Source organism: Pelodiscus sinensis, chromosome 2 (assembly GCF_052426305.1).
Source record: "Pelodiscus sinensis isolate ZL-2025 chromosome 2, ASM5242630v1, whole genome shotgun sequence".
In the NCBI taxonomy this organism is placed as follows: Eukaryota; Metazoa; Chordata; order Testudines; family Trionychidae; genus Pelodiscus; species Pelodiscus sinensis.
The window spans coordinates 186,095,787-186,239,965 of NC_143053.1; the positions used below are offsets into that span (position 1 = coordinate 186,095,787).

Consider the following 144,179-nt stretch of genomic DNA (forward strand, 5'->3'; position numbering starts at 1 on the left):
TTATTTAAGTTAAGAGAAAATAAAATTTAAGACCACGTGTCAAACATTAAAAGAACAATAATAAAAAAGGAGAAACAATGACCCAACAATCCAAAGAGAAGTAGAAAGCAGAGAAACATCTTTAGACAAACAGAAGTAACATTTCATTTTAGCTTACATAACAGAATGAGACAATGTCCTGAAAATTAAGACAATTTTTATAAGCAAATTTTAACTGTTGCTGCCCATGAAAAAATTAATAGAAAAATGTTTCCAGTCCTACTTTCTACCCATGAAAGTGAAGGTTCTTAACCTGCACCCATCACCCTTATATCATTACATCCACCTTTGCCAGATGAGGGTTTTAATAAATGTGAGATGGATTACCCATATTGGGATGAGAGAGGAAATATTTTAAAACATAACAAAATGTTGCTGATGCAAAAATATGGGGACAGGCACATTCAACGGAAAAAAAATTGAGCTATTAACTGTACAGTTAAAGAAAGATGAAGTGTATATAAGTGATTAGTTAGCTAACATTGGAATATGGAACTCATCATTTTTAGAACTAAATGCAAAACTAAGTTTAACTTTACTTCAGTATTTTTTGTACTCAAAATCAAAACCCACCCTTGATCAAAATAAGCAGCTTGTTCTGATGGCTAAAGGGTTGGTGAGAGACAGAATTTCAGTTTTAAAAAATTGTAGGTGTTCAGCTCTGAAGGTGATAGCTGTGGCATAAGAAATGTGGTAGGTAGCTATTTGTTTACAACAATTTATAAGCTCTTTTGCTGAAATAGGAAGAAGCTGTGTGTGGTAAGGCTTAGAAGTTTTGGCACAAATGCAGTGGGTCTTGTATTGAAGAGCTTACAGAATGTGTGTGTAACAACGGGACCATATTAGAGACACTTTGTTCAAGTTCATTAACTGGAAAATCAAAACAGTGTCAACATGCATAAAGCAGAGGTGTAAACTGTACATAGAGACAGTCCACCTGGGAAATTCTGTCTGATAGATTATTATTTTGGAATGAAGAAGCTGACAAGATCCACTGAAGAAATAGGTGGAAGCTTTTATCTGAGCAGCCAAATGACCATGAGCAAGTTTGGTGAGCCACTGCACATTACAATATGTATCAGTCAAGTAGCTCTACATTAAAAAGAATGAGGTCCCTAGTACACAAGTTCTTTGCTAGTCTAGTAGCCCAAAGTTTGTTCAAATTCTGGGAGACACAACTGACTTTGAGATAACAGAACTCTGGTCAACCAGACTTCAGATAATAGAAGTTCGACTGTGACACAATGAATTCGTAATCTCTCCTGATCAAGCTTGTATAACCTGTAATCAATTGCTAGGTCAGTATTTTTCCTTTTATTCTTTTCTAAAATGAGCTGATTAAATACAAAATACATGTATTTTGCAGTACTAACTCAGTCACATTGGACATTTGTATATGTAGTATAAATGTATTTAGCTTCAGAAAGTGTGTTAGGTCCTTCACAAATATATGGCAAATCCCTGCCCTGAAGATAATCTAAGGCTGTGCTTTTGCAAACATTTATGCTTATAAAGTAATGCATGTAAGCAATCCCATCTATGTCACAACCCAGTCCCATACTTTGAGCTCTGTGTGGACCTGCATGTTCTTAGGGAGTCCCACTATTGTCAATGAGGCAGTGAAAGAGAAAATGTCCAGGATCATAGAGTATGGCCCATTTTCCAAATACTTGAACATGTGCTTAATTCAGGGCACACAAAGTAAGCATGTGCACAAATATTTGCAGGACAAAGCTAAAAGAGTAGGAGGAAAGCTATACAATGTTTACCCTGTTTTTCTTGTTTGTTGATTTATTTTAATAGCATTTGCTTCTTAGCTGTTGCTTCATGACCTGTTTATTGTTTTTGGCAGTTTCAGCGCTTTCCTAATATTTTCGTTTATATATTGAACCCTTTCTTGCTTTGTAACTAATTTCTAACTCATTTTTATTTTTTTAATCTCTTCAATCTCTTTGTTTCTCTTATTATTTGTAAAATACTCCATATAAGAAAGGATAAATCGTTTTAAAGCACACCATATATACAACTGGACATGCAATTTAGATGAGTTAAGAGTGAAGCAGAAACTTTAACTCTTGGAATTTCCTGTTTTGTGAGAGTTTGGTTTAAACACTAAACCTTAATTTTAAAAAATTATTTTGCAACCTTGATATTGCATTAAGGCTAGTTTTATGTATTTACTATCTGCTTAAAGAGCTCTGAAATAGAATCGTTTCACCCACCACTCCCCTTATACAGGATTTCTTGTTTAATTTTAAAGTGTGAATCACAGTTGTAAGTTTTAAACAATCCAGTTGACTAGAACATAAGAGATGTTATTTAAACTGAGTGATTTAAGGCATAAAACTATATATTTTAATTAGATGTTTTCAAAAATCAATCAAAGTTGTGGAATTGCCCTCACTCGCTTTTAATATTAAGTTGCTCCTCCTTTAAAAATGAGCACACGTATAAAAGACAAAAAGTAAGTTTAAGAGGTATGGACTGTGATTATTTATATCTCACAGCTATAGGGCTAATTCATAAAAAAACGGACAGATGAAGCATTAGAAACCCTTTAAACAGTATAAAGTTAAAGCAACTCTCGCAGTTTTTCTGTAGCCTTAAAAAGGCGAATTACTAGAAGATTCAGGAATCCACGGCTGCTAGGGAAAGAGGCAGCACAGAAAAGCCAGCAATAGTAAGAGGGTTAATGTTTCCTGTTTGCCTTTAGACCCCCCTCCCCCTAGCCGCCCCCTCAGAGCTCAGGCGGAAGTGAGTTCGCTCCTTTGGAGATTAAAAGGATTCCGAACTCCGATCAGTTTCAATAACAGGCGGCCAGAGAGAGGGAAGAGGAGAGGCGTTTCTGGAGCACAAGCTGCCGGAGCCCCTGCAAAAGCCATGCTCTCAAGCTCAACCTGAGGGGGAAGCAGCCACCCCAAGCCTCCCGAGCGACAAAGAGGGGGCAGGGGCGAAGCCACCCGTTCCCCGCCGTGCGATGGCTCTGCTGGAATCCCACATTATCTGTATCACTTGGAGTGAGTAATTGCTATCGCTGCCGCTGTTGCTAATTCAAACCCGGTGCCAGTTGCTAGTGGATGTGGCGGTGCAAATTGCGGAGGAAGCTGCTGCTTTTTTTTTTAACTTTTGTTTCCTAATAAAACACCACACGAAGAGGCGAGATGACAAAGGAAACGTGATCCCGGTGGTTGCAGAGGCTCAGGCTAGCACCGGAGAAGAGGCGGGGGGGAGGGGGGAGCGTGGGACTCTCGGATAGCATTGCACAGCGGCTCCAATTTGTGCGAGCGAATATAATACACCCCCCATGAATAATTCAGGGCGGCCGGCGGGGACCTGCCGCGGCTGCTCTACCCAGCGGCAACCACAGCGTGTGAGAGCCGGGCTGCGAGCCTAGAGAGGAGACCGCGTGCTGGAGCTGACCCAGCGTGGGGAGCCGAGCTAGCCGGCGGGCAGCTCCGAGGGACCCGGGGCAGCGGAGAAGGCGCCCGGCAGGACCGAGAGGCACCGAAGCGATCCCCCTGCAGCGTTGGGTGTCTCTCTCCATTGCAACCCGCGCCAGCCGGAGTGTCTCCGGCACCAACACCGCCCTCCATCCCCATCCCCCAGTCATGCGGTGGTGGAGCCGGCGTCGGCGGGGGAGGACTGGAGCCGGAGGAGTCTGCCTGGCCACCGTGTTTCAGTGTCTCTGCCTCTCCTAGAACTGGACTGAGCCGCAGAAGGGGGAAAACTGAATCAAAAATCGTTCTCGCCTTTCTCTTGCATTCCCCCCAGCAGAGCTACAGTGGAAGTCCTTTGCCTCGCCGCCCGGCTCCAGGTCACAGGGGGGCTTGGCCCTCAGCGCCCCCCCCCCCCCCCCCGATCTCCCGCTGCCGAGGAAATCGGAGCCGCAGCTCCCGCAGCGCTAGGTCCAGCCCGCGCTGGATGCAGGGGAGGGTGCCTGCGGCGGCGCCCATGCCCGCTCTCTCGAGGAAGGACTTAGGAGCCAACCACGTTGTCCCCGCGCTGCCCCAGGGGGGAGATGGGAAGTCTCTGTGCCCGCTGCTGACTAGCTTGGGGGACTCGGGACAACTTGCCCCGTGCGACGCGGGATCGGGCGCGTGCTCCAGGTAGGGGAGGCAGCAGGCGCCCTTGGCCAGCCACGAGCAGGACGCCCCCCCCCCCCCCCCCCCCCACTCCTCAGGGCCAAGCGCTCCCCGAGGATCCGACTCCCTGCAGCCACCGGCGACTCCATGCCACGCTGTTTGCAAACCGGCTGATCGATGTGTCCCCGCGACTGAGGGGCTTGCCCCCCCACGGCTCGTCTCCCTCCCCGCCTCCCCCCAGCCAGGCCGCTTGCAAATGGCTTCGTTTCCCGAGGCTGACTTCCAGATATGCCCGCTGTGCAAGGAGATGTGCGGCTCGCCGGCTCCCCTCTCCTCCAACTCCTCCACCTCCTCCTCCTCCTCCCAGACCTCCAACTCCTCCTCGGCCGGCGGCTCGTCCTGCGCCCCGTCCCGCCGGCTGCACGTCCTGCCCTGCCTGCACGCCTTCTGCCGCCAGTGCCTGGAGGCGCAGCGCCAGCAGCACCCGGCCGCTGGGGACGCGCTCAAGCTGCGCTGCCCCATCTGCGACCAGAAGGTGGTGATCTCGGAGCCCTCGGGCATGGACGCGCTGCCCTCCTCCAACTTCCTCCTCAGCAACCTGCTGGACGTGGTGGTGGTGGCGGCCGCCGCCGCCGAGGAGCAGAAAAACAACGGGCGGGGAGGAGGCGCCAGCAGCGGCGGCGGCGGCGGCAGCAGCAACAACCGGCACCACCACCCCCGCCCGCAGCCTCCCCGCTCGGCCGGCAGCGGCTCGTCCCCCGCCGGGGCGGCCGCCCAGTCCACGGCCGCCTCCAGCGGGGGCGGCTCGGCCTCGCTGCTGCTGCGGCGGCCGCACAGCCGGCAGGGCGAGCCCCGCTGCAGCTCCTGCGACGAGGGCAACGCGGCCAGCTCCCGCTGCCTGGACTGCCAGGAGCACCTGTGCGACAACTGCGTGCGGGCGCACCAGCGCGTCCGCCTCACCAAGGACCATTTCATCGAGCGCTTCGCCGGCGCGCCCGCCCCGGCCGCCGCGGCCCCCGGGCCGGCCGCGCCGCTCTACCCCGCCGCGCCCTACAACATCCTCGCCTCCGTCTTCCAGGACCGCGCCAGCTACTGCCAGCACCACGACGACGAGGTGAGCCCTAGCGGCACCCGGGCTCCGCTCCCTGGGGGCTGCCCCTTCCCGCCTCCCTCCCTTGCCCCCGGGAGCTGTCCGCGCTCCCCCTCCTCTGGTCTCCTCAGAAATCCCCTCCCCACCTCGCCCCCCGCCTCGCTAGCGTGTGCGCCGGCCGCCGGGAAGGCTGCTGCCCGCCAGGGGTCCTTCTCCCGGCTCCTACCTGGGGGGCACGTAGCCTGGGCCCCGCGCTCCCTTCGCCTGCACCCCGCTGCCGCTCTGGTCTTGCCTGAATTGTTCGCACCAGCCAACGGGGCCCTCTTGAATCCTCCCCTTTCGACTCGCCGCTCCTGTTCGCCCTTGGAAACTGGTCGGAAATAGTGGGGGTGGGTGGGTGGTTACAGTGTTTCTTCGTTGTTTTTTCTTATCCGAGAGAGAAGTGTATCCTCAAGCTGATCCTGGTATCCCTAGTAAACAGGGCGAGATTGTTTGGGTTCAAGCACTTCCGAATGGGCCCGAATGTCGAGTGAATCTTAAAAGTGCTTCCCCAGAAAGGGGCTTGCTGGCTTGCTTTACACTGCCCTGTTTGGGAGTCTTCCCATCTTAACTGCCTCCTCTTGCCTTAAATCAAAAGGAGAGCGTTCTAAACCTCTTCCACTTTCATTTGGTTTCCGGCATTGTTTCTAGTTCCCATGAGTGGCTTATTTTTTGTAGTATTTGTTTATTGAGCACGACCTGGAAACTTTTACAGTTTCACTGGCTCTGACCTGCTAGAAATCCCAACAATGTTCTTACTAGTTCACTTGGTATTGTAAATATAAACATGGGAAATAAATGTCAGATCCCTAAAGTTAAAAAGGTGAAAAGCTGTCCTTGGGTCCCCTGACTTCGAAAGATGGTTGTAAACTATTTTATTTGTATATTTTCTGATGGGAAATTGGTACACACAGAGAACATGATTGTGAATCTGCCTTCTGATTAGATCTGTGAGATGGGGGGGAGAGGGAAATGTGTACAGCTTTTCCTGAGGTGTCTTTAAAAAAAAAAAAGTATGCATAGTATGGCCATGTGGGTCTCAGAATATTGGCGTCGTGAGGTGAGTGAGATATATTAATTCAATTGGGCAAACGTCTGTTGGTCTCTTTACCTCATCTTGTCTCATTTACTCTTTTGGTGAAGGAAAGGGACTGAGGGGGCAATGTTTGCTTCCCACAATCCAAACTGCTTTTTTATAGGCTTCAGTAGTTACGGGAAAACAGTTATCCAAACACTTGAAAGCACATATAGTGAAATGAGACTCAGGACTCTTCATTGATGTGAATTTTGGTAGAATGCAGAGAATATTAAGAACGTTATCTAGACCGTGAGGAACCCATACTTGTGGTCGTCCCAACTCCAGCAAAATTAGTATTTAACAGTAATGATGAGTTGACAGTCTGCCTACAAGCTCTTGTTGTTGCATTAGCAATACTATGAATTCTCCATTGTAGAAGAGCAAAAAAAAAAAAAAAACCATTAAAAGGTGTTGGGAGAAGAGAATGTGATGCAGCAGGAAAAACGAACTTGCAAAAGAAACAAACAGCTTTGGCAAATGTATTCATACTTGTCTACATGTTCCTGGCTAAGATTCTAGCCATAGCTTCATAAAACAAACGAGACAGTTTGATATTACCAAACTCCTCTCTTGCTTAATTTAGTCTCATCCTTTAAATAATATATCCTTGTATAATGTAGTTAGAAAATAGTTACCAAAAATAACTTCCTTAAAGGCTTTAGTTGTGAAGACAAACATCTTCAACATGCTGTATATGCCTATTTTTAAAATAGTAACAAAGTGTCAGCTTGGACTGACAACTTAAAACTGGAAAATGGCACTCCTCTTTTCCCCTTTGGAGTTGAGCATGATGCCTGGGTGGAATTTTCCACCAACTTCATTGTTAAGGATAATTTACTCTCTTCTAGTTACTTTTTGTTGGTTCTGTACTACTTTTGGAGATAAGATCCCTGCCTGAAAATCGAATGACTTGCAGAAAAATTCTGTGGATGCTGCTGAATAAATATTGTTTCAATTGGTTGAAAAACTGCAAGTGTTAGTCCTATTTAGTAGGGACAGCTAGGCTACCACAGTTTATGCCAGTGTAATTCTAACTAATTACTTTTCTAGTTCCAGCCTTTTGATAAGATTGTTAGAGGAGCAAATAACTTTTAAAGTTAGTAGAGTGAGTGTTTAGAAAGGCATGTTTTGGGGAGGGGGGCAATGAGAGGAAATACAAAAATCTCATTAGCAGTTGGACCTCCTGTAGTGCTTGCTAAATTCCTCTCTGATGACTAGTGGATGTCCTAAATAACAAATGTAACTATCCCTGTAAAATCCAGAATGAGGCAGAGGATGATTACCCTTTGAAAGAGACTGTTCTAAACTAAAACACTTGTAGGCTAGATATTTTTATAGGAAATTTGTCCCATAGCACTTTCATTTTAGAACAGACTTACTGGATGTGTGATAATAACTGTATTAAAATCCAGTCACTGGTTTAAGAATTCTTAAAGTTCTTTGTCAGGATTTCCTCCCAAAAAGCACAGCCACATACAGTAAAACTATGAAAAGAGCGGTGTTGCAGCTTCCAAAGTGAGTTCTCAGTATTCACCAACAAACTAAGGGCAGTTTGGGAGCTCTGAGCTCCTACTAAACAGTCTTTCTTATAGAGATTAAATTCCAGGGGAGGCATGAGACCGCTTGCATTCTTATTTTAATTTTAGATGTATTTCTTCTCTACATAGAAACATGTGTGGGGTACTTATTACAGTTTATTACATGGGCAATAGAGCTCCTCCTGTGCTGGTTATCCTCTCCTATCAAAATTTCACCATGACTTCCTTGTAAAATGGTAAATGTTTCATTTGTTACAGCTGCAAACATAGAAATATTGATTTCATAGATACAATATTTATAGAATTTCATTATTGAACTACTAATGTAATTTATTAGCTAATGGCTTCATGGTGGTATATTAACTAGTGTACACATGGTGGCTGATAAACGAAAAATAAGTACTTGAAAATACTAAAGAAACCTCCTAATCAGAAACATAACTGACCAAGAACTAAAGAGATATGGTAGCAAAACTATACTTTCTAGCAAGAGAGGCTGAGAAACTGTGAGATTTGCCATTTTGTTAACAAAATACATTTTAAATTAGGATTTTTAATTTTAGGAACCTCTAATGGGGGGGAGGGGAACGCCTTCCCAGACATCTATTTAAACATTCCACTAAAAAGAAAATATTAAGTCAAATAGCTAATGATGTAACTGACAAAAGTGATTAAACTCCAAAGGAAGGCTCTAGTCACTCTAGTGGCAGTCTTGCCTTGGAATCTTCTTGCTCTAACAGTGGTTTAAAATATAGATACCTTAGAGTTAGGAGAAGATGGAGATGAGATTTTCAGAGTTAGTTATTCACAGTTTCAGAATTGATGTACCCGGTTTCCTTGGGGCTGGAAGTTCAAGTTATAACAAGATCAGCATAATCATTCTGCCTTTAAGGGTAGATACAAGAAGTTTAATGTGGTCTGTTTGGGAGGGTCTCTTTAGATAAAATGGGTTTTGTTCTTCTGTGTACTGCTGATGCACAGAAAAACTACACAGCTGTGTTGTATAGAAAGAGTATACAAAGTTGATGATTCAGTGAGACTTTGGCAAAAGTTAAATATAATGAGGTTTTAAGCAATTTTCCACTGCTTTTATGCACTAACATTGCATTTAAGAAAAATAACGCAAATTGTGCTTTAATCTTGTTATATCTGTTCAGGACTAAGGGCTTGTCTACATGGGAAGTTAAGCCAAATTAACTCCCAATGTGAATTTAAAATACATCAAATCCTCTGTGGATGCTCTTATTCAAAAGTAAAGTGGCCTTTGTGAATTAAGCTAAAGTGAATTAAACCTCTTACTTTCAGAGTAAAGTGTCTATATAGAGGCTTAATGTGCTTTGCAAAGTGCCTTGAGATTTGTGTCTGAAAGGTTCTATGTAAAAACCCCAATATTAAGCAAAATGTCTGAGTTTGTTGACAATATCAAATTGAAGGAGTACTCAGCAATGGTAGTTTTGGGCATTATTGTAATGGTAAAAGTTGCACTTCAAGAAGTAACCTTTAAAAAGGTATTGTTGGGTTCAGTATTCAGGTCCTAATGATAACTGTATTGTGTGCTGAACTGATAGTCCTTAGTTGTCTTGGGCTTTAAATGACCTTTTAATTTTTCCTTCCCATAACTGACAATAAAGTTTTGCATGTCGGGTCAGAATCTTGGCTATGCTTGAGCTCCTTGTTGTCATCTAGGCTTTGCAGAAGGATAACAAATTATCACAAACAATTCTGATGAAGCACAAAATGAAATGGAAGCCACACCTTACTCTTAAAGGGTGTCTGCACCATGGGGTGGGGTTTTTTTGGCTTTGTTTTTGTTTTTCATGCACAAAACTTTCAGTCACTACTACTGCCAGTTCAGCAGTAGTACAACAATAGGCGGGTTAATGTAGACTGAATATTATCCATTGCAAAGATACCTAAGTACCCCCATTATTACTGACGCAAAATGCAGGACAATGTAGCACTTTAAAGACTAGCAAGATGGTTTATTAGATGATGAGCTTTCATGGGCCAGACGCACTTCCTCAGATCAAATAGTGGAAGAAAATAGTCACAACCATATATACCAAAGGATACAATTAAAAAAAATGAACACATATGAAAACGACAAATCACATTTCAGAACAGGAAAGGGATACGGGGGGAGGGGAGAAGAAGGAAGGTAAGTGTCTGTGAATTGATGATATTAGAGGTGGGGAGAGAGGGACGTCTGTGAGCTAATGGTATTAGAGGTGATAATTGGGGAAGCTATCTTGGTAACGGGTAAGATGGTTTGCGTATTTGTTCATTCCTTCCCGGAGAGTGTCGAATTTTAACATGAATGACAGTTCAGAGGATTCTCTTTCAAATGCAGATGTAAAAGGTCTTTGTAGCAGAATGCAGGTGATTAAGTCATTGAGAGAGTGTCCTTTCTGGTTAAAATGGCAAGAAACTGGTTTTTCTTTGTGATCTTGTCTGATATCTGTTTTGTGGGCATTAATCCTTTGGCGAAGTGTGGGCATTTATTCTTTGGCGAAGTGCGCATCCAGAAATATAATTTATGCTATCATGTGCCGAAAGTGTCCCTCTGCTATGTACATTGGACAAACATCTCAGACACTTCGCCAAAGGATTAATGCCCACAAAACAGATATCAGACAAGACCACAAAGGAAAAACCAGTTTCTTGCCATTTTAACCAGAAAGGACACTCTCTCAATGACTTAATCACCTGCATTTTGCTACAAAGACCTTTTACATCTGCACTTGAAAGAGAATCCTCTGAACTGTCATTCATGTTAAAATTCGACACTCTCCGGGAAGGAATGAACAAATACGCAAACTATCTTACCCGTTACCAAGATAGCTTCCCCAATTATCACCTCTAATACCATTAGCTCACAGACATCCCACTCTCCCCACCTCTAATATAATCAATTCACAGACACTTACCTTCCTTTCCTCCCCTCCCCCCCCTTCCCCCCCCCCCCCCCCCCGCATCCTCCTCCAGTTCTGAAATGTGATTTGTCCTTTTCATATGTGTTCATTTTTTTTAATTGTATCCTTTGGTATATATGGTTGTGACTATTTTCTTCCACTATTTGATCTGAGGAAGTGGGTCTGGCCCATGAAAGCTCATCATCTAATAAACCATCTTGTTAGTCTTTAAAGTGCTACATTGTCCTGCATTTTGCTTCAGCTACCCCAGACTAACACGGCTACATTTCTATCCCCATTATTACTGGCTTGTTGCTATCACTGGCTCAGCTGCATTTGAAAATGGGGCATGGGAGGATGGAGTGGGAAGCCAGGTGTAGTCAAGATCTTGGCAGTGTTGACTTTGGATGATCATAGATGTCTTAAGCAGTAAAATACATTGAACAATATGGTTCTGATAAATAAAATTTATTAGGTTTGAGTAGAAAGATCTATTTTAAATTTGCAATTGAGAACCCCCTCTTACTTTCTGTAGACTAACAATCATCTTTTCCTTATTTTAAGATTTTCTATTTCTCGATGTGGAAATATCTGGGGGAAGTTACTCCAAATTAACTAAAGATGCAACTTTTAAGCACACTAAACCCCTGTGTGAACTCTTTCTTTCAGAAGACAGTTATTTTAGTTCACTTCAGTTTAATTCATAAAGGTCACCTTCTTGTTGAATGAGGGCATCAACACAAGGTTTTGTTTTGTGTTGTTTTTTTTCCTTTGGGTTTTTTTAAAATCACACCTGGAGTTAATTTGGCTTGTTTTCCGAAGTAGACATCCTTGGTCCTGAACAGAAATAGTCTACATAACATGACTACTACCCACTAAGGGCAACTTTTGTTTGTTGCTCAGTACATGCTTAAGAGTACTACATGTGGGCACTGTGTAGCCCAGAGGTTCTCCATCACTGGCGATATTTAAGAGCAGGTTGGATAGACATCTATCAGGGATGATCTAGACGGTGCTTGGTCTTGCTGTGAGGGCAGGGGACTGGACTCAATCTCTCAAGGTCCCTTCCAGTCCTAGTGTTCTGTGATTCTTAAACTTCATTGCCACCCCCAACTGACAACAAAAATTAATACATGACCTATGGAAGCCTGAGCCCTGCCACCCTGGCAGAGGGATCCCAAGCCCAGGGCTTCAGACCAGGTGAGGGCACTGTAACCTGAGCCATGTCAACCCAGGGCTCAGGCTTTGGCCCCAAAAAGGTAGGGTCATGACCAGGGCTGCCATACGGGGGAGGAAAGAGAAAAGTGGGCAGCTGTCCTAGGGCCCAGGACTCTATTTAAAAAAAAAAAAAGGCCTGGGGCTCCTAGCTGCTGCCACCACTCAAGCAGCGGGAGCCCTGGGCCATCTAGACTCGTAAAATACATCTGGATTGCCATCGGAGCCCTGCATGGCGTGCTCTGGGTGCCCCTGAAAGGCTGGCTGGAGGAGGCTAGATCTTGTTCTGTCCCTTTTGGGGGCTTGGAGCTTTTTGGTCATGACCCACAGTTTCAGAACCACACATGTTCTCTCTCCAAGCAGTGCTAACCCTTTTCATTTTACCAGTGAAGAATATCTTCAGCTGACTAATATTTGTAAAATAATGCACACATGCTTATGTTTAATGAAAAATAGTGCCCTGTGGGGATGTGAGCGACTAGTCGACTATCTGATAAGCAAATGCTTATCAGATAGTCGATAGGCTAGTCAACTAGTTACTCCCCCCTCCCCTCTTGCTGCTTCTATCAGAGGCAGCAAGGGGGAGGAAAAAGAGGGGTACGTCAAAGTGGCAGCGCCGAGTGGAGCCTGGGATCAGCTGGGGACTCCCCTTGCTGACCCGAGGCTCCGTGCAGCACTAATGCTTTTAAATGCCATGGGTAGCCTGGTGTCAAGCTGCACACAGCATTTCAAAGTAGCAGCGCCGCATGGAGCCTGGGGTCAGTGGGGGAGTCCCTAGCTGATCCTGGGCTTCACGGAGCACTGCTGCTTTGAAATGCTGCGAGGAGCCTGACCTCAGCAGCACCGCATGGAGCCCAGAATTCAGGGTCCTGACCCTGGGCCCCATGCGGTGCTCTTGCCTTTGAAGTGTAGCAACAGCCCTAGGCATGCTGTTTCAGCATCCACAAGGACTAAGGGATGTCTCAATATAGCACATTTAAAAAAAATTTGGGCCTCTGTAGATGCGCCAAAATTCAATCAAAATAAGATATGCAATTTGTGCTACGCGAACTACGTATCTTATTTTGAGTTTAGGGTGCTGTGTAGATGCACTCTAAGACCATCTAGCATGCCTCAGTGTGGCATGACTATGCAAGCTGTCTTTCTTTAATACAAGAATTATTTAGATTATGATAAAGCCAATTTCACTCAGTGTATTTGTAAAATGTCTTTAAAGTAGTTCACCTTTTTATTGATTTCATCAGTTGTACAGTTACAATAAATCAGAATGTTTAAAATTAATGTAACTGTAATGGTGCAAGTAGCTAGGCATAATTTTATTCTTTATCCTTGTTTCCCTGGGCACCTTTTTCCCTTTTCCTGCTGCCCTGACTCTCTGATCCTCACATAGGGTATGTCTACACTTGCACCCTCTTTCGAGAGAGGGATGCAAATGCAGACATTTGAAATTGTAAATGAAGCTGGGATTTAAATATCCTGCATTTCATTTGCATAATCGTGGACAGGCGCTATTTCGAAATACTTTAGTTTGAAATACAAAATGCTATTTAGACATGGTTATTTTGAAAGAAAACCCTTCTTCCGAAATAACCCTTATTCCTTATAAAATGAGACTTAGCAGTTATTTCTGTACTGCTGCTGGCAGTGGGCTCTGCCTTCATAGCTGAGCCTCTGGCCAGCAGCTACTGCTCTCCGGATTTCCAGCTCTGAAAGCAGTGCTGCAGCCAGCAGCAGCACAGAAGTATGGGAAGCAGTACTGCAACCCCCCTACAGTAATCTTGCAACCATTCCACAACTCCTTTTTGGGACCCTCCTAGGGCTGTGAAATTGACCAAATTAGACAGTGGATTTGGTAGAGGCTACTGTGATAAGTAGAGAGCCCTGAACTTCCAGTAATGAATTGAGCAACGTGACTACACATTTGTTACCTGTTTTTCCTTTGGGGAAGAAGAGGAGAGAGTAAACATGTGCAATGGAGTGTCTTGTTGAGTAGGTGGGGTTCCTTCCCCATGCCAGTGCTTTCAATCTTGTCTTAAGAGCAAATATTATTGCAAAGAAATTTGGAAGACTCAAGGATGTCACCTGGGAAAGGCACTCTTTCTCTTTACAAGAAACGATCTAGCAAGTTAGGTCATTATGCTACAGATCTGTATAACAGAGCTAAATTGTTGGAATAGATGAATAAACTGGAAGCTAAAATATTTGTTACAATTGACAATCAAGCCAAAATTTACACAAGAAATGGATGCAACCCCAGAGAACAATGCACATTGTAGGGTGGATGAAAATCATGTGTGTCAAATTAAAGCACCGGCAAGCAGTGAAAACTGAAATCCACCTAACTAAAAAAATGCCAAAGAAGAAATACTGGATATAGAAACAAATAGTAGATACCAGTTTTGCTGACACGTTTATTGGAAACAAACTGCAACAAGACAAAAGTACAAAGAGGTTTTTTTTGGTTGGTTTTTTTTTCCCCTTTTGTGACAACAATGTTGTCTGAGAGATCCATAAACCCTTAGAAGGCCACATAATACCAAGTGTTGAGCAGTGCCAGAGAAGTTCTGCTGGACCCAAGCATGGATGCTCCCCCAACAGTAAAGAAATCAGTCGGAAAGTGGCAGTAACTACAGGGAACAATCATACTGCAACAGCCTCAGTTCAAGGCTGGTGCCAATCTGACTTTGAAACAAGTAATCATTCTTATTTAATGTAGTAATACTTGACTATTTTTTGCTTTCCTCTAGAGTAAGTGTTTGTTTGTCCATGTGACACAGCCATTGAAGTTCAAAAGTGGTGGTTATTGACCAACCTTCACTAAGAAGCAGCACAATACGTCTCCTTTGTCAGAAATTCAAGTCTTCTATCCTGAGCTCCATTTTTAGATGTCCCTATGTGCATTGGTTGTATTTACTGTGGTGGGTTTTTTTCACCCTAACTCATTAGCTACTGGTTGCCTTTTTGGGACTACGCAAACATTTTTATGATTTCTGCACTACAGATTAGACACCTGTGGCTGGCCCTTGTCAGTTGACTCAGGTTTGTGGGAGTTGGGCTATGGGGCTCTTTAACTGCAGGGTTTAAGCTAAGGATGTTAAATATCAAGTAATTCACTAGTCGAGTAGTTGATGGAATTTCCATTGACTAGTCGATAGGCCCTTCCGCATTCCACTGGGGCTCGTGTACATTTCAAAAGAGGAAGGCGGAACTCTGCATGCGGCCAGAGGCCAGTCCTGCTGACTCTGGGTGTGCCAGTTTTTAAATGTACAAGAGTCCCCAGTGAAGTACCTGCAGGGAGCCTGGGATCAGTGGGGGACTCTGAGTCCAGCATTTCCCCAGAATCCGGGGTCTGCTGGGGACTCTCCAGCTGATCCCGGGCTCTGTGTGGTTTGAAATGCCATGCTGGAACCCAGGATCAGCTATGGAGTCCCCAGCTGACCCGGATCCATGCGACGCTGCATGGAGCCCAGGGTCAGCTCCGTGTGGCACTGCTTTGAAATACCAAGGCTCACTACAGACTCCGTGCGGCGCTGCCGTTTTGAAGTACTCCCCCCTCTCCACACCCTCCCTGTGGAGGCGGGGGGTCGACTAGTCCGTAACATCCTTAGTTTGAGCTGGAACCCAGGTTCTAAGACCTTGTCAAATTGGAGAGTCCTGTAGCTCTGGCTCTGTCTTGAGATTGGTAGGTAGGCTACACTGCAAACAGAAAACCCTTCAGCCTGAGTAGGTTGGCATGAGCCAGCCACAGGTTTTTTTTTTATTGCAGTGTAGAAATATCCTTAGTAGGGGGAGAAAGATGGTGGTTGGCTATGGGCAAGCACATTTGCATGGGGAAGGCTTTACGCAGATCTCTTTGGCACGAATTATTACCTGCTGAAATGAGCAATATTTCATCTTCAAACTGTATTCATTACAGGTTTTACTATAGGAAAGAGGAGGTTGATCTCCCTTCTCCATCCATACCAAGCAGCAGGATGTAGTGACTTTGAGTCAAATTTCAAAGATACTTGGGTGCCTACAGAATATGGATAAGGGACTTATTAAAAAGTGCCTAACACCGAATTAAGTTATGCCAGTAGATGCTTTTGAAAATCCCATCTGCCTCTGTAGGCATCTAAATGCCTTGAAAAATATGGCCATTTGCTCCTGAATGGTAACAAGTTTAAAATGAAATAGACTGCTTGAGAGAGAGTGCAGTGTGCAGATTATGTAAAACAAGATAAAGACATGTTTGTAGTAAAGATGAATGAAAGAATTTTGAGTTGAGAAGTCTTTAGTAATTTTTCCAGCTGAAACCTTGTCTAATCCTATTTTAAGAAGGAAAGTTACCTTCTTTCCTTGTGCACTTAGGCAGAGGTGACTCGAAATCTTTTGGAGGTAGAATTCCTAGATTCTTATTCTAGGAACAGTTGGCAATAATTGGCCTCCCACTGATGTCCCTCATGGATTATCTGTCAGTCAGAAAATATAAAGAACATTGGCTGTAGGCTAAAATGCTTAGCAGTCAGATATTGACCAGTTCTGACATTTTAACTTGTTCTCGTTAGACTTCAGAGTAGTTAAACTGAATGGGAGTAGGCTAGGACTAAAACAATATTCCAAGAGGCAATATGTAGACATGAGCAGATGGGACAGCAGTAGTCAGTCTGAAAGTTATGTTCTTGGGCTAGAAAGCTTAATTTTGTAAATGAGAGAGTCTGATGAGACATTTTGCTTACTATTCTGTGGCAGGATAATTACAATGAACATAGACCTGTTATTCATCTTGGAATGGGCCTTGTGGCATTGGTTGAATATTGGTGAGTCCAAAATGTCCAACCTAAATAATAGTTGTGGTTGGCCACTTAAGTTTGTAGCGACATGCTACACACAAGGGTTTGGACTAGTTCCGAAAACTTCTTACATGATCAGTTCTTTTATCATTGCATTATGGCCATGATGACCAGTGATGTGAGATGTCGGGTAATTTCAAATACATACTAGTATTCTGACCTCCTTGATAAAACCACACTTAAAGTTGTATACCTTTTTGGGATAGGAAAGGAGGAACCGTGCGTGTGTGTGTGTGTGTGTGTGTGTGTGTGTGTGTGTGTGTGTATATATACCATAATCTTAATGTTGCCATCAAAATGATAAATGTATTATATTGTGAACAAGACGTAAACAATTAGACTAATGAATATCCCTGTTTTCATATCACAATTCTTTTCATTAATCATGCATGTGGCAGGGTAATTGCATACTGCATTGTGTTAAATGGATCCTTCTGTTTGTTATAGTCTGTTTGGTTTGGAGGTCATTGAGGGTGTCAAAACTGCTTTCTAGCTTTTTTTCATTACAAATGTGCTTCCAGCTGTTGCTTCAAGCCCATACCTATACAGAAAACCACAGTTAGAAGCAAGGCCTAAGACCTAGTAAACAATAAATTTCTTGAGGGTCTACCTTTAACTCTGGCATCTCCAGATCAAATATAGGACTCTAAAAAATGTCATTGTATAATGTCAATGCTTAAATCTCTGGTGTAACCTTTTGATTTTTTTTTTTTTTTTTTTCTTGACTGGCCTAATTTTCCTCACCAGTTCTTCCCGGCTATTTTTAACCAATTAGGGGCAAAAAGAGCAACTGCGGAACTAAGGTTGTGGGAATCCCTGCTAAACTTGCAAAATTGAAAGACCAGGTGTGTGTGAGGCGGGGGAGGAGATAAAGTGTAGGATTCAGACCGCAAGCTGAAATTAACTAACTCCTCTCTCTGAGCAACGTAGGCAACATTTTTCTTGCTGCGACTGCTATAGAAAATAAAATATACAGGTAACAAACTACAGTTTGCTTTTTCCTCATTCACCTCTTCTCTCCATCCCCCAAATTGAAAGCTATTCACATTCAATCTTTTTTACTGTTGTATGACTTAACTATTCTGAAATTTTTGGACAAAGGAGTCATAGCTTCCATTTTTTTCTGTTAGCATTTTTATTGGGGTCAGAAATACTACTTAAAGTAATCAGTAAAGATAGTTACTTCTGTGTCCACTCCTTGCTTGAGCAAATGAGTGGAAAGATTTGCTGAGTGTATTAAACTGGCACCCTACCTACCTCCCAACCAGACTCCACATCCTCACTCTCAGCCTGGTCGCCAGCATCTCTTTCCTGCACACTGAACATTTCATTTTTGGCTCCACCCCAGAGGGCCTCCAAATCTACTAGCCCTGTGCCCCCAGAAGAGTTAATCCAGTGCTGAAGCATTGACATCCCCACCACAGAGCTGGAGTGTGAGGGGAGTTGCGTGAGTGAGGTGCTGGGCCAGTGAGGGGTGTGTTTGCTGCTTTTCATTTGCGTGTGGCCCCCAGCTGATTTTTTTTTTTCTGTAGGTTAGTGGCCTCTAACCCAAAAAAGTTTCCCCGCTTCTGCCATAGGAACAGCTTTCATCTGTTGGCATAGCACTTCTTTGTAGAGGACTTCACTGAATTGAGAAGATGGACTGATGTTCCTCTGAACAAGGCATGACCTTTGTCCAGCCAAAAACCTAGGCCTACTAGATGGAAGGACACTAGGCTGGGGTGGTCTCTTCTGTCTTGGTTCTGGGGGCAGTAGGCTGAGGAAGGTCTGTAGATGTATGCACAGATAGGAGCCATCTGCCAGATAGTGACGAACCAGAATTGCTTCCGCTACCGTTAGGGTTGCCAGGTGTCCGGTATTTGCGCTCTTTGTCCAGTTAAAAAAAAAATCAGAATACTGGACATGTGCAATGTCTGGTATTCTCTGACTTTTCCAGCTGCGCACCGGACGGAAGCCTGGTGTGGGCGGGGGGGAGCGGCTGGAAGGCGGGGCCACAATCCGTGCTAGGAGCCTATGATTGAGCAGAAGCCTGGAGGGAGTGGCTGGGACTCTCCCATCCCCACCAGGCTTCTGCGCAATCATAGGCTCCCATGCTGGGAGGCAGGGCCGCGATCAGCGCTGGGAGGCAGGTCTGGGCCTGTCAGAAGGGGCAGGGGGAGTGGCTGGGAGAGGCAGTACTTATTATCCTGTGCTCCTTGCTTGACCAAAATACCACGTGTCCAGTATTTTTGGGGGGACCCTCTGGCAACCCTGACTACCATGGCAACTGTAATCCTGATAGCACCATATTCTGCTTTGTCTTCTGAAGGGCAGGAGATAAGATAGCAGGGGAGAAGGAAGGAAGATGTACATTGACAAATTCAACCATTGCACTAGGAACACTTCCCACGGGCAATAGGCTGGCACTTCCTGTTTCCATGGATTGCAGAGAGTGCTCATAATGGGAACACCCACTGCCCAAAAGTTCTGCTGGCCCACCCCCATGAAAAGAGCAGAGCTCTCATTTGTGAGCCTCATGAATGTGTCTGCAGAGGCACTCTGTTACTGCATTCTGCTGCAGAAAAGGGTACTCTGATGCTGGGCCCAGAATTACAGAACTTCATTGCTTCTCTGCGCAGAGGGATAGCTCTTTCTGCCCCTTATTTCTTTAGATAATAAGAATGACCATATTGGGTCAGACCAATGGTCTATTTACCCCAATATCCTGTCCTCCCACAGTGGCCGATGCCAAGTGCTTCTGAATGATTGATCAGAACAGGTTATCAAATGATCTATTCCCTGTTACCCATTCCCAGCTTTTGGCAAATGAGGGTAGGACACTCAGAGCATCCATACCCATCCTGGTTATAAGAACTGTGGTCAAAATGTCTGACATCACCTGGACATGAGAGGACTACATGAAAGGCAGAAATTTTGCTGTGCTGTCTCCTGTACAGTCCAGAAACTCTGAACTGTATGGTTGTCTAGATGTACTCCCAATTCCGGCAAGGAACCAACCATCCTGATAAGTCTTATATGGGTGGAAGGGATCCCCTATGCAGACCATGTCCTTTTATTTTGCCCCCTCAGATGAATAGCACATGCTGCAAGGCCATTTACCCAGATGTGTTTCTGCTTGGAGCTCAGACCTTTCCCAGCCATGCCTAGAGGCACTGGAGGTGGAGCCTTGCAAATGGAGTCTATACACCAGGCCATGTTGTCCAGTAGCACAAAGGAGGACCAAACTCTCATTGAGGGCTGAGATGAAGATGAGTAATGAGGTCTCTGATCTGTTGAGGCTGCTGTGCACTGGCCACAATTGAGTACAGATTTATGCCAAATACTATAAAAACGCTTGTAGGAACAGAAGTGGATTAGACGTGGCCAATTAGGGTCTGGGGAGCATGTGAAGCCTCCTCCCGCCCTGCCAGCAGCACGCAGCGCTTTCAAGCACCACGTGCTGCTCGCAGGACAGGGGCAGAGTGGAGAAGGCTCTAATTGTCCTGGGGGTGGGGAAGCACATAGTGCTTTGAAGCTGCGCGTGTTACTTGCAGGGGAAGGGGGGGGGGGAGTGGAGGAGGCTTCTTGCGCTCCCCCGCCCCCAGGCCTTAATTAGCCTAGGGGCAGGGGAGCAAGAGAAGTCTTCTCCCATGCCAGGGGCATGGGCACCTTGGGGGAATGTGGGATGGTGGGGGCAAAGGCACTCTCTCACCCCCAGACCAATCATTGTCTGGGGGTGGGGAACCTGGAAATACCTTGGCCATGCCCCTTCTGCTCGATGCCCCGCCCCTTCTTGTGCAGCCTGGGGCCACTTCAAAAATTTCCCAAGTGGCCCTTGGCGAAAAATTATTGCCCACCCCTGGATTATATGGTGGTATTAATTCTTGTCTAATCTACTGTAAAATATGTAGAATTCAGTAACACCATGGCAGAGCTAGTGAAGGACTTACCTCCTTGTTTACAGACTAGCACCCTGATGCCGTAAGTTGTTTGCTATCCATTGTGACTTCTGAATATTGTTCTGAGACTACTTGTAATGTCATGAGATACAAAATTTTATTTGATCTTGGATACAATTTTCAAAAGGGCCTAAGTCACATTAACACTTAGCTTAATGTTGTTCTGGGTAACAGGAGAAAAGGTGTATTGCCTGTTTCTGCTGCATCTGGTAGAGTGACTGTTGGAAGAGTCCCTTTGTAAGGGTCAAAGATATAACTTGAGAAACTTTTTTACAGTTGCTGGATTCGAGAGCCAAATAGGGTTGTGAGAGCATCTGACAACAACGCTGGTATCATGAATGCAATAAGGGATGTCTGGAATGAGATCACTTGTTCATTGACCACTAACTAAGGGGTATTGGCAGCAGCTGGCTACAGTCATGGCCATGCCAAACCTCATTGTCAAAAGACCTTGCATGTTGGGTTATACATGGCTCATACTGATGGCTGCCTGATGCATTTGTCCATAATTTGAATATTCCTCTCAGACAATTCAATATAGGGAATTGGGGTCAAACTGGATGCCCTTATTGAAGGAGCTGAATCCATCACAAGGAATCTGGGAAATGCTGTATTAATATTGACCCCATGTGATTTGACCTGTCTTAATTTGTATATGGTTAACAAATGCTTCTAACAAATACTAACCACTAACTCTGTAGTGGTGTTTTAAGCAGCTGGTAAATCCCCTTAAAAGAAAAAGTTGCTTAGAGATCTTTATTTGAAGTCTTTCCCTCCCTCCCCTCCCATATTGTTTGGAACCTTTCATGGACTTTGTCGTAATTTTGTCTTGCAAATTTGTTTACAGTAATCCCTCATTTAACACTATAGATGCATTTCTGAAAGAGTTCGTGCTAAGCGAAAATGTGCTATGCGGGGTTAATTTTCCCATTAAAAATAATGGAAAAGGTGGGGGTTGTGTTTCAGGTGGTGATGGCAAAGTCAATTTTTTGTTGGTGCTGGGTCATCAACATTAGATATCTCGCAACACAAGTTGCCACGGTTTGTTAAAGCACAAAGATAAACACGTGAGTGAGCGGAGGAGCACTGACGTGTTCATCCGCTCATGCATATTACCACTGTTTTCACCAACTTACACTGCTGTGCGAAGTAGTCCACCACTTGATTATTTTCGTGTTTTCAGGGATGGTCATGTTATTAGAAAAAGTTCCCTTAAAAAAAAAAATCATGCCATTGAGAAAATGTGTTAAGCAGGCCATATGTTAAACGAGTAATTACAGTACTGTTTCCCATTCCCAGCAAAATAATGTAGGGATTTGCAGATTAGCTTCGTTCATTATCTGAATTCAAATCTGTCTGAATGTTCTTCCCCTTACTCCACAGCCACCATCTTCTTTGACCCAGATATATTTTTCTCTGCTTCTCTGAAGCAGAGAGATGATTCATTAGCTGGTCGCCATTATTGCACAGTGGTGCGTATCCAGACAGTGATGTGAGCAATACTTTGAAATCTATCTGAGACTTTAGTTGATATTACTGTTTAAGCTCCATGGAACACTTTGAGTGCAAGGGATAGTCCTCAGAGGTCAGGCTTAGAAAGTGGAATCCACAGGGTGTGGGAAAGGGCACTGTGGGAAGCCTAAGCATATATTTTACATAGGGCTGTCAATCATGTTTAACTCAAATGAATAACCCAAAGCAAATTAATTCTATTAAAATATTATTGATTAATCCCAGTTAAAACAATAACTGACACCAATTTAAATTTATTATAAATATTTTGGATTGCTTTCTGCATGTTTGAAATAGATATATTTCAACTGCAACCCAATATGAAGGGTAGGCTGCTGACTTTGTGTATGTATATATTTTTTTATAAATATTTTCAGTCACCTTATACAAGTGCTGTAGTGCAAACGCTTTATCATGAAAAGGCTTTGACAAAGTTTTATTTTTTTAAACTGCATTCAAAACCAAAACAAACATTGGAGCTTACAAGTCCACTCAGTTCTGTTTCTTGCTCAGCCAGTTGTGAAGACTAACAAGTTTGTTTACAATTATGGGAGATAGAAGTGGGCAACATTGATTTATAATGTTACCTGAAAGTGAGAATAGGCATTCACATGGCCCTCTTGTAGAGGGCATTGTGAGGTTTTATGTTTAATTTTTGAGATGCAATTACTGAGAACCCCCAAAGACTAAACTTGTAAATTGCACTACAATACTTTTATAAGGTGATTGAAAAATACTATTTTTACAGTGAAAATATTTGTAACTAAAAATACTATAAAGTGAGAAGTGTACATTTTGCACTCTGTTGTAATTAAAATCAGTATATTTTAAAATATAGGGGAAAAAAATCCAAAAATTTGAATAGTATTCTATTGCTTGAAGTGCTAATAAAACTGATTAATCATGATTAATATTTTAATTGTTTGGCCCTAATTTTACAGTAGGGAGAACAGGATGAAGTGGGATGGTTAATGATGTCCATCCAGACAGCAAATCGAGTCATGCACACAGCCATTTAAGGGAACCAGCATTCTACAATTGGCTTCTAGCGAGGACAGTACACAATTAAAATCTAGAAATTATTAACTTTGGAACTGCAGACAATTTGGGGAGAGTGGTGTAGGACACCTTCCCCCTCCACCCTATGAATCAAATCATTACTATTGATACCAGCAACAGAAATCTAAGTTCTGTTCCTGTCTTTTTTTTTTTTTTTTTTTTTTTTAAGGCACTCCTTGTATTCACTCTTTTTAAAAGGCTTTTTACCTAAGAGTGAACAATGCACATGAGCTGTCCTGAGATGGTAAACACAGAAAAGACACTTTAGCTTCATTCAGAAGGCAAAATAAGGGAGGTCGACATCAGGTAGCTGTATAGTATTGACCTTGCCTACTTTACTTTATGAATAAAACTGAAGTGCTGTGTCCTCACTGTTTTTTACCTGGGGATAGCTCTAGGGTTACCAGATGGGTTTCAAAAAAATACCGGACACACATGATCTCAGAACGGGATTTTGGGGGGGGCTGGCTGGGAAAGATTGGAGGAAGGGAAGGGAAACAGGCCAGTGGGGAACGGGGGAGATTGGGGGGTAGGGACTGGCTGGCAGGAAGCAGGGCTGGCTGATAGGAGGTTGGGGGGGGGGAGCAGATCTGGCGGGGGGAGAACCAGCCAGCGGGGACCGGGGGTGGCCTGGGTGCACACAGATCCCGGGGTGCTGCCCGTCCCCGCGCACGGTCCCAGCGGGGCGCACAGGCGAGTCTGGCCCCGGGGATTCCATCTTGCCCTCGCCTTTGCCCTCCTCCCTGCTGCGTAGTTGTGTATTGCTTGGCTGGTAGACACACTTCATGCGGTGAAAGCGCGTCTACCAGCCAAGCAGTACGCAGCTACGTACCGATACTCATTATAATAATGAGACTTACTTAATTAGAAAATACCGGACGTTTATATGTCCGGTATTTTCTCAATTTGTTTCCTGGGCAGAAAACTCAAATGCCGGACTGTCTGGTTTAAAACTGGACACCTGGCAACCCTACATAGCTCACACACCTCAGCTACACTGAGGTTTAAAGAAGGGATGTGAAAGGTTAACCTTACTGGGTGATGCTTACTAGTTATGGTTAACTGGCGGACCAGCCAGATTGGAGCTGCCCCCTGCCTGATGCTAGCAAGGGGCTGCTACAGCCTGGCTCAGCCCAGTCAGAGCAGTTTCCACCCCTGGCTGGGGGGCCACTCCAGCCCTGCCATGCCACGGGTGGTAGGCTGTGCCAGTGTGGTCCCTTCTCTCCCCCCACCTCCCAACTAGGCATGTTAAATTTAGTTTAATCAACTAATCGACAGATTTTCCATTGACTAGTTGATAAGCAGGGAGCTGGAGCGGGGTTAGATCCCGTCTGGGAGCTAACCCCACTGTGACTCTGCCATTTAAATGGATTAAGAGCCTGTTGGCTCTGATGGACATAGCAAGAGGTAGGAGGGAGAGGGGGAAGAAACGACTAGTCCCTTGACTATCTGATAAGCTTTTCCTTATCAGATAACTAAGTTGCTTACATCCCCAACCCCATTTAAGTGGTTAACTGGTTAAACATACCCATTTATGGGATTTTACATCCTTAGTGAAAAAATAAAACTAAATTATTATGTCTCTTCTCTCTCCCCACCCCGTTTCCTTTTTGTTAAAGCAATGGAGGTAAGGCATTGTGCGAACTTCGGAAAGCTGCCAAACGCTCCTGTAGGAATACTTACCATCCCTACGCCTCTCTTCTTACAGCTGGAGATGAGGTGATACCGGAGTTGGGAGGGGGGAAAAAAAGAAACTGCTTTTTGCTATAAAAAAAAAAAAAAAAAAAAAAAAAAAAAAAAATTCCTCAATTTTGGCAAATTTCTGACTGGCTTTATTTTTTTGAAGCACTTTGAGATTAAAAAGTGCGGTGGAAGTGCATAGTGTTTAAAACAAGAGATGTAAGCAAGTATAACCCCCCAATCTTGATTGCAACAACCACAGCTCTCTTCAACCAACAGCACACAAGAACTCCAGTTTTTCATGTGTTCTTGCACAAAACCAGGAGAAAATAGTGGTTTTTTAAAGAATCCGTTATTAAAAAATAGTGCAGTATTTCTCTTGCTGATATTTGTCTCTAACATACTTACTTCTCCATTTCTGTATTAATATTAAAACAATGGTGCTGTGACCTTCACATAGTGCAAGACTTCTAAACTTTACTTTGCAAATAGGGTTTGGTGAGGATGAAAGATATTAATGCTAATGTTAAATCTCTTGTGAAAATCATGCATAATACTCACATTTTCCTAAAAGATATTGTTCAGGAGCTGTATAAATGAATTATCTAAATTTTTCTTAAGTATCTGTGGTAGATTTAAAAATGCAAAATGTTCTTAAATCTTTCAAAAATCAAAAGTAGTTTTGAACGGGAGAAGGGTGAATTGACACGTAGGACAGGAGTTTAACACTTCAAACATGTCTGACCTCCCACCCCAAAGCCATTTTGACATTCATTCCCTACTGAATTTGAAAGAAAGATTCTTTTTAGTAGCCAAATGGCTTCCTCCTCTCTTCCCTTCCCTCCCCCCAACTCCCGCCCAGTATATTTGCAATGCTCAGCGTTCTGTTACTGCATGGTTGTGTATCTCTGTTGATGCTTACGTAGGCCTAAGGAAAATCTAGCTATACAGAATGTGGGGGAAAAGGGTAATAACAAATGTTTCATGTAGTCCAAAACAGAGTTCTCTTGCCCCTCCTTTTCTTTCCCTCACACATATTAGAAAGAAGGGAAGTCCTAAACCCAGTGTTATGCGTAGAGCTGATTGGGAAACCTTTCTCATTTGCTACTGCAACAAATTCAAAACCTTTCGTTTTCAAAAAAACTTCAGTGAAAGGTTTTTATCAGCAAGTCAAATATTTTATAAACAGATAAGACTTTTCTTTTTGACAAATGCAGTTGAGCTTTTCCACAAACTTCTGTTTTGATGAAAAAGCTGTTCTTTGGGGGTGGGAGAGACGCTTCAAATAAAATTAATTCAGGTCTTTGTTATGGCTTTTCTCTACTGTTGGTGGAGGTAGGGAGTTTTATTTACTTGCAGTTGCATTTATGGAAGCAAGCTGATTTTTAGCACCATCATTTTAGGGGGTCTGAGATTTAAGTGTGTCTCCATAAATCTGGTATGTTCTGATCTGGTGAAGACTTAGGGGTTAGAGCAGCGGTTCCCAACCTTTTCCAGATGGGGACCCAGTTTGACAATTCAGGAAGACTTGGTGACCCAGGGCAATTCAAAAAAATGTGTGAATGGCTCCTTATGAGCCAGCTGGGGAGACACCCAGTGACCCTTTTGAAATGTAATGGCGACCCATATTTGGGTCCCGACCCATAGTTTGGGAAATCTTGGGTTAGAGGCTTCCTTGGCAGCCAGAGATGGAAAGTGTGACAGGATGTTGGGCAATACATCCTAGCCTCTGGTACTTCTGGGGATTGGTTTCCTGTTAAAAGTATGGGAAATTGAGTCAGGATATTAGGATTCCATTTCTGACTTCAACGGACTTGCTGTGTGATCTTGGAGAATTAAGTTACTTGGTTAACCTGCCTGAGGTTTGCACCATCTGTAAAATGTCAGGCATGAGAACCGGTTTGCTGTTCTAAAAGAGTCTGGCACACCAGAAGTGCCAAGTGTGGTGTTCTGAGACCCAGCAGTTGTGGCTGCTTTCCCTTGCTCTCCTTTCCTTTTAATGAGCTCCTCTGTTGTGAGCCCAAAAGTGCTTTGCATATCTCAAAGTGTGTGACCCACAATGGACCTTGGCCTGTTCTGAACCTCAGTCACAAGACATGGCAACAGAGTAGGAACATTTGCCAGGTAAACCAGAATACTTCTTCCTCCAGCAAATGGCTAGTCTGATAGGTGAACTACCAGGAACAAATGGGAGACTATCAAAAGGCAATGAGAGAAGATGGAACACTTCCCTTTACAAGGAAATCACCTCTTTTCCTTACCACCTTCATTTTCAAAGAGGTCAGTTGGGAAGTACAGGCGAGATCTTTTAGAATGCACCCATGAAGTTAGCACTGTGACCTACACTAACGCAAGATAAAACCTCCATGACTATTGCAAATACATGGGCACAATTGGAAGGTAGGGGGTGTGTGAGTGTGTGTGTGTGGTTTTTTTTTTAAAGGGCGGGGAAGCTTGATGGAATGAATATGAATTATTTAACATATGGGGCCAGCAGGTTAAGCCTGAGTTGTGGTGACTCAGCTGTCTGGAAATTTCAGTGCTATGTGTCTAGTCTAAGGACTTGCTAGCTTGATTTCTTTTTTTTTTAAGGTATTTACGAGTCAGATTTTGATTTTCCTCAAAAGGCAGTGCTGCTTGTTCTTGGCTGGAACTTGCTTCCCTCACGGAGAGAGGCAAAGCAAACTGAGTTTTATGTACTTGAGCCCCAGGTTGGAGTCAAGGTGGTGAATATCTGGGTTTCCAATGTCCCTGTATTTGGCATGTCAGGTCACAATGCCAGGTCAGTTCTGTGCATCAGCACATTGAGCCACAGGAGGGGGTAGGGAATTCTAGTTATCTGGTCCGTTTACAGATGCTTTAGCTTTCATTAACCCCCTGCTGCTGGAAACTCTCTGCTACTTGATACTGCAGAGATGGAGAACTAGCTCCAAGAAGCTTCTCTAGTATAAATACACTTATGTCGCTTGGGGTAAAAGTTACACCAACATAGCATAGTGAGGGAACTGCTCTTGCCAACATTGCTTATGCCTCTTGCAGAGGATTTTTTTTTTAATTGCTGAGAGGAGAGAGTTCTCTCAGCTTCGAGTGTCTTTGCCAGACATGCTGCAGTGGCACAACTGTGTCGGTATAGCTGCAGCACTATACACACAGAAATTAGGGATGTGAAAGTGTAAACAGTTCACCAGTGAGCCTGGGCTCATTGGTTTAATCTTCTCGGTTACATGCTGTACCAGAGGCAGCAACACAAGGGAAGCATGCAGCTCCACGGTCCCCCTCCCCCGGCATGTAAATGTGTAACCACTGACATTTTCAGAATAAGCACATTTTAACATCTCTAATAGAAATGCCCCTAAACGGCCTACATTCCTTTATACATACTCTGCCTTAAGTGGGTCACCTGTATGTGACTGAGTTAGCTGTTCAGGCCTAAGGCTAAAAGGAGGTTGGATTTTAATGTCACTAGCAAAAGCAGTGCTCTTCCTTGCCTTATGTGAGCAAACCTAAGTTTTTTAAAGGTGCAAGTGAAAACCAGATGGAATAATTAAGTTAAAACATACATGTTTTGTCCAGTGACTTGGAATAAGCATGTAAGAGCGTAACAGCTTATCCATTTCTGTGACGGTTACGCACTGGCTCCCAGCCCTGTCCACTAAGGTTTCTAATGGTTGACAGTAATTTTTTTTGCATCCCTAGCTTGGAGTTAAATTGATTAACAATGAATTAAACATCGGTGACTTGATTCTTTCAATATCTTGAGCATCCATAGATGTCCCAAACTAGAATTAAACTGGTACAGCTGCCAACATCAAATGTTTGGTTTAACCAATTTAATAATGCCAACTGTGTTGGTATAGCTTTGCCATTTTAACTAGGTGTATACAAGTCATAAGTTTCCCTTCAGACCCATATGAGCTGTTGAGCCTCCCAAACTCAAAATGAATATAAATAGGTCTGCAACCGTGAAGTCTGCAGACTGCTCCAAAGAGGTAGGCTGTTAATTCTGAAGCTGCCCCCTACTTACTTGTGAAAGCCTTCATCTTTGCTCTGCTCCTGACAATTATTCCAGTCAGTTTGTGCTGTATATGCAAAAATCTGGATTATGGAAAATATTGCAACACCCTAAAATGGCGGCTTATCACAGTAAACTTGAGTATTCTAGTGTTAATTAAAATGAGGTGGTAACCCAGGTGTTTTGAAGCCACAAGTTCCCTCTGTGTACACCCACACCCAACCCCAGAGCTTTCCTGTGAAATTTAGGTCCAGCTTTTCAAGTCTGGCTTGTTCATCTTTACTCAAAACAATGTTGATTCCTATTTTTGGGATACATGGTTTGATATTCAGGCAAGGGAAGGAGTTGGGGGGGGGGAACAATGTAAGCATACCTAGGGCTTGTAAAACTGAGAACTTTCTGGAATTATCCCACCTTTTGCTCTTCCACCATTAAACCTTACCAGTTCACACCTTTGTGAGAGCATTCAGTGGACCAGCAATTGTATCATCTGTACAATTGAGAGACCTATTAAGTTTTTCAGTGACACCTAGAATAGACCAGATTTGACATTTCTGAGGTTTTAAAGGGTGTGATTTTTTTTCCAAATCTCTTTTCCAAATTTTTGCAAGCCATCATTTAAATATCTGCATTAACTCTTCTTAGTTGTTCTTTACACTGTTTATGTCTAAGAATAAACTCCTTTGTAAAGAATATGTAAAGTATTTTACCTAAATAGGGAAGAGTTTCTATTTCCATAGTTTGCTCTTTTGCTTCTCTTCAGCTTAAACATGGTGGTAATTGCAGAGAACTTAAAGTCCAAGTGAGTTACTTTTGCTACCCACTTCTCTCCTGAATTTTCTGCCTGATTTCAAAGCATAAAAATGTAGCAATTAAATAATGCTGACAAAATTACTGCAAGCATACCTTTATTTTTCCTACTTGCTGGTTGTATTTGACACCATTATAATTTTGTCTTTCATTGATTTCTCACACAAATACCAATCTCAATCTTCTGATAGCTGGATTCAAAATAATAGCAGTGTGTTTGAATTGGGAGAAGTGAATTAAATGCCATTGTGGGGGAAGAGAAGAATATTAGTGTACAGCGTAACCAAGGCCTCTGTTCACTATAAGGGTCTTTTGACCTACTTATTAGTGAGGGCATTGTTTGGTAAGCCAGTCCAGGACCCATCCTGCCAGGCTTCTGCACACGATTAATCATTTCCTCTTGACCTTCTGCTCTTTCTTATAGCAAGCTGCATTGATCAGCATCCTTAACTTTCAAGCTTGCTGCTTTAAAAAAAAAATGCAAAGAAATCATTTAATAAGATGTCTCCTATTAACATTCTTAATAACTTCCCTTTTCTTTAGACATTCACTTCCCCCACACCGCCGCCTCTGTATCAGCTCTGTCCTGATGAACAAGCATTTGGGAGCTTTTTTCCCCTCACTGCATAGGTTCTTTTTCAGTAAGTTCCATTGGAAGGACTCTGTATGCTCAAAATAGCAGCAGCATTTTAGGGCCTTGTCCACTCAACTCAGGAGGCTTTCATCCACTGGTATAACTGTGTAGGGACTGGCTATGAATGTCTTGCCACTGTCTGGAAGTCTTTACTTCAATCCTGGTAGCTCTTCACAGCTACACAGAAGGATGGATAAGGCCTTAAGCCACAAAAGATTTGCAAATTATTCTCGCTAATTAGTAACTCCTTGCTATTTCTTTATCATGAGAAGACCAACAGATGAGAGGGAAGAACCAGAACTATCAGTCACCTGCACACCTCTAGTTTTATCTGCCTTTGTAGTGGCTGTAAGCTTAGCCTGTCCTCCCTCCAGCAGAATTCTTCTGAGGAGGGGGGAGTCCAAACCTTGCTTCAGATTTCAGAGCAACATTTTTGGCTCAATTTATCTAATTCCCAGCTGTGTTCCAGGGCTGCATTTGCCTTTGGGGAAACTGTCTTGTCAGCTCTGTTCCTTCTCTTGGACATTTGCCCCTGCACAATTCAGGGGGATGAGAGCCAGGCAAGGAAAAGCTAGAGGCAAAGGAAGGGTCACAGTTTCCTGCTCCGCTCCTTGTTGAGTTTCTCTTCAGGGAGCTCAGCTGACTTGTCTTGGTTCCTCAGCCCCATAAGGAGCCAGACAGGCTGGCACCAGGGGCTAGCAACTCCCCTTTCACAATCTCTCTAGGACAAAGGGCAGCATGCCAAATGGAAGATGGCACCTACCTCCCTAAAGCTAGCATCATCAGCCATCTTCTGGGCAAGGAAGCTTTTATCCTCTTCTCTCCATTCCCCTCATGTCATTCACAGGGAGGGTAGACACTGCGAATGAGTGCCAGAGTGTGTGGTTCAGGGGTCTTCAGACTCAGCTTGCTCCCACTTCTATAAGAAACCTCCCAGAGACCCCTTCTGATCCTAGGCTGGAGCCTCCAGGGAAAACAAAGTCCATCTGGCACATGTAGATCCCCAGAAATAGAGAGCGGTGAAGCTTTTGCGGAATCCATCCTGGATGTCCAAAACTGACGCCCGTGGAGGGGGATACAAGCACAGCCTTCACAGGGAGAATTGCTAGATGCTTGAAATGTGCGGGGGGGGGGGGGGGTCTGAGCCCAATTTCCCTTTGGGGAGTTTGTCCCTATAATTTTGCTTCTGAGGGGAGTGAAACACATAAAATAGCATTGTTTCTTCTGCTGATTGCAGCAAGGCGAGTCAAGTGAAAAAACACCAGACCACATGCTTGCTGATAGCTCTGGGCATGCCTGCCTATGCCAAGAAGAAATACTTGCTCCCTGCGTGAGCAAATGAAGAAAGACAGACCTAACTGATGAGGGGATCACATAATAAAATAATATATTTTAAAATAACCTCCACCAGAAGATAGGCTCTTATCAGAGTATTCAATACTGTAAAACTGCTTGGGAGATCTGTTTTTGCCTTAGACAAGTGAGAGAGAAATTTTTTCCCAAGGAGAATTGGAAAGGGGACACAGTAGAAGGTTGGGATTTTCCTGCCATATGTAAGACTGTGAAACTGTTAGGCTTTGGCTCCCAGCAGTTGCTGTGAGTCACTAGGTCTGAATGTCTAGTTTCTGCTGCAGGTTGACATTCCGTGCCACCACCTCCCATCAACAGCTAGCAGGGGCAGATTGGCCTGGCAGGATACCGGGAATTTCCCGGTGGGCCGTTATCTGAATGGACCGTAATATCCACCGTAAAGCTTTTAATACTGTGGTCACCAACCCGTCTATTGCGGTCGACTGGTCATTCGCAACAGCTCGACCGGTCAATCACGAGGCGATTTCTCCCTAGCCCCAAGAAAGCCCCACTACCTATCTCCAGTGACAGTGGAGGTAGTGGCGGTTTCCTGCGGGGTGGCCAGGAGTCTGGCAGCTGCGCACCACTTCTGGGGGTTCTGGAAGTGCCGTGGCTGCTCCCCTCCCCCAGGTCTGTGTGTGCCGGGAACTGGCACGGGGGGGGAGTCCCTACAGGAGGCGCATGCCGGGGCTTTCCCTCCTGCAGGAAGAGGGATGACTCATCCACGAAGGAGGTGCATGCCGGGGCTTCCCTCCTGGGGCGGGGGGAGGAGGTGGGTGTGGGGGACTCGCTGCCCCCCACTGGCACCCTGCCCCGGCACCCACTAGCACCCTTCCCTAGTACCATGTCCCCTGCTCCCACCAGCACAGGTGGGGCCACATTAGTGAGGCTTTTGGGGGGGCGGGTTTGGAGGAGTTTTTATTTTTGCATCTCGCTTGTGTGGTCCCAACTAACTTTTTGGTGAGTCAATAACTCCTGATTCAAAACAGGTTCCCTGCCCTTCTCATAAATAAAAACAATGCAGAAACTTTTTGTGTTTGACATGGTATTTTATTTAAAAATGAAGCCTGGTCAACAAACCCCCAGTTGGGGCTAAGCCCCTATCTGGCTGCAGCATCATAACATTCCTGCACCCTCTCCCCTCCCCGATCCTAGATCTGAGCTTATTGTACACTGAAACCCTCTGTCCTGAGCCCCTGACATTCTCCAACCCAAATTCCTGCACCCTCACATTCACAAGCCTGTGGCTTACTTAGTACCACAATCCTCCATCTGACCCCAACACTCCCCAGCCTGGAGCTCCCTCCCTGAGCCAGCGTCCCCTTCTCCACCTCCTTCTGCATCCAAATTTCCTCCCGAAGCTTGCACCTCTCACCCTTTCCCACACCCAAATCCCTCATTCCCACCCCAGAGCCCACATATCCTGTCTCAAGCCAGTAAGGGTATGGCTAGACGGCAGGAGTTTTTCCAGGATTCCAGAGAGATCCTGGAAAAACTCTTCCGCATCTATGGATGTGTTTGTTCTTCTACTAAAAAAAGTAGAAGATTAAACATGCTCTTTCAGCAAGCCCTGTATTCCTCGTTCCACAAGGAATAAGGGGGCTTCCGAAAGAGGGTTTTTTCCTGACATTTGGTCCTATCCAGACAGGCCAAATGTTGGAAAAACCTCTTCCTACAGAAGAATCGGAAAAAAAAGTTGCACTCTAGAGTGTATAAAGGCTGGGGGATAGCTAGTGATGGAGAGGAGAATAGGGAGGGCGGGGCTTCAAGGAAGGGGTGGGGTCTTGGGAAGGATGGGGCGGTAGGCCTTCGCTTTTTTCTGACATTTAAAAAGTGATCCTGGATGTGTAAAGGTTGGAGACCACTGTTCTAATACCAAAAACCCTATAATATGACAATTCAAAACGTTTCTGAATAAATCCGAGGCGGCTGAGGTCGGGCGTGGGCCACTGCACTGGCTTAGTCTTGGTTTCTTTGGTGCCAAAGTGAAAGACGTCACATTATGGTTGAAATCAACAGAACAGATGTGCAATGCACAATGGTGCATGACAGCAATGCGTAGGCCTGCTTTGTGCAACAGTGGAATCGGTGATGGAGTCGCTCGAGTCTTGACCAGTGAGTAGAGAATACGCAGTGGTTGGATGAGTTCTGTTATCGTCTGTCATTGTGTGTGGTTTTCTGTAACTGACAATAAATAACAGTGCAAGTATGGTGTAAAGGAACAAAGATAATGTGCGTGGCAAAAGTCGGCCGTTCTCAACCCATTTCCCGGGCCTATTTTTATTTCCAGTCTGCCCCTGACAGCTAACGAGGGAGTGAGGAAAGGGGCAATGGCCAGCTATGGAAGAACAAGTAGGCAATAAGATCTCGTTTATTTGTAGCTCCTCCACTTGCATTTTAGAAGGCTATCCATTTCCCCAGTGCTATCTATTAGCATTAGAGCAACCCTTCACCAAAAAATGAACTTGCCTCCAACGTTCCCTCAATTTTTTCAATCCATATGCAGAATAAATTTTATGTGAACTGAGGTCTGTGAAGATGTGCATTGTTAATAGAAACACGCTGTGAGTGCTTTTCTAATCTGGGCTGCATTTCAATCCCTCCTGGGTGGTCACCCACGCATACAGCTTACACAGGGATTGCTGCTCTCCTGACACCCTAAGGGTCTTACCAGTCCTTGTGAAAGCATGCAAAGATAGGAGGGAAGCATTAAATAACACATGGGCTTCTCCAGGGAATAGATAGTGGGATACAAATCTGTCCTGCACTGATTTCTTGGTCCCTGTGAGATATGCTCAGGCAGATCAATTCCCAGATCTTTGTGGAATGAGGAGGCTATTCACAGGTCATCCTGGCTTGTTCCAGATAGAAAGGACTACTGGATGTTATGGCATGTTGAAGCAGACCATGAAGTACAACAGGAGAACCTTATTCTACAGCTAGCAGCTAGAACCAAGGGCTGTGTACTGAGCCAGAGTCATTGACTGCCTCAGGGCTAGTTGGGGGTAATGGAGATGGCCCTATGTGGAGTTCGATAGGCTGGCACCAATCGAAGGTCTGCTTGTGAGGTCTGGACATTGCCTGGTTGGTGGTGGGAGAGAAGATTATTGGATATCAGAAGTGCTCAATCTTTTTCTTTCCGAGCCTTCCCCCATACTATGAAAATTCCACAGCCTTGTTGCATATAAAAGCCATGGCCTGTGGTGGGTGGTGACATGCAAGGCCACCATGCCCTGCCCTAAGGCCCCATGTCACAAGGGAAAATGCAAAGCTAAGTTGCTTAGGCTTTGACTTCCACCCCAGGGTGGTGGGGCTCAGGGCTCCCAGCTGGAATCCTGGGCAGCAGGACTTTGGCTTTCTGTGCTGGGCCCTAGCAAGGCCAGCCATGCTTGGTGAGTCCCCCTGAAACTGACTCGCAACCCCCCCCCCCCCCCAGGAGGCCCCGATGCTGGTTGTGAATCACTATTCACAGAGCAGTCTCAGGTACAGATTTGTGCTATTCCTGACTCTACCGACCCATGGAAATGTTGAATCATGAAACTATCCATCTCCTTCAGATTGGAGTATTACAATCTCCTTTCAGATCCTATTTCTAGCCTCTGACAATCTAACAAAGAGCAGGGCTCTGTCTGAAACATCTGAATACCGTAAAAATCTTGAATATGCGCACCGATGTATAATGCGCACCCTGACTTTTGAATTTTACCATAATGAAAAAATCTATACTTCTATATAATGCACACCCCGACTATTGATTTACTTTTTTTTTGAAAGTCTATATGATTGCTAGTCTATGGGAATAAAATTCAACTTCACATCTGGTGTCCATGTTTATAACTTATTTTCATAAATGTCAGCAATTAATTAACTATAAACTATTTCATACAACATAAGATGTAAATTTCATATTATTAGTTTTTAAATATTTTAAAGCATTCTAGGAATCTCTGCCATTTCAGTTGATATTGATTTCATGTTTACTGCCATCTTAGTGTGGCGTCGGCATAGCGGAGGTTCATAGTCTTCTGGCATGAAACTGCGAAAATAAAACTTTAAGCAATAACTCATATATATATAATGCGCACCCTGACTTTGACCCAAAAAACTTGGAAAAAAAGTGTGCATTATATTCAAGATTTTTACAGTAAATGCCTAAAATGGAGGCTTATTCTTTTCCTGTTCTACCATCAGACAGTGCTTGCCTTCTGAATATGGGTGGCAGTTGTTGGTTTTTTTGTTGTTGTTTGTTTGTTTTCCAGTTGTAGTTGTTGCCAGTTGCTTTATCAGGTAAACCCAGCATCTCTTCCAAGATCTTTATAGAATTAATATTGAGTCTAAGAAATTCACTTTCTCTTCCTAGTCAATTTTTCTGATAAGAGTTTTGTTCAGAGAGTGAACTGAAGCAAATACACAGTTGTATTGTTCTTGGAGTACCTTGGATTCATTATAAACAAATGGCACCAAGATAGGGATTCATAATCCTGGGCTGAGGATGAATGCTGTCTCAGTACTCGGGATGTAAAATCCCATTAATTGGCTAACCGGTTAAACATATTGTTTAATTCATTAACCAGTTAAAGGGGAGAAGTGAGCATGGGTGCTGCTTCCTGGTTAGAGCAGCCTCTGTTTGTGGGACACGTGGGCCCACCATGGACAGGTTTTGGTCCAGAGCAGTCCTGTCTGCAGTGCTTCCTGCTCTCCCTCGCTGGTTAAACCTTTACATCCCTACTTGGATATAAGGTTTCATCTCGGCAGAATGTTACTGGATGATGAGACTGGCCACAAGAAAAGTAAGTAGTGGCATAAACAAAAATCCTGTTAATACGGGAGCCAGTTGTACAAAATCTTTAGTCACAGACATACTTCAGTGAACCACATGATTCATGAGCTACCCTACCCAGTAACTTACATGGTTTCCACATCATTTCATTCTGGTGGCCCTAAGGGTAGAGCCATGGTCCCACTGTATTTTCTCTGTTCCCTCAACTGTGCACATGGGCATACTTTTTGAAGAAATTCACTTGCTGGTGAGCCAGACAGAATGATTCTTCTGTCAGATGCTGTCTAGAGATAACAGAGGTGAGTTATTCATATCTCTCTCCGTGTTAGGGAATAGGTTACAGAAAGAGAACACCGCATCAGCCAACTGGAATACAGTGTTTCATTAAGGCCTTATAGCACAGCTCTTGTTGTGGATATAATAACTTGTTTTGGTTGTGACAGTTGTGGCGCCTGGTGAGGTTTATAAATAAAATAAGAAAACATGTTCAGCCTGATCACCAAGAAAAATAAATCATTCTCCTGTCCCTGGGGCAGCAAGGTTTCCCATCTCTCTTCACTCTCTTGAAAAATGACAAGATTTACATGGCAGATGTTGGATGAAACAGAGTAGAATCTACCCATCAATATCTACTGTTGTAAGTCAGTTTGGTGGACCAGTGACTGACCTACCTGCATCCAGAGAAATAGAAAGAAAGTGTCCTGTGCCCTCTTCATGTCAGGACATGGAACTTGAGGTGGTGGTTGGTCCTGCAAAGCTGAGCCATGTCTCTGCTGTATGCCTTCCCATCTTTTCCACTGCGCACCCAAACCATACAAAGGATAGGAAAGAAAGCATCAGCAATGCTGCTTAGATGACTTTTGGTCTGAGGAGGCTGTGGCTTTCAGACCTGATTAACCTAGTGTTAGATCTTATGTCTCAGTCTTAGTGGAGGTCTCCTATTGCAAATCCAACCCCCCAGCCAGGACCAGACAGGTTCAAAAAGGATAATGGTATGAAGTAATTATTCCAAAAGAGACGTCAAATGGGAATTTATCCTACAGTAGTTTAACTACCATGGCCATGAGCTCTTTTGAAAGGGCCTCAGTGTAGGGTGTCAGAGCCCAAGATAAAAAGATTAAGGCACTGTAGTACAGTGTGCCCTGTAGAATAACTGATGCCTACATCTCTCCCAGGCAGCATCTGGCCTGGGCTTCAGGAACAGCCAGAGGAGCCATAAATTACCACCTCAGGGAGCAGGTAGAGGGTGTGTGTGTGTGGTTCAGTCCCTCTTCTTCACTATCATAGTGTAGGGGTAGATGGGACAGGTCAGACCTAACTCTGGCAACCTCCTCAGGTTCAGGAATCTCACCCAATCCTATTTCCTGCCCCCATGACTCCCCACCCCTGCACTCCGATCACTCTGGTTTTGAACTCCTACTCTGCTGAGTCCTGACACCCTCCCACTTTGTCCCTGTTGAGCTGTTATGCATCCAGACCCCCACCAACCATCACTTCCCCCTGCACACAGATTTCCTCACAGAGAGCTTATCCCCCTGCTTCTGGACCCATACCCAGACGCCTCACTGGCTGAGCCCAAAGCACCTTCACCTGGACTCTACCTTTAGACCCATTCTCCCTGTATCCATAACCCTCTAAACAAGCCCCTTTGCATCCAGATTCTCCCCCCTCTTCCTAGCCACACCTGGACCCCCACTGAGTTGCCGACACCTAGACACTTTCACAAAACCCTCTCACCTTGCATCTGGATCACCCACATTGAGCCTCTCATGCTTGGATTCCGCTGGGCTGAGCCTACCCACCACACCTGGATTGGGAGGCAGGGCTAGGCATATATAGGTGACTTTGTCTCCCTCACTATCACTGTGTACCTGACGTAGAGAGGCAGGGCCCTGGTGTGTTTCTGGGGCAGGCCTGGTCCTTGCGCTGTGCCTCGCTGTTGATTCTTTATCCTGGAGAGGGGAGAGGCTGCAGGGTAACCTGAACACCCCACTGCTGTGCTGGAGCCTCTACTTCTATTGCCTTTCTAAGCTGTTGCCTGCAACAATTTCAATTCTAGTCCAGTGACTGTACAGCAGAAGTGGGTCATAATTTTTGAAGGGGGGACAACTTTGGGAATTTTAGAGGTCACGGGGCTTTGGGCAGAAGGGGTGGGGCCAGGAAACAGTGCTCGCCTGCCCACAGACCCTGACTGGCCAAGGGGTGGGGGAGTGTATGAAATCTTTGCCCCCTGCCTTACCAGGGGTGCGTGGCACCTACAGAGAACAACTAGCAGTTCCCTTGAGGTGTTGCATGCCCCTGGCAGTGTGAGGAGGCTTCATGTTCTCCCTCCACCCCCAGGCCAGCCAGGAGGCATGCTCCCCACTGCAAAAGAAGGAAGGATGAAAGAATGCAGCATCATCAGGAGGGGGGCCAAAGGGAGGTTTTCCCCTTAATTTGGGAAGTGCTTTGCCTCCCCTCCGTGTGCGGCAACTCCCAGCCACTGGGAAAGGCTTGGGGGCGGAGGAGCAGACGTAGTTTCTGGATTTCCCCCACCCTGCCCCAGGCACTCAGTTCCCTCTGGTGCCATGTGCCCCTGGCAGGGAGAGGAGACTTCATGCGCTACCCTGTCCCCAGGTCTTGATTGTCTCGGGAACAGCAGGGCAGCTGCGGGTTGGATCAACCCACTTGGCAGCCCGAATCTGGCCCACGGAGGCCCCTCTACTCACCCCTGCTTTACAATAATATGTGGAGTCCTACTTAGCTGTGCCATTCACTTAGGCTCCAATCTGACAAAGCATTTGTTTCAAGGGGGGATACTCAGTTGCTGAACTTCATGTGCATATTTAAGTGCTGTGCCAGATCATGGCTTAACTTCACTCTTACGGATGGGCTGCCCTTTAGGTTTAGGTGACCACCTTTTATGAACTGAATCTGGGGCCACACAGGCTGGGAACACAGCCAAGTGGCTAATGTTGAAAATGTAAGTTCCAGAGCATAATGAGGCAAAATGGGTTAGCAGCTTATATTTCAATTGTTGCATGCATACATTAGAAATTCAAAACAGATATGCATACAGTCTGCACGGATGTGACATCACACTAAAGAAGAGCATTCGGACACCAGTTACAAACTATATAGAAACACTGGTGAGGGACAGGATTAGTTCATTCCATTGGCTACATACTGTGATCGTTGTGGTTGCATCATTCTACTCAAACCATTTCCCTGTTGCAAACTCATTTAACAGAGTTTATTCATCAAACAATATGTCCTCCTCAATCTCAGATCTTAAAGAAACTTTTCTTTAAAAGCAGACATTTTAAACCTTTCAAATCCTCTGTGTGCTTTCCCCATGCACAGATGTATTATATAGATGTCAAAGATTTTGATACATTAAGAGAGTGCTGATGTGTCATGACCACCACTCTTTTAGGTCTCGGTGTAGCTTTCTCACTGAAATAGGCAAAAAGTATTCATAGGGTTCAATAAAGAGCCAGATGAATTCATGGAGGATAAGTCCATCAACACTTATTAGCCACGGTGGGTAGGAATGGTGTCCCTAGCCTCAGTTTTCCAAAAGCTTGGAATGGGTGACAGGAGAGGGATCATATTATGATTGCCTGTTCTGTTCACTCCCTCTGGAGCATCTGTCATTGGTCACTGTCATAAGACAGGATACTGGGCTAGGTGGACCTTTGGTCCAATTCAGTTTGGTCATTCTTATGTTCTAGCTGGTATCCAGCGTCTTTTAAGATTAAGATGTTGGTTGACCCTTTAGCAGAGAAATCCTATTCCTCAAGTGATTTGATTGTGTCATGGAAAAAGTGTCATGTTTGCATGGATTAGAGGAGGGGTGGCCAACTTGTGGCTTCAGAGCCACATGCAGCTCTTCAGAAGTGAATATGCGGCTCCTTGCGTAGGTTCCAAATCCAGGGCTGGAGCTGCAGGTGCCAACTTTCTACTGGGCCAGAGGGTACTCGCTATTGAACCCCCAGCTCTGCTCTAGGTGCTGTTCCCCTCCATCCTTTCCCTCTAGGATCCTGCCACTTCCTACCCTCTCCACTGAGCCTGTCACACTCTTACTTCCCCCTCCAGTGTCTCCCACTGAGAGAGAGCTGATTCCAGTGGGCAGGAGGAAAATTAAAACGCTCTCAGTATCTACTGGGATTGTATCCTTGTGCTTTGGGCATAGTTATGCATAATGTGAGCAGGGAATCCAAGGCCTATCTCATCTCTTTTTAAACTTGCCTTTATTTGGAGTCCACATTTTCTCTTCCATGTCTACATAGGCCGTGAAAGTTTTTTTTGACTGTATTTATCTACTAAGAATGCTGCAAATCTTATTTTCAGTTGCTCATTGATACATCTGTCAGTTTTTCCAGACCTCCATAAAATCTGTTTCTCCTTTTAAGTATGGTAAAAACCACATGTTTAGTTTGTGTGCACACAGTGCCTTCATAAGCATTGAAATAATGACACAAGCCAAGAAGCAACTTTACATGTCCGTGATTCGGTTAATCAGTAGACAGAGACAGAAATTCAGTATCTTTCCAGTTGTCAATTCTTCATTTTCCCCTCAAGGAAAAAAAATTGCAATAATTGCTTCACGTTTTGTCCCCACACATGAGAATTTTGGGTTGCTGAATTTTTTATTTAAATTGAAAGTACAGTCCATTGACTGGTGAATTGTATCTTTTTGTGTCTTAACAGTATATTTTTCATCTCGCAATTTAAGGTCATACTCTGTGCTGGGTAAACTTTGTGAAAGCTCAAGTTGTAACTGACTTCTAACTCATGCTGTAAGAGCAGCTTTATTTAATGGTACCTAATCGATGTTGTGCCACGACTCAAAATGGAATACTGTATACTAACTGGCATGCTGAATATAAAACAGATATTTCTTCTCGGGTTGGTTTTAAATATAGAAAATCTTTTTGAAGCTGGCTATTAAAGGAGCATTTATGCTTTTTTGAGAGTGCTATTTTCACTTTCGCACTTGATGATTGCTTCATTACCACTGCTACATGTCATAGCTCAGTCAAGCAGAATTCTGAAACTTAGCTTCAGTGAAACTGACCACTCACCATAATCTGGTGTGTGGTAGTGGAACTGACAGCCATCCAACACACATGCAAAAAGTAGAACCAAGTACAATAATTCCGCAATCCATAGACGCCACATCTGGGAGAAACCATGATGTGAGGACCCGCCAACTCTGTCTCCAAGAATTCTTTCACAGCAATGATGACACCACTTACAATTACCACTCTCCCAGCAATAGTCAAGAGTCATCCAGCTGGACACTCCACATTGGACAAAACTACACACTTAACAAGGGACAGCCCTCAGATATCCATGCCAAACACGCTACCAAACTCATCCATTTCATCTTCAGCTGTAACAATTTTACATTCCGCAACAAACACTTTGTCAATACCATGGGTACTGGGATGATTCCCCAATATGCCAGCCCCTCTTCATGGGCTACCTCATGAAAGGATTTCTAGATAAATTCTCTGTGAAATGAGTGACATACCTGAGACACATCAATGGTATTTTCATTCTTGGACAAGTGATTTAAACTCTTTATATTACTCTCCCATATCGGTATCAGCTTTCTGGTCACTGCAGTCAGCCTCCACAAGGGAACCCTGCAGAACAAGAAACCCATGGATCGCTACCCTTAACTTTCACAATTGCAGTAATCTCCAGTCTGTTATCTACAGCCAAATACTCAGATACCCCAGATATTTCTTGGAGAAAGTCCAGGTTATACATCTTAAACTGCCTTCAGCCCACAAGGGCACTCCACCAGAGAAGTAAATTGCATTATGGAATTGGCCACCCAAATACCACTAAAGATCCTGCTTCAATGCAGGAGTTTAAAAAAACAAACCATACCTCACACTCAACACAGGAACCTACACACTGATTAAACTATTACAACCTGTACTCAATAAGTCTTGAAAGAAATATTTCCTAAACCCTCCTTCTGGCCTTCAAACAACCTCAAAGCTCATCATCAGGTGCAAGCTCTCTGCAGACCAGAACCCACCAAATCTTAAGCAGCACCAACCCCTGCCAAAACAAATACAAAACTTACAGGGATCTTTGCTGTTACAATGATCAGGTCATTGTTCCCTCTTTCCCCTGCAATGCACTTTGCAAGATTCCTGTCACATGTGATGTAATTTCTCCACTTCACTAAAAACCCCAATAACTATGTGTGTGGAACCAGATAATCACTATGCTCTTGAATGAACATTTTCTTAAAAATAAGACACACGCCATATAACCTGGGTGAATACCTTTCACAAAACAAATACTCTATATCTGACCTCTCAAGATAGATCTACACAGCAGTTACACACTCAGGCTATGTCTACGCTGCGGGTATTTGTTGGCAGAGAGTATGCTAATGAAGCGCTCATTAGCATGTGTCATGCTAATTTGCATATCTCTGCCCAATGCTTTTTGTGAGAGAACCTCTTGCTCAAAAGCGGCGAGGAGTCCTGTGGCACCTTATAGACTAACTGAAGTGTAGAAGCATAAGCTTTTGTGGGCAAAGACCCACTTCGTCAGATGCACATGCATCTGACGAAGTGGGTCTTTGCCCACGAAAGCTTATGCTTCTACACTTCAGTTAGTCTATAAGGTGCCACAGGACTCCTCGCCGCTTTTGCAGATTCAGACTAACACGGCTACCCTTCTGATTCTTGCTCAAAAAGCATCAGCAGAGCTATGCAAGTGACAGTGCGACACATACTAATGAGCGCTTCATTAGCATACTCTGCCAACAAATACCTGCAGTGTAGACACAGCCCCACAGTTGGCCTATGACAGAAGATTTGATTTTCAGTGAAGGGGCTGTTTCTTTAGGCTGTAGTCAGAGCCCAAATGTACATGCCTCAATTAAAACATAATACAGTACCCTAGCCCTGAGCCTTATGAAACTGGTTCAGATGGGGCAGGCCAGTCACAGGTTTTAACTGAAGTGTCAACATAAACTTGTTCAGATTTCCTTGGAGGATACAAACTAACATCTTTAAAAGATGAGCCTGGGGGCTTAAATTCATAACTTTTGCTAGACACTAAAAATCACGGTCTTAATAAAGGCACGAGCTTTAGCTTGTTGTAACCACCTTTGTCGTCCTGTCCCGTCCGGTAGATGGCCTATGCTCCACTCAGAGTGAAATGGAGGAAACTTGTACTCAGTCTTGAGAGACAACTTCTAGCTGACTCCAGGAGTACCCCAGTTGTTGTCCTTCAGTCTCAGTAGATCTTCTCCACGTTGACTGAAGTCTTCCTCTTTTGCGTTTTCCTCATGGGTTCCATGTGAGAGCTTGATGGGCTATGCTGGATGATGGCTTTCTGAGGGTGTAGCCTAGCCATCCCATTTTCTTCTCTTGATTTGAATGTCAAGTGGTTCTTTTCCTGCCCTGTTCCAAAGCTCCTACTAACCTGCTCTTTTTGTCCTATTACTGGAAAGGTGTTAACAGGCAACTTTATCTTGAATATGCTAACTACTTATGCTAAACAGTCTCTTCCCACTTGTATTTAGTTGTGAGGCTCTGAAGGCTTGTCTACTTAAAAACTCTGCAGTGATGCCAACATGGTGCTTCAGCATAGACACTACTTACACAGACAGGAGTGCTTCTCTGTTTAGTGTCAGAAATTGACCTCCAGGATGTGGTAACCAAATTGATGGAAGACTTCTTCTTCCACCTAGTGCTAGTAAGGTTGGTACAGCTGTGTCTCGGGTGTGGATTTTCATACTCCTGATAAATGTAGCTATATCAAAATAAATGCCTAGAGTAGGCCTGAATACCTTTTTCCAGACCTGAAATAGGGTCTGGGTACTCAAATACATGTCTCATGCCAACAGAAGCTGGTCCAATTAAATATACTACCTTGTCTCCTTATTATCCTGGGACCAACACACACCTACAACATCGTGAAGAGCTATGTCTAGTTCCCATAATAGAAGAACTAGAGGACACCAAATGAAATTAATGGGTAGCAGGTTTAAAACTAATAAAAGGAAGTTCTTCTTCACACAGCGTGTTGTCAACCTGTGGAACTCCTTGCCAGACGAGGCGGTGAAGGCTAGGACTATAATAGAGTTTAAAGAGAAGCTGGATAAATTCATGGAGGTTAGGTCCATAAAAGGCTATTAGCCAGGGGATAAAATGGTGTCCTTGGCCTCTGCTTGTCAGAGGCTGGAGCGGGATGGCAGGAGACAAATCGCTTGGTCATTGTCTTCGGTCAACCCTCTCTGGGGTACCTGGTGCTGGCCACTGTCGGTAGACAGGATACTGGGCTAGATGGACCTTTGGTCTGACCCAGTACGGCCATTCTTATGTTCTTATGTCAATATCTCTCTGCTGTTGGTTGAACAGAAGAAAGTACTATGAGGAACAGCAAAGATCTGAATTGCCACTACCCCCAGGAGAGGGGACCCAAAACAATGGAGACTAGGAGAAAGGTAGAATAATAAACTACCTATCCTGTTCTCTGGCTTTACTGTGTCCCAAGTATATGAAAAACTGCTGTGCGGAGAGAGTAGATATACAATGTATTGGTTTTCCTGACAATTTCCTGTACTTCTATTAGAATTAGATGTTAGTTGTAACAATAGTAGATTTTTTTTTTAAAATGGGGGACTGAATTAATGGTCATTTTTATACTTTTTTGAAAGATTATTTTTTTTAAAACCACCGCAAAAATTGGTTGCACATGAAATCTAAAAGGTATTGTCACTTAATTCACTCTGCCCTATATTTCACGATGGTGGAAATGAAGACAATCCCACAATGTAACTTACCCCACAAATACAAAGATATTAACACACCTTAATATAAGGCACATGAAAGATTGGTGCCTTTGTGCTTGAATGGAAAGGTTATAGAGTTTAACGTATGCCTTTAAGGCTTTTTTTAAAACGTATTTTTTCCACTCTGCCACATTGTCCATATTGCCATCAGAAAATTGCTTGGGCCACATCTTACAAAATCAAAGGTCATCCCTATGCCTTGGTGGCAGCTGGGAAACTAATGATTTAATGCTGCTTTGACCTTTTGGCTTTCTAGTTCATTTGAATCTGACCCAATGTTTTAATTTTCCAAAACTGCTGGGCATTTGGCTTTTGTCTGTTTCCAGATGTAACTTGCATTTTGAGGCCTGTTCTGAATTGAGAACAAAACAAAACCCTTAGTTAAAAAGGGAAGAAGCAATGCAGAACTTCAGTTCAGTTCTTTTTTTTTTTTTTTTTTTTTTGTAGCTACAGATGCAGCTTTCCAGTGAGATAACAGATTATTCTCAATGGTGGGATTTGGACACTCACCCTGCATTAAACTCCTGGCTCAAAATGCAACTTAATCGTAATATCTCTTTAAAGCACTATTTCTTCTCGTTCTGTTTCTAAAAATAAAAAAAAAATCAACTTAACTTGAATGCAAAAACCTACTTTCCATTCTCTTGTTTTTAATTAAAATGGCTACTAAAAACTATTACTAGCTTTCAGACACCCCTTCTGTGGATGTAAGCATGGCCCTACCTAAAGAGAGGTGATATCTCATTGTGGAAAGTGCAAGTCTGAGTGATCCAGCAAAGGATAAAGGAAGTGAGATGTGGCAGAAAATAGGTTACTGTGAGAGATTGCAGTGTGAGCAGTGAGTTTTATTATAACTTTTTTCTGTTGCTAGGTTTAGTAAAGGATCAGAGTTATGTGTAATGGGTCTTCCTCTTAGGATTAGAACTATATACAGGTAGTATATGCTAAATGTGAGATGGAAGTTACGTCAAGTTGATCCCTAATGATCATAAAATCTATAACTTGAGGCTGCTCTTAAAGGGGTGCTAGTGGAAGAGGGAAAGCAACCTGACATGACCTGCCTTTATACTTGTGAAAAGACCACTGAGGGATCAGCTAGACCAGGGGTTCAGACTTTTTCTTTGAGCCTCACTCATCCTCACACTACTGTGTTATTCAAAACTCCACAGCCCACCTGTGCCGGAACAGCTAACTGGTTTTCTGCATATAAAAGCTAGGGCCAGTGTTAGGGGGTAGCAAGCAGGGCAGTGGCCTGGAGCCCCATACCATAGGGGTTCCCAAGAAGCTAAATTGCTCAGGCTTTGGCTTCAGCACCAGGTGGTGGGGCACAAGGCCTCTGGTTTCAGCCCCCTTGGGTAGGACTTCAGGGAGTCTAATGCTGAGACTTGCTTGGGGCCACCCAGGGAGCTCTTGACTGCTGGTTGAGAACTGCTGAGAGAGGCAACACTTCTCCGTGAGCACTATATTCACATGGAGTCATTCTTTTTTTTTTTTTTTCTTCTTAGTAATAGAACTTTACTTTTCCTTTTTCCTTTATAAAGGAAATTTAGTCAAAAAGAAATTAGCAGACTGCTTGGCCTAGGAACCCAGGTTACATAGCTCCTTGAAAACCCACCATGTGACTGAGAGCTGAGTTCAAACTTGGTCCTTTAAATAAGCATAGGAGTCTAATTTTGCACAACAGATGGGCTTCTAAAAATTTTATTAGTCTTTTTATAGCCTGTGGCTATATCATCTCAAGCTGTGATCTTGTTAAGTCTTAAGTGAATCAGGATTGGGTCTGATTATTACTGGGGAATAGGGAGTTGCAGAAAGTGGTGTGGCCGATTCACGTTCTTTCTGATGAAATAATTGCTCTTCTAAAACAATACTAGAGCACTATTTTGCTGTGAACCACAAGAGGTGCTGCCTGTTAGTGGGAGGTGGGGTGGTTATTGGTTTTTGGTTTGTGTTGGTGATTTAACTAAGACATGGTTACTTTAAAAAATTACTTTTCCACCCCTTCGTCACCAGTTTTTGTTTTTCTTCTTCAAAAGTATTGAAGTTGGCTAGAACACCCTCCTTGGGGGCAACTGCTGGCAGAATTTGGATGGGCTTAATGCAGTTGGAATTTAATTTCCCTTACCTCAACTGTGCATTTTTGTCAAACTGTATTGGGGCAAAATGATTCATGTATTTTAAATATACGTGATTGTAATACTTGTTGTAGATGTGTGTGAAAAACAGACAACCTTAAATTAAGAACTAGGTTGCTGAAAGGACTGCAAGATAGTAACTATCAAGATTGTGAGGAAGAGGATAGCTGCCATTTGCAAATCATCCTCAGGGACTTTTATGCCAGACCCAAGAGTTGTTTGAAGGATGTTTGATGTAAAGCAGCTTTCATGCTTAAACAAGCTTCAATGAGGGGACTTGACTCAGTAGCTTAACTGTCCATGCTGGGGAGCCTGGTTACATGTGTGGGTATCCCCTGTTCACATCACAAAAATAGTCATATTTAAACATGATTTTTTATTACAACCATGTTACAGTCTAGGTAAGAGTGACAATATACATCCTCCCCCATCCGTGGCTGGCCTTGCCTGGCCATTTTGCAGTAACAGGTACATTGCCCTGTCTCCACTAGCAAAATGCAGGACAATGTAGCACTTTAAAGACTAACATTTAACGTTGTCCTGCATTTTGCTTCAGCTACCCCATACTAACACGGCTACATTTCTATTACTATTCTGTCTCCACTAGGGTTTTATGGCAGGATAATTAAGAGTTAATTCACCCACAATAAAAATACACAACTCTTTGGAGGTGAAGACAAGGCTTTATTTTGGGGTGTACCTTGTTAAAACTGCTAACAAAGCATTTTATACTTACACATTTAAGACCATAAAGCTTATAGTTATTAGTGTTCTAATTAATGTACACATACCATGTCCATTCACAGTAAAATATACACACAAAGTATCTAAACTAGTAAATGTAAATATGTGCAAGTGAGAGAAATGTTACTGCAGATGCATTTAGCATTTTCTAATAACTTCTTCCTTTGGGATGTGGCAGTTAAATAGAGAAATCAACATTGCACTATGTATTATTTCTTCAAATTAAAATATTGTTAGGATTGGACTTCTGGAGCACTTTACATTGATAGATTTATGACAAAATAGCTGGACCGGTAAAATTCTTTTAATCTTCAGGGGTATATGTGGGTTTTCTTGTTTAAAAAATGTTAATACTCTAAGAATACTATAACAATAGAACCACTTGAAACAAATTAACACTTCATTGTTGAAATGGCTCGCAGTAAGAAATTGAAGCTAAAACCGCATTTGCATTTTCTTTGTACTAATCTGAGGACATGATAAAACTATTAGATGTAAATTATTTCTGGTTAAGTTGACTTCCGCCTTTCCCCTTTTCTAAACAAAACTAACTCCTGGCTCACTTATTAGCCTCCAGCTGTTTCTAGAATGGAAAACCTTATCTGTGCTGCAAAAGATACCTGTTGATGACAAGGCTGTCAGCATGTTTCAACTGTGCTGAACACATCCGCTGCAGGAATTACTGAGGCCAGGTCCACACTAGCAGAGAAAAATCTATGTAAGATATGCAACTCCAGCTATGGGAATTGCATAGCTGGAGTTGATATACCTGTTACCGATTTTTTTGGGGGGGGAAGGGGAAACACTTCCATTGATTTCCCTTATCCCTCATGAGCGAGAAGTACCAGTGCCAATGGGAGTGCCCTCAGTGTTTGATCTAGCGGATCTTTATTAGAACGTCGATCCTCTGGCAAGTGGAGATGTGGCCTGAGTGAAGTTCTTTGGCCAGGATAAGGCTGGTCAGGCTCCATGTAATGATCCTTCTAGTCCTTAGCAGCTGTCTCTAAATTTCCTGTGGTTGCTGCTGAAAATGAGCAGTGCTTGGCATCAGTATAGCTGTGCTTGTTGCTGACCCTGTTGTAAACTAAACAACAGGTATTTTTGTACAATAGACCAGGTTCAAGATCAACAACAAAAATCTGTGATAGTAAGATCTGAAATACGGAGCAGTGTAAGGGCCATATGGTGGGGGAGAAAAAACACACTTACAATCAAGGTAGCTAAAGAAGATATTTTAAAATGTGTACAGGAGATTATTTTCCTTTCTAACTTCACATGCATGTAGGAATTCCATCTTCCCCCAACCCCTCTCCCCAGCCAACTTCTTAATTAGTCTATGTGTGGGATACACCTTCAAAACACTAAATAGGTTTTTCAATTTACAGCATGTGAATGAAGGGAAGACACCAGAGCTACCTGTAGAATGACATGTTTCAACTTGATGCACTAAATTTTTATGATAGTGTATGGAGGTTAAGGATGTAAACATGCTTAAAATAGTTAATGGTTTAAACAATTTGCTTAACTGGTTAAACCAGGGGTGTCCAAACTTTTTTCAAAGAGGGCCAGATTTGATGAAGTGAACATGCGTGAGGGCCGACCATTTTGCCTGACATTCTTTGACCATTAAAATTAAATGCAAATTAACTATTTTATGCAAAGTTTATTGCAAACGGCATACTTTTCATTTCGTCACATGGATGACAAATCTAAACAGGTGTTAAATCACTCTGCCTTTCATATCTGAAGGCCAGATGAAAAAAAAAATCCAGGAAGCTGAAATATATGTCAGGAACATTGTAAAGTACATTACATATTATTGGTAATAAAGGTTGTCTGTCAACTTTTAAGTTCAAAAAATATGAACAGGAACATAACACCAAGTATATATGTTGTGTCCAAATATATTTATAACTGATTTAGACCAACTGACATTAACTGAGATTTTACAATGTATTCATCTCAATACATATAGATTCGTTGGGGGCCATAAAAGATAGATATTGCCAAATTACCTGTGGGGCCGTATTAAACCGGAAGACGGGCCGCAATTGGCCCGCGGGCCGGACTTTGGACATGCCTGGGTTAAACACTTCTGGTGAGGAGGGATGTGTGATGTTGCTCCAGCTGCATCACCGTGGGGCGGGGGAAAGGGGCTGGGGCTGCTCCCACTACTTGGGCCATCCGGTTATCTGGTAAGCATGCCGATAAGGCTAACGCTTACCAGGTAACTAGTTAACCCTTTAACCTTTTACAACCCTGATTGAGGTGGGTGGGGTAAAGGCTGTAGTACCACCCTAGCCCAAAACTAAAACTACCTTCACAGTAACATTATGAATGAAGTGCCCAAAATCCAGGCACAGTAGTCTTGCTAGCTTATTCTCCTTGACAGGGAGTGCTTGCAATAAATGTCCAAGTTTGGGGAGGAAGGAGATGTGTAAAATTACGTCACTGTACTAGAGGAAAGTAGCAAAACTGTTACTCACTCAAAGAAATATTTTTGTTCCGAGAAACTTTTGACCTAACCTTGTTTCAATCTAACTGCCTACTGTTTGGCCAAGGGAGGGTAGATTATTGCTTGCTAGTGTATATTTTACAGCCCCCTGTATCAGAAGATCTCTAAAGCACTCTTAAGATTAAGGAATTGAGATTTACAGCTCCACCCTGGGAAGAAGATATATTCATTTGCATAGAATCAGGCCAGAAAAGTCTACATTACCAGAATACAAGCCATAGAATTTCCACTCTTAAAACCTGCATTTACAAGTTTGGATCTAGTCACAATAAAAGAATAAATTGACTTGTTTGGTTTTGGCATTTCTGAAACTGACCTCTCCAGAATTTCAGCCTTTGATTTTTATTATCTGTATGTAGTTGGATTGGTCAGGAAATTGAGCTGTTCATTATTTACCATTGCATCTTGAGTGTGGGTTCTTTTTAGACACTATTAGTGTTTTTTCCACCAAAGGACTTTTAATCCCGTATTTATAGTCCAACAAGATCAATATTTACTCAGTATAATTGTTACATGGTAATGGAGCTGAAAATGTTTGAATAAACTATTGATGGTTTCTGTGATTAGATCTTTATATTCTTAGATCTTCTTCTCCTTTGGTTTATAGTATGCTTTTGGCAATAACAGACTGTTGTGCCATAAAATGACAGATGGACAAGAATTCATTCATTTGGTCATACGCAGGGAATTAAAGAATAACCTGCAGTAATGCTTGTTGTAGGATAATTGAAATGCCCTGCTGGCTTCTGAGGCAGCTCAGTCTTCCAAAACATCAAGTTTAAGAGCGCACTCAAAGGGGTGGAGTACAGTTGCTCGTCACCAGAAAATGTTTTCCTGAAGCATCCTTCATAAACATGCAAGTATGATCCTCCTAAAATGAAGAGCAACAAACATATTAATTAGAATAGATAAGCAAGATCTTGGATCTTTTTAGCCTCTTGTCTAAAAAGAATGTCTTTAATTCCCCTTCTGGGAATAAAATGCTCTCTGATAAATTAAAACCCAATAATTTTACATAAATGATAAATTCAGCATTTATCTATGCATACAATTGTTATGCAATACCTTTAAATTAATGACTGTAGTGTATGCTTTTGTGTAAACTGCTACTTGTCTATGGTACATGTGAAGTCATCACAAAGATTTTGTTTGAGGATATAATTGCTTTATGTTTAAGTGAAATTTAAATTTAAACTATAGAATTGTAAATAAACCTCATTAGCATATAACTAGAGTCCTATAGAAATTCAGATGAAAATGTAACCGTTTCTTTTCTGCTTTCTGAATCTGTGTGTTTAACATGATATAACTTTGTCTGCATTCTACAATACGAGCATAACTAATACTGAGTCAGGAGGAGCCTGTGCATTTTTGTGAAAATTCTTCTGAAAGTCCATTAAAATATCTTTGAATGTCTGTGAAGAAAATATTAAACTTTTTAAATTTGCTTCAGAGTTTTTCCATCAGGAGCCCACGAGTGGGAGTGTGTAACTGAAATGTATAAGGGATGGCTCAAGCATGGCTAAGGAAGTATAAGATATAAAAGAACTACACATCTGCAAGTGGAGAAGCAATCTTCTTTAACCATTTAAAAAAGTAGATCTAGTTAAAGTTGCTTTCAACAGAACTTACTGTATATAAGCAGTAACCAGAATTTTTCTGTATAAAAAAACTTTTGAAAATAGTGATATAGAAATCAATTTTCAGACAAAAAGACTTAATTTCTCAGTAAAATGCTGCAATTTGCTGTGACAGCCAATTGAATTCTCAGAGTTCACTGCCATACTTCTGTTAGACAGGTATATACAAGTGCTGGAATATGCAGTAGAACACCATAATCACATGAATTCAGTCATAAGGTGTGCAAATGAGTCCTTTGAAAATAGTGAGGGAGAAAGCAATGTAACACGAGTTACTATGCCTCAAAGTAGCAGTCCAGCCAAGCTATCCTACCAATACTAGTCACCAATAATGATGCCTTAAAGCAGGGGTAATCTGTTCTTCTTTCTTTTTGGGTCAAGGTCCAAATTTCCTGGTCAAGTTATAGTCAAAGACTTCACAGAAAAATCTGATAACTATAAGGTAAATAAAATTTCAGTGTCTGGTAGTTTGGATTTGATTCAGATTCCTAGTCCACCTATCCAGGTCAGTTGTGCAATACTGCACCAAGAAAGTGGGTGATGGGAGGGAGGAATTTCTAAAGCATAAGATTATATTACTCTTCCTTTTTTGTTGGTCTGCAACTGCTAATTGCTATAGATTCTGCTAATTGCTATAGATTCATTTATACTTGGAAGATTCATGATTTCATCAATGTGAATAGTCTCGCCACTGATGCAGACTGCAACTTTTCCACACCATTCTGTTTTGTGCAGTTCTCTTCCATGTCCTTCCATAAATCTTCCATGAAAGGTTCCACCCAACGTATTGGGAGGCCTTCCTCTTGTTCGTTTTTTACGTCTTGTGGATACCAGTGAAGTATACATGCTGTCCATCTGTTGTCTCTGTCTTGCTACATGGCCAGCCCATCTCCTTTTCCGATCATACATAACTTGGAGGATGTTGTTGACACCGCTTCTTGTGTGCAGATCATCGATAGTAAAATGCTGTAGCCTACTCTTCCATTGCTCTTCGTGTGATTTGCAGTTTTAATTCTTCTGTAAGCATCATGTTCCAGGTTTCGCAGCCATACAGCATTACCGGAAGGATACTGGTATTAGAGATGAAATTTGGCGGTGGTGGAAAATTTAGGATAGACAAAAACACTACATGGACTCCAAAAGGCAATCCAGTCCAACCTTCTCCTGCTCAACTCCAGACCCAACTCATTGTCCATCTTCAACACTGCAGAATCATTTATACCTTCTCTAAATTCAGCTGTAATATTTCTCACCTTCTACAAAAAGCTGAGTAAAATACATTTTTCTTTGCTTGCAATAGTATCAGAAACATGAACTGAAAACCATGCTGCAATCTGACCTCTCACATGCCATATATCTTTGTATTTAAGCCTTTCACCGCAAAAGACCCTTTTTACTTCACTGACTTCTAGAACTACAGTGCCTCCAATGTACGTGGACTTTATTTCCTGTAGGTGGGATGTTTATAAAGAAATGTCTCAACATACAATTTTTTTTCAAATGGAAGGAAAAAGAAATAGTAATTATTTGAACAATTTAAAAATGAGACTTGTTTAAATCCCAGTCAACTAATGTCCACTTAACAAAATAAACTGTTCCATATCTTGTAGAGATTTGGGGGATAAATCTGTTAAAGCTGGGTAGTCATAACTCTTTTCTTTGTTTTCCCATGAAGACAATGTAATAGTTGCAAAATTTATTTTTTGTAAGATTTTAAAAAATAAATTAACATTAGTCCAGTTCAGAGACCAATATAGGAAAAAATCTGGCCAATGTGCAATACTTTCTCTACAGCCAATCACGTGTGCGTCTTAAGGGGAGAAACTGGTGCACAAAACTTAAATATCAGAAAACCAACTAGATGATACATTTATATGGATCCTGATTTAAAGGGACAGTGTCAACTTTACATAGGTTTGCCAACTGTCTAATCCCACAAAACCAAACACCTTTACTGTACCCCTTCTCTGAGGCCATGCCCCACTTTATCTGCCCTTATTCCCCCCTTCCTCCCTCACTTTCACCAGGCTGGGGGCAGGAGGCTGGGTATGGGCTTCAGGCTGAACTGGGGCAGTGGTAGGGATACAGGAAAGGGGTATGGGATGTGGGGGCTAGTGCAGAAGGGAGTCCTGGGGTGTAGTTTCTGGGAGGGGGCTCCGGTGTTGGCTCCACCTGGGTGGGACATGTCTCAGGTGGTTCTCAGTTGGCAATGCAGCCAGGCCAAGGCAGGCTCCCTGCCTGTCCTGGCCCTAGACCACTCCAAGAAGTCTATCCTGGTTTAGACTGCTCCCAAGAAGTCTATCCTAGTGTAGTGGCAAACTTAAGGTAGAAAGGTTCTATATAACCAATGGGTAAATGGATAGCTAGAAAGATTCTATATAACCAATAGGTAAATGGATAGCTATCAGTATAAATTACGAAGATAGAAAACCTAATCAGAAAAGCTAAAGAACCCAGGAGAAAATAAAACTGGCTGACAGAGATAAGGCCAATGAGCATTTAAAAATCTTAGCAATGTACAGGCCTAGTACTGGGTGGCAATGGTAAAATTGTTGTTAATGCTGCAGAAAAAACAGAAGTGCTCAACAAATATTTCTGTAATGTACATAACCTGAGAGTGTTGACCTACTAGTCCACTAAAAAATGAGACTGTTAGACAACATCTAAGTATAAAAAACTTTTAAATCAGGAGGCCCAGGTAACTTGTATCCAGGAATCTTAGAAGAATTGGCCGAGGAAATCTCTGGTTATCTGATGACCGATCTGCTGATGAAAATTCACCTAGCTGACCAAGTCAGAGGACAAGCTATTTCTTCTCAGAGCATCTCTAATGGATTTCTGGTTATTTCCGATTTTATCAGTTGGGACATCTTCCTCTCTTACATGGGACTTTACATCTGGATCCAAGCCTCTTTGATCGGTGGTTGGTCAATTTCCTTTGGGTCAGTGGTTCTATAAGCAGCTGTACCATCTGCATCCTGAGATCCTCCACCAATCTGAGTACTCCCTGTCACCCATGCTGAAAAATACACAGTGACCAGCACTCAAAGATGAAAGGGAAGTTGCTTACCTTCGGTAGCTGGAGTTGGCTGAGATGTATGGTCCCTATCTGTATTCCACTCTTGCCTTCCTTCCCCTATGCTTTGGATCATGTCTGATGTGCAGCTAGCGAAGGAATTCGAGAGGTGGTTAGTTTGCACCTCCTATTGTACAGTCAGCATAAAGCATCAGGACTGAGAGAACCCAGTTGAGGACCAATGCATTCTGTTTGCAAGAATGCTGTGGTCTCAGATGCATGGAGCCCAATGGAACAGATAGAACCACACACCTCAAACCCCAGTTAAATAATGTCTCTTTGCTGGTATAAGCTGTGTCCACGCTAAAAGCACTTTGCTGGTATGAGATACCAGATCTACAAGAAAACATGGGCTCTGCAGTTATTGAGTAATGGTATGCCTTGGGGCCAAGGTAAAGACAGTTTATTTCAATGCTCACATGTCCTTACATGGATTTTGTTAGTTTCTTATGGAATTGGTGTGAATACATAACAAGACATTCTAAGCTTCTTAGTTTTTTGTTTGTCATTGCAAGAACCATCCATCACAATGTGGAAAAGACTGGCTTAACATCAGCGCTTTATTGTCAAACAACATATTAACATTTCAAAACATTCATATACAAGCTAATAGGTGACTTAAAATTAAGTAGTTGATATGTGTGTTTTTAAAAATTAATTCTGCTAAATTAGTATTTAAAGCAGATGGAATGTAACTTGCAATTGGACACTTTCTTCTATCATGCCAACAAGGTAAACTAATCACCTAAATGATCTCCAACACGCTCAGCACCTTTTTATATTTTGCATGGGGTGCTTCATTGAAAAAGTTAAGGATCTCTACAAATACCACCTTTTTATGACAACAGTGACCCTGACAAAGAAAGATACTACAGGTTTAAACCTTGAGGGCCATTTTTCTCCCCCCGAGCCTGGGGCATATAGAATAATAAAATCCAGGGCTGGAAGGAGCTTCAGTAGGTCATCAAGTCCAGCCCCTGTGCAGAGACAGAACCAAGTAAACTTAGACCATCCCTGGCAAACGTTTGTCAAATCAGTTTTTAAAAATCTCCAATGATGGGCGGTTCCACAGCCTCCTTTTGTAAGCCTGTTGGAGAACCTGACTATCCTTATAGTTAGGTTTCCGGTCTGACAATGAACCATTGGTAACTACTCTGAGTAAAATAGCATAGGTTTATTGACTTTAACAGAGCTATGGCTACTCAGACAGCTGTAGTATTAGGACCTGAATCTTCATTTTTCACATAGCTTGATTTTTATTTTATATATGCTTTTTTTGAAGCAAGGGGGAATGGAAAAATTTGCTTCTCAAGTCACATAGCCAAAAGAATTTTTCTGAAACTTGTCTACAACATTAGAAAACAAACACATTTTAATCAGGAAATGTGGAGATTACATTGTTTGCAGCATTTTCAAACAGTCAGACTCTGATAACCTCAACTATTGCACTTGCTTCCTAGCAAGCAACAGCAGTAGTGAAATGGTTTTTTGCTATATGAACTTTCAAAATTGTGGGCTGAATGCAATGGGTATGCTTTTTGTTTTTTTAAAAAAACTTATGTTGGCGTCTGTAAAAGTAGTTTTGAGCTTGTGTCAAAAATAAAACTACTATTTTTCATCTTCTATTTTGTATCTGTACTCTGGGCAGAATGAGAAATAACGTAAAAATTCCAGTAACTTTCAGTGCACTTATGTGTCTGGCTTTCTTTAGCTTCCAAATACTTTTGTCCCCATCAATGGGTTCCTAATGTTGTGGTTTGAAAGATGAGAGTTTATTCTATCACTTAGTGTCAATATCACGCATATGATGCTGGGGATCCTGTTAGCTCTTGAAGAAATCTATTGTTCCATCTTAGAGAGAGAGCTACATGCAAACACATTTTAGAAATCTACATTTTTTTTTTTTACAGAGACAAATCAAAGTTTTCAACGTGAGCTGTGGGGCAAAAAGGCACCCTTTGGCTTCACTGAGAGGAGACTTTTTAAACACCGGTTAAGATCAGGCTCCTCAACTGCTGTTTTCACTGAATTTCCCTCATGGCTACTACATTCCAGTGCTTTTGTCTGTGCCTGGTATTTTGGAAATTTTGGTGAGGGGAGGTAGGTAGGTGGGGTATTCTGGAAGCTGGTCAACAGTAAGGAGGGGAGAGCTGGTGTGGGAATTGTCTGCGTCGGGTCAGAGTTTAACTTTAGTGGCCATTCATCAGATGCTGATTGATTGCTGTGGAATCCCAGGGGACATTTAACAACATTTCTGCCCATCCCCCCTCCCCACCCCCTTTGAAAGCAGATGGACCAAAAAAATGGGGAGAACGACACCCAGGAATTTTGCTGTTGTAAAATGTTTTTACAGTGCACTGTACAGCCTTTCCTGAAGCAATCATGTTTATTGTCTCGCTGTCGTATTTCTTGGGCTCCTGTGGCTATAAAAGATGAATAGCCCTCTGCTAGGGTTCACTGACTCTGTTTAATTTGAAGTAGGCTGCCTCTATTGTTTTGTGTTTAAAATTGTATTCCACCAATTGAAGGAAATATTTTCTATTTGGAAATAATCAACCCATGGTTAACTTCTTTCCAAATAAATCACTGTTAAGCGCGTCTTTAAAATAATTCCCATCACCATCTTCCTGCCTGTTTATCTCCTCCTCAGCATGTCTGTTTTTTGGGGGATTTTTTTATGGCACTTCTTAAAACATAAATTGAAAGAGAGACTGGAATCCTCAAATTAATAGAAACATTGTTATTCTTTTTACATATTGAATGTATCTTCCAGTATTTGTGCATCGACTGACTAACATTGCCCAGAGTTTAACGAAGTGGAGAATGTTATATTTAAAAATTAAAAAAACCCTCCTCTTATTTCTTATTTTTAGTGGAAAACAGCCTTGTACTGAGTATGGAACCAAACAATAAATCCAGTAAAAAATAGTTCATCTGACCTTTATTTAATTTTTTTAATTTATGAGGAAAGGAGTATCTTTTTCTCCAATTTTCCTTCTCTACGCTCATTGCACCAAACAAGACATCTGTGTGTTTTTGAGGCTATATTCCCAAAATAGTTGTGAATTAACTTTTTATCCTTCTATAGAAGGATACAATCTATAGAATTTTATTAATTAATAATAGCACAGAGTAGTCCTGTGTTTTGGAATATATGTTCAATAGCATGAGTCACACCCTTCTGATTTCAGTGTGTTACTCCAGATACAGGAATTAGAGGATTAGTAGAGCCTTTTATTTTGGGTTCTCTAAGTTTAGTGCATATTTTCCTGAGGGAATCGGAACTGTTGCAGGTATCTTTCTACTGCAAGAAAAAACTGGAATATCTACCATTTGTAGCACAAGGTCTGGTGTTTGTTTGGCTCTTAACCCTTCCTGATTAAAATCAAATACAAAATTTTATTGAGAGAGACAGATATTTCTATTTATTGGGTTTGGGTGTCCCTGTTTGGTAGTAGCGGAGAAACAATACAAGCAACACCAAAAAACAAGTGAGGGGGCAGGAAACTGCTACTGGCCCTGAACCCTGGGGCTTAAGAAAAGGAGACTGTGAATAATACATGACAGTTTTCTTACTAATTCATTGTGGAGTTGGCTGTGGGGTGGGCATGGTGGCTTCTACCCAGAGAACCCTGCTGACAACACCCTTCCGTCACCCAGACAGTTCTGAATTCCCTCCCTCCATTCCCGTAACTGGGACAGTCTGGCCCTCTGATTTTTTGCAGGTCCATTGGGGTATATAGTGAGTAACATTTAGATAAAATAAAAAAGCCTGTGCAGCTAACCCACCTCTAATATGTTGCCTTATGTTGTAGGAAGGTATAAGAATTTAAACGGAAGTTGGAAAAGGCAGAAAACGCAGTACTTGTGCTTAGAAGATAACAAGTCCTCTTGTAGTTGACTACTTTTCTCCAGCTGCCTTTCGCTGTCTAGTCATTTTCTTTGCAGAGTGAACATGTATTGAGGGGTGTGTCTGTGTGTAAGTAATTTAACTTAATAAGGGGTGGTGGAAATGGAGCAAGCATGGTCATTTTAAAAGGTGGTTCCCATTCTCTTAAAGCTACTTTTTATCTTCTATCAAGAAGCTTTGCAATCTTGTAATTACATCACCGTAGAACAGTGGTCCCTAAACTTTTTACCTTGTGCGTCCACTCACCCCTGTCTGCACTCCTCACCACACTCCACAGGCAGGGCTAGGAGTGAGGCCACAGCTCTGGCAGAAGTAAAGGACCAAGGCTGCAGCCATAGTCGGGAGTGGGGGCAATGTTGGTACCTGGGGCTCTGGGCTTAGACCGGGAATGGGAATTGGTGGTTGCTCCCTCCATGCTGTGAGGGCTCAGACCCCAGCCATGCTCTTCCCCCCACCCCCAAAATATTCCTCTGTGCCTCCCAGTGGCTCATGATTCACAAATTGGGAACCTCTGCCTTTGAAATTTGCCAACAGCCTTCTCAATTGAAGGAGAAGGTTGACTTTTCAGTTCTGTCTTAAGACTTTATCATGTTCCCTATGTAATCTGCATATCTGAAATAAATAATCCACCATTTGTTAGTTGGTTTCATTATAAACTTGATTATTTCATTTGCATGCTGTTAGAGGGAGGGGCAGTGAGAGTGTGTTGATTGAGCAATGTCTTGATTAGTTTCTATGTTCCTGGCCTGGATGACTCCTGCATTAGGCATGATATTTTCTGCAGCAACAGCATCTGGATCTGTGAAACAAGACAGTTCCCTGGACTTTGCCTTAGCTTTGCTTCTGACATTGGCTGTTTGAGGGAGCTAATGGCAAGTTTAACTTGCTGCTGGACTCTTGCTTATATGATCATCATTTTCTTTTCAACTGCCCTCCTTGATAGATATCTTGATAGTGAGATACATAGTCCATGTGACATGTTTTTAAAGAATATTAACTGGACTTGATACCTTGCCTGGTTTTCATCCTCTTCTTCCCCATCCCCCCTTTGTTGTTTAAAAGTTAGATGGCCCAGCAATGTTTAATGCATGTTCTTTGTAAACTTATACTGAAAATGCATCACTGCAAGAGAAGACTATAATATAGTAAACTAACTTACCACATTGTGCACAGAAGGAATTTTCTACTACTGGAAAATGTGTAGTTCCAAACTTCATATTTAGAAATTAAAGCAGCTTGACATTAATAAGATGCTTTAATTTTTAAATTTGATGGAGTTTATTAACTACACGCACACAACTTTGTGTGCTACTACAGATATTATGTCTCTAGTCTACTAAATATAAACTGTGTCCATGCAAGGTGGAGAAGTGAGCCTGTTGCCTGGCTTATTGTGATCTATAAATGGAGTAAATGTTAGGAAATCAGGATAGTCGTCTCCTGTGTTTCCTTCCAGTTCCCCCCTCCCCATTTCTCTCCCTCCCTCCCTCAAAAAAGTTGGTACAGAGAATGTTGGTTACCATTAGATTCTGTAGTGCCGTGCCTCCCACTGTGTCACCACTCCATGCTCAACATTATCTGGCTCTTGTTTCTGTTTTGTGCTTGATCATTCCTGTGGAGTAGATTAAAGTAACTAGTAGATTAGGGATGAGTGGAAAAACTGTATTTGTGGTGTATAAGACCTTATTTGCATTGTACAATGGATTTGGCTTTTGACTGTTTTGGATTTTCAAGTGCTTTTTATGATCTCCTGAATTAAGAATGTTGCGTGTAAGTAAGTTAGTTTTAGATTTCACTCTGAGCTTTCTTGTTCTGAGGTTGCTTGGTGGTTTTTACACTCCTACACAGATCTGTTTTTGAAATCCAACTTATTTCTTTTACTTAACATAACACACATCTGTATAGCATGCTACATCTGTGTACCACTTCCCTCTGTTGGCTGGAATGCAAACATGCAAGCTCCACAAGTTACTACTAGTGAATAAATAAATGATATGAAATATACAAAGTTCCCATCCAGAGTGAATGTGATTGAGATTTGGATCAGCTTTGTTAACCAACGTGATTGCATTTGGCTTATAGGATAATCTTTAAATTCTGTAACTAACTTACAGTTAGTACAGTTTCTTCCTCATAATTCCAGCTTCTTCCCAGAAGTTCCACTGACACTAAAAGTGCTGGCTGGCACAGGAGAATTGTCACAGTTCTTTGTCACCACTGATAGCAAGCTTTTGCCTCCAGTTTGCCCTGAAGGTTCTGTCATGTAGACAGACTGAAAGATCAAAAAGAGGATTTGTCCTTTGTTTTTTGCTTGATGCGCCCAGTGCAGCGATTGTACGTTTAAATGGCTTAGTAACTTTTCTCGCATATTCAAACATTTCATAAAGTTATCTGAAAATGCAATAGGGGACATACCCGAATGGGTGAGTGTTGGCAGATGGTTTCCGTTCTTGGGAGGAGGGTGAGATGTACATCCTGGTATTGTATTGCAAAGAAAACAATAACACTTCTATTTTATTTTTGTCCATGTAGAAGTGTCTGCTTACAAGAGAGAGCGCTTTTCCTCTATATAAGCTGCTGTGAAAACTTTGCTTATCATTACTGCCTGTAATATCTTCTCGTATGGTTAAAGATGCTTGTTTTCTTCTGTGGGTAGCTTAATGTTTCTGTGGCCTTTTTCCAGGTGCTGCATTTCTACTGTGACACTTGTTCAGTCCCTATCTGCCGGGAATGCACCATGGGACGACATGTGGGTCATAGCTTTATCTACCTCCAAGATGCCCTCCAGGATTCCAGAACCCTCACCATCCAATTGCTAGCAGATGCTCAGCAAGGGCGCCAAGCTATTCAGGTAAGTGGCTCGCTAGACTAAGAGAATCTTCCCTTTTTGTTTTACACTATCTGTACCTGTTGCTACGATGTCCCCTGTGTGTGAAGGGCAGAGAGCCCCTCCTTTCAGCTTTCCTTGTCCTCCACACCATGTTGCAGTGGGTGTTGTATTCTCATTATTCCAGAAGGGACTTCCTTGCCGGAAGCAAAATAAAGGAAATGCCAACGCTCTGTGCACATGCATCTCTGTTGCATCATCCTTTCATAAATAGAGACATCATGCTGTTTCCATGTGAGACTGCACAATTTCACATGCAACTTGTTCTAGGCTCAAATTTCTGATCTTGTAAAGCTCTCTTCTTTGCAGGTAGCACATACCTCATTGCTGCTTTACAGCTGCCTACTGTCTCCTACTTTTCAGAACAGGGATTGTCACTTAGTATAGGTCTGACCAGTGCTTAGCATAATGGGTCCCCAAGCATGTTTGAGAGTTTTGGGCATTGCCACATGACAAATAAGCATCAGCTACTTGGATTAGAATGATGAGAATTCTGCTTTGCGTGGGTGAGTGGGGATCGGTTTCAAATGTAACCTTCTCAGAATAGGAATGAGGGTGAATTTGAGCAGAGAGTGGGTGAAAGCATTTCTGCATTCAGGGATCATTTTGTATGAAAAGTGCAATAGCATTAAATAGTGCCAATTCTGTGGTGGAATGCAGCAGCTGTTTAACAGCGCTCAACACCTCTAAATACAGGACAAGGTTGAAAGAACAATACCATACCCCTTCAATCTACAGGAGGAATTTTGGTAGCCAGAAAGGAATTTGACCAGAAACACAGGTAAGGACATAATTCCCTGGGGTTTCTGGAGCTCAGAAGTGAGTGGCTCATCCACAGCATTGTGCTCAATTTAGGGTCTCATTCAGCCATTCTCAGTGTGTGACCCACTTTGGGATGCTGACACACAACTCCATTTTGGTGGGGTCACCAGGACTGGTTCGGATTTGCTGGAGCCTTGGGACAAAGCCTAAGCCCCACCTCCCAGGGCTAAAGCTGAAGCTCAAGGATTTCAGCCCTGGGCAATGGGGCTCAGGCTGTAGGCACCCTGTATGAGTATAAGGTCCATGGTGTGGGTTTTGTACCCCTCGCTTTGAGTGGTAGGGATAAGGCGGGCTCAGGCTTTGATCCTCTCTCCTGGGGTCATTCAGTAATGTTTGTTGTTGCAGGCTGAAAAGTTTGAGAACCTTTGGTCACAGCTCCTTTCAGGCCTGCCTAAGAGATCATCATCATCATCAGTTTTGCTCCCGAGCCAAGAGTTTTGAGATGTCCAGCAGCTCCCAATCCCTGGTCCGGCCCGTGAACCACTGGCTGCCAAGCCGTGGTGGCTCTGGGAGCTGGGGCTGGGATACTCCGTCCAGCCCCTCTTCTCCCACCTTGGCTGTTGGGAGAGGCATAACCTGCCCCACCTATGCCTGGCACTGGTTGGCTGAGAGGCGGGGCCTGGGGCGGGGTCCCTTCCAGGCCATGGTAGAGTGGTTTGTGCGGCCTTCCTGCCACACAATAGAGCCCAGCACAGCAGCCTTAGAGCTGCCACGACCCAGGCAGCAGTACTCAGCTGGTGGCTAGGAGGCAGCGCAGGGTTAGGTGAAGAGGGCAGATCAGGCACTGGGGGCTCCGATGGCGGGGCTAGTGCTGGAAGGCTCTGGGGGTGGGGCTAGTCCTGGGAAGCTTTAAGGGGGGGGGGTTCTGACACTGGGAGAGCATTAAGGCAGTCAGGGTGGGGAGCTGGCACTGGGGGGCTCTGGGAGTGGGGCTAGTAGTGAGGGGGCTACAGGGGCAGGGCTGGCACTGGGACAGAGCTAATGTTGGGAACTGGGGGCTGGAACTGGGGAGGTACAAAGGGGGGTTGGGTGCAGTGGGGCTCTGGAAACAGGAGTCTGGCAGTGGGGGCTCTGGTGGTGGTGGGCTCTAAGGAGCGGGGGGCTGGCACTGGGGCATTTGGGATGGGGGGCTGACACTGGGGGTTCTGAGGGCAGGAGGCTGGGGGGAGGGGGCTCTAAGGGTTAGAGCTGGCACTGGGGACCTCTGGGGGGAGGAGGGGGCAAGGCTTTTTATACCGCAGACCAGCAAACCCATTCACAAACTTTTGGTGGACTGGTAACATTTTATTTGCAGTTTTGAATAAATATTACCAGTCCACCAAAAGTTTGTGAATGGGTTTGCTGGTCTGTGGTATAAAAAAGGTTGGGAGCCACTGATGTAGACTAGAAATATTTAATGTGTCCCCAGTCTCTAGAAGAGAGGAGGATATGGAAGCTTAAAAGAATCTCAGTAGTACAGTGACTTTGAATTTCTTCAGGCTTGCCTGGACAATAGTCCATATGTTAGTTTCTTTTACTTCTGTAGATGTTGATACTTTACTTTATCCGCAGTAGTTGGACGATCGAGTAGCAGACTGTGCCTTTTTACATTTTTTAGTCAGCCACATGGCTTAAACTGTGAATCTGCAGAATTGTGTGTATTCTCACATTTACCCTTTTTTTCCCCTCCTGACTCCGCCTCCTTCTTTTCTCTGTTCCCTTTATTTTCTCTGACCACCCCTTCCTAATTTTTTTCCCCCCACACTTAAAACAGCTGCCAGAAGACACCTAATTTCAAGACGAGTGGCCCTGTTAATGGAAATGAGTAGTCCTGTAGCACCAGTGAGTTTTGCCCATATGTTAATCTTGAAGGTGCTATAGGACTACTTGTTTTTAAACTTATAGACTAACACTGCTACGCTTCTGAGACTGTTAATGGCAGTACAGGACTGGGGAAGCACAAAAATGGATTGTGAATCCTACAAATAATTCAGAACCAAGGAAAAAAATTATAAATGAAATTCAGAGGATTTAGGATCAAGCTAAAAGGTTAGTGACACTGGTGCACATGAAACGCAGGAAAGATGTCTCACTTCCAGATCATAAGGAAGGGGTAGGAGGGCTGAATGCAGCCCTTCAGCTTTCCTGGATCTGGCCTCGAAGCTCAGAGCTACCCCCAGCATGGGGGAACTCCTGCTGGTGCTCCAGCACCGCCACCGCCCCCCCAAGGCTGGAGCACACACAATCTACTGGACTGAGCCTTCCGAGGCTCTGGTGTCTGAGGGGAATGTGGGGCATAATATAACATATGGAGATAGTTCTATCTCATAGAACTGGAAGGGACCTTGAGAGGTCATGGCAGGACCAAGTACCACCTCTGGAATGTCTTTCTCCTCCTCATTCAGGTGCCACGTCCATGAGGGTTTGTGGGGGTTTTCTGTTTTTTTGTTTCTCGCTTCTGTGCAGCCCCCCAATTGGTTTTTTTTCTTTCAGTCCCTAAGGGAAACAAAGTTGTATGTTATGTTCAGCACATGGAACAGGGAATACTTCCCACATCTCTAGCATAGCCATGTTGAAGCTGCATCTAGACCTTGTAGACTTGGGTGAGACTCTTCTAAAATGTTCATACAAACTGGTGTTTGAGATTAGCCCAGTTATCTAGTATCTAACAGCGCTGGGAGGGCTGCGGAGGCGCAGTGTTCAATCCCTGGAGGATTAGCATACATTCTTGTTTTAACAGTCCTGTGGGCTGGCTGAAGGAATAGTGTTGACAGGCTTCAAAAGGCATTTTGTCATGATATTGGAGCTTATAGATACAAGTGATAGGTTTCTGCCATGCTGATGAACTTTATGTAAAATTTACCAATTTCTAAGAGAAGAAAAGGTGCTTAGTGGCGATAGGAGTTAGGCTATTGAGCCACCCTGTGAGGTGTCTGGAAAGCATGCAAATGACCCCAATTGGAATTCTGCAGAAAGGGAAATTCATGTAAACTCTGAGGTTTTAGAGGAAATTAAGTTAACCATCTAAAAAGGATGTTGTAAACGAGTTAAGTCAGTCTGCCACTCCTGCTGACATGCCCCTCAGGGTATGGCTATTCTAGGATTATGGATGTTAAAGAGTGGTTATTTGGCTGCCAGGCTCTTACTACATTTAAAATGCAGAGGTGCAGCGATCCCCGACCGGCGTGAGCTGGGACTGCTTGGTCTCGGCTTGCACTGGGTCCAGTAGTCTCTGTTCACGAGCCCAGGCAGGCCATGGACAGGGGCTGCTCTGGCAGCAGCCCCTGTCTGCGGCCAGCCCCAACCATCGTGAGCAGGGGCTGCTGCCAGAACAGCCTCGCCTATCCCTCTTCCTCCCCCGACTGCGTCTTTTGGGGAGGGGAAATGAAAGGAAGGGGAGACCGTGGAGACAATGCTCGGGGGAACTGACTTTTAAGCCAGTCCCTCACCCCCCCCCCCCTTGCTGCCTCTCATACCGAGGCAGCAAAGCGGTAGAAGCGAGTAGTCCACTACTCACATCCCTAACTAGGATAAAAGGGGGGGGGGGGGACTTGTTTTTAAAACCCTATCTGAACAGAGCAAATTGTATTTTTAATAGATGTTTGAGGTGAACATTAAGCTGCTGTAGTGTTGACCTCCAGATTAACACAACTGTATTTTAAACATGGCACCATCTACAGTGGTTTCAAAACTTTTTGTTTCAAATAAGTTGGAAATGTAGACCACCTTTCTTCGCAGAGTTGCCTTGCCTTGCTGTGCTGTTTGACAGTATGTTGTTTAAAAACTGAAGACCATAACAGGCCTGGGTCATTAGTAGAACACAGAGGAAGTAGTTCTGTTATCTTCCTGCATCAAAGACTTCAGCCCTGGTGGTAGGCAAGGCCATTAGCCAATAACTGAAATAGACTGAAAGGATTGCCTATTGGCAAGGCAATAAGCACTCAGCTGGGAAGCAGATGGGGAAGAATCTGACCACCTAACAATTAAGAAATAGAAAGAAATCTAAAAAGAGCAAAAGCTGAATAGATCAATTTCCCACTCACCAGTGAGTCTGAAAGCCCATTCTGAATCTTTCCATGCTTATCTGGCATTGATAGGAATTTTGTGTTTTTAGAGATGTGGAACACTACAGTAGCTGGTGGGGGTTGTTTTGGGAGAAGGGGATTTTTTTTTTTAAGGCTGGAATCCATGTCTTGGGTCACCAGAGATAAATTTTAAATTTGGAAACTCAAGAAATGCTCCTGCCAGTCCCTTGGTGGACTAAAATATGGTTGATTTATCACAGTAATACTGTCAAGTACAGTTGCTAATTTTTTCCAGTGTGATCTACCATAACTATGATTTGATAAGAGAACTGTCTGCACCACCATTGCTGTAGCAGAACCAATCTGAGTGCTCATTTAGGTAAGAAAACATTGTTGACAGACATCTTCACTTCTGTTATTGTCTTGACCTACTCTGGGCTGTGTCAAATGACAACATGGGTGAAAAGGCTAGTGCCTTGTCAGATCTAGTGCTCCCACTAGTGGAGCTGCATTGTCCAAAAAGTCCAGTATCAGCAAAATATCTTTTGTTCACCACTGTTTCTATTCTTCTCCTTACACTGTCTCATTTGCAAGGACCTGCCTTACGCTGGCTCTGCACTAGTATTAAGCTAATGAGAAGAGGACCTGTATTTCTAAATTTGAAGATTGTGAAGGGCTCTGTGTGTGTGGTGTTACAAGGGCATCGTAAACAATAGTGATAAATCTTTTATTATAGGACCGGTCATCCTGTATCTGCTCCAGAATGTAACTCTTTGCAAACTGGAACTCCTTTTTAAAGGCTAGGATACAGAGAAACATCAATAATTTACCAATATAGCCACTGGAACAGTTTGCTTCTTAATGATCATCTAATTCTTTCACTCTTTAAATCTAACAGAGTTCTACAAATGGTAGAAATATTTGTTTACCATGTAAAAATTTTAGGCTGATCAAATCCCTTCAAGTATTTAATATTATTCCGTTTGCTAAATTCCTTGAATTAAAATGTTGGCGTGGGAGGAATGTCAGGGGAAATGAATGTTGCAAATGCTAGAATTTTTGCAAATTACTCATGCCTAAAATTTTTGGGGAAAAACTTATCTATAAAAGATACAAACCAGAGTCTACTTTTTGCTTTAAAAATGGAGTTTTGTTACTCGTTTCCAGTCTGCCAGTCTTCAAGCTTTTTATCCTTATTTCCATCAAAACTCCTTGTTTTTTGTTTTAGTGCCTTTCACACCCCTCCCAAAAATCCTAACATCTCCCACCTCCCTAAACATGGATTCCATCTAGCTGGTCTCTGGCCTGGTCTGGTGAAAACTACACTGACTTAATTAGGTAGAATTTTGAGTGGTTCTGAATGAGGGAATTTGCCAGACCAGGGGAGGTCAATTTCTGACCCTCTGCTGATGAGCTCTGGGCTCACTCTGGTTCCATCAGCAGACCCAGTCAGGCTCCCCTCTGGGCTCTGCACCCCCACCTAGGCCCACTGTTGGTCCAGCCACCTGTCCAGCTCCCTCCTTGGCCGCTGGCTGAGCGCTGCCACCAGCCCCCCCAGCCTTCCGGTTGCCAGTCCCCAGTGGGTGCCACTGCTGGGCTGGCCCTGGCCACAGGGCTGGCCTTACCATGAGGCGAACTGAGGTGGCTGCCTCAGGTGCCAGACTGGGGGGGAGGGCCACTAGGACCCAGAGTGTAGAAAATTGTCCGCTGCTGGTGCATATGTATTCTCTCTGCTCTAGATGCACAGAGATGGTGGAGTGCTGTGCTGGAGGAAGGAGGGCACAAGAGACATAACAGGCTGGCAGGGAAAAATGTGGCATGGGGGCATCATTTGAGCTCCCTGCCTCAGGTGCCAAAATGTGGGCCAGACCTGCCTGGCCACTCGGCTCCATGCTCCCAGCCGGGTGCCACTGCTGGTCCAGTCCCAGCTGCTGGGCTCTGTACCCCCAGCCAGGGGCTGCTGCCAGCCCTAGCACGAGGCTCTCGGCTCTCTACCTCAAGGCTGATTCCTCTGCCAGCCCCGGTGCTGGGCTCCCAGCTGTTTTCCAGACTGCCAGCCCTCCCTCCTCCTGGTCCCACTCCTGGGCACTGGACTCCCAGCCACCAGAGTGTCCCAGACCCAAGAGGTTCAGTCTGTAGCTTGTCCCATATTAAAATGCAGAATGTACCTCCTCAGTATGTACTCTAGCCAGAAAAAAGCATTTCTCTATTGTAGCCTGAATTGTCCTTGAATACCTCTGACACCAGTTTGCTATTCTCCTTTTTAGGGGCAGCTCCAGTGAGCTCCATTCTGGCTAGGGGAGTATAGGAACTAGTTGAGCAGGTTTGGATCTGTTGTCTCACCTTGGAATGGAATGTTTGATTCAAGTATTACATCCTGGGCTCCTGAGCCCAGACCCTGCCCCTCTCACTGCGTTTGTGTATGTCAGGATGTTGGTATAGCCCAAGTTCTTTGGAAAAGTAAAATGTCCATCTAAGGACTAAATCATTCTCCCTATTAATTATAAACTGAAAAATGACACATCCCCCTAAAAGCTCCCAGGTACTTGGAGACTAAAGACTCTTCCAACAGGAGCTATGATAGTATTTAATAATATGTGGTTTGAAATCTGAAAGTATGAATATTGAAAGGCTGCTGGCAGCAACAGCTCTGGTGGTTGGCAGTGCTACAGCCATCCTTCGTTGAGACTATTCTCACTTTCACAGTCAGCTGGGGTTTTGTGGTTTTACACAATATGTTTTATTTGTGTCTGGTGCATTTTAAGTCTTAGACTATGAAAACAGCAATAGAAAGACAACAGAAGTGGAGGGTGCCTCAAATCCTGAAAGAGCGGAACACTGTATTTTCATCATCCAAGCAGATCACTCCAAAATAACTAGAAATGATCAGTTAGGAGTACGACTCAGTAAACCTCATTTTTTTGGACTCGCTGTTGGAAGAGATGTGTTCTATGCATCAATATCTAATTGAAATGAAGCTTATGAAGCGATGTCCTTAACAGTAGAGTATTCCTGAGGTACTTACTGAAAACTTAACCGAGAAAGAGACTGAAATGTGAAAAGAAGGCCTATTTAAAAATGGAGATTTGAGGCTGCTGGAACTGTGATTTCTAGAAAAGTGGGTAGCAGAATTTTCAGTCTAGGCAGGAGATTCTGAATCACATAGATTTCTACTTGAACTGGACAATCACACTACAAAATAAGCCTTGATTATGTATAGTATTCATTTTGTCTGGGATTTATTCCTTGACTATCTTGAGGAAAGGTAACCTGAGAGAAGAAAATACAAAGATCCATTTAAAAAAACCTAACTGTTTTACAAGAGATTACCTCTTGCTGTGCTTGCTGGGGTCTAGTTCAATTTCAGAGACACCTTTTCACTGCAGCAGAGGAAGCTGATAAATATTTAGTTTACTTGATAAATCATAGGTCAGATAGAAGATGAGCAATTCATTTTGGACACCTCACACTAGCACTGATCACTCTGTTTTGTGCTTATTGGGCTCCAAAAAAATTGTACAAGAATTGCAAGGTTATATCTTTATATCAGGTCTAATAAGAGTGGTATGTTCTTCATGCTGAAGACCCAGCCAATAGCTTCGCAGGAGGGTCATGGATGCCTTCTGAAGCACTTAATCTCAGATCTTTATTTTGCTTGTTTCTAGTTTGTTTGTTATAAATGTAAAACTGAAATAATCTTCTAAATTGTATTCAGTTGGCCATGCATCTGAGCTAGTTCTTAGTTCTCAAAGGCCTGTCTGAAGCAGACTCCTAAGAGGAAGTAGAACATGCTCCTCTTCTAACCCACATATTCCAGCCCTTTCATTGAAGGGGAGCTCTGTCTTGCTTCTGGGATAGAGCTCATCCAGAGTGTGATTACTGCTGCCACCTTCCTGGGTCTTTCTCAGGATCCGTCCCCATCCTTCTTGTTTTCTCAGAGGCTGTGCTTCCTTGGCCTACTGAGCCATAGAATCTCCACTGTTTCTACAATCCAGAATATTAATGAATTTGGTGTAAGATACCCAGGGGTTGAAAGGCTGAATGTAGGTGCCTGGAACTTCAATATCCCTTTTTTTTCCTGTTTCCTTTTTAAAGTAACTTCCTCTCTTCTCTTATCAAGGAGATGGTCTACTAGTAAGGAATATTGCTTCACATATCTTAAATGTAGATGTTATCTGCATTTATAGAGTGGCTGCCAGCATTTATAAAGTTCTAGAATGATAGTCTTTTACTGAAATTAGTGTTCTTAAAAGTTTCTAACCCAAGTCAGATTTGATTCAAATGTCATAAGATTTTATAAATATCTTCCATACCAGCCCATGCAGCGACCTTCACAACCAGACTGTAAGCCTAGTTTGAGGCCCCTACTAGATAGACAAACACTTACAACACTTTTTTTCTCTTCTATTTCTCAGGATTGCATTTTTGAGGATTATTAACCTCAGCTGTCAAAACATGAGGCCCAAACCATACAACCCTGGTATTGCATTTCCATGCTTCTGAAAATGATATTTAAAATGGAGTTTACTCTTATTGTGCAATTGAATGGACCTTTACAGAATGTACAAAAGGCAATTTTCTCATATCTTTGTGTCCCTAAGGAAAAGTTAATGCTATCTAGGGGTATGTCTAGACTACATGGCTCCGTCGACGGAGCCATGTAGACTTGTTGTTTTGGCAAAGGCAAATGAAGCCGCGATTTAAATGATCGTGGCTTCATTTACATTTACATGGCTGCCACGCTGAGCCGCCAAACAGCTGATCAGCTGTTTGTCGGCTCGCGCGCTAGTCTGGACGTTCCCCCTGTCGACATCAAAGCCCTTTGTCGGCAGCCCCGGTAAACCTCATTCCACGAGGAATAACGGGGCTGCCGACAAAGGGCTTTGATGTCGACAGGGGGAACGTCCAGACTAGCGCGCGAGCCGACAAACAGCCGATCAGCTGTTTGTCGGCTCAGCACGGCAGCCATGTAAATGTAAATGAAGCCGCGATCATTTAAATCGCGGCTTCATTTGCCTTTGCCTATCTGTCTAATCTGCATGCCTCTGCTGACGGAGGCATGTAGTCTAGACACAGCCTAGATGTTTACGTGGCCTCCAATCTGTACATTTTTTAGAAAAATAAATTTTATCACAGTGGCTGGGTTTTTAATTGAGAGTGAAATATGTGATAAGTTTCTACAGTGATAACATTGGATGTTGTCACCCTCCATGCAAGAACTCTGAGTGACTTGTAATCATAAAATACCAAAACTACAGTACCGGATAACAAAAAGTGGATTATTTTGATTAGGATAAATGAGGCATGTTGTAGTTTCATTTTAATAACTTTAGAGCCATGATTATCAGAAATTAATGCATCGTCATTATTGCCTTTTTAATTTGTTTAAAACACCAATTATCATGTTAAAGAGCTTCTAACCAGGGAGAAAATATGTGGGTTTTGCATAATAGTGTTAAATATAAGTGAGGGTGCACAAAGTAAGTTCCTGACCACTCTTATTGGAATTGTAATGTCCAGGGCTCGACAAATACGCTTGCTCACCCATGGCGAGTAGATTTTACCAGCTGGCGAGTGCAGGGACAGACTGGCCTGGTGGGCCGTTGTGACGGGCTAGCGGAAGCCCGCGCTACGGGCGGTGCGGCCCTATCCGATCCGCCGGCCGGCGGAGGAGCAGAGCGCCACTGGGAAGGGGGAAGTGCGGTGATTCTTGCCACCGGGCTGCCTACATGCAGATCTGGCGTGCGGAGGCGGGGCGGGATGCCAGGACGCTGGTGTGACACGGCCCCGCTGATTTTAAAGAGCTGCAGCAGCTCGGCTCTGGCTGCGTGTCCCTGGAAGCTGGCTGTGGTGTAGCCAGGCCCCACCCTGCCGGCTCCAGTCCTGCCAAGGCCCCAGCCCCCCTTTGTCTCCGCGCCGCCTGTTCCCCACGTCTCTCCTGCACCCCAGATCCCCTGCTCTCCCTCTTCCCTGCGACCCTTTGGCTCTGCGCTGCCCTTACACCCTGCTCCCCCTGATCCCTGCCCCCCCCCAGCTCTGTGCTGCCAGTTCCCTGCAATGCCCCTAGACCCCGATCCCTCTGCCTGTGCCTCCACCGCACCCTGCTCCCCCCGATCCCTGTGTCCCTCTGGCTCTGTGCCTCCCAGTCCCCGTGCCACCCCCATATACCCCTCCACTGGTCACTGCACCCCTCTGGCTCTGTGCTGTCCCTGCACCCTGCCCCCCTGTGCATTGGGAGTGAGGGGTGCTTGTCCATAGGGAGGGGCTGGACAGGGCAGGGAAAAGGCTGCTGTGACCCAGCAGCAAGTTAAAGGGGGAGTTCACTTGGAGTGCCTTTGCCTTTATGGAAAAAACAAATGAAAATGCTATTTGCTATTTATAGGGCTAAAATGCCGGGACAAAAACAAACAAACAAAGACCATTGCAAAATGCAAACGTGTAAAAGACAACAACAAAAAGGGAGGGTTTGCCAAAAAATGTTTTGCTTGAGGTAGCAAAAAACCTAGAGCTGGCTCTGGGGGAGGGGAAAGGGCTGGGCTGTGGGGGAGGGGAGGGGGAAAATACAGGGAAGGGGCTTGTGCTGAGGGGAAGAGTTTATGAGAAGAAGAAAGGGGAAGGCACCAAAGGACGGGGTGCAGGAGAGACAAATGCCAGGGGGCCAAGTGCAGACATTGAGGAAAAGGGCAGGAGGGGAGGTGTCAGTGCGAGGATGATGCTGGGAGAGGAGCGGGTAAGGGCCCTGGGGACTAGAGGGGGGAGGGGAAGGTTCTGGGAGATGGCTTGAAAGAAGGGCTGGGCATGAGGAAGGTGGGGATGGAGCAAGGCATGTGTGAGGGCACAGGGGCATGAGGGGAACAGGGGCAGAGGGGAACAGGGGGTGGGTAAGGGCAGTGAGGGAAGGGGGAGGCACCAGGAGGATGCAGGTGCCAGGGGATTCTGGGGGTGAAGCAGAAGGGCAGACACCTGCAGAGGAGGGACCAGCACCAGAGGAGAGAGGCAGGGCAGGTGTGTAGAGGGAGGTGTTAGAAGAGGGGATGAGGAAGGGTGGCTTACATGATCAGAGTGGGGCTACTGGCAGAGGGGGGCAGGTCTAAGGAAGGCTGAGGGCTGTGAGAAGGGCAGGAGTCAGTACAGCAAAGGAGGGTGAGGGGTTGGGGGGTAGCAGGCACCAGGAGAGCTGATGGAGCAAGGGGAGGAGACATGGCAGCAGAGAAAAAAGGTAGAGGTTTATAATATATTTATTAATAACTTGGGTGATATTTATTAATAACTTATTAGTAATTACTGTTCTTATTCTTATTAGGAATTTATGCCATTAAAAAAACACTTTGGGGGGGAGGGTGGCGAGTCCCTTTTTTGTCTGGTAAGTAGGTTTTTCCAAAATTTGTCCACCCCTGGTTATCTCCATGATTGGCCTTTGTCAAAAGTTTGACACAACTTTTTGCCTTTCTGCTGTATGCAGAGGTGGAAAAAATAGTGTTGGGGAGTGGAAGAGTTAGGGAGAAAAGGGAAATAATCCATATTTTGATTACACATCTGAGAGTAATGAACTCCCAATATTGGTGTCTTTAGGTACATTCATGAGTAGGCTAGGGGGGGAATTTTAAACTGAAAAGGCACTTCTGAGCATGCTCAGTAGGCATTCTTTTTTTTATATATAAATCAAGCCTAAGCTAGCCCTAGCCCTTTGACAGAACAATGCATGTTTTCATGTGTAGTTATATAGTGGCGGATGCTTTCTGTCAATATGCCAGGCCTTTTCTCTGAGAGATTGTAAATTATTTTATTTGCACTCAAACAAACAAACCTGTTCTTGTCTGCAATGGGAAGAAATTGTGAGCATAGGAGGATCTGATCATAATTGGTTTTGCTTAATTTTGCAATAATTTGCAAATGCTAAGCTTTCATTTAGATTTTTTTTAACCCCATTGCAAACCTCGGGCTATTACAGTGCAAACAGAGATGCTGCCTCATAATTCAGCTTTGCAGAAAACTGTCTCCAGCCAAACAATAGAAGCCTCAATGTTAAGGAAAACCTAGCCCAAGCCTTTCATAATTAATTCTGTTTTAAGGAGCCTTGATTTTAAAAATGAAGACTTGTAACTCATGAACTCCTGGGTCTATTTCAGGTCTGGTCTGTTATTTATTGTATGTAGATGGCACAGCTTCATGGCTCCTAACTTTCCTCTGTCTGACTTCAGGCAGCTTTTAACAACTACGATTCATTAGCTATCTGAAAATTGTGTAGTTGACTTCCTTGGGGTAGATTCAGGTTCTCTCTCCATAAGTTAATTGTGTGAGGCTTAATTTTTAATTTAATCTAGTCAATTTTTTAATTTTGTTTCTTGGTACTCCTGTTGCCTTGCCAATTTTTATGGCTTGAAATATTTTAAAGATACAAAATTGTCTCTCCCTTTTTGTTGTATGAAACACAATCAGGGAGAAACAACTGACCTGCTGTATTGGGGAGACATTGAAATGAACTGTATACAAAGCGCTGTCAAAGGTGTAGAGTAATATGCATTATTTTCTAATTTTTCAGGTCACTTATCTGAATTTTTCCCATCTCCTGGGGGCTCAAAGTATGCTTCTAAATTGACTCATTTTTTTAAATATTTACACAACATTTCTGACTAAATTGTACAAATGCTGATAGTTTCACTTTATTAAATATAAAACAGGAAAGTCAACTACACTCATGTTTAGAGGACGTGAAGCATCACTTTCTAAGACTTGCTCATGTCTCTCTCCAGTTTTAAAGTGCTAATAGACTCAATTTTCTTTGCATGTACCAGCACTCCTTTCCTCTAGCAAGTTGATTTATTTCAGTAAGTTACATGTAATAGACAATTGATTTGCATGGAAATGGCTATACATTAGTGCAGTAGTTCCAAAACTTTTGAGGGTCTTTCCCCCTTTACCTCTGTCCGTGTCCCCAACCCTCACTGGGGATACGAGTGGGGTTGAGGTTGTGAGGAGGAGGAGGACAGTAATGAGACTGACTAGGGCTGTGGTCACCAACACATCGATCGCAAGGCGTTCGGGGGGACCCCTCCATTTCATCCCACCTCCAAGAAGCCCCACTACCTACCTCCAGCAACAACGGAAGTAGCGCCAGCTTCCCACGGGGTGGATAAAAGTCCCGCAGCTGGGCACCACTTCTGGGGTTTCAGGAAGTGTGCTGGTTGCTCCACCTTCCCCAAACAGCTGGTGCAGTACTTGAAAGGCCAGGTCTGTGGTGTGCCAGGGACGTCCTTCCCCTGCGGTGGGGGGGAGGAGACAGGAGTTCCCTGAGAAGGTGCGTGTGGACTTCCCTCCTCTGCAGGAGGAAAGGGGGGAGGAGTCCTGGGAGAAGGTGCATACCTGGGACTCCCTGTTCCCTGCCCCAGCACCCACTGGCAGTCTGCCACCTGCCCCATCAGCCTGCCCCCACCTACACCCTATCCTCTGTGGCAGCACCCTGTCCCCTGCCCCAGCACCCACTGGCACTCTGTCCCCTGCCCCCACTGGCACCCTGTCCCCACCCCAGCACCGACTAGCACCCTTCTTCCGTACTGTATCCTCTGCTCCCACCAGCACAGTTGGAGCCACATTAGTGAGGCTTGGGGGGGGGGGGGGGGACGACCCCTGGAGGAGTTTCTTATTTGCATCTCACTTGTGTAGCCCCAGCTGACTTTTCTATGGGTCAGTGACCCCTGACTCAAAACAGGTTCCCTGCACTTCTCATAAATAAAGACAATGCTGAACCCTTTTGTGTTTGACATATTTTATTTAAAAATGAAGTCTGGCCAACAAACCCCCAATTGGGGTCAAGCCCCCATCTGGCCACAGCATCCTAACACTCCAGTACCACCCCCCCTCCTGATCCCCCAAATCTGACCCTATCATACACCGGAACCCCCTGTCTAAGCCTTTCACATTCCCAAACTCCTGCACCCCCACATTCTTAAGTCTTCTGCCACAACACTTCTGCAACATCCACACATGGCAAATAAATGTCCTGAGCCCATCGTACTCCCAACTTCGCTGCCCTGAGCCCCCTCACACATCCCAGTCTAGATTCCTGCACCCTCCCATCCACAAGCCTATGGCTTGCTCAGCACCCCAACACTCCCCAGCCTGGAGCTCCCTCCCCAAGCCAGCATCCCCTTCTCCACCTCTTCCTGCATCCAGATTTCCTCCCAGAGCTTACACCTCTCACCCCTTCACACACCCAAATCCCTCATTCCCACCCCAGAGCCCACACATGCTGTCTCAACCCAGTGAGGATACGCCTAGACTACAAGAGTTTTTCCGGGATACCACAGGGACGCTTGTTTTTCTGCTTTTTTTTAGTGGAAGAGCAAACCTGCTTTTTCAGCAACCCCTGTATTCCTCGTTCCATGAGGAATAAGGGGGCTTCCAAAAGAAGGGGTTTTTCAGACATTTGACCCAGTCTAAAGAGGAGAATCGGGGAAAAAAGTGGCAGTGTAGTCATACTCTGAGAGTGTGTAAGGGCTGGGGATAGCAATTGATGGAGAGGAGAACAGAGAGGGCAGGGCTTCAAGGAAGAGGTGGGATCTTGGGGGAAGGATGGGGTAGATCTTGGCTTATTCTGACATTCAAAAAGTGATGTTGGGCATAAAAAGGTTGGAGACCACTGGACTCAGGAAAGGGGGCTGAGGCTAACGCTGCAGCTCGCACGTGGTCTGCAGTCATTGCTGGGAATGGGAGTGGAAACACAGCATGGTGGGAATAGGGGCTAACAGCTCCACTCTCAGCCAAGACTGGAGGCTTGTGTGAATCTCGGAACAGCTGCACCAAGGCTGGAGGTGGGTCTGGGAGCTGAGGGATGTGCCGGGGTAGAACTGGGAGTGGGGAGGGGGTGGAGTGGCATACTCTGCTCCCATGGGGGCTGCCCTGGGCTGAACATCCACCCTGCCCTGATGTTCCTCCATGCCCCTGTAGCAGAATGCCCCACATTTTGGGGACCTCTGCATTAGTGGAAAACAGAAGTCTTACTAGAAGTGATTTCTATTCTGTATCAAATATATTGTCAGTCTAAAATGCTGGGGGATTAGATCATTTTCAGTTCTCCACACACTTGTGTAAAGAATATAGGTTTGCTGTGGGACTACTTAATCAGCATTAGCGTGACTCCTGTGGAACGCCACTCTTATCAGTGGGGTTGCATTGGCTATGCTGGGGAAGAATCTGGTCCTTTGTAGTGAGTTCTGTATAAATTCTGGACTCTAGTATGTGAAATGCATGCACTCAGAAAAGCTACATGAAAACTGCTGCCTTGAACTTTGCCCTACAGCAGCATTATAAGAGCACATTGACCTGTTTCAGTTTTTGTGCTGGAGCCACTGGGTTAAATGTAAGAGCCGTCACCTAATGCAACTTAAACTGGTTTGACTAAACAATCGTGTGTCCTGTTTCTTCTCCAGCTGAGTATTGAACAGGCCCAAGCTGTGGCAGAACAAGTTGAGATGAAAGCAAAGGTGGTGCAGTCTGAAGTCAAAGCTATGACATCTCGACATAAGAAGGCCCTGGAAGAGCGGGAGTGTGAGCTGCTATGGAAGGTAAAAGTTTTTTTTATAGGGATATGTATCTGGTTTAGTAACTAACAATTAATCTTACAGGTGGAATCTGACCTGCCTTTACACTAGGGACAGATTGTGATAACGTTGTGCTGACTTGTATTTTGACTGGTATTTGCAATTCAGGCTTTCCCATTTTAAAATCAGGTTGAGTATTACGGTATTTTCAGCATGAATGAGGGTGGTAGAATTTGTCTCATAATAAATCTCTTTCTGTTGGATTCAAAATGGGCACTTTTTTAATCCGAATGAATGGGAAATACAGTAGCCATGATTCTTGCTGCACCACAAACAACCAGCCAAAACATGGAATTTCTGGTTCATAGGGAAATTCTGAAATGTGGTTATATTCCACTAAGGATTTACGCCTGCATTTGGAGCTGGAGATTTGAAATTAGTAGCTTCCGTTGTTCTGTGCCCCTTGACTCACCTCATGGTTTCTTCCAATGTGATAAAGGGTGGCACAGACTGATCGCATTTCCAGTTCCTTCTCACTGCCACGTTGTCCCAGTTGGAGCTGTGAGTATGCTCTCATGTGTGGTGCACTTGAAAAGTATAAAATTACACACAGTTTGTTTTTAGAGCAGTATGTTGTTTTTATATTGGGAGTAGAATTAGGGTTCTTTTGAGGGAGTTTTGATCCTCCTGAGGTTCCCCATCTCCTCCCCGGACTTACTCGCAGGTACTGGACTATGCAAAAACCTCAGGCTTTAAAATTTCTGCCTTCTGCCTGCATTCCTCCTTGGTTGAGTCTCCAGGACAGTTGCAGACAATTTAGTGGAGGATTGTAAATGACACAAGTGATAAAATTGAAGACTTTGCTCAACTACGAATTTTATATTAAATAAAAGAGCTTCACTATAGAACGGGGTGTCCAAACTTTTTTCAAAGAGGGCCAGATTTGATGAAGTGAACATGCGTGAGGGCCGACCATTTTGCCTGACATTCTTTGAACCATTAAAATTAAATGCAAATTAACTATTTTATGAAAAGTTTATTGCAAACAGCATACTTTTTATTTCGTCACATGGATGACAAATCTAAACAGGTGTTAAATCACTCTGCCTTTCATATCTGAAGGCCAGATGAAAAAAAAATCCAAGAAGCTGAAATATATGTCAGGAACATTGTAAAGCACATTACATATTATTGGTAATAAAGGTTGTCTGTCAACTTTTAAGTTCAAAAAAATATGAACAGGAACATAACACCAAGTATACATGTTGTGTCCAAATATATTTATAACTGATTTAGACCAGCTGACATTAACTGAGATTTTACAATGTATTCATCTCAGTACATATGGATTCGTTGGGGGCCATAAAAGATAGATATTGCCAAATTACCTGTGGGGCCGTATTAAACCGGAACACGGGCCGCAATTGGCCCGCGGGCCGGACTTTGGACATGCCTGCTATAGAACCATTCACTGCATTTATATTCACACTCTAAGGTGAAACAATCCATTCATCTCCTTCCTTCAATGAGAAGAATAGGTATTACCCATCTATCAGAGAAAGGTTATGCCTATCAAAACTGTGTAGAACTCTCTTTATAAGCAATTAGAACACCTCTTATTTAATTAGTATTATGTCCATATTTTTACCATAATTATTTTCTATTGTCTCATTGGCTATTTAACTTTAAACATCTTTATTAGCAGCTGCATAAATACATATCAGTAACTATCAGTGTAACATTTTTCTAAAACATTAGCCTTTTATTAAAAAGGCGTGTAAAAACCAGCTAAGACCAAAACATGTTTACAAGGTGACCTGCAGTTGTTTCTCTCCAATTTGCCTCTGAGCTCTCTCACTTATTTCACCCATGATTAGACCTCACTATTGTTGAGGCCTGAACTTAGGCCCATGTTTCTCCCCCCCTTACATTTGTATTTAAGAAAAACAAATCATTTTGGTACACAGCTTTAAATTTTGAATGTTGCTATTGTGATGTAAACAAAACTTTTGATTTTCCCCAATTAAATAAAAACAAAAAATTGGTTGAAAATATTCTTTGCCACTTCCCTGCATCCCTTTTGTACAGGTGTGATTCTGCACATTCACTGGACACACACATTTATTTTTGGAATTAATTTTAAAATAGCTTGTGTTTTTTTTTTAAGAGGAAACAACAGACTGTCAACAGTTTTGTCTGTTTTTCTTTTAACTCGGTACAGCCAGGAAAAAAATTTAAGCAGCATTTTAGGCCTAAACGTTCAGAAGAGATTAGTGACTTTCTAGTCACTTTTGAAAATTTTAGACCTTAGGGAGCTGCACAAAGGAAGGAATGAGCATCTTTTTAAAATGTTCATGTTGAAAACACACTTGGTAGAAACTGCATGCCTTTTATAAGTTTAATAACACATGTCCACCCTTCACCATTGTACAACTTTTCTCTTCATCTGTTAAACAGCCAAGTAAACACATAACTGCCGTCTTCAAACATTATGTGCATTGACCGGATGGACACATTGGCTGAAATTTGGTTGGCTGCATAACTGATGGTGGAGTGCACTCTGCAACAATGAAGTGATTACACGTTTCATTAACTTTACAAGGCATGTGTTTTTGCCATTAACATCTTGAATGGATTTCTAAAGTACTGAAGAAAAACTTAATTTTCACTCTGCCTCTACATACTATTATACCAGACACTTTGTGCTCCCTGTGCCTGGGAGATGGGACAATTGCAAAGCAAGATTATTATTTTTATTATTTCAGCTAGGAAACTAGTACTGTAACACTTCAAGGCAGAAGTGTGTTGCTTTTAATTAAGGCTGTATTTGTCAGAGGACGGAAGAATGATTCTCAGGAGGTTCATTTTGCAATAAGTACCCACATTCCCTTCATTAATTTTCCTCATGTAGATCACATCTTCACAGAGTTTGTCTTACTGACCACTTTCTCTTTGTCATGATCTCCTAACATCCCCAGAGCAACTACACTATGATTTTATGTAGGAAAATAACACTTAACAATATTTCTGAACTACCTGCTGACTTTTAATATAAATGTAATGGGGTTTTTTTTTTGTTTTTTTTTTAAAGGTGGAAAAGATTCGTCAAGTCAAAGCCAAATCCCTCTACCTGCAAGTTGAAAAGTTGCGTCAGAATCTAAATAAATTGGACAACACTATTAGTGCAGTTCAGCAGGTCCTAGAGGAGGGTCGTAGCATGGATATCCTTCTGGCTCGGGACCGCATGTTGGCTCAGGTGCAGGAGCTGAAGAATGTGAGAGGCCTTCTACAGCCACAGGAAGATGACAGAGTCATGTTCACTCCTCCTGACCAGGCTCTCTATATGGCCATTAAATCAATGGGGTTTGTCAGCAGTGGGGCTTTTGCTCCTCTGACCAAAGCCACTGGGGAAGGTCTCAAACGTGCACTACAGGGCAAAGTGGCCTCCTTCACAGTGATAGGTTATGACCATGATGGTGAACCACGCCTTTCGGGGGGCGATATGATCTCTGCAGTGGTGATGGGCCCTGACGGAAACCTGTTTGGTGCAGATGTCAATGATCAGCAGAATGGCACCTACCTGGTCAGTTACAGACCACAGCTGGAGGGAGAGCATCTAGTTTCGGTCATGATGTGCAACCAGCACATAGAGAACAGTCCATTCAAGGTCATGGTAAAATCTGGGCGCAGTTACATCGGCATTGGACTACCAGGGCTTTCGTTTGGCAGCGAGGGAGACAACGATGGCAAACTGTGTCGCCCCTGGGGAGTTTGCGTAGACAAAGAAGGGTACATCATTGTTGCTGATCGCAGTAATAACCGTATTCAGGTGTTTAAGCCTTGTGGTACCTTCCACCACAAATTCGGCACCTTGGGCTCCAGGCCTGGTCAGTTTGATCGCCCTGCTGGTGTTGCCTGTGATATCTCGCGTAGGATTGTTGTGGCTGACAAGGATAATCATCGCATCCAGATCTTTACATTTGATGGGCAGTTTATTCTGAAATTTGGGGAAAAAGGAACCAAAAATGGCCAATTCAATTACCCATGGGATGTGGCAGTCAACTCCGAGGGCAAAATCCTCGTCTCTGACACGAGGAACCATCGGATTCAACTATTTGGACCTGATGGTGTGTTTCTGAATAAATATGGCTTCGAAGGGGCACTCTGGAAGCACTTTGATTCGCCAAGGGGTGTGACTTTCAATCATGAAGGCCATCTGGTAGTAACAGATTTCAACAACCATCGGCTCCTGGTCATCCATCCAGATTGCCAGTCGGCACGCTTTCTTGGGTCAGAAGGCACCAGCAACGGCCAGTTTCTGCGCCCGCAAGGCGTGGCTGTGGATCAAGAGGGGCGCATCATTGTGGCAGATTCTAGGAACCACCGAGTGCAGATATTTGAGTCCAATGGTAGTTTTTTATGCAAATTTGGCACTCAGGGAAGTGGCTTTGGTCAGATGGACCGTCCTTCAGGTATAGCTGTCACCCCTGATGGCATGATTGTTGTGGTTGACTTCGGAAACAATCGAATTCTCATTTTCTAATCTGTTATCTGAATTAGGAAGAAACTGTCTCAGGGAAATTCTTTTAAGAGAACGAAAAAATACAACGTTAATTCAAACCTACCTCATCTTTAATTTTTTACAGATGAATGTACTTATCTTTTCTGTAGGGAGTGATCCTGTAAAGTTATAAATTCTATCTACCTCATTATCTTTGTTTTCTTCCCCCTCTTCCCCAGCAGTAAAGTTTTACCTCTACCCCACATGGGACATCATGCACAAAGATGTGTTGCTGTGCACATTAGGTGGTTGCGTGGTGAATTCTGTAGACTAAGCCAAAAAGGCGCACTCTAATTTTTTTTTTTAAATGGGGGAAAAATCAGTTGTATTAGATATTTGTAGAGAATTTATGTTCTTAATCGTACTGTGCTTTTGTGGGGGGAGGGTTGTGGGGATTTGGGTTTTTTTTTTGTTTTTTTTTTTGTTTTTTTTAATGCTGCTGCAGCAGAGAACTTTTTCCTGTTCTCCTTTTTATACCTCAGTGTGTTTGATTTACTGTTCAGCATAGTGTCTTGTTTCCAGAAGACTTTGATCTTTTTGTGGAAGGTGGGTGGGGTTCACTAGTCAGGAAAATCAAGTTTATGTTTTGAAAAGTGCATTAATCCTATAGCACAAAGTGAAGCCCCTATGAAAATGCACAGGTTTTTTTTGGGGGGGGGGGGAATCGATCATTTTTGGTGATTTAGTGTAGTTTGTCATAAAAAGTATAATGGAAAAAAGCAGGAATTTCTGTAATGTGTTCTTTAGTCTCTAATTTCTTTATAGCCTTTGATTATTAGTGACAATTTTAAAAACAACGTTCCATTCTTCCTCCATTATGTGTTGGTCACCCTTGTATATCGATGCCTGATACAATGAGCATCAAAACAGGGAAGATTGAACCCTTGAGTTAAATTTATTTTTGTGTGAAATGGCTGTGGGGTTGTTTTGGTGTTCCCTTAAAAAGCTTTAATTAGGGGAGTAAAGATTAATATGTTTGTCCGTACAAATACACTTCCCCAAAAATGAACATAAAGCACAACTTTGGAAATTCAGGGTGCATTTCAGAGAAAAAAATCCAATCTCAAAATCCATCAGTGATATCAGCTGAACTATTTGTTCTCATTCTCGCTCTCTTTTTCTCCCTCTCCCGTCAAATAAAAAGTTAAATTGAAAGATTCAAAGAACATTTTTAACGTACAGGCATGGCCCCTGGTGAAAGAGAGCCAGCACGGGGCAAAATGGAGTCACATAAAGCTCTGTATCATCCATCCATAACTGCTCCAAAAACTGCATTTAAAATGGGGACAGTGTCTAAACCCTAGACTGGTTACATGCTTTAAACTCAAGAGTTTAGCTTCAACAAGGATGGGAATTCTTGGCTTTTTTGGAAAGCTGAGATTTTTTTTTTTTTTTTTTAAGAGGGGCTTCAATTACCAAGCCATATGACTTTGCTTCCCTAGTGGAATATGGTCCACCTTTCAGTAGCTTGAATCTGAATATCTTAGCTATTGATGTTGATATGAATTCTCAAGAAACTGCCTTCCTTTCTGGATAGGATCATAAGTGGCAAACCATAAAGACAAATTTAGGGAATGGAGAGCTTTTGCATCGTGCAGAAATTGAAGAGTTGGTGCATCAATTAGTGTTTTCCCCTGCAGTGGTATAAGAGTTGTGTGTTCTCTTCCAATAAGAGAAGAGCCCTAAAGGAGAAGAGAGGTTATTAACTAAAAGGCTGAAGTGCCTCACCACAGGTACAGGAGAAAGGATTCATCTCTTTCCCCCAACCACCACACACAAGCAATCTGAAATATTGAAGGACACTCTTCAAATTAATGAGAAATTTCAAGGTGCACTTTCACTTCCTACTGCTGCTTTTCCTGTTACCATAACAACTCCCAAGAAATTTAATTTCCTGTTGTAGAAATCCTAATCATTTGTCCAAGTTTACGACAGCAGCCACTTAAGAAGTGAGGGTTTTAAGAGGTGGACAGAGAAAAGGGAGTCAGTGAGATCACAAAAACCTTTTTAACACACCAAAAAACCCCTAAATTATATAGGATAATGTTATACAGGATAATGTAACAGTGCTACTTTCAGCTAATACCTCATGAAGTAAATGCTCAGCAATGGGTGTCAGCTGGGCTTAATTTTAAGGAATAATGTTTAAAAACATAAAAATTATCTTTTAGAGAGAGCTCTCATTAAACTTGTAGATGGCTCTTCAGAATGCGTGTTAGTTTTCACAACCCACTTTCCTTCCTTTTGTGGTAAAGTGTAGTTGTGAACGTCTATAGTTTTTGTTTTGTTTATGTTTCTCACTGAGAGAATTATTTGTAACTTGGCTGTGAGAACCAATTAGACTCAAAGACCTAGATACCAAAGATAACTGGTTGAAAGCTTTAATTTGACAATTTGCAGAATACCTCCATTTCACCTCTTTGTCTTGTTAAAAATGCTTGGCCTTTTTGCCTTCACCTGTGTGGTTGTCTGGGCTGGATTTATGCCAGAAAAGCTATTCTGCTTAATGCTCGTGGATGTTGCCCTTTTGTATTTTCTGTTCTCCCTGTGCCGCTGCTCCAGCCCCACCACCCCCATCCCTGGCATTCTAAAACAAGTATTTAGTTGCTTCTGGCATGCTTTGAGTTGAATTGTAGTAAAATTCTTCTTGTCGGTCTCCATCACTACATTGCATAGAGACCTGACAGCTGGTAGAATTCCATTGACCTTCATAATTTCATATTATGTTGCTGCACATGATTGGAGAAGGCCACAAATCTTGTCTTTATTTTGGGGAGGCACAATGTCTTCCTTTAAAGTTGCTAGTTATTTAATTCACTGGATCTGCTTACAGCACAAACAAAACTATTTGACTTTGAAGTGTTAAACATCGCATGTTGGGAGGCTTTTGTTTTTTAAAAAAACAGCTGTATGGCTGCCCAAAATATTTCCTATACTGTTACTGGAGTAGGTAGTGCTAAGCACACTTGCTCTCATTGAAAAATATTAGTGTAGCTTGTAAGATGGAGTGTTTATAATGCAATGAGAGTAAGTAGTGTAATAATATAGGAAAAGTTTAATGCCAACAACATATATCCCATAGGGGCTTGTTTGTTTGGTGTATAATTGGTAGGATTTCAAATTTGGCTGACAATATTCTAGGTATGCTCATGGACTATTGTTGGATAATGCCTCCACTGTCCTGATGTGTGTAGAAAACAGGTGAATGGACAGGAGTGTAGGAAAGATAAGAAATGTTTGATGCTGGGTTGCAAACTCCTGCTTTTTCTTAAAATATTCAGGATGATTTTCTGAGCTGGTAGAAGTGGATTAGAGGAAGGTTAGTTTATTTTTTTCCCCCTGGGCTCTAGCTTTGGATCTATAGACTTGTGCACTAAATGCTCTTAAAGGAATGTAATTGTGCCAGGTTAAACCAATGTTGGCCGTCAGTAAATTTTCACTTGATGAAAAGTTATCATCGGTTAACTGTCATCCTCTCCTAATTCAGCCATATTATGCAGTCCTGTAATTTCAAAACTGTTTCAGGGAGAGTTTCAATGATGTACAGGCTAAGGGCTTGTGAGGCAGCCATGATGCTAGATAATGCAGTACCCTCCGGTAATTCACTCCTTTAATTTATACCCTTTAAGTATAACTTATATGGGGAAGCCCACAAGTGCATACCACAAAGAGGGAAAAACCTAAAAGTTAGTGTATGTTAGGGCCAAAAATAATCAAGTTTAGAAACAGAAGAAGGCACTTGGTTGTGGCATTCCATTGGAACTGCTGGCGATCGACTCAGTCTGTTTAGTTATAGTTAAGCCAAATTAATTTATTTCAAGAGCAGTCTTTAGGCTTGATCCAGCCATATGTTTTATTTCTTTTGAAGATCATAAGATTTCTATGTTCAGTTCTGGTTTTTTAAAAAAAAAAAGTGTGCCAAAGTGTTTTTATTTTTATTTTTAAAGGAGTGTATCCAAATGGTGCCAAAAGGTAATAGGGTATTTAAAAAAATAGAGATGTTTAGACAAACAGTTTGGAGCTGTCTAAAAAATTAAACACTGGTACTCGCGTTAGACAAATATTGTACCTCAGGTCCTTGAGTCCTTTGGAGATCAGTGAAATCCAGTTTGCTGTGGTACAGAATGCACAAATAGAGACCCAACTGGTTTTGTTTCTTAAAGTTCTACCTCACCATGGAGAAGCAAATCATCTACCTCAGTTTAGTATCAGGTCTCAGAAGAAAGTGTTAGTCTGCAAGCAGGGGAAGGGTTCATCCTGCTTGTGGGATAAGAAGTTTTGTTTAAATGGAAATATTAGATGTGTACAAGTGGCAATTTTGTTGTTTGCCTCCCTGTGAAAATGTTAGACTGCCCTTGCGAGATAATTGTAAATAAAACCAAATATTTGTACACTCAGGCAAATCTAATTCTAATCATCCTCCTATAAGCTTGATTCATATTCACTGGAAATTATGCAAACTGAAACTGTTTTTTTTTCAGTATTATGACACTACTGGTCAACATGACATACTTTGTGTCTTTATTTGCAGAGTTCTTATGTCCTTAAGACCTTTAGGTCTTCTCTCTACAAGAGAAAAATATTTTATCTATTTTTGCCTGCCTACAAATGTACCCTGACAGAAAAGACTCTCAGGGTATAATTCCTTAAACGCAATGCTATACCAAATGCTTGAAGGGAATGAGATTGAATTTTTGACTTGGTGATTGTATATGTAGTTTTCTTGATGCAACAGGATGTTTTCCACCATGACAAGTGCAACCAAGTTCCTGTTCCTGAAAGGTAGTTCAGAGGGAATGTTCTTACCAGCGGCACCCCTTATGTTGGGTTTTTATTTGACTTTAATAGCGGCATTCAACAGCCCCATTATTTTACATGTGGAATAAAGTTTAGAGAAGTACATTATCAGGTTACTGTATTAAAAATTCATGTTTTTCTCCCTTAGTCATTGAGTGACAAAAGTTAGAAGGGTGGGTACAGAAAACCACTAATGGTTATATGCTGTGTTGAGTTTGGTAAATGTTATGGTGGAAAATGTACCTTGATGTCTTTTTAAGTGATCTTACGGGTTAACAAGCCAGTTTGGCATCTTTTTCCATCATGGTTTAACCAATAATGGTTCTAAAAAAGCTTTGTGTACCTGCATGGTCTTAGACCTTCTCTTAATGATTGTATCAGCTTACAAACTCAGGTAGATATTTTTGTTTGAAAGCTCATTACAGAGCCTTACTGATTGAATGTTATGTGTCTATGTAGTGAAGTAGGGTAGATACCTTTCTTTAAACTACCAGACCAGTAAACTCCTTTATAGGTTTATAGGATACTTCTCAGTCTATGTAGTAGTTTCCTTCAGAGGAAGAGATCTCCTGTTTTGAGTTTTGCTTTTTGTTTTCTTCCTAAAATGACTCAAGTTTTTAACTAGTTTGTAAGGTGTGTTTAGTCACCCAAATTGGGGGTAGGGGTGGGGAGGGATCTTACTGTATGTGACTGTTGTTTGTATTGTTCATTACTTGTCATGCCTGTCTTGGTTGGTGGTTGATATATTTTAAGTAATAAGAGCGAGGGCCATAAATGCCATCTAATTTGGTCCTTTGTTCAGGCATCGATTCACAGAAATTGGAACCATCAAAAACAAATAGCTCTGTCCAATTAAGACCAGCAACAAATTCTGTAGCAAGTTTAAGTCCTCGCTTGAGTTACTGTAGATACAAAACCATCTTATAAAATACAATTACTAAATTAGAAGTACTGTCATCTTGATGTAGTTCAACACAGTAATGCTACGAACACCCAGAATGAGTCTGTCAGTTCTTGGAAGTTGTGTGTTTTGTAATTGCTTTTGTAGTTTCCTGTTCTGCTTCACTCTGCTTTTCTATTTTAGTGATTTAATCATGCTGTTTTCCTAATAATAAAAAAATTTGCTGTGGGACAGACAGTGCATTGAGCAATACATTAAAAACAGAGCATTTATAAGTGTTAACAGAACAGATGATGTTAAAAAAAAAACCCTTCCATTAACACAACCCCCACATTCCAAAAAAAGGGGTTAACTTGTCTATATAGACAAAAATTGCTGGGGTTTGTAACTTAAAATGTTACATATAGCAAAGAAGAAAGCATGACAGGTCATGAGCAAACTGTTACATAGAACAAACTAACATTGTTAGAGAACTCTTGTGTTAATGGAGGCTTCTGAATGTATCTTTGTGGTCCATAGAGAAGGCTGAAGGATGTAGCAAGGAGATGCTGTATCAGCTACTGGCAGCCTTAAAACAAAGTCAGTGTCTCTCTGGACTTTAAAATGTTCCTATGCAGTTTATTTTATTTTTGTTTAATCAAATAAATGTGAGTTTTTCATGGCAAGTTTGGGTCTCCTGTGTCTGTGTGTGTTATCCATTTAAAAAACATCTTTCTGCATCCTGGAAGAAAAAACAGAGCACATCTTGGAGAACATGAAACTGGTTCCATGGAGGACAAAGGTTCCAAAACAAAAACTGAGGAACTGAGTGTCATGTTCTGAAAGACCAGAGGAAGAAACAATAGGAAATTGGTGCATTTTTAACAAAGGTCTCAAATTCCCCCCCCCCCCCCCCCCCACACACACACACAATATGCTGGTATTGGTAATTTTATGCAAGATAATATTTTCAATTTAAGAAATAGGTGGTGGTGTACTGTGCCTTTATAAATCACTGTCACATTTGTTAATGAAGGATGGTCTTTGGTTAAGCCACAGAACATATGTGAAGATATATTCTCAGTTCCAGAGACTTCCAGTGTTGCCTTGGGCAAGCTATTAATTTTGGTACCTCCACTTCTTCATCAGTAAAATATTGGTGATAACTGCTTTACCTCTCAGGCTGCTTTACCTCTCATGGTGCTAACTTTGTTGCTTGCAAAGTACATTTCAAAACTTAAGAACAGCCATACTGGGTCAGACTAATGGTCCATCCAGCCTAGTATCCTGTTTGCTGACAGTGGCCAATACCAGACGCCCCAAAAGGAAGGGACACAACAGGTAATCCTCACGTGATCCCTCCCGTATCACCCACCTCCAGAGAAACAGAGACTAGCGACACCATTCCTACCCATCTTGGCTAATAGCCGTTGATAGATTCATGGAGATTAGGTCCATCTACCTCTTTTTTGAACCCTGTTAAAGTCCTAGCCTTCACTACATCCTCAGGCAAGGAGTTCCACAGACTGATTGTGCACTGAGTGAAGAAAAACTTCCTTCTGTTGTTTTAAACCTGCTGTCTATTAATTTCTTTTGGTGACCCCTAGTTCTCTTATTGTGGGAATAAGTAAATAACTTCCTTATTCACTTTTTCCACACATGATTTTATAGACCTCCATCATATCCCCCCTTAGTCTCCTCTTTTCTAAGCTGAAAAGTCCAAGTCTCTTCTATCTCTCTTCATATGGGACCCGTTCCAAACCCCTAATCACTTTTGTTGCCCTTTTCTGAACCTTTTCCAGTGCCAATATGTCTTTTTTGAGATGGTGACCCCATCTGTACTCAGTATTCAAGATGTGGGCATACAATGGTTTTATATAGAGGCAATAAGATATTTTCTGTCTTATTCTCTATCCCTTTTTTTAATGATTTCTAACATTCTATTTGCTTTTTTGACTGTTGCTGCACACTGGATGTTTTCAGAGAACTATGCACAATGATTCCCAAGATATCTCTTGAGTAGTTGTAGCTAAGTTAGTCCCCGTTATAGTGTATGTATAGTTGGGATTATTTTTTCCAATGAGCATTAATTGACATTTATCAACATTAAATTTAATTTGCCATTTTTGTTGCCCAATCACTTAGTGTGGTGAGATCTTTTTTGAAGCTCTTCAATTTGCTTTGGTCTTAACTATCTTGAGCACTTTGATAGCTGCAAATTTTGCCACCTCACTGTTTACCCCTTTTCTCTAAATCATTTATAAATAAGTTGAATAGGATTAGTCCTGGGACAGACCCAGGGGGGACCCCACTAGCTATACCTCTCCATTCAGAAAACTTACCATTTATTCCTACCCTTTGTTTCCTGTCTAACTGGTTAAAAAGACAATCCATTAAAGGACCCCTTCTCTCTTATCCCATAACTTAACTTTTGCTTAAGAGCCTTTGGTGAGGGACCTTTCTGTAAATCTAAGTACGCTATATCCACTGGATCCCCCTTGTCCACATGTTCATTGACATTGAGGCTCTGTTAGCAGATACCAGTGCCAGGCAGCACAATTTAGCTTGAAAATGGGCATAATTGGCCATACAGGCAGCAGTCCTCTTTAGCTCATGCAGCTTAGGGAAAATGTTCAGAAGGGGGTCTTTAATAGACACAGTGATGAGAGAATTAAGTGGATGAGAAGATGCAGGAACTCTTAACATTAGTGTGTGTGTGTGTGTGTGCGCACGCGCGCATGCGAGAGCAAGTGAGTGAGCGAGAGCTTCCAGGGTGATATAAACAGAAATTACCACATAAGAACAGGCCTTTGGTCTGACCCAGTATGGCTATCTGGCCTGGTATCCTGTCTTCCAACAATGGCTGGTACCCAGATGGAAGAAACTCAACAGGGCAATTTACTGAGTGATCCCTTCATTCAGTCCCAGCTTCTGGTAGTCAGAGGATCAGTAACATCCAGAACGTAGATTTGTCTTCCCAACTATCTTGGCAAATAGCCAGGGCTGGATTATGTATTCCAGTCTGAGTCCCTAAGATATGTAAAGTGCAAAAGGCCCCGAGCCATTTAAAAAATCAATTTTATTATTTTCCCTAAAAGGGCATTGAATATCTAAACATGAAAGCTTTGTTCTCACAGGAAAATGAGAATTTTTTTTTAATATCATGAATAAAGAAAATTATCCTTTTCATATGAGTAGATGGGGGGGGGGGGAGGAGAAGAGTTCAATTTTGTTAGGAAAACACAAAGTTTAGCCAAACTATAAAATATTTTATAAAAGCTTTTTGCTAAGAAACAATTGAGATTTTTCTTTTGCCAAGCTATAAAAACACCGGGAAAGATTCCTGAAATTGATGAAGGGAAGTGAACATAAAATGTGTCCTCAAGATCCACTGGACCCAAGACTGTAAGACTATCACCTGTAAACTCCCATCACGTGAAGCAGATAGCACATGAGGCAGAGAGTGGCATGCTCACTAAAATACACAATTGTATGTATGTACAGCTCAAAAGAGAGAACACTAACATTTAAGAAAACAAAGGGAAAATGGGAGCGCAGGTTCTATACAAGTAAGAGAAAGGTAAGAAAAACAAATGATAGACTGCAAACAAAAGATGGTGAACTTCCAGCTATGACCAGCCAAGGGGGAGGCAAAACACATCACTCCTAATATGAGTCCTATACAATATGAGCTTGGCAGAAGCGCAATCTTATTTTTCTCTCAGCCTTGTGCCTGTCAAAAAAAATGAACTATTATAGAACAGTAAAGGTAGTTGTACAGCCAAATGTGTGTATGCCTCCTTGAATTTACCTAGTTCCCTTTTGAACCTAGTTGTGCTTCTAGCTGTCAAAAAAATCTCCTGGCAATGCATTCTGATTGATTGTGCATTATGGGAAGCAGTACTTCCTTATGTTTGGTTTTTAAACCTTCTGCAAATTAATTTCATTGGCTTGTTCTTGATTCTTGTGCTGTGAACACTTCCTTGTTCACTTTCTCCACCTCCTTCATGAACTCTCTATCATCATCCCCCTTTGTTCTTTCTTTTCCCACTTATACAATCCTAGGGTACATCTAGACTGGCAAGATTTTGCGCAAAATCTTGCTGCCTGTCTACAGTGGCCATGAGTATTTGCTCAAGAACACTGACACTGTACTGTACAAAATCAGTGGTTCTTGCGCAAATACTCTGATGCTTCTGCTCAGGGATATGCAAGAGGGCTTAAGTATTCCTGTGCAAGAGGCCAGTGTAGACAGTCAAGTTAATTTCTTGCGCAAGAAAGCCCGATGGCTAAAATGGTCATCGGAGCTTTCTTGTGCAAGAGTCTACACTGGCACGGAGGCTTTTGCACAAAAGCCTTGTGTAAATGCTCTCTTGCGCAAATACTTTTTAATGGAAAAATTTTTCCATTACAAGTATTTGCACAAAATCATGTCAGTCTAGACGCATCCCTAATCTTTAATGTCTTTTCATATAGAAGCTGTTCCATACTCCCAATTGTATTTGTTGCCTTGCTCTTTACTTTTTTCAGTTCACCAGTTTTTTAGAGATGGGATGACCAGACCTGCACACAGTAAGGTGGGTGCACGATGGCTTTATATAGAGGCATTGTAATATTTTCAGTGTGCTCCTTTGACTTTCAGTAGTACTGGTATGGCAGTAATTAAATTCCCACCTTACCTCAAAGTCTAAAGTTGACTTTTCTTGGCATGGACCCCTCAGTGCAGCAGTTCTTACCTTGGCTGCTCCTGTAACCCATAGTGACTCTCATCACTGCTTTTGCAGTAAACAAGAAACTTTATGGGGCTTCTATGGATGGTAGTTGTCTGAGATGCACTAGTTAGTGAGCCTCATGCTTTTAGTGTGTTAGTGACCTTAATTAGTTAATGCTTTAAGCTCTTTTCTATTCTAGGCACTTTTGTCAAAAACTTTCCACTACTGCTATCACCAGTATTGTTCCACCAAGCGAGCAACTATGGAAGGGCTTGTCTTGTAGGCTACGTCTACACTGGCATGATTTTCCGGAAATGCTTTTAACGGAAAAGTTTTCCATTAAAAGCATTTTCGGAAAAGCGCATCTAGATTGGCAGGATGCTTTTAGGGAAAAGCGCTTTATCCGGAAAAGCGTCTGTGGCCAATCTAGACACGCTTTTCCGCAAAAAAACCCTGATCGTCATTTTCGCGATCGGGGCTTTTTTGCAGAAAACACTACTGTGCTGTCTACACTGACCCTTTTCCAGAACAGTTTTCCAGAAAGACGTTTGCCTGAACGGGAGCAGCATAGTTTTTCTGGAAAAGCACTGATGATTTTACATTAGATCGTCAGTGCTTTTCTGGAAATTCAAGCGGCCACTGTAGACAGCTCGCAATTTTTTTTGGAAAAGCGGTTGATTTTCCGGAATAACAGCTGTGTCTACACTGGCAAGTATAGTGTAAAACAGGGCTACTCAACTTGGAAGCCCCAGGGGCCACAATGATAATCACAGCACATTCAACTTAAGTGTTTGCATATACATGCAAATAACTTTTTTCACACTGACGGACATCCTGGCACCTCTTCTCTGGGAGCTAGAAATGCTGACTCCCTGTACCCATCTGTTCCAACCACCCCATCTTTCAATGCTCACCCTGCCTGGAAGACTCCTCACCCCTGTGGATCATGGTCCCAGTGGAGGCCACGTTCAAAGGATCCCACCAGTGGGCCACATGTTGAGCTGCAGGTAAATCCAAACTACACAGGGCTGCAAACAAATGGGCTGCATGTGGCCCATAGGCCGTGTGTTGAGTAGCCCTGTCATAGAATGCCCATAGCCATTGCTACCTCATGGCTTTGACTTGGTCTGAGATCAGGTAAGTGACAGGATTGTAAAAATAGTGATGGCCACCTGTCTCTGTGGCCCCCAGACATTGCTGGAGCTGAAATGCTGGAAGTCATCACAGTAGTTGTGGTACACTGAGTGTTCCCTCACATGAAGGCAAAAGCCAAGCTGAGGGCCTTTGGCAGCAGGGGGCCTGCAATGGATGGTAAAGGAGTGATCATTTCAGTGTACATCACTCTGAGGCTAAAGTTTGCTTCCCTCTCTAGTGTGCTCACTGCTGAGAGGGAAGTGGTAGGACTGAATCCTACCCACTGTGGGAGCAAGAACAAGTCCTTACTAAGTGACAACTTTTTGTCAGTTATAGAGTCCATGTAGCTGAAGTCTCCACATCCCATTCTTGATGGAGCATTTGCTATTGAACCTTACAAATAACCATTTATTAAATTGGTAAGACTGAATAGGATTTAATTTAACCAGAGCCTTTCAGAGTTTTAGCTAGACCAGGGCACCCAGCATCTTGCTTGTCTGCCTTCCCTTTGAAGCACTTTGGTAAAGAGAGAGGGCCAGCCATTCTTGCACCCTAGGCAGCAGGTACATGCATGGCACCTAATGTGGCACCCCAGGCAGCTGCCTGGCTATTCCCCCCCACCCATCCTCAAATCTGGCCCTGTAATGAGACTAAACAAATGAGGGACAAGCATCTAGACTCAAGAAGGTGGCTACTGCTCAAGTGATATGCAATCTGACTCTTAAGGAACAGGACTGCCTCAGCTTTCTGGCTAAGTAATGGGTGTTTTGGTAATGCTAGGGAAAATATAAAATGTATGTGTAATGGCTGAGATGAGGCATTCTCAGTGTTTTTAAATATACAGCCAGTTTCTAAAACAGTGTTTGTGCTGCAGGAAAATACTGACACTGCTGTAGCTCAAAATACAAGTCCACATTAGCATTCAGCTTCCCTTAGGCCAGAAGAGCATTCTTATGTGATGGAGAGTTAAGGATGAATAGTTCCACTCATGTGTGATTAGATATGTGGTATGTGGGGAACAACTGCATCGTTTTTTCAAATGGGTAAGTATAATGTTGCATGCCTGCTAGCTGAGCTGAGAAATGCTCTGAAACAATATATTAGCATTTCTGCATTTGAATACTCTACATTCCTATGCAGAGGAGAGAAAAATCTTTATTCAAGAGAAGACCACACAGAAAGCATCTTTAACCTTTTTGTATTTAGTCAGTGAATCTACTAGTAGTGATCTGACAACAGTTTTCTTTTAAAAAAAGAAGTCACCATTCAGACAGCTTCAGAGCTCAGACTCAAGTATTCTGAAATAGAGGCTAGGGGAAATGTACTTTAATTTCTAAAAGTAATCTTGAAACAACATTAAGTCAAGAGACTACATCTTTCCAGATGGCTTTTACTTCAAGCTCCTGTGAGGGTGGGGAGAGAGAAAGAGCTAATTAGCTCTCCAGGAATTGGTGCCACAGTTTTTGCTTATGGCCCAGGACTGTGAAAGCCCTTCACATCATTTGAAGGCTTCTGTATTCATCAAATACTTCTCTAGTGCTTGTTATTGCAAACTAGAAGCTTTCCACTTCCACCCAAGTTATTTGCATGTCTCTTACTATTTTCCAAATGTTAAAGAGTTAAATACAGCCAGGTTACAGTTAAAGCAGCCAGGACCCATTCCATGCTAATGACCATTCAGGCACCCAAGAGTGTGCTCACTGTTTGAATTAAGACTCTGCATAACGCAAGGCTAACTATTTCCATCAGTGCAGAAAGGGACTAGCACAGTAACTGCCCTAGGGGGGAACCTTCAGAGGGGGAGCCACGTTCCTTGTTTTTTGAGTTTTTCCAGTTGCAGCCGAATAGTTTTGCAGCACCTTAAAGATTAACAAAACATATAGAGAAAAGGTATCATGAACTTTCATGGGGAAGTCAGTCTGCTATTGTTCCTCCTACAAGGGACCACTTAGGTGATTTATCTGACAGTTCCTGTGCACAGGACTCATTTACATACTTTGTTGCCAGCACTGGCCTATAACCACTCAAGAGGTAGCATTCCTATGAGCATACTTTCCAGTGGCTAGAAACAAATGCAAGAGGAGATTGTGCTATGATAGAAATTCAGCTGAATACAGTTTGCAATGAGACCCACATATTTATGGCCTTCAATAGTTGATGGAAGAGGAAAGGCTACCTCTCCAGGCACTGAAGCATGCTGTTACCCATTTTCATGCTGATAATTCATATATATTTAGCCTGACATTTGTCTAGTCTCAGTTAACATCTGTTCATCTTTCCAGTAAAACTTGAGTGTCCTGCTGGGTAGAAAAGCTTATGGTGTCTGATATTTATCTACATAAACATATTAATAGCTTTCACTATTTTAAATAATAAAGCTCTAACCCTAAATAGTCAAGAGGCAAACAAATTAATCAGTTGACTCAACACCAAGCTACCACAATCTGAAATTGGCAATTTAGTGCTGAGGGGAGGCAGGCTACGTCTAGACTAGCCACAAATTCCGGAAAAGGGATGCAAATCAGGTAAGTCAGCATAGGGAAATCCGCAGGGGATTTAAATATCCCCCGCGGATTTAAATAAACATGTCTGCCGCTTTTTTTCCGGCTTGGGGAAAAGCCGGAAAAAAAGCGTCTAGACTGGCGCGATCCTCCAGAATAAAGCCCTTTTCCGGAGGATCTCTTATTCCAACTTGAAAGTAGGAATAAGATCCTCCGGAAAAGGGCTTTATTCTGGAGGATCACGCCAGTCTAGACGCTTTTTTTCCGGCTTTTCCCCAAGCCAGGAAAAAAGCGGCAGACATGTCTATTTAAATCTGCGGGGGATATTTAAATTCCCCGCCGATTTCCCTATGCTGACTTACCTGATTTGCATCCCTTTTCCGGAATTTGTGGCCAGTCTAGACGTAGCCGCAGGATTTTGCAGGGACAAGAATTGTGTGCAGCAAAGTATTATGTGCAAGGGAGCTTAGGCAGCCTAATGAACTAACACCTATTGCTCCTCTCCTAGTAAGTCACAAGTGAATAAAGGTATTTAGCCCCTGCCTAGCTCCCATTTATTCAACCATCTAGTTTAATACTGATGGGCTGTATTTACTGCAAAGAAACAGATCAAACCCAAGGCTACTGCAATGCACAATTCTGATGGTCTGATAAGTATCATCCTCAATCCACTTTATACCTTTCAAGATAACAAATCAAGCTCATCTACTACATACTGAAGTCATAAAATACAGTGTTGTTATACATGGCAGGATATATTATACAGGGAGTAGCTTTAAGAAAATAAAACCATAGACTTAGCTGTATAAGGGGTTTAGAACTGGAGACAGGTGAGGAAAGTCATTGGGAATGTTAATCACTTTTCATAAAACAAACTTTCAGATAGCTGTTTGCAGCTAATGCCCAAGCTAGATAATCCAGTAAGTGTCTCAAGGTGACAGCAAAAGCTGCATTGAAAAGTTGTAGATACAGTCTATACCGGACATAATGCTATCATGGTCAGCACAGCCCACCTGCATGATCATAATGGTCTCTTCTAGCCTCAGGTTATCCCAAAAGATAACTCTATACACAAAAAGACACAGGGTAACCCCAGCACACGTTGTCTAGCAAAAAGAAGCATCCGAGCTGATTTAAGGGAAGGGAATGTACATTTGTATCAAATGCTCTGTATGAAAAATGCAGAATCAAAACTAATGACTATCACAAACACCATGAGTCACACTGTTAATCGTATATTCAAGCTATCCAGCCTGGTGGAAATTAAAATGGAAATGTTCCTCAATAAATGCCTTTTACAAATTTCTTCAAACAATTTTTCATTGAAATGTTTTTTATTAAAAATGTACACAAGCCAGCACATTCCAATATGCCTGGTATTCAAGTGTCTGAGACACAGTTTAAAAAAATATACAAACTCACAAGCCCTCCTCCACAGGGCCTGTCAGTGCAATCCGTCCTTCATTTCCTTTGGACAGTGGTGAAAGCTGGCATCTGAATGGGCTGGACAGGGTGGACTGGCTGAAATACTGGCTTCTTTCGCATATCAGGGTGTGTTTTCACTGAAGGGAGAAGCTGGTTTCTTTTGATGATCTGCAGTGCCAGTTGAGTGTTGCCTACAAAACAGTTTCTAGTTAACATTCACTTCTACACATGGGCAAACACTTGAGTCACAGGAACTCGGACAGAAAAATCTTAAAAAATCTGAAACCAGACAATTTTATTCCTTTGTCATTGTTGATCTCTCAAATCATCCCCACAGGTTGCATAGTGCATATTAAATGCAAACATGTGAAACATTAAGGATACATGTACAAATAAAAATAAGTGAAGATTCCATCTTAATTCATTCAGTCATGCACACTTTTCAAACCCAAATTGTTTTGTTTAAAGAATTCTGAAAAGATCATTTGTTTGTTTTTCTCTCAAGTCATAGTATGAAAGGAGAAGGAAGAGAGTACTGAGAACTTGGAACTGAAGTGATGTTTGTATAAACAGCACTAGGCACACCAAACAGCTACATCACTTTAAGGAGGAGACAAGTTGAAAAGGAAAACAAACTGGGATTGTGCTCTGCAGTTTTGTTAAGTATATCCAGAAGGATTCCCCAAAGTTTGGTTAAAAAAAGGAGAGAGAAAACTCTTTTCTAGAGCTGTCATTAATGCAGTAGCTCTGCAGTCAAACCAGGCATTAAATGAAGGGACAAAAAACTTCATTCAGACTATTTAAAATTTTTGGTGACATCCGTTTTCCCTCAAATGTCTGTTAGGAATTCAATGACAAATATAAAGCTTCCATTCAACATCTTTGAATTACCAAGAAAACCAGAAAACATGAGACTTATTTAAAAAATATAAATGGAAACATCTTAAAAGGAAAACTGTGAGCCTGTCACACTCCTGTTTGAATATGTTTTACGTGTAACAAAGATGATTGTAACAAAGCAGTGAAAAACTGAGCACCAACAGAACTTCCTATTCAGTTACTAATGTCCCTTCCCTGCAGGTTGTTCTGCTCAAGGCATCTCTTGCATCCAGAGTCAGGATGGTTTCAGCAAGGTAGGTGCTGGAGTGTGCAGAGGAGCTCAGAATGAGACCTTCATTCCTGTTCCATGGGGGTCTCACACACAAACAAAAAACACAAATTTTACAGGAACAAGGAAAAGTTACTCATCTCACAGTAAGTGGAGTCCTTTGAGACGTGTGGGCCATATACACATGGCACTATTAGTAGACAGGAGCAGAACAGAGTCTCCTTGTGTTTCATATAAAGGGCATATAAGAGCAGAGCATATCAGTGCATCTGTTTCTTTTCAACTGCAGAATCCCAAACACATGAACTAAAAAACTGAGCAGATGGAAGGTTTGTTGGAATATGCAAATGGATAACATCTCTTCAGTGAAGCTACTGATGAGGCTTGAAGTCTAGCTGAATGAGCCCAAGGAACCAAGTGGCTTCTACTATTGCTACTCCATAGCAGGTCTTGATGTAGCGGGAGGTCCAGTTTGATAGTGCTGACATGGTCGATCCCTTTATTCTTTTTGCAAAACATATAGGCTGTGTCTACATTGGCATTCCTTTCCAGAAAAGGGATGCTAATGAGAGACTTCGGAATTGCAAATCCGCGGGGGATTTAAATATCCCCCGCGGATTTGCAATTCCAAAGTGTCTCATTAGCATCCCTTTTCCAGAAAGGGATGCCAATGTAGACACAGCCATAGTCTTGGAGTTTTGTACTATTCAGGTAGAAAGCGAATGTCTTCCTGCCATCTAAGGAATGTAATATTCACACCTCTACTCAAAGGCAACATTTACTTTTGCTCTTGAGGCAAGAGACTTGTAAGAGTATACTGGCAAGTGGAATTTGGTAAACACTTTGGCGGGAACGTGGGATGTGTTCTTGAGATACCTGATTGGAATAGAAGATTGTGAAGGAAGGGTCAGCCATCAATACTTGGATCTCATTCATCTTGTTGATGTGATAACCCTCTTCATAGAGATGTAAAAAGGAGCAGATAGCAAATGGTTCAAATGGTGCGCTCGTGAAGGATGAAAGTACTAATTTGAGGTGCCATGTTGGAATGAGATGTTCAAGCAGTTGGAATAGATTAAATCAGCCCGGTTAAACTTTTCATTATTGTCAGGTGAGAGAAAAATGTCTATTTCCAGTGGTGGGTGACGACCTAAAAGCAAATCCTGAATGAGCACAATCTAAGATTTGAGCTATCAAAGAACTGTAAGGAGTGATCAACCTTCTACAGCACCAATGAGAACACCATATCAGTTTTGGCAGGTAGGTTTATCTTGTAGACTCCTTCCTGGAGCTCATAAGGATATGAGCTGATTGACAACATCTCACTCTCAGGTTTATGATCTCTCCCTTGTGATATGATAGAGATCAGAGCTGGAACGGAGAGCAGGTCTGTGAACCAAAACTGGCACAAGCATACCACGGCTATCACAATCAACTTGTATGAGTCTTCTTGTTGACCCCTGAAGAGCTCTCTCAGCATCAGAAAGTAGGCATACATGAAAGTCACAACCATGGAATCAGGAATGCATTTGCCAGGGAACCCAAGCTGATGCCTACCCTACAACAAAAAATTCAACATAGTGACCTGTGACCTCATGTAACAAGTCTAAATGGAGATGATCCCAGTATGAGATGTCCTAACGGACAAAGTTCTAGTATGTTCTTCCATCAGTGATCCTAGAAGAACTGTCTGTTCAGTTTGCCTGTCAATGTATTTTGAATGCCTGATAAGCACGCTGCTGAACGCACAATCTAATTTGTGATGCATCAGTTACACAATCTGACAGTCTCTTGGTTGAGCAGGAGGGATCTGTCTTGTTTTTTGATGTAGAACATGGTAGCTGTATTGTCAGTCATCACCTGTACTGATTGTCTCAATGTGTTTGAGAAAAGTCTTGAATGTTTTGCATACAGCTCTGAGATTGCTATGCATCCTTACTTTCCATATCATCCAGAGGTGTTGCACTTGGAACAATTTCATGAGTCCTCTCCACCCCCAATCTCCTTAGTGAAGCATGTGTCACTAAAGTACATGAAAGGGAAAGGTGACAAGAGGGGAATGAACAGAAAACAAATCCTTTGTAGATGCTTGCTGCATTTGTCCACTGTGTCAGTGAGGAGAACTAGAGAGGACACAAAGATGCATTATTAATATGGACTGCTGGGTATGTTTGCCAGCTTTAACCATCTCTGCACGCAGCAGAGGTAAAGTCTGGCGTGTGGTGTCAGAGGTGATAAAGAATACGTCTTAGGAGCTTTGAGACAGATTCTTGCTATGGTATTTGGGTCTTGTGGCACCTTATAGACTAACTGCAGTGTAGGAGCATAAGCTTTCGTGGGCAAAGACCCACTTCGTCAGATGCATGTCAGATCGCTATTGCAGATTCAGACTAACACGGCTACCCCTCTGATATTTGGGTCTTGTTCCAAATGGCAGATGAGGGCCAGGAGGTGGTTGAATCTGTTCCGAGGTATGTAAACTACAAAGCTGGTGGAATTTAACCCTGCTCCTTTGAATTCAATGATCTGGAGAGGAATCAGGCTGGATTTCTACAGTGACTTTTGAGGCTAAGCTGCAGAAGAACTCAAAGGGCAGATGGAGCCTGGGGCATAGTTAAGAGACTTCTCCTGACCAACTAGTCTTACAGGTATGGATACATGTTGCCTCTCTTGCTGAGGTATTTTGCTATACTGTATTTTGGTAAACACTCTGAGGGCAGTTGACAGACCAAAGGGAAGCACTCAATATTGATAAAGTTCTTGGCCTACTCAAATCTTAATAAAAAAACTGTCTTACGTATTTATGTGGAAGTATTTGTCTTGGGGATCGGGTAATGCTAACTCCCTTGATTATAGAGTGGGGATTACTGATGCCAAGGAGACCATCCTGAATTTAAACTTCTTTATAAATGTGTTGAGTCTGGATAGGAACCATCCTCCCTTTTCCTTTGGGATGAGAAAATACCTACTTCAGAAGCCTCTCTCATGATACTGAGAGGGAACCTTCTTTCAGTTACTCCAAGAAAAGTAACAAAAGGTCTTTTTAAGAGGACTTTGTGAGAAAGGTCCCTGAAAAGGAATGAGGAAGTGGTGTGGAATAGGTAGTCTCTCAAAACGGAGAGAATATTCAAGTCAGGGTTAGGTGTGTATTACATGGCACTAATTAACTCATTTTTGCAAGCTTAATAGATTTCAAGTTAAGTTTCCTTTAAACAACCCAATCAACCTTTTAGGCATTCTTTATACAAAGGTGTAAGAAAGTGCATACAATTTCTCATTATTCAATCTCCCATAACTTATTGATAGGATTTCGTTCAAACTTTCCAAGACAAATTGCTTTTTGACAGACAAAGCATGGAAAAATTTCAGCTCAGAAATGAATTTTGGAAAGCTAGGTGTGTGTAAGAAACAGGGTTACACTAGACATTGTTTTCAAGTCTTAACTACAGCAAGAAATGCCAGCCAGCTGTTTAATTTAGGCAAATAGTCTTTGTGTAAAAATAAATATTTCAGGTACAAAGGAAATAAAAACTTAAGAGATGGCAACCAATGGTACTATGGATGTGTGTGTACGCAAAGGAAACAAGGACAAAAGCTTGTGACTTGACTTGTGGGGAACAATCGCTTGCACAACTTGCTGAGCTGTAACATTTTAACTCAAAATCTAAATAGACAGTATATTTGTGATACTATTAAAGGGTTTCTTCTACTGCTTTGGTTTCAAAGGTTCCGTTGTAAATTCTGCAATAAGGCCTAAAATAATAATTAAGCACAGGGAACACCAATCAACACAAAAGAGGTTAAAATTGTTTTGAAAAGATGCTAAAATTACTTACCATTCTGAAGTTCAAGATAGACAGCCAGTAGAATAGCCTCTGGGGGAATTTCTTTGGGATGGATCAGACAAGCAGCCTTATCCCAAAAAATCAAAGAGAAAAAAGGTTAACGCTACCCTAGACCAGGGGTTCTCAAACTTTGTGATACCGCAACCCACCTCTAAGGTGCTGACGACCCCCCCAGAGGGTCGGGACCCCCAGTTTGAGAAACACAGCCCTACGTAATTCAATAAGAAGGAAAATACCAGTGGACAGGACAGTTATAAAACAGAGCAACTATTAGATATAAAACTAAGCTACTATTTTTGAAATATAAATATCCACCATCAGGTCCATATATGAAAAGAGAGGCTGACGGATCATCTGCTTTGTAAGAATATTTCACCCCTCTATTCAGAGGCACCATCTGCTTTTCTACATAGATATATGACAAATATAAATGAGTCATTTCTGAGTCATTCTGAAGGATGCGTTTATTTTTTTTGTGGCGGGTTGATTTCCCTTACAATCAAGACGAACAAAATCTCCTTTAACTTACATGAACACATCCTCTGTTATGAAGCACATGAACATGTTCAGATGTGCACTAGCTAGGGATCTCTACTCCCAACCTGCGGCAGGTTGGGAACACAGTGGAATATCATTGTCTCAGCCAAGCTGAATGTAGAAATTCTGTATGGCAGTGTCTCAAACTTTTTAAGACGGAGTAACACCAACGACTTTTTGTTGAGCAATAAATAAATAAAAGAGGCTGGGGAAAAGTTAGAGAAAAAAATAGGGACGGGGAAAAAAGTCGCCTGTCTCTTTAAGGGTGGCCATTTTGAACTCTGTTGTTCTTGCGGGATACCTCCGACTGCCTCACAGCACACCAGTGTGCCACAGAACACAGTTTAAGAAACACTGCTGTTCAGTTACTTAGTTCCCGGTGTTCAGATTGGCTGCCAATTTGTACAAATATTTATTTCTCAATTATCATAGTTTTTAACTCCCCATATTCTGATCAGCTGACAAACTGAGCATACAGGGATTTCATGATCACAATACAGTAATTTCTCAAAACTATGTGGTGAATATGCAGTTCTGTCTCCTATACTGAGAAAGCTCAAGCAGTCTCATTCCTTTCAGAAAACAGAAAAATTACCAAGATTAACATGCAAAGAAAAACAGCAAGGGCTGTCAAGCCTCTGAAAGGGAAAATGTTATTAACTATTTGTCTCACTTCCCTCCTCGTCAACCTTCAGCCTCAACTTCCTTCCCTTTACAGCTGAGCAAGCATTGTTGAATTTGGATTCATTTTGTTTACACTGAAAGAAAACAGCCTCTCTCCTAGTCAATTTTGAAACATGTAGACAAATATATGTTGCAGCTATTCATACAAAAGTTTTGCCAAGCTAAGAAGAAAGAAGGGAAAAAGGAAGAAATGAAGGACAAAAGGGAACAATGATGTGGAGGAAAGGCTATTTTATTTAAAAATAACGTCCATTGCTGAAGTTACTCTGAATTCCATTTTTAAATGTGAACATTAAATATTTCCAGTACAAGAACAAGCTCCCCAACAACGCACTAATCATCATTTGGTAAACTGAGGGGCCTCCATGTTTATTTTCTATAAACCTCTCAAGCCTTTCAGTTTATTCAGATCAAAATACAGCCATTACTTCACTAAAAAGAGAGCACAATGACGTTTTAGCTGAACCTGCTCATGTGCATTTGTATCAATACCCCCCACATCCATAAACGCTTACACATTCCTTAAAAGGACTGGGGCCATATTTGTCCCAACCAAAAATATGGGACATGATGATTCTATACAAAACAACTCTGGTCCAAGCGGTCCAGTTAAAAAGACTGAACAGGAACTTGGGTAATACCCATTTTACCATTTGACTTGCTCTATTTCTCTCTGCAAGATCAAAATTCCAATGGTGTCCCTGCCCATTGTTTTTCTAGTTGGTTTCTCTCAGTGTTGACCACTACAAATGGAAGTCTGCCTATCTATCCATTTAAATATGCAGAGTGAAGTCATTCAATGCCTCTTTCACACATGATGGTAGTTGCAGGGAAGCACCCAGTGACACAGATCTACTCTACTAAAAGGAAGGATTTGAATAGCTTCAATTTGTTCAACTTCAGACCAGTATTCTGTTGTGGACAGTGATTTAATTATGACTGCTTATGTTATTCTGCAGAGAACTCTTCAGTTCTACAGAGGGGAGAGCTGCTACCCTAAGGGACTTGTGAGAGAAAAGGAAGAGAAAATAAAAGCTAGAAAAACTGGAGGAAACTGAACTCCAAGGACAATTAACTCCCTCAGCCTCAGGAAACCCTACCCTTTCAGCATAAGAACTCACACATTTTGTAAATACTTCACAAGTGAAATTCAGGCAGACAATAGCTATAAAGCTAAACTAAAGTCACATTTTAACAGTCTAGTGTTTGGAATACAAAAACAAAAAAACAAAACACACCACACCACCACCCACAAAAGTTCTGCTTTTAAGAGAAATAAATATGGCCTGTTTTGGGAACAATTAAGTGCTAAATTAATGATACAGTCACTCATCAACCATTTAAAACAAATGTGAAGAAAAAAGTTAAAACTACAGGTTTAATTGACTGTTTTATAGAGAGAGTGACACTTTTGGTTTCCCTCCTTTAGCCATCCTGGTGTTTTTTAAAACAATGGAACTAAAGGGATGTTGGTGTGAGGGTTAACATAATGAAGAAAAATGTTATTAGAACTTATCCAGAACAGCTCCTTTAAAATAGTTCTAGATCGTTGTATCACAATTCATTTAGAGACTACATCCGAAAGACAGTCACCTAAACAAATGGCTTTGAAATCAGGTAAGTATGTGATTAAAACATCATTTTTGAAAATATTTTTCAGTCTTGTCTTGTGATCGAAAACATGCAGTAAGTTTTAAGAGAGTAAATTTCTAACGGAGCATTTGAGAATCCTAGGAAGGATAAAGGGGAAAGATGATTGGGGAGGAAAGGCTATGAAGTCTTGCAGGGTTTTTCTTTCCATTCCCTTTCTGACGTTATTTTGAAATTTCATTTTAAAGAGCGAGTATAAATATTTCCAGCACAATGATGAAGATGGCTCCTAGAAAGAGGAACAATACATAAAGTTGTCTTGAGACTTTTTTTTTTTTAATACCTGGTGAAGACACTTGCGAGCTTTGTCATATTCACTTCGCAAGCAGTAAGCACTGCCGAGGTTAAACAACATCATTGTTCGTGCAGAAGTGACTGAACTGGGATAACACTGGGGTGTCTGCTTGCCAGCTGAAAGAAAAAAAATAAGCAAAATTATTTCACTCTTCTGATTTCATTTCACACTGTGGCAAGACAAATGCCTGCATTACTTCTAGATTCTGGAGCTATTACTTACAAGATTCCATCACCTCATTTTCTCCTTTGTCTGACCCTGTAGAGACAAGAAAAGCCAGAATATTCTGTGAGCATTCTTAAGGCTTTTAAAAGAAAACCTTATCATTCTATGACAGCAGATTCAAGCTGGATTTTCCCCTCCTGGACTGACTGTGGTAAACCTGGTTTGTTAGAAATTGTGGACTACATAGAAAGCTTTTAGTCTTCATTTAAGGGCTTTGCTTATCTAAAACATCAAAATCAGAACTGCTACTGAATGCTGAACTATATAAATGGGATCTAAAATTAGCTGTTTTTATTATATTCATCACCCTATCCCCCCAAAGTGCTGCAAGTTTTAAGATACACATTTAACTATCTCCCCTCTCATATCCCCACATAGTACATAAATGTCATTTAAATTCTGAAAATGAGCATGAAGATGAAAAAGGCTGAAAATGTTAATAGGTAAGAAGCCCAAGCATCAACTGTAATTACTTATTTAATAAGCTTCAAAAAATAAGGTTTACACAAACTGATGAGGAAAACATTAGTTACTTTGGTTTTAATTTGTGTGTATTTGTAATTAGTTCAAATACTAAGAACTAAAGAACAGGCCACCCTCCCCCTCACAAAATGCTGTAAATGCATACGTGTTAAAAGTCACATAAGAGACACATCTGAAAGCACAACCAGTTCTAATGAAGTGTAGAATCATTAACCTTGATCTTGCTCGTTTGAGGAGATCCCCAAGTAAACATCAGTCACATTCTCAGGGTTCAAGTGAGTAATGGCATCAGAGATTCTGTCTAGAGAGATGAGGGCCTCTGCAGCATACAAATGGCCAAGAAACCTACAACAGCAAACATTTAGATACAAATTCCACTTGGACAAGTCTCATCATCACATTACTGTTTCAGAGGAGAAACCAGATATACTTTTTTACTGAATGACCATTTGTTGCACTGAAAATATTCACATTGAAATTAAGTACAGGCAGTACCCGAGTTACGCGGATCCGACTTATGTCGGATCCGCAGTTACGAACGGGGCCCTCCCTCTCTCTGGTCTCCAGCAGACCAGGGAGAGGAAGCAAAGCGGCGGAACACGCGGGCAGCGGACAGGGCTGTCCGCTGCCCGTGTGTTCTGCCGCTTTGCTCCCTGTCCCCCTGGTCTGCAGACCAAGGGGACAGGGAGCAAAGCAGAGCAAAGCCATGGAGCCCGAGGGCAGCAGGACAGCCACGGCGCGTCTGGGCTGTCCCGCTGCCCCCGTGCTCCGCGGCTTTGCTCCGGACGCCTGTGGTACATCAGCTGGGGCACTGCCGGTTGGTCCCGTAGCGCCGCTCTGGGCGCTACGGGACCAACACGGCAGCACCCCAGCTGCTCTGCCCCAGGCGTCCTGATTCAGCCACTGCTGGTCAGTTTCAGCAGCGGCTGAATCAGGACGCCTGGGGCAGAGCAGCTTGGGTGCTGCTGGGTTGGTCCAGTAGCGCCAAGGAACGGCGGCGCTACTGGACCAACCCAGCAGCACCCCAGCTGCTCTGCCCCAGGCGTCCCCAAGTCAGCCGCTGCTGAAACTGACCAGTGGCTGACTACAGGAAGCCCCTGCCCCGGGCTTCCTGGAATCAGCTGCAGATCAGTTTCAGCAGCAGCTGACTTAGGGATGCCTGGGGTTCTTAAGTTGAATCTGTATGTAAGTCGGAACTGGCGTCCAGATTCAGCCGCTGTTGAATCTGGACGCCAGTTCCGACTTACATACAGACTCAACTTAAGAACAAACCTACAGTTCCTATCTTGTACGTAACCCGGGGACTCCCTCTATTGTGGAGATACTTTTATAAGTAACAGTCATATGATTTTTTGCCATTTTGGACACCAATACTATGAATGCTTGTGCATTTGAATAGTCCTGGTGAAGTCAGCTGTGCACATGTTGCAGGAACAAGGCTACTCTAAGTATCTAGTTGCCATTTAATAATAAACAGCACTTGTGTAGCACTTTACACTTTCAGACTGCTATACAAAAAACATTAATTCTCACAACATTCTTGTGAGGTTAGTAGCTGTTTCTCAGTCTGTCAAATGGGAATAGACAACGGCTATGTGCTTTTTCACACAAAGGAAAAGCCACCAACTTGCTACTATAAACAAACAAAATTGCAAGCATAATTTTATAGCCCCCAAAGTGAATACAGGCTGTAAATGGTTGTGCTGTCCTGTGTATCTGTACAGCACCAAGCATAAAGGGACACCCATTCCATACTGGATCTTCTGAACAGCTAATTTTGAAAGGCAAGAATGTCTTTTAGAGTCCTGATCCTGCAGAAATTATTTTGATCTGTTACTTCTCCATTTGGAGCACAAATAGTATTCCCATAAAATAGTATCATAAGCATTACAAAGCGGCTTACAGTGACTGATTTCCAAATTTATTAAGTATTTGGGTCATAAAACGATTTCACAAAAGCTACAATGAAGTAACATTAAGCATGTCACAAAATTAAGATGAGTTAATTTCTTGACATGGGTGGTGTTAGCATGTATATTGCCAGCACAGCACTATAAACAAGTTCAGTCAGTCATATGTATGTATGGCAACAGATCTGTGAAACCCACCAGGAAATAGCACTTATAGCCAGGGAGTAAAAGATAGGGCTGAAGTCTGATTGTTTATTTTAAACCAAGCCCCTTCAGAATTGTATGATAATCAACATGACAGAGTCCAACAGGAACATTACACATGTGCAATCTATATTGCAAATGAATTTGGATTTCTTTAAAAAAGTCTTGCCTATCTGTTGGAAGTTAAAAGCCCCTTTGAAGTTAATTTTTCACACTGACTGCCCAAAGGGCAGCCATCTTTTGGAGAGCAATTACTGCTCATTCACAGCAATCTAAATACTAAATACATAATAACTAGCACTTTCATAGCACTTTTTTTTATCTGTGGGAATCAAACTTTACAGAAATAGTAAGTAAGTAGCCTCATTTTGCAGATGTAGACACAGAAGCTATGTCTCACAATGGTAGAGCCAAGAATAGAACTCAGGTCTAAAATATATGGTCGGGTGCTCTAGTCATTGGATGAAACTCTCTTTTCAAGATCAATAAAAAACAACAAAAATAGTTACAGAATCTAACCATTTCAATAATACACAATTAATATGCAAAAAAGTTGGGCCCCATTCTAGCTTGCCAAGGAGTATTTTGCCATGGATGTCAAAGGGAATAGGGTCAGATCTAATATTCGCAGTTTTAGACTTCGAGGCAGAACTGTCAACAGGTTAAAAAATGTTGGTACTTCAATTCAGATTCTTCCAGATACCAGGGGCTAAAGAATGGTTAAGCCAGACTTACTTAAGAGATCCTGACAGCTTTGGCTGCTGAAGAAGTTTATCCGCATGATTCAAAGCCATAAGGTTATCGCCCAAAGCCAGAGCAACATAAGCACTGCAGGCTAGTATTGAGCACCTAGAGAAGGAAAAGAAAAGGAAAATACTGTAGTTTCAAATCCAAATGCAACTGTCCAGTTCTTATATTAATAAATGCATACAGCAAATTCTCATAAAAATATTCTAGATCCCATTTAGAGGATTTGGGCACAAAAAACAGCTAAGCTGTTGGCATAGCTGATCATATGATATACATATAAGAATCCTTTTTTCAGATCACACCACTTCAGACCTGACTTCTATATGGAATGTATTACAACTAACGTAATTTATAACATTGTGCAAGGGGAGGTTGGCTTTCGTAGTTTTAAGCAATGCAAGAAAACCTGTTTGACAACAGTGATTTGGATATCACACTTAAAATCTGTGAATAGGCTGAATGGCTAGAATAATCATATGTAAATTCAGGATTGCTGTACAGCCACAGTACACGAACATTTAGCTATGTATGAAAAGTCCTATTTTAATCTCCAGAAAACATGAGCTTTTATGCACTAAGTTATACTGTTATCTCCAAAACTACAGTATATAGTCCATTAATCTGCAAGAGGAAACAAAAATACTTTGCACATTTAGGCTCAAATATTTTGAAGTACACCCTGGATGGAATACAATTTGTCTAGTAAAATAAAGTTCCAAACTCTCACTTTATCAACTCTTTCACAATATTCAGAAAATTCACATTTAAAATTATACTTTGATTTTATTAAACTGAAGGATGTTTTAGGATTGTGATAAACAGTTGCAATCTTATACCAATATCTTCATGCTGAACCAGAATGGAACAGGAGTTAGTCTTTTGCTGTCCAAACACAACCTGCAGCAAAGTCTCAGGATTATAGAGACAATTATAAATTCTACCAGTAGAAGTCAGTGATTGTCATTGATTTCTTCAGTAAATTTTTAAAATTCTTATGTCATTCAGTGTACATACTTCATTGTGTACATTTATGGGAGGACATATATACCAGTTGTTCTGCATTCTCTGAACTTCATTTAGTTATGCTCCCATTTTACAAAGCAATAAACTGATACTGCAAGTGTGCAGACTTCTGCATCATGTAACTTAATATGTAATCTCCTTGCATTACAGATTTATTATAATAAGCCTTTTATTCAAAATTGTTAATAGTCACTCAGGTTTACCATATTGATATTATATAGCATTTTTATACATGAATATAGCCATAAAACCTTAAAATATTGAAATAACAGTCTGATGTTCTCTGCAGTGATTCTATTAATTTTAAACCTTTTAAAAATAAAAGAATGATATTAACATGTAACTACTGCTGTATCAGAAGATTCTATCAGATAAAACTGCCAGAGATCTTTAACTATATAGATATTTAAGATGATATTTGTGCACAGTTTCATGCATTTTTAACACACAAGATGTCCTGAAAAATTCTTGTAACAAAATCTGACCACAGATTTCACATCTTTAAACAATCGTCCAACATCAAGAGGTCAGTATTAGGTCAAGCTTTAATAGTTTGTTATTTTTTTCCTTTTCCGCCCCTTAAACACAGAACTTTGGAATATTATCCATTTCACAAGACAGCCAGTGTGGGCTTGCTTTGTCTTCAGGGCATGAGCCTTCACCATGCTTGCCTTGGAACTCCATGTTGCAAGAACAAATTCTATCCTTCTGCAGGGAAAAAGAACGGATCCTCAGACAAATCTCATGTTGGGATCGGAGAGAAGAGTTCATTTGATTATCCTGCCAGTAGGTGAGCTATTATAACACCAACTTTCTGGCAACTGTCGAGGAGTAAATTATGTAATACATGGAAGGATTTGTGGTTCCTTTATTCCAGTTTTCCAGGAGGCCTGTTCTTTAATTATACACAAGCACCATAAGAAACTTCTCCGCTGTTTTCCCTACCCCCTATTCCTCTTTATCATGCCCATATGTCACATGAAATCTGAAGCTACACAAAATCTGAAGAAAGGTAGGAAGGCTTTCATCTCAGCTCCCTAAAATATTTTTGAAAGGTTGGCAATAAATTAAAAAACCAGATTTTTTAAATATTTGATTGTAATTGGCATGTTATCTTCAGTCTGAAGGGAGCTCTTTTAAACAAACAAAAAAAGTTAAGGTAGTTAGCAGATAAGACTAATCTATATAAAAAGGTCAAGCCTGTATTGATAGAGTTGCTACATCATCTGTCCCAAGCCAAAATTTACTCTCTCCCCTCCACATTTTTCTCATTTTTTTAAAAAGAGACATCCATTCTCTATTACAAGTTACCCATCAGAGAAGAAGCTTGGTCTGAAAACCCCATATATTCATAAGTATTTTAGGAAAGAAGACACTTCACCGCAACAGGCAACTAGAGCAGAGCAAGACTTTTCCATCAAATTTTCTTGCTACTGAGTATTGTCCCCCTCACACATTGGTTTAACAGGTTTGACAATGAATCAAAAGGTCAAGAAATCTGACAGTTAATCAGAGCAGAAGAACTGCATCACCAGGGAAAAGATAAACTGATGTTAACACATTTCTTTCTCCTCCCACACGCCAAAGATGATTCTGAGAAAACTCCACGGGCTGCCTTTAAGCACAGGAGAGACTGCTGCTGCACACTGAGTGGATATTTTCAGATAATTGTCCACAATGAATCCAAGATCTCTCTCAAGTGGTAACAGCTAATTTAGTCTCCATCATTGTATACACATAGTTGGGATAGTTTCTAACATGCATTACTGTGCATTTATCTACACTGAATTTCATCTGCCATTTTGTTGCCCAGTCACCTAGTTTTGTGCTACCACAATATTGTGTACTGTTCTAATGGCCACACTTCAGGAAGGACATGGAAAAACTGAAGAGGACTCTGAAAAGCCATGAGAAAGATTTAAGGATTGGAGAATAAGCCTTACCGATTTAGAAACTCTTAAAAATATAAGAACCACCATACTAGGTCAGACCAATGGTGCAGCTAGCCCAGTATCTTGTGTTCCAGCAGTTTAAATCAGTGCCAGATACTTTAGCTCAATCTATTTAGCTTAACCAAAGAGAAAGTTAAGGGATGACTTGATCATAGTCTACATAGGGAAAAGAAATTTGATAAGTGGGCTCTTCAGTCTAGTAGACAAAATATAACAAGATTCAATTGATGGAGGATAAAAAAAATAGACAACTTTGGGCTAGAAATTAGATGCAAATTTTTAAACAGTGAACATGTCATTAACCAATGAAACAATATACCTAGGCTTGTGGTGGAGTAACCATCACTGAAAATTTTTAAATTATAGTCTGATGTTTTTCTATGACCTGTATTATGCAGGAGGTCTGACTATCAGATAAAAACAGTCCCTTGTGGTCAAACTCTATTAATCTATTAAGCCTTTGTACACAGTTACATCTTCACATCCCTAAAACAGGACCTGAAACTTTGTACGATACCACAGTGGACAGAGACATTAGAAACACTACAAGTCAGAATTAGGGAGAAAAGACCACAGAGGATTATTCTCTACAGCCGTGGTGTCCAACACACTAGCCACATGTAGCTATAGTACTATAGTGGCTACTGCTTCAGAACTGGTTGGACACCATGGCTCTACAGAAGCGGTTCTCAAACTTTTTGGGCTCCGGAGCCCTTTACATGCGTAAAAATGTATGCAGAGCCCCAACAGTCCACTGATCGTATGTGTTATACTTATGCAGAGCCTCAGCAGTCCACTGATTGTATGTGTTGTACCTATCGATGTTTAAACTTTGTCAACCTCGCGGAGCCCTGGGGTTCTGTGGAGCACAGTTTGAGAAACACTGCTCTACAATATAGTGCTTTGTCTTACAGTGCTTTGTCCAGTAACTGAACTCCCGTTTAGCATAGTTTTGCCCCTTTATTCACGCTCCTATAGCTATATTGTTTTCCTTCCCACATTTAGCACCATACATATCCACAGCTAGTCACTGGAGAAATAAAACTTCTGAAGGGAATTCCTAAAGCAGAAAATACACTATTATTTGAGACCATGATTTAATAATCAATACAAAAGATAGTAAACAACAGATTTTTAGCTGTACTAGTCCTAAAAATAGAATCAGATTTGGTAAATAAAGTGTTTGTCCATCAAAAGAGGCACCAACAATTATCTTAATCTCTATAATAGTTTTTACAGCACTTTTACATATAATACTGTGGCCCAGAGAGGATACATCAGGCTCAGTGGAGCCTAACAGAATCGGGTTGTTCTACAATATTAAAACTTTGCATAGAATTATACTGGACAAAACAAACAAGAAATAAACTGTTTTAAAATTTTAAAAAAGTCATTTTAGAGGGGCTTGTGAGGACAGTTAGAATTGATATGTAATTTACCATAGATACTGAAGTTGGTAGTTCTCTCTAGTTTTTTACATGTCAGTTATTTGGCAATTACACAATTTTACTAAGCAGAGAATTTTTGTAATATTCATGCTTATGCATATATATGGATGGAAGAGTTTCAGAAGGCAACAAGCATGTAAAGCAACATATGACTCAATCAAATCTTATTGTCACTTAAAATTTTAGTGAATACATATGTAGGGAATAGGGATGTAAAATCCAGTTTAATCAGTTAACCGGTTAAACTCTTAAACAGGAATGGGCAGAGGCTGCTCCAGCCCCTGAACCGTTCACGTCCCTTCTAGGGAGGAAACTTTGAGCTTCAATTTCTGGATTTTCTGAAATCCTGTATGTACTCCATTATCCTCTGTCCTCCCCACTACCTACTTCAGAGTTTTTTTTCACTCTAGAGACTCTGCAGTAGAGAAGGAACTGAGGGCAGATTGGTCTAATAGTGCTATGTAACCACCAGAGGCGGCATGAGATGGCGACTGTGCATGTGCAACCCAACCAGGCGCTGCTACCAAAAATTCCAATTAGAAGTGCAGGGGCACAGATTCACCTAAAATGGAACCACCCACAGAGGACGGTCTTGAAGAACCTCCCTTACTGCACAGAGTGAGTAACTTTCGCTTCCTTAAGACTACCTGGCCCGGAGTCTGGGTACTCTTTCTACACATCCATTCTGTTTCCCAGATACTCCGATGGGGTAACAAACCACTTAGAACCCATTTAACTTTTTCCTAGCAGGATCAACACCTGCTAACATTGTAAGGTGTTCCCGGCAAATGCTGCCAGCCTGTTAAAAATCTTCCCATTATAAATCTTGCCAGACTAGTCAAAATTGAGGGATCTTTTTAAAATGGGTTTTTGAATTCAGAACTTGGGTTCCTCTCTGTCCAGTCCATATTTATGAACAGAGATGTATGTAAAAACAAAAAGTACCTGCTTCAGCTGTATTTTTGTTTTCTGTCAAACCATGCAGTAATTTCTTAAGTTCTGAGTTGTACACTGACTTCTGGGCTGCTCCCAACTGATCTGTTGTATCAAACTTAACATTAGCTTAGCTTCCCTTATAAGCAGAAAATCTATCTTAAGCCAATTAAATTTTAGTTGGAATGTGTGGGAATTCATTGCTGATATTTTGATTATTTTTAAATAGTAAAGGAGTATAATACTTGAGATAGAAGGTATTAGTTTAAACAAACAAAAATTATATCTTTTTTTTGTTGTGTAAAATATGACCACCATATGTCAAAATTATTACATGGTGTCATGTTGTAAGATAATGAATGTATGTAATCCTGTCTTTCACAATCAGCCATTGTTATCTATTAATGTAACCTGACAGTATGTCAGGAAAAACTTGTCAGTACAAGAATTATTTTACTGCTTCTGGTAAGGAACATTATATCAGAAAAGGAAAAGAGAAGAAAAACAGTGATTTAGTTCCTGTCATATTTGCTTTGACTGATGGCTAAAACTGTGGGACTTGGTATCCCTAGGGCTTGAGCCAACAAACTCTTTCTGGGATTTTGCATTTGTCTGTGTAAAACTCAATTCTGTACAGAATCAAATGTTAACTAATTGCCTTCAGTTTTGCTAGAAGAGCTGTTAAAATAGAAACTAAAACAACTGAAGTTCTTATCTTCAATCAGTTAAAATCAATAAAAAACTTGAAGAGTCAGCAAGGATTATCTCTAAGGGGATAAAAGTTGTGTATTCTTTAGGAGGATAGCTGAAGATAGCAAGTGGGACTAGAAAACTTCATCTCTCCCAATACTTGAATGTGCTTTTAAATAGTTTTGAATGTGTTTTATATATTACTGCTGATATTGTAGTTTTAAAACAAAAAAATGACATTTTAGAGGGGCTTGTGAAGACAATTAGAATTAATATGTAATTTACCATATATACTGATGTTGGAGGCTGAAGTAACTATTACAACAGAACTCACTCTAAGAACCTCAGTTATTGTACAGGGTGTGAGTAAGCCCCTCTTCAAGGGGAGTCTTTGGGATGCTCCACTTTAGGTGACTGTAGAGCAGTGCCCTTATGTGGAAGAGGCGCTTCAGCGCTGCAGTCTTGGCAGATGATAATACTAAATCTGGATAGTGTGTCAGATGGCAAGCACTGCTCTATAGCATGATGTTGTGTGAATATATGAGCAGATACCCAGATTGCTGCTTTGCAGATGTCCATAATGGGCTCATTGCTGAGGAAGGTTATCAAGACAGTGCGTGCTTTGGTAGAGTGTGTGTGGGTCCCCAGTAGAGGTTGTAGTTGCTGGTCCTTTTAGGCAGCCTGTTTAGATATGGTGTCTCCCTTAGTAATAGAAAATATATTTAAACACACACACACACACACGATTTTCTGAAAACTGTGTCCTCTCAATATAAAATGACAGCGTTCTTTGGATGTACAGATTGTGTTGCACTGCTTCATGTTCAATTCCCATGAGGTTCTGGGAAAACCAATGGCTCATGAATAGGCTGATTCAAATTAAATTAGAAAGCTTTTAAGCCAGGCTTTCCCCTCTTCTCCCCTCCCGCTGTCCACTCCCACAAACACCAGCTCCCTGTGGCTCCCATCATGTACCGGCTCCCACCTGCCACTCCCCACACCTCGCTGCTGCCTCTGATGCAGGGGAGGGGAGGCTGCATGTAATGGTGAAGTTTAACCAATGAGCCACCTAAAAGTTAACCTAGGAGCCAATGAGCCACAGTTTCTCCTGTGAATAAGGGTAACTATACTACATGATGGATATCCTAATAACTGAAACTTGAATTCCTAAGATAAGAAACAAAATTAAAACCATGAACCAAAACAAGGAAGAGTAATTAAACTATTGATTAACTAGTATTCTAAAGTTAAAATTAGAGAAAGAAAAAGTACAAAAGGCACTCTTAAGCCGAGGACATAAAGAAGGAACTGAAGGGTTGGTGTCACAGTGCTATGTAACTGCCAGACGTGGTGTGAGACAGAGACAGTGCCTGTGCAACCCAACCAGACACTGCTACTAAAAATCTCTGATTATAAGCACATAGATAGAAAGTCACCTAAAGCGGAGCACGCACAGGGACACTCCTTGAAGAAGAACTCTGTGAAGAGAAATGCTTAGAGCGGAGATTGGTTTCTGTTAATTTTCTAGTTAGGAAAACAAAACTCCAATAAGGTGTTGAATTTGACTCTACATGATATATTGGACATTGTTTTAGAATAGACTAAAAATAAAGCCTATTCCTCTTCATAGAATCCTAGGGCTGGAAGAGACCTCAGGAAGTCATTGAGTCCAGCCCCTTGCACAAAGCAGGACCAACCCTAACTAAAGCATCCCAGCCAGAGCTTTGTCAAGCCAGAACTTAAAAACATCTAGGGTTGGAGATTCTGCCACCTCCCTAGGTAACTCATTCCAGTGCTTCACATCCTCCTAGTAAAATAGCTTTTCCTAATATCCAACCTAGACCTCCCCCACTGCAACTTGAGACCATTACTCCTCATTCTGTCATCTGTCACTACTGAGAACAGCCTCTCTCCATCCTCTTCGGAACCTCCGTTCAGGTAGTTAAAGGCTGCTATCAAATCCCCCCCTCACTCTTCTCTTCTGCAAACTAAATAAGCCCAAATCCATTAGCCTCTCCTCGCAGGTCATGTGCTCCAGTCACCTAATCATTTTGGTTGCCCTCCGCTGGACCCTCTACAATGTGGCCACATCCTTTCTGTAATGGGAGTGAGGGGAGTAATGGATGCCATACTCCAGATGTGGCCTCACCAGTGCTGAATAAAGGGGAATAATCACATCCCTAGATCTGCTGGCAATGCTCCTACTAATGCACCCCAATATGTCACTAGCCTTCTTGGCTACAAGGGCAGACTGTTGACTCATATCCAGCTTCTCATCCACTGTAGTCCCCAGTCAGTCCCCAGCAAGTCAGTCCCCAGCCTGTAACAGTGCTTGGGATTCTTCCGTCCTAAGTGCAGGACTATACTTGTCCTTGTTGAACCTAATGAGATTTCTTTTGGCCCAATTCTCCGATTTTTCTAGGTGACTCTGGACCCTATCCTTACCCTCCATCGTATCTACCACATCCACTGACTTCCCATATCCACAGAGCCAGTTAGTTACCTCATCACAGAAGGAAATCACTTTTGCCATCATTGTCCCCAAAGGCAGTTATATAAGAAACAGTACTTAATTCTAGGGGAATTCTGTGCCAAAAATTAAAAATTCTGTACATATTTTAAAACTCCACAAAAGAACTCCTCCTAAACAGTAAGAGCTAGGGCCACCAGATTTGGTATGCTGCTTCTCCTTCTACTAACTTAAAGCAAGGTCAGGGTTTGGTTGTGTCAAGACAACTGGAAGCCCTTGGAAAAGGACAGTTTTCCATAACATGCAAAGCGAGGGGCTATTGTCCTGGGGACTCAATATGAAAGTGCCCACTGGGGACAGCAAGTCCACAGGGGAGAGCTATCTTGCAGAGTGTCCACTGAGGGCAGCCATACCACCAAGGGAGTGGCCAGGGCTGAGGCACTGCCATCTTGCCTGCCAGCACACCAGTAAGTAGCCCCCCTGCCTCAAACCCTCTTCCCTCCTCCTGGCCTTTGGCCACAGTGCTGGAGAAGGGGGGAAAGAACAAGCCTGGATGAACTGAGGGAATCGCCTGATAGGGAAGAAAAATGCCCCTGGCCCCAAGTATTCTGCACCCCCAAGACCCTGTCCTGAAGGACCCGGGCAATGCCGGGTGAGATTGCTAGTAACACTATATCAGGGGTGGGGCCAAATGCTCTTCACAAGCACCAGCGCCGACCTGCTCCCCTGTGTGTAAACATGTAGCCTCTGTAAATGTCAGCGGTTACAAAATTAAACACATTTTAACATCTATACTGTGGAAGGCTGAAACGTCAAACCGTTTCTTTGCACATCTCTACTAGACTGATAAAAGTAGAAACCACTGTTTGCTTGTGCATGGACCAGAGATCAGGGCTGTTTTATTAAAAGGGAGCACAAGAAAGAAAAGCAAAACTATTAAGTCTAAAATCTGATGTTTCTGTGCTCTTTTCAGGTTCTCTAAGAAAAAGAAATGTCATACACAACACCAACACTATCTTTTGATGATTTTCAAATTTCACTTTATCAAATGGTAACACTTAGGGAACAAGCAGTAGTAAACAGACAGAAAGCAAAATTACTATAGGACTAAATGCCCTTGAGCTATTCAGTTCAGCAAAGCACTGATTTTAAGGCCACATGCATTTTAATTTTAATGAAGCCCAATTTCACTGGCTGGTATTTCTCCAATTCAGTTCTGAGATAATGGGCAGGGATGACCAAGAAATGGAGATGTAATAATCCCAGTGTGGCAGAGGAGGCTTATTGCTGGAACCTTCCAACCTGATATTTTAATACACTAAACCATGGAATTAGTTGACCTGGGATTTCTAGCAATGGCTTGGTTTTGCTACACAGAGCAGATGTGCACTTGAGGGTTTTTTTTCATTTAGCATAATGTCACCTGTTTGTTTTTCCCCTCAAATGTACATCCTGACATTGCCCACATTCCCAAATCTGAGTGCTTCCTGACATATAGAAATAGATCAAAAGATAAGAACAGTAACGACCTAAAAGTTTTAGTCATTTTTGCAGAACTAAAGTGAGCAGGTTGAAGAATCTGAGGGGAAAAAATGGCACTATTTAAAAGCAAGTCAAAGATCAGTTTTTTCCAAAATGTGTTTCATGTTATTTACAGTCAAAGGCTAAATAGACTAATAAAGCTTTAAGATGCATACTTTCTTGCTTACTCCCTCTTTTACATATTAAAATGTGACATCATGATATTTAAAAAAAAATTATAGAATCCGCGATGTGGGATAAATAATCATGCTTCGTTTTTGTCTGCCAGTGTGCCACATTTTATACTCACCCATGTAAAATGAAAACCACCAGCAACTGTCATTACCTACCCTTTACTTAACATTCAGAGTATAAGCAGCTATCACCTTGATGTTAAAGCACCATACATCTGAAGAATTTCTAATGGAAAACTAGTCAGTTACTTTTAGCCCTGAGATATGAAGACATATTGGAGTTTAAGCTTTAAAAAACAATCACTTTGGCAATCCCTTGTGCAGACCAGACTTAAAACGTATTAGTTAGTTCATTTTAACCAACATGCTCAAATCACTTCTTTAAAGTGTAGTCTACACAAGTCTTTAGAAAGCTTATTTTGATTACAGTCCTGAACTAAGAAAAATGATATACAAGTATGCAAAAAGATTACTTTAATAGCTTTAGTTTTCTTAATATCTTTCAGTGGAATATGTTAATTTCTAGGGCTGTCAATTGATGTGCGTTAACACCTGCGATTAATGCAGGGAAGGATTAACGCGTTAATTTTTTTAACATATTAATCTCAGGTATTAATGCTGCACTACCCCTTTGAAGTGCCACTTCGGCACTTCAAAAGGGCAGTGCAACCTGGAGCTGGGGATCAGCTGGAGTGCCCAGCTGATCCCCAGCTCTGCATTGTGCTGCCCCTTTGATGCAGCGCTTCAAAGGAACAGCGCTGCATGAAGCCCAGGGTAGCTGGGGACTCCAGCTGGCCCCAGGCTCCCACGGTGCTGCCAGTTGGAAAGGCCGGGGCACCCCGGCCTTTCCAAGGGGCAGCGCTGCATTGAGCAGGGGTCTACTGGGGTCTCCAGCTGATCCCAGGCTTCTGCAGCACTGCCCCTTGGAAATGCCATCACAGCATTTCAAAGGGGCAATGTACACGATTAATCACGATTAATTTTTTTAATTGCACAATTAAATCTTTTAATTGCGTGATTGTGATTATTTTTTTTAATTGCTTGACAGCCTTATTAATTTCTTAAAACTCACATGGTGACTACTACACATGGTTCAAAAACTTCAGTTCACTACTGTGCCACCTTTGTTAGGAGAGTCTTGATGTGGAAATGGGATATGCATTAACATTACTTTGATTTTAATCCGTCCAAAAAACATGGGCTATTACAGGCTAGCATTAAAGCTAGGTTTATCAGTGCTCTAGAAGGAAAAGGCAACATAATGAAATCTCTATCCTTTCCATTAATGGCAATAGGAATCACAGATATTTGGCTTTGTAAGGTGAGTATTTTTTTTAAAAGTAGTTAAAGGACATTAGACTTACGTATAAACCTTAAAGTTAAAGATATTTTTTGTATATGTGACCTACTCTTGAGTTTTTACTCTTTTTATTACAAATGTAGCCCAAAGGAAAGAAAGTAAAATTTTCCTCTTAGATTGAGATTTAGCTCAGTTTCCTTTTAATCTGTTGATAATTCATTCCATGTTTACCAGCTGTGATGTAGTTTGAGTGAAATGCAACTTTTTGCTTTTTTAAACAAAACACTTTTCAACTACAGTCTGACATTCTGCTTGTTTTTGTTAGTTTCAAGTTTCCAAGCAACAGAAATACTTACCTTAAATTTTCTAATTCCTGTTTTCTCAGAGGTGAAGAAGGTGGAGCTGGAATGAATTTATCTCCTTCATGACTTTTACTGCTGAAATGAAGACAGCCTGTTAACTGCAAGCAGTGACCTTCAAGCCTTTCACAAAAAAAGAATGTAGATGCAACAACAACCACGGACACTAATCCTCCCCCCGCCCCACACTTTTTTTTTTTTTTTAAGTGATAGCAAGAATCTTACACGTTGAAATGGAGGGGGCAAAGAGAAACAAAAAGTGAGGGCTGGAAATACTTCAAGCACTAGTATCATTTACATTCCTATCTGGGGGTAGAGCAGGCAGGCAGGGGAAGCAGTGAACACCCTTTTACCAACAACATAAGAACGGCCTTACTGGGTCAGACCAAAGGTCCATCTAGCCCAGTATCCTGTCTACCGACAGTGGCCAGAACCAGGTGCCCCAGAGAGGATGGACCGAAGACAATGATCAAGCAATTTGTCTCCTTGCCATTCCTCTCCAGCCTCTGACAAACAGAGGCCAAGGACACCATTTTCTCCCCTGGCTAATAGCCTTTTATGGACCAAACCTCCATGAAATTATCTAGCTTTTCTTTAAACTCTGTTATAGTCCTAGCCTTCACAGCCTCCTCTGGCAAGGAGTTCCACAGGTTGACTACACGCTGTGTGAAGAAGAACTTTCTTTTATTAGTTTTAAACCTGCTCCCCATTAATTTCATTTGGTGTCCTCTAGTTCTTCTATTTAGGGAACTAATAAATAACTTTTCTTTATCGGCCCTCTCCACACCACTCATGATTTTATATACCTCTATCATATCCCTCCCCTCAGTCTCCTCTTTTCTAAAATTGGAGCAAGTAATTAAGGAAATCATCTGTAAACACTTGGAAGGTGGCAAGGGGATAGGAACAGCCAGCATGAATTTGTAAAGAACAAATCATGTCAAACCAATCTGACAGCTTTCTTTGATAGGATAACGAGTCTTGTGGATAAGGGAGAAGCGGTGGATGTGGTATACCTAGACTTTAGTAAGGCGTTTGATACAGTCTCGCATGATATTCTTATCAATAAACTAGGCAAATACAACTTAGATGGGGCTACTATACGGTGGGTGCATAACTGGCTGGATAACCCTACTCAGAGTAGTTATTAACAGTTCACAATCCTGCTGGAAAGGTATAATAAGTGGCGTTCCACAGGGGTCTGTTTTGGGACCGGCTCTGTTCAATATCTTCATCAACGATTTAGATATTGGCATAGAAAGTACGCTTATTAAGTTTGCAGATGATACCAAGCTGGGAGGGGTTGCGACTGCTCTGGAGGATACGGTCATAATTCAAAATGATCTGGACAAATTAGAAAAATGGTCTGAGGTAAACAGGATGAAGTTTAATAAAGACAAATGCAAAGTGCTCCATTTAGGAAGAAGCAATCAGTATCACACATGCAGAATGGGAAGAGACTGTCTACGAAGGAGTACAGCAGAAAGGGATCTAGGGATTATAGTGGACCACAAGCTGAATACGAGTCAGCAGTGTGATGCTGTTGCAAAAAAAGCAAACATGATTCTGGGATGCATTAACAGGTGTGTTGTGAGCAAGACACGAGAAGTCATTCTTCCACTCTACTCTGCGCTGGTTAGGCCTCAGTTGGAGTAGTGTGTACAGTTCTGGGCATAGCATTTCAAGAAAGAAGTGGAGAAATTGGAGTGCGTCCAGAGAAGAGCAACAAGAACGATTCAAGGTCTAGAGAACATGACCTATGAAGGAAGGCTGAAAGAATTGGGTTTGTTTAGTTTAGAAAAAAGATTGAGGGGGGACATGATAGCAGTTTTCAGGTATCTAAAAGGGTGTCATAAGGAGGAAGAAAACTTGTTCATCCTGGCCTCTGAGGCTAGAACAAGCAGCAATGGGCTTAAACTGCAGCAAGGGAGGTTTAGGTTGGACATTAGGAAAAAGTTCCTAACTATCAGGGTAGTCAAACACTGGAATAAATTGCCCAGAGAGGTTGTGGAATCCCCATCTCTGGAGATATTTAAGAGTAGGTTAGATAAATGTCTATCAGGGATGGTCTAGACAGTATTTGGTCCTGCCATGAGGGCAGGGGACTGGACTCGATGACCTCTCCAGGTCCCTTCCAGTCCTAGTATTCTAAGATTCTTTGAAAATTAAAAAAACACCAACATTACCTTATGCAGCTTTAAGCTATTTTTAGAATTCTATAGTAGGGAAACTACTTATGCTGGCACATGGAGAATGTGTTGGTTTTGTATTAAGGGACAGCTTCCTTCCTTTTAACTTAGGGGAAGGACAGGAAGAGGCCTGGTACAATTTGAATTTTTAGCTATATATGGTCTAATTAGAAAGGAGTTCTTCATAATATGTATATGTATAAAAACAACTCATCACAAAAATCCACTTATTTTTCACTTAGTAAAGTTCTAATGCAATCTTGGAAATAAACAAATATTTGAACAATTCAAGGCATATTACCCTCTCAAAACCCATTTATTTTTCTTGAACAAAAATGTTGTAAGTTGAAAGTTTTCCTTCCATCGTTAGCAGTAAACACTGCTTTCTGCACTGTCAGACATGGAACTGCAGTTACAATAAGTTGAAAAGCAACTTCCCTCTGGGTGGAGAAAGACTACGCTTGCATTTTGGCAGGAAAAGCAACACAGTTTGGGTATGACAGACCAACGTTTTGGTTGGATTTTTTTTCCCCGTCCACTTAGTGATAGTTTTTACACCCAAATCTAGTACTATTTCATCACTGCTTACCACAAGCATTAGCTCACAAATGTACAGATGTGGTTATTTCAGTGCAAACTTCAAACCAAACATCAAAAGACATATGGAATTAAAAGAAATCTATACCTAAAGCAGTGTCCTCTCCACCCCCCACATCACAAACAAACTACTCCCTTTTCACTAAGGGAACATCTGTTACAAGGTACAATCTGTACAATAGTTTCAGGATAATGTCGCCATCTTGGTTCTTCTATTGTCCCTACTCCCAACCTGTAGTTCTCAGCTGAGAGGAATAAACAAAAATCTTTCCATAACTTGGCAACACAAATTCAGGAATGAACTCTTAGTTACTGGACTTTTTAGTGTCAACAATGCTCCTTGGGAGGCACAGTGACTATGTTACCTATAGAAGCATATACAGGCAGTCCCCGACTTACGCGGATCCGACTTATGTCGGATCCGCACTTACGAACGGGGCTTTTCTCGCCCTGAAGCTCACGGGCGGCGGGTCGCCACCCGTGTCCTCCGGGGCGAGAAAAGCTTCTCCTGGTCTCCCTGGTCTGCTGGGGGGGTTCAGCAAAGCCACTGGACCCCCCCCCCCAGCAGACCTGGGACACCCGAGCAAAGCCGCCGCCCTCCCGGGCAAACGAGCAAAGCCGCACAGGCAGCGGCTTTGCTCTGGTGTCCCTGGTCTGCCGGGGGGGTCCAGCGGCTTTGCTGGACCCCCCCAGCAGACCAGGGGGATAGGAGCAAAGCTGCGGAGCACGCCCGCAGCGGGACAGCCCGGGCGCGCCTGGGCTGTCCCGCTGCGGGCGCGCTCCGCGGCTTTGCTCTCCCTGGTCTGCAGGGAGACGGGGAGCAAAGCCTTGGAGCACGCCCGCAGCGGGACAGCCCGGGCGCGCTTGGGCTGTCCCGCTGCGGGCGTGCTCCAAGGCTTTGCTCTCCGTCTCCCTGGTCTGCAGGGAGACGGGGAGCAAAGCCGCTGAGCATGCCCACAGCGGGACAGCCCGGGCGCGCTTGGGCTGTCCCGCTGCGGGCGTGCTCCGTGGCTTTGCTCCTGTCCCCCTGGTCTGCCCCAGGCGTCCTGATTCAGCCGCTGCTGAAACTGACCAGCAGCGGCTGAATCAGGAAGCCTGGGGTAGAGCAGCTGGGGGCTGCCGGGTTGGTCCCGCAGCGCCGCTCCGGACCAACCCGGCAGCACCCCAGCTGCTCTGCCCCAGGCTTCCTGATTCAGCCGCTGCTGGTCAGTTTCAGCAGCGGCTGAATCAGGACGCCTGGGGCAGAGCAGCTGGGGTGCTGCTGGGTTGCTCCAGTAGCACCGAGGAGCCGCGCTACTGGAGCAACCCAGCAGCACCCCAGCTGTTCTTCCCCAGGCGTCCCCAAGTCAGCCGCTGCTGAAACTGACCAGCCGCTGACTACAGGAAGCCCCAGGCAGAGTTGCTCTCCTCAGGCTTCCTGGAATCAGCCGCTGATCAGTTTCAGCAGCAGCTGACTTGGGGACGCCTGGGTTTCTTAAGTTGAATCTGTATGTAAGTCAGAACTGGCATCCAGATTCAGCCGCGGTTGAAACTGATCAGTTTCAGCAGCGGCTGACGCCAGTTCCGACTTACATACAGATTCAACTTAAGAACAAACCTACAGTCCCTATCTTGTATGTAACCCGGGGACTGCCTGTACTTCTGAAATAATAGGACAATAAGAAATCCTCTTTTACAATGTACAGGAGGATGTTTTCACTCAGAAAAAAAAAATCACAAGTTTTGGACTGTATTCATGAAGGATTTCTAAAGAAAGATGGAAAAAAACCACCTTTTCAACCATAAGAAAAAAGAAAACTAAAAGAAGTATCCTTTAAATACCCCACCTACATTAAATTCCTGAACTGTTAAAGGGGTAGATTTTTTTTCTGCTCTTTCTGACTATATATTTGAATCAGGTATAGCAAAAACGCAACTTTTTATTATTTTCCTTAAATTAATCAGACCTCCAGCATTACTTATTGTTGTACCCCAAAGCAGGTGTTCTAACCATTTTCTCTTGACAAATGTGTTCATGATAAAAAGGCATTCACCAGCATTACACCATGCACATTGCAGGCAGCAACCAAGAAAAAGTTTTCTACATAATTTTATTATTACTCTTCTGCAACACCCAATTTTATCTGGGCATATAGAGAAGCGTGTAAAGAAGAAATATCAGGATGAAACCAAAATCTTCTTCAAGCTTACACTGGCTTTGCTTTTAAAAACTTTTTGTAGATGTGTCATTTTTTGTAGTTTATATTTAATTGTGAACTGTATGCTTCTTTCCTTTATACTTGCTAAATCCAACCTCCATCTCCACTTCAGATATAAACATAATATAGCATGCAGCATACCAGTGTGCTTTGTTTATATACCAAATATGAGGCTATGGCAGTATAAGTCATTAAGAACTTATCAAGACTTAAAATGCTACAGCAGCATAGCTATTCCTGCTGCATTGGTGCGGCTGCTGTAGTGCTTCAGTGGAGACACTATAGTGATAGGAGGGGTTTTGTAGTTAGTTGCTGCAGTGAGTGCTGTAGTTTACACTGAAACACTACAGAGGCACAGCTGCTCTGTTAGGCTACGTCTACATTGGCATCCCTTTCCGGAAAAGGGATGCTAATGTGACGAGTTGGAATTGCAAATCCGCGGAGGATTTAAATATCCCCCGCGGCATTTGCATTTACATGGCTGCCGCTTTTTTCCGGCTTGGGGATAAGCCGGAGAAAAGCGCTAATCTAGACGCGATTCTCCAGAAAATAAGCCCTTTTCCAGAGGATTTCTTATTCCTACTTTCAAGATATTTAAATCCCCCGCGGATTTGCACTTCCGACTCATCACATTAGCATCCCTTTTCCGGAAAGGGATGCCAATGTAGACGTAGCCTTAGTGTGTCATTATGGTAGTGAGTTAGTCCACCTCCCTGAGAGGTAGCAGCTAGGTCAACAAATTCTCCCACTTGACCTACTGCTCTCTACACTGGGGGTCAGGCAACATACCTACACCAGTGTGGATTTTTCACACCCCCTATAGATGTAGCCATGCCAACGTGAGTGATCAGCAAAGACCAGTTTTGAGAATTACTGATGCACTCCCAGTGTGGTTGAGGGGGAAAAAAAACCCCACATTTTACTTATGTTCTACAAATGCTAAGACAGTGAAGACATTTATAAAAATCAATTTAATTGTTCAAGCATCATTTTTGTTTTTAAAAGAAAATAGGGGGCTACGCTCACCTTCCCCATCTCTCTGGCCACGAAAGCAAACAGAGAGCCTGCTGACAATGATGACGTCATTCTGTTGCCCAGCAGGAAAAAAAATGTTATATTGAGAGAGAGAGAGAGAGAGAGAGAGAGAGAGAGAGAGAGAGAGAGAGAGAGAGAGAGAGAGAGAGAGAGAGAGAGAGAGAGAGAGAGAGAGAGAGAGAGAGAGAGAGAGAGAGAGAGAAGTATTTGATGATGAAAGCCCAGACACTATTTTTTCCTCATGTTTGCTTAGCAGTACTTAAACTAATGGTATAACTGAATTACTTTATATGGAGACTGTGTGTTTGAGATCACCATTTTTGTTTTCTATTTCTCTGTCAAGCTGCAGATGCTGTGAATGAAAAAATGTTTTTTAAATAACTTGCATATCTACTATTGAATTTACCTGCATGCTTCACTGCTTTCATTGTTCTCTGTACTTCCCCCGAGCTGGGTATTAGTTTTAGATCCATTTTCCTGTTTTGGCTCCTGCTGATCCTCTGGCAGCAACAGCAAGGCATTTCTTAGACAAATTGCTGCAAATTCCATACTGGCTACAGGGATAGCTGAGGACTGCCCATCACTTGAAAGATAGAAGTTAATTAGTAAATATACTAATATTACTACTTAAAAAACAGAAATCTCTAGAAAAAGTGAGTTCAGGAAGACACAGAACTTTGTCCTATAGACCAGTGGATGATTAATTTCATGCTTTAATAAGCTACATTTAAAGATTAACTTACTGCACTCAACAAGATGATTCTCTCCTAATCTAGAGCTCCATCCATGGAAATCTCATATATTTCAAGAACGCCATAAATGGGGTGCTGGTAAAATCAGAACCTTTGGATACAAAATTCTAGGGAACTTTTTTCTTTTTATTTGTACACTTTGGTTTGTAAAGAACTCACAGAATCGGTGCTCATACAAGAAAACAACAGAATACATGCACTCATTACATTGTGAAGCCTGTAGACAAAGTCAAGAACAGTCAATTCACACAATCTCACTTCAAGTATTTGGCTTTTACAAGATGAGGTAATTTACCTAACAAGTCGTAAAACTTTATACACTATCTACTTGATCCCTACCTATAGGCTACTTTCTATCAGAGTTTTTTTCATAATCATTTCCTTTCTATAAATAATTTAACATGCAATTATTTGGAAAAATACAAATTCTAGAGAAAGACAATTTTAGAAAGTGGCCAACTAACTTCAGCTTCATTCAACACATAAATAAGCCTTCTTTGCTGATTCAGCACTAGACACCGACTAAGACCTCAATCTTGTAAACATTTCAACATGTGAGTAATTTTAACAGTACATATTGTCCCATATAAAAATACTCACATTTAACGACAGGACAGTTTAGAATACTTTTTCTGGTAAAACAACCACACCCCCTTTACTGAGATGGGTAGAAAGTAAGAGTATAGAAAAATTGCGTACTTACTTATAAACAACATTCTGTATTGATTGCGATGCAAGGACTATTTTACGATGATAGCCCTGGCCTACTATAGATTGTACAATTCCTTTTTTGCTTGGAAGACCTTTTGTTTCTTGTTCTGATGTCTAAAGAAAGAAGGATTGAAAATATCAGTGAGGCTGAACATGTGATTTTCTTGACATAAAAGTTGCAGAGCTGAGAAAACAATTACAGCCACTCTCCGAGTTACGACCACCTCCACTTACGACCATCCGCACTTACGACCAAAGCGGTCGTAAATGCGGATCCGAGGTACGAACGGCGATCCGCACTTACGAATGGCGCGGTCGCCATGTAACTCTATGGGATCCGAGTTACGAACACTTCGAATTACGGACTAAGTATTGGTCCGTAACTTGTTTGTAACTCGGGCAGTGGCTGTACAACATGTGCATTACTGAACTCAATTAACATGTATTAATTTGCAATTTGTCTGGAAATGGTAGAATGCCCCAGAAAAATTTACTATCATCCAAATACTATGAAGGATTAGGAACTTTTAATACATTCTTAAAATGCAGTTTTAGTATTCCCCAACTAATTTGAAGCTTCAGGGATTATTTCAGATAATTTGTTCAATAATCTATTGACATAGTTTTTCCTCTTATGAAAAGGACAATGAACCAAGTCATTTTCAAGAGTCAAATTTAGAATTGCTAGGACATTAAAAATTTCACACAATATGCAGCTAAATAATCTTAACTACCAATATTTATGCAGTGGACATCTGTCTATCTCAGGGGTATCCAAACTTTTCAGCCCGAGGGCCGCATTAACTATCAAACAGCAGTTCGGGGGCCGACTACACACTTGAGGTCCAAATAAAAAACAATCAAAACATGGATGTTGTTTTTAATTATTTATTTAATATTATTTTATTCAGTTATTATTTAATAACACATTGATACACTACACATGAACACCTGTATTAGTGTGAATGGTGAAATTGTTTCCTGGATGCCAAAATAGCAGACATTTCTGGCTTTAGATTTGTTGTCCCTAACATCAACAGTGACCTGAGATTATCATCGGACAAGTTTGTTCTCAAATTGTTCTTCACGTAATTTTTTTTCCGTAGACAAAAAGGTCTCCACGGGCCGGATGAGAGGGCCTCGTGGGCCGCATCCGGCCCGCGGGCCGTAGTTTGGAGACCCCTGGTCTATCTCATTAGACAATGTTTAAAATAGTCCTTCAAAATCCCTCCTAAACACAGAGTGAGTGATACTGTAGCAATATATAAAATTACCCTAAATTAACTTGTTAAATATTGCCTACTGCGGGGTGGGCAGGAAGGGGCAAAAAACTCAGTATGAAATCTATAGGGTAGGGAGAGCAGCAATAAGTCTCTAAGTACATACTTGATGTATTTGGGAGGTCATTTGAACCAACAAAGATGTCAGCAATATTGATCATTATCTCATTATTATTTATAGATATTCCGTGTGATCTTTTGCCAGAACTTGTCTATTAACAGGCTGTTGGCAATAAGACATCATTTGCAGACTAAGATTCTCCTTAGCAAAAAGTTGTTTAAAAAAAAAGATGGGTGAGGTAATATCTTTTAGTAGACCCACTTCTGTTGGTGAAAAAGACAAGATTTTGATCTTGGACAGACCTGAAGAAAAGCTCTGTTTTAACTTGAAAAAGCTTGTCTCTTTCACCAACAGAAAAGGGTCTACTAAAGATAGTATGTTCTTGAACCAATGTTCTTGAACCAATAGGGATAAAAACACTCAAACAGTTACAAAGACTCATGCTAGATCAGTGGTTCTCAATTATTACACCACATGGGCTATATATACAACCTCTAGTATTATTATCTGGGCCACAGATGCCAGGTGGCAGCTGCCCTGACATTGGCCTTCTGCTGTGCGGGGTGGACCAGCCCTGGAATCCTGCAGGGCAACTGGCTGCCCATCCTGTTCCCTCGCCATGGGGCTGCCCCAGACTTTGGAGCTTGGTGGTTAGACAACTGACACTCACCCAGACCCCAGGCTCCCAATTCCCAATACACAACCCTAATGTATCCCCAGAGCAGGTACATCATGTGCCCTGAATAAGGCAGGGCTCCTGGCCAAACACTCTAGTACATATTTGAGAGAGTTTGTCTCTGCACAAGTCTGTATGTTCAAAAACTCCTCATACTCGCTAAGAGCCAGGACCACCAAATTTGGTATGTAGCTTCCCCTTATCATAACTTAAAGCAAGGTAAGGGTTTGGTTGTGCAAGGAAAATGGGACGCACTGGGAATGGGGTTGCTTCCCATAAAACCATGCAGGAGAGAGACAGACTCACCAGGCAGGTGAAAGGGACTGGCTGGGGGCGCCCTCCCCAAACCCTTGCATCTGGGACTGCCCCAGCCCCAAGCTTCCAACTCCCCAGGCGCCTTTTAAAGGAAGGTGTGGGGGAGGAAGCTGAAGCTACCCCCCATCCCCAATTCATACAGGAACATTGCTGGCTGTTCCCAGTGGGGAAAGTTCACATTTTGCTGCACTCCTCACTCTGGCTGGGGAGCACAAGAGACAGATGGACCTGGACCTGCCCCAGACTGGGGACATGTATCCTACTCCAGCTGTGGCCATGAAGAGGTGCTCCTCACCTGGCCCAAAGATGCTGCAGTGAGAAAGGGCTGAGGCAGTCTTCTCTCTCCATGGCAGCCTGTATACTAAACCCCTCATTGCAAGCTCCACCATTTTATTTTCCAAAAAAAAATAATTATTTGAGCTAAGGACCCGAGTAATACTGGATAAGAAAAAACATAAATCTTCTACTAGTATATAATTATGTAATTAAAGACTGTATCATAACATATATGCATAAGGGATCTGAATTAAGATTTGATTTGATTTGATTTTGCAACCTCAAACTTTGAATGTAGCTTTGTATATATAATTTCCTAGGTATTAAAAATATATAAATTCCCATCATACAGAATCATCTTAATCCTTGAGGGGGTCATGGGCATGGCTGGAAACTTTAGGACCAATATTCAATGTGACACGTACCCTTGTCAGTGCATTTCACAAATATCTTCTGATTGCAGAGGTACATCAAGACACAGCATCCTTGGGTTCAATTCCTGGGGTTCAGGGGAAAGACTTGCTTCTTCTAGGCACAGACCCTTCCCGCCTTGATCCCCTCAATCCAGACTCCACCCAATTCTTTCCCCTATGACCTGCCCCTACGTCAGCCACAGCTCCGCATACAAGTTTTTTCTTCAAACCTAGCTTCTAATCCAAGTTCCAGTCCTAGTATCCTCCTTTCTTTGTCCAGATCTCACTCTTGCTCCCCATATCCCCTGTAAAATCTCTGGCTCCCAGACCCAGTCTTCCTTTCCAAACTCTTCTTCCTAGTCTTCTTGACCAACCATTCTCAATTTCTTTTTCCTTCCAGTTCTTAACATAAGAACGTCCATACTGGGTTAAAGGTCCATTTAACCCAGTATCCTGTCAGCTGACAGTGGCCAATACCAGATACCACAGAGGGAGGGATCACAACAGGTAATCCTCACGTGATCCCTCCCCTGTCTCCCACTTCCAGAGAAACAGAGGCGAGGGACACCATTCTGACCCATCCTAGTAATAGGCATTGATGGACCTAACCCCCATGAATCTATCTAGTTCTTTTTTGAACCCTGTTAAAGTTCTAGCCTTCACCGCATCCTCTGGCAAGGAGTTCCACAGGTTGACTGTGCACTGAGTGAAGAAAAATTTCCTCTTGTCCCCCTTGCATTTCAGACAACCTGCTGTTCCTGTTTCACATTGCTTGGACACCAGCAGGGAGAATACTGAGAGCACAGGACAGTCTCCCTGCTCAATTCCAGCACCTGAAGCAACTGCAGGGAAAGTCCAGCTCAGCCTCTGCAATCCCAGCAGCACTATGCTCAATGCAGACAGAATTTGGCTGCCACACTTTTATGGAGCATGTGCTAACAATTGTTTTTGTCTTATAATTTTGGCCAAATGTGGGCAAACTTTCATGGGAAAAGCAAAAGGCAAATCTCTCTGACTCAAAGGCAACTCCTCTGACCAAATTTAAAAACCTGGCTACTCAACAAAATATTGAGAATGTTTAGGCAAAAGGACATTTTCCCGTAAACAGCTGAACCATTTTTGCTGAAATATTCAAAAAGATTCCTATCACATATAGTCCTGATATTAGATAGGATTTAAAAAAAACTCAAGTCCTAAGGGATACAAACCAATCCTTATGAACTAGAACAAATGCCAACCACTAGATGACACTGGTTAGAACGAAAGAATCCTTATGAGACAAGTATTCCCACAGGATTCCACCCACCTGTGCTTAAAGCATCTATTACTGGCTACGATCAATGACAGAACATTGAACTAGATGGACTATGGCTCTGATACAGTAAGACAAATGTACAAGATTTAGATACTGGCATAATCAGCAGTAAATGAATACACATCCAAGAAGACATCAAACATATCTGTGCATGCAAATGTAACAATAAACCTGTACTCAAATCATACAGCTTAGCACATAGACCGGGGATGCATACAGGGGTAATTTCCAGTGGGAGAACAGGAAAAAAATCCATCCCAGAGCAGAAGCAGCAGTTACACTGTATCACCTAGTGATGGCCTACATGGACTTTTACGCTCCCTCAAGGTAACTGGCTGACAGTTCCATCTTAACCTCACTACTTCCCATTCCCCAGACTCTTTGCACTGGGCACCTCGGCAGAACAGAATTCCACAACATGGAGAAGGGTGTACTAGGGATGCAAACAGATAACCGATTAGCTGGTTTCCCCAGAGCAGCCCACCCTCCCGCAGCCTGCCATGGCTGGGGCCGGGAGCTGGCAGCCAGCCCCCTGTGAGACTGGAAGCCACTCCAGCAATGCCAGAGCAGTTCCCCCTCCTGGGATCCCAGTTAACCGATTACATGGTAGGTAAACCTATCGTTTCACTAGTTAACTGATGAATCAGGATTTTACATCCCTAGGGTGCACAGCTCATGCAAGACCTTAAATCCAGTGATTCTCTTTCACAATACAACTACAACAGTTCTACTGGGTCAAGGAGTAATATGGCCTTAAGAGGGAGTATCAGTATGAAAGAACAACAAGAAGCTTAAGCACCAATGAACAGTGGGATGAACGAGATGGCTTGTTAAGGCGAGTTTGAGTTTTCACCATGGAGAAGTAACACGCTGTATCTTATCAGCAGGTGAAGCTTCACCACAAACTACTACTGATTCTTTCCTAATCTTTATTTTTAGCCCTAAAATAAAGTTAGTACAAATTCAAATGTAAGGCACTCAGAAACTAGGCAGTACTCCAAAATGGAGTCTTTTCCACATGTACCAGTGAGTTAAATATGGTCTAAATGCATTCGTGTCATGTAAATTTGTCAGGAGAAATCATGCTTCACTAGGCTCACACAAAGGCTACGTCTACACTATGAGTTTTCTCGGCAAAAAATATGCTAATGAGGGATTCATTTGCATGAGTCGATCTCATTTGCATATTTTCTGCCAATCCATTTTTGCGCTGGGGTTTTTGCACAAAAACAAGCAGTGTTGATGGGTCTTTTTTGCGCAAAAATCCCTTTAGCCGCAAGATCGGTAAACCTCCTTTTTTGGGGCATAAGGATCTTGTGGAAAAAGGGGTTTGTGCAAAAAAGAAACATCCACACTGCTTCTTTTTGCGCAAAAACCCATAGCGCAAAAAACAGATCAGCAGAAAATATGCAAATGAGATCTCAACTCAAGCAAATTAGTCCCCCATTAGCATATTTTCTGCCGGAAGAACTCACAGTGAAGACGAATCCAAAGCCTATAACTTTAGTAAGGAATTTTTGTAATATCCACTTACATGTTTTCCTTTTATTCCTTACTAATATTCTAAAATAGCTACCATCACATTTTTGACCTTATGAATTCAGTTAACCTTGAGACCTCAATTTCTGCTTCAATAAGATGGAGATACTGCTTATCCACCTTTATAAAGCATGTTGAGGTCTTTATACTAAAACAATCTGATATAAATTCACAATATTATTATTTGTATAACTAAATACTGCAGAAGCAGTATTGTAGAAGCAGTATTGTCATGTGTATGGTATAATTCAAGGAATATTTCTTCTTTTCAAAAGAATGCTGGTTTTCAGAAGCATTGTGTCATCAGATGGCTTCTGAAGTATAGTTACTTACCCCTTTGTTGGCAGCAATGCAGCATTCTGCTAGTCTCAACCAAAGGCGTGGGTTTGAGTGGTAGACTTGGACAGCTTCTATCAAGCATTCAAAAGCAGCCAGGGGCCTCCCAATATGTAAAAGCTGAATTCCACAGTTGTATAGCAACTCGTACCGTTTATTAGTCAGCAATGTACACATAGGTCTCCCTGAAAATTTCTTGCCTGTGAGAGGTTAGATAATATTGGTATCCAATTTAAGAGGGCAGAAACAAAAGAAGACTGCTGGAAAAATAATTGTATCATGTAAACATTCACTAACTTCCCTCTGTAAAATTCCTCACACCTTAGAGTTGACCTGTGAACAAACACTTCCACTTTATTTATTAGAATATAAATTACTTTAATCTTAACTATGCTGATTATTCAATGTATTAGATATCAAATATCATACAATTCCAAAGCTATATAATTCCCATGGTTTCTTCATTATTCTCAATGTTTGTAATCAGTTAGGTCTGTTTTTCTTATAGTGCCTTCCTCCTCCCATCCTTCTCCCCCCCCCCCTATTTTAATGTAATTCTAAACAGCTGCTGACTTTTTTTTAAACTGACATGATGGTATATACCATCATAACACACACTTATTTTTGCATGTCAACCTGAGAACTAGTTGTCAAAGTGTGGATTTAACATAAAATGAAACACTTGGTGTAAGATATTTTATCTAGAAAATAAAGATACTCATTAACAGTTACAATTAGGATATTCATAATGCAAACCCGGAGAGTTTGCTTACAAACATATCTTGACTTTTTTTGTATTTAAGACAAAATGCAGTTAAAATTATTTTTAAGGAAGTAAATGAGAGAGCCTACTGAATCTTGGCGGATTAATCTAAGCCAGCAAGAAAACGATACACATTTCATCATCTATTTCTGACAGCAGGCAGCTATACTTTGAAATCCAGTACAGGCTGGGCCTCCCTGTTCTGGCACCCTTGGGACCTGACCAGTCCTAGATGAGGGATTTTGCCAGACCAGGGGAGGTCATTTCTGGACCCTTGCCACCAGCTTGGACACTGGCCTCCCAGCCGGCTCCCCACCAACTCCCTCCCTCACTGAGCAGACATCGCTGCCATGGCTCCGGGACCCACCAAGAAGCCCTATGTACCGCACTGGAGCTCCGGGACCCACTGGGCATCCGTTCGCCGTGGTTCCCTGCCCCACCATGCTACTGCAGCTTTCAGCCTCACCAGGCAGCCACGCACCAAGTCTTCCAACCCTGCTGGGCAGCCCTACTGCAACACTCTGGGCAGCCCCACCATCAGCCTGCTACAGGAAGGCCACTGTCCTGCTGACCCCGCTGGGATCCTTGACACTGGCGCTCCACCAGGACATTCTGGTCCTGCAATATCCGTGCTGGACCATGGATGTTGCTGGACCAGAGAATCCTGGTTAAGAGAGTTTCAACCTGTACACTCAAAACTCCTTTCCTTCTTACCCTGTCCTTCATGGATTACTGAATGGTAATGACTAAAAACAAAGTAAGATCTCCAGAAACAATTTATATTTCCCAAAACATTCAGTTCTTTACCATCCTTTTCTTCTGTTAAAAGTCTTACCTGGGTCTGTGCTACCTGTTCCTAGTTGTGCACAAGCATTATCATTTTCCTGCAGGGCCTTTTTAAAGTAGAAAATTCCTAAATTGTGTTTTCCCATAGCAAAATGAATGCAGCCGAGATTGTTCCAAAACATGCACCTTAAGCATTCACCTGAGAGAACAGCAAAATATTATCAAAAATCAAAACATTTTATAGCATGTTTTTATGATACATTTTTAGTAAGATACTCCTGTGAGGAGCTAAACTACACAATATGAGGCAATACTACCTACTACTACTTCTGGATACTATTTTACTTCTTCTGAACACATAACATTATTTAAATGATAAGTGGTAAGGGGTTTAGTGAGCTTCTCGTGCATCATATTCTCCAATAGCAGGAGAATAAAACTACTTCGGCAGATTTCAATGTAGAGCACATTCATCTGACAGTTCTCTTAGTACTTCATGTGTAAATACTTCTTGTTTTCTGACATATGGCTCCTGTAAGAAGGAAATTCTCACATGACATTATCTGTTCGACGTTTAATAAAATAAGCAAATACACTAATCCAACTAATACAAAAGCAGAAGAGAAACGAGAGCTTCTTGGATTGAGAATGCACACATATATGGCACTCAGATAATATTGTGATGAGCATTTTGCAAGAGACAATTTATATTTTGAGCTATTTACAAGTGGGCTCACAAGATTACCACTGATAAAGAATATGACAATTTCTAACCTAAATAAATATGAAATTGCTTAATTGAGTCTACTCAAGTAGTCAGAGAACTGATATTTACAATATATTCCATGACTATATTGACACAGCTACCATTTCTTCAGCAATACCTGTCGATGAAGGAATATCCTTGTGGTACTAGAGCACCACAGAGCATTGTGGCATTTAATAGCTATATCATTTAAACTATAAAACATAGGAATGTCTTTTCTTCCATTAAACCCAGTTTTATAATTCATATAAACTGGGTTTTCCAATATCTGAAGTTACCAATATTGGCTAAAAGAAAACAATTATGCCATCCATCTCACCTGACAGAAGACAAATATTTAGCAGTAGTTTAAACTCCACAGGATTAGAGCCAACCCCTAACACCCCATGCAAACTTTGAATTCACTCAGCAGTTAGTACTGTCACTCACACTAGCCTTTCATTACCTTCTACTGGTCCAAACAAAATCTGGTCCAAACAAAAATAATCTTTTCATGTAGCAACATTACTAAATATCTGCTAAGCTGGATTAGAGTTTTGTTTTAAGCATACACAAGAACATTTAAAGGATGGGAGAAAAAGTATATGGAAAATATACTAAAGAAGATTAAAAACATGGTTTTTAAGGTCCCCTTCCTCGAATCAATTACACACATGCTTAACTTGAATACGCATGAGTAGTCTGACTGACCACAATGAGAATTAAAATACAGCCACTCCCCGACTTACGAACACACCAACTTATGACCATCCGTACTTACGACCAACCTCCCATTAACCCCATTATAATATTTTCGAGTTGAGAACCATGTATGTCAAGTTTTTTGAACAGCATGGGCAGCGCATTTAAGGGTATTTCTGACTGACAACCAAATCGAGTTACAACCAGGTGCTCGGAACATAACGGGTTCATAAGTCGGGGACTGTCTGTACTGCAAAACCCAGAGCATAGAAAATATAAAAACACTGAAATTTATGCACCAGAAAATGCCTTTTAAAACTAAACTCAATGACACTACGTGTAAAGTGGTTGCACAGAGTCTAAAGCTTTAATTTACCTGTTTTCATAAATCCTGGATGTTCAGCAACGTTTGAGCTGTTTAATAGTTTAACTGCTTTCCGATAATTACCCCTCAAGTATTCAAAATTGCTCTTAAGAAAGAGAGAAGGAGCAGACTGTGAACAAAACAAAAAATATTACTTAGCAATTGTGTTAGTAGATCTATTTATCAGTCATCGGTTATTGACTACTGTTGCAATTTTAAAATAAAGTGTTCATTTTAATGCAACAAAATTTATTCTTCGGGTGTATGGTTAGCATTTTTCTCATTCTAGAACTCACATAATCAACAATTCACCTTAACATCTAGCTAAATGTTTTTGTAATTGCTTTAAAAAAACACCTTGAAAAACACAACACACAAGATGTAAACTGTTCTATAACATTCTTTTCTTCTTATGAAGAGAATGCAGTAGAGTGTGTGTGTGTCTTTTTCTACCTCTGCAAAAATGAATTGTATGGGACATACCGCCTCCAACAAAATGAAAGGATTTTTAAAAAGCTTCCATTGAAGCAACAGATTTAGTAACCCCACATTCTATTTCTTATTCATCAACTATGGAGTAATTTTAATCCTCTCAATGTACAGGAAAACTTACACTAGTCAGGGAATGAAGTTCACTGAATCAACTGAAGATTAGGGCTTCCATAACTTTTTAGAGAAATTTACATTCTTTTTGAAGTTGATTAAGGTTATTATATCTAATGCTTCAGAGTTTGTTTATAAAGGGCTTAATTTTTTAAACTTTTATATCTTAAATTAACAAAAACCCTTGTGTGATTTCCTAAGCAAATAAATCAACCAATCCAAATCATAATTCCATAATAAGGAGCACTTATATAAAAGTAACTATAAACAAGACTAATCCGAAAGGTCTGGACTCACAAACTTTATGAAAGAAATAAAGCTAATAAGTTTAAAATCTCAGAGGAGTAGCCATGTTACTCTGTAAGTTTAAAAACAATGAGTAGTCCTATGGCACCTTAGAGCAGTGGTCCCCAACGCAGTGCCCGCAGGCACCATAGCACAAGCCGGGGCATTTGTGTGCACCCGCCGAGTGACCAGGGCCGGCCCAAGCCATTCTTGTGCCCTGGGCGCATGGCGCACACACGACGCGTGGCAGCCTAAAAGGTTGGGGACCACTGCCTTAGAGACTAACAAAAATATATAGGATAATGAGCTTTCACGGGTAAAAACCACTTCACTCATCTGGTGAAGTGGGATTTATCCACAAAAGCTCATGATCCCATATATTTTTGTTAGTCTCTAAGGGTATGTCTACACTACCACCCTAGTTCGAATTAGGGTGGCAATGTAGGCAACCGGAGTTGCAAATGAAGCCCGGGATTTGAATTTCCCGGGCTTCATTTGCATAAAGCCGGGTGCCGCCATTTTTAAATGTCCGCTAGTGCAGACTCCGTGCCGCACGGCTACACGCAGTATGGACTACGTAGTTCGGAAATTCAAATCCCGGGCTTCATTTGCAACTCCGGTTGCCTACATTACAACCCTAGTTCGAACTAGGGTGGTAGTGTAGACATACCCTAAGATGCCACAGGATTACAGGCAGTCCCCAGGTTACGTACAAGATAGGGACTGTAGGTTTGTACTTAAGTTGAATTTGTACTTAAGTCGGAACTGGCGTCCAGATTCAGCTGCTGCTGAAACTGACCAGCGGCTGACTACAGGAAGCCCGAGGAAGAGTTTCCTAGGCGCTACCAACCCAGCAGCACCCCAGCTGCTCTGCCCAGGCGCCCTGATTCAGCCTCTGCTGAAACTGACCAGCAGCGGCTGAATCAGGACGCCTGGGGCAGAGTAGCTGGGGTGCTGCCGGGTTGGTCCAGTAGCACCGAGGAGCGGCGCTGCGGGACCAACCGGCAGCGCCCCAGCTGCTCTACCACAGGCGTCCACGAGAAAAGCCTGGTCTGCTGGGGTGGGGGCCGGGAGGGACCGCGATGCGTCTGGGCGGTCCCGCCTCCCGGGTCCTCCATGGCTTTGCTCCGCATCTCCCTGGTCTGCTGGGGGCCCACCCCCAACAGACCAGGGAGACGCGGAGCAGCTTTTCTCGCCCCAGAGGACGCGGGCAGCGGGACCGCGGCGCGTCTGGGGCGAGAAAAGCCCCGTTGGTAAGTACGGATCCGACATAAGTCGGATCCGCGTAACTCGGGGACTGCCTGTACTCGTTTGTAATGAGTTTAGTTTTAGGACAGAGAATTGAGTTAGACTGCAAACAAAATATGCTTAACAAAAAAAACCTTACATTTCCAGCTGTATTCATAACTGACTTGATCTCCCTTTTACATGCTTTTAGAGACTTCATCTGAATATAGGCTCTCACTTTATACTGTTAAATTAAAAAATAAATCATTAGCATAATTATAAAAATTGACAAAGTACTTTAGAAAGTTATGCAGTTTGATGCAATCTGTAAAATTGTACATTAACAAAAGTTTTTAAAAAGTGTTTATCAAATTTTTAAAAATGTATTACAGCCTTCTAACAAAATAAACCCTATAGTATCATGTAAAATGGATTGTAAAAATATATTCAGTAGGATGCTGAATAATGAATTTCAGACCCAAAACTTAAGAAATGTCAGCACTTTAAAATTGTACTGCTGAGATTTTAATTACTATTGTGGTAAGTAACTTCTATACCTGAAAGATCAGAGAAAAATATTTATATTTCATTTTTCTTTTTGTTCATTTAATAATACTTTGGGGCAGATCCTCAGTTAGCGTAAAGTGTCAATACCATTGCAGTGTAAGCTGTCATAGAGCTCAATGGAGATACAACAATTAATACAATTCTGTCCCTTTGTTCTTAGTCAGCTTCCTTTGCTTATGTAGGTCCTACGGAACAGGGGAGAAATTGAAATATACACATATGGGGAAGGGGGGAGAGAGAGAGAGGTGGGGGTTGATTTTATAAATAGTCAAGAGAATTCAAGGAGCATGTGTAGTATCCAAAACTACTCAAACAAATGTTTAGGGATTAACTAGCTTCACTGCATGCAATATCTCTTCTTAATAAAGATAAATGAAATCAATTTTATGTTGCATATGAATATCTACTTCTGGATACCAAAAAGTTCCTACCTGATGTATCTTAGATTTTGCAGCTTCGATTAAAGCTCCACTTTCAGCTCTTTGATTAGATAACTCCTTACTTGTGTTATTACCTATCTGAACACAAATGAGAAAAAAGAAAATATTGTATCTTTAATCCAATGTTCGGTGGTTTTTCCTCCTCTTAGGCCTAATAGAGGGAAATCAATGTCCAAAAAAGAGCACTCATGTTATATCCAAATCTATATCCAAGAATGTACCAGATTACAGTGAATGAAGTTTCCATGTCTACATAAGAGTATCTTTAATATCATCACATCCTCATCTAGTACTTAAAAAACCACCTAACAATTCACTAACATGCACAGAAGTTAAGGACGTTTTATCTATACAGCCTTAGCTTCTGAAAACTAGATTTCCATGTCAGGTGAACTATTCTCCTTCAGACTGTTCAGTAAATATACTGTACTTTTAAGATAAACAAGATTAGTTTTGTTTAATATATCAAAGAAGTGTTCGACATTCAGGTAGGAAGTGGATTTTGGTTAGACAGGGATCTATTTTCCAAAAAGGCACTTGGTTAGTAGCAGAATTTCAGTGCCAAATACAACAGATTTCACTCCAACAACTGTCTCATATACTCAATGACATCTCATCATGCAGAGGCAATTCCTCTGACCTATTAGTTACTTCCACGGCTCAGGGTCAAAGGAATTACAGTCCAAAGCTACAACTTCTTAGTTACAGCTCAGAGCTATCATCCAAGAAGACAAAGTGGGCATATTTGACCCTAAGAACTGTAACTGTCCCACTAGTGCAAAATCTGACAATAGGAAACAACTCTCAGTCCTTTGCCAGTAGCAGACCCAGTATGTAGCAGGACACAAGGAAATACATACATTTCACATGTAATTAACTGAGTTAAAGTGACAAGTAGAATGCCCTTAAGTTTTAACAACTGCTAATAGTTTAACACATCTGAAAAGCTACGTGGTTGCTTTTGGATTAGCCCAAACCATACATCAAAGAGGGTTGTGTTTTTTGGAGGGGAGGGAGGGTTTGTATTTTTCATTTTTTAGCAAAAACGCTGAAACATACCCACCTCATTGTTTTTTCCATTTTTGTTATTGTTGTTGCCCTGTGAAATCATTTTTTCCAAAACAGAAAGCAGATGCAAGGCTTTCTCAGCTTGAAAAGTTAGCAGATACAGGTCTACGAGCAGGAAACACACAGCCTGGGCAAATTTCTCTTCTACATCAGACAAAGAAAGGAGAAAGAAATATTATAGTCTTAATAACACCACCAAGTTAGCCATAAAGCACTCTCATGAAGTGCTCTAACAGTAATATGAATGCACTACATATGCTAATCTTGATGAACAAATCTACCAACACTGAAAATGCTGGCCTGTCATCACTAAAGTAGAGAGAGACAATTAAACATTTCCTCTTAAAAATTAATTTTGAAAGTTCGTCTAACTGATAAGCACTGGAGAACCAATCCCATAAAGGGTTCAATGTGGGCAAACCTATATGGCTACAAGGAATCTCAAAGTAAGCAGGACTCTGCACAAGCTTAAATATCTCTGTATGGATGCCTTTGCAGACTGAACCCTAAAGTCACGTATGATATCATACATCAGTATGACAGCTGAGACATCGAAAATTATCAATGTGTTGTTCTTTCAGTTCCACTCTAATGGATTTACTGAGGACCTCATACACACTGACAAGAGCATGTATCAGCAAACAACCTTAACACTAC

The 144,179-nt window shown here is 42.2% G+C and overlaps 2 protein-coding genes across 8 annotated transcripts in view; one reads left to right on the forward strand and one right to left on the reverse strand.

Annotated features, from left to right (window-relative positions):
• Positions 1-2,776: 2,776 nt before the first annotated feature.
• TRIM71 (tripartite motif containing 71) lies at positions 2,777-89,612 on the forward strand. Its single transcript, XM_075921963.2, has 4 exons — positions 2,777-5,235; positions 62,119-62,286; positions 78,578-78,712; positions 81,780-89,612. Exons 1-4 carry the CDS (start codon positions 4,378-4,380, stop codon positions 83,229-83,231), a joined length of 2,613 nt encoding a protein of 870 aa, XP_075778078.2. The 5' UTR covers positions 2,777-4,377; the 3' UTR covers positions 83,232-89,612.
• An 8,880-nt stretch (positions 89,613-98,492) lies between these two features.
• Positions 98,493-144,179, reverse strand: part of CNOT10 (CCR4-NOT transcription complex subunit 10) — a 56,773-nt gene continuing 11,086 nt past the window's right edge. For 3 of the 7 annotated variants that reach the window (XM_089776610.1, XM_075921968.2, XM_075921964.2), the window contains exons 5-19: positions 143,518-143,666; positions 142,446-142,532; positions 141,608-141,691; positions 139,345-139,462; positions 137,571-137,720; positions 135,970-136,172; positions 129,754-129,875; positions 128,705-128,881; positions 122,277-122,357; positions 110,375-110,488; positions 107,740-107,870; positions 107,040-107,075; positions 106,806-106,933; positions 103,643-103,718; positions 98,493-98,889 (exon numbers count right to left, since the gene is read on the reverse strand). In XM_089776610.1, the coding sequence (XP_089632736.1) occupies positions 98,735-98,889; positions 103,643-103,718; positions 106,806-106,933; positions 107,040-107,075; positions 107,740-107,870; positions 110,375-110,488; positions 122,277-122,357; positions 128,705-128,881; positions 129,754-129,875; positions 135,970-136,172; positions 137,571-137,720; positions 139,345-139,462; positions 141,608-141,691; positions 142,446-142,532; positions 143,518-143,666 (1,811 nt within the window). In that variant the 3' untranslated portion in view covers positions 98,493-98,734. The remainder of the gene's footprint in view (positions 98,890-103,642; positions 103,719-106,805; positions 106,934-107,039; positions 107,076-107,739; positions 107,871-110,374; positions 110,489-122,276; positions 122,358-128,704; positions 128,882-129,753; positions 129,876-135,969; positions 136,173-137,570; positions 137,721-139,344; positions 139,463-141,607; positions 141,692-142,445; positions 142,533-143,517; positions 143,667-144,179) is intronic. The other 4 variants (XM_089776611.1, XM_075921969.2, XM_089776612.1 and 1 more) reach the window with 2 other exon arrangements.

Bases quoted from the DNA above. Each gene is read 5' to 3' on its own strand.
- TRIM71 (XM_075921963.2), top strand. From the start codon at position 4,378: ATGGCTTCGTTTCCCGAGGCTGACTTCCAGATATGCCCGCTGTGCAAG. The intron at 62,287-78,577 runs GTAAGTGGCTCG...TTTCTTCTCCAG, and splicing joins AAGGGCGCCAAGCTATTCAG to CTGAGTATTGAACAGGCCCA. The intron at 78,713-81,779 runs GTAAAAGTTTTT...TTTTTTTTAAAG, and splicing joins AGTGTGAGCTGCTATGGAAG to GTGGAAAAGATTCGTCAAGT.